Genomic DNA, 144,179 nt, shown 5'->3' with positions numbered 1-144,179 from the left:
CAGTTAGCTAAGTTGGCTTTTGGTTTCTATAGCAGTTTTTTTTTGGTATATTAGTGTCCTTAGAGAGAGAGAGGTTGGGAGTATGCACTGATTACCTAAAAAAGAAAAATAATAGATGGGAATGGAGTGCTTGTGGAGAACCTAAAGAATAAGTAAAGCATACTATTAGTATTGGGAAAGTGGGCTTAGATAATCAATATGTATTTAAAAACATTGTAATGGTGCCAGTAGCAATAAACAATTATGATACAGTATAACAGTGTTAATACTAGATTCCCTGAAGCATATGAAAATATTCATAATGCTTGGGCCATTTTAAATTTTCTCACACCTCCTCATCAGTATCTTTGTTTTGCAAATATGTCAGTCGGCACCAGCAGCAAACAGACTGCTATCTCATCCACCACTGAGGCAGCTGAAGTTGGACACAAAATATTCACAGCTAAAGTCTGTTTATCTGGGAGTTAGCTGTCTGGAATTGCATTGGGTCAATAATATATTGTTATTTGAAATACATACATTTCATGTGTATTCTGTATCTACAATGTTCTGTGTAAATGTAGGGTGACAGGAAATGTTAGGCAAGAAATATGGAACACATAAATAAAACAGAAACATTTTTCTTGTTATAGTAATAATGACAAAATGTTTACATGAAATGTATAATGTGTAAGTACTGAAGTCCAGATATCAAATAAACACTTTCACAAAAGGTATAACAAAACAAGAGCATTTTTATTCAGGAGCAAAAGCTGATTGATTGTGAGTGCATTTGGAAAAGTTACATGTTATTTGTGCTTGTTCTTGTCATTTCTATTCAAACTAGTGTCTGCAAGGCAGGGCAGTAAACAGCAGTAGGTGACACTGGCATCTCTGTTAGTAAATAAATGGACTTGTAGCAACGCAAAGTTATAAATAACAGAAACAATAATTCCTTAGTGGGAAAAATGACACAGCGGCTGACGTCAAAGCTGTAAAGAGTAGAGTTCAGTCGTGCGTAGGCATGTAACTAGCATTAAGGTGCAGATCAGGCTGAAGCGGCTATAAAGCAGACAAAACATTAACAAATTAACTAACAGTAGATATTTAGTAAGGAAATTTTTCTAGATTGAACAGTTCTTAGGGGTCAGGAAAGCAGAGCAGTTAAAGAGGGCAGCATTGTAAAGGTTCATTAATACAAATGAATACAAATGGTGCAAGTGGAGAACTTTTACATAAGGAATAAGAGAAGCGCAAAGTTTGGAGAACAAAGAAAAGTAAAGTTGATTTCACAAAAAGGCATATAGTAGACAATCCTTGGGGAGAATATTACAGGATCTTACAGAGTCAGAAGGTGTTAAATAACTGTAGCAGTTGTTTAATATTTTGTGCCTATTTTTTTAGTTTTACTGCTTAAGTTAAATCATTTAATTTTAATAAAAAAAAGTTGAGCAATTTTAGCAATCCAAAGTCAAATTTTAATAATGAGGCCAGTGCAATGCAAGTCGTTTTGGATGTTGGACTTTTTAAAAAATGGCTTAGAGCAGCCAGTCTTCTATGAGGGCTACCTCTTCAAGAGCCCTTCCAGCACCTTAAGCTCAGGGTACTTGTCTATGTTGTAGTAAAGAATTGGCAGACCTGACCCAAGTGTCATTTAGAGAGATAGTGTACACCCATAAGGTGGCATAGGAGGATATTCCAGACCATATAGGTAGGTATAGGTGGTTTATAGTCACAAGGCACAAGATAAAGGGTGTACACTGTCCAGGGGCATCAACCCCAGAACTGGAGGTGTCAAACCATTTTCAGGTCCTTGTGGAGCTAGATAGTGTCTCTGAAGATTCTAAGGTGGTAGACAGGCAAGAGAAGCCCCAAAGAGCCATGTCAAAACCAGTTTTTAGAAAGATAGAGGTAGTGATAGTTGGGGAATCAATCATTGGAAGGATTAAGGCGCAGGTTTGCTCCAGAGACACAGAGTCTCACACAGTTTGTTGCCTTCCAGGTGCACAGGTGAGAGACCTTCCTGGAAGAGTTGATAGGTTCTTGACCAGAGCAGGGGTGGATCTAGTTGCCACTGTCCATGTTGAAACAAATGACATACATGAGTCACTGCCCGCCCACCACACACGGCTGCCCGTTCATTCTCGTTGGGCGGCTGGTAATGCTGCAAGCGGTGACCTGGTTGTGGCTGAATGGAGGCCATTGAGGGTGAACGGGGCGGCGGGGGGTAGCATTGTAGTGTGCCTCAGATGGCTGCATGTTGAATGGGGGCAGTGGTGCCGCGGACAATGCAGGCAGCATACTGTAATGGATGTGACTGTGAGGTGGGCTGGTGATGAACCGCCCCTCGCTGCCCCCATTCATTCTCAATAGCAAGTCTGCTTGTACTGTTACGCACATAGCAAGAAGTCTCTTGTCAGTACAGGGTGGTCCAGATCTAATTATGCAGATCCAGATCGTCTGGATGACTTTGATTTATGCAGGGGCGATTCCAGTTCGGCATTGCAAAGTGTCTAAAATAAATAAGAAACTGTCAGATATCAAAGTCACCGTGAAAAGGTGAGTCGTAGCCCACCGTCTGAGTGTCATATGGAAGCATATTAGGGTACAGAGAAAAGAAAAGCAAAACAGGGACACATTTGAAAACAATGTCCAAATGTCAACTTTAATCTCGAAATTTCCACTTTAATCACATAGTTTATTGTGTCATTAAAGTAGAACATCATAAACTTCATCTTAAAATCGTTTAATTTCCTAGTTTCTCAGAGCCCATCGTAACTAAAGTAGTACATTAAATGCTTCTTTCTATGTGTTATTTTATGTGCTCTATGTGTGTGAATCACTACGTGCTTTTTAAACAGGCTTTCTCTCCCTTCGACAGTACACAGAATCCTTTACATTCATGATATTATAACTCTGTGAATAATTAAAATACTGAGATGTATACGTGATATCATTTTCATGATGATAGGAGTTAAAGCATGTTATTAAACATGGGGACACGGTGGCACAGTATTAGCGATGAGCTGGCGTCCTGTCCAGAGATTGTTCCTGCCTCCCGCAAGATGCTTGCTGCACCCTGTGCAACCTTCGATGAAATCATTTACTGCAGTAGTACTGTCTCTTTCAAACGTACTAACCTCCTAATCCTGTCCTTCCTTTTCTTTCTCCAAGTAACCAATCGCTATACGATCAGCTCTGTAATAGATGCCAAGCCATCTGTAAGCTTAGAACGCTGAAAATATCTTCATCGTACATGTTTAATTATTCCATTCATCTATCCATCCAAGGTCACGCCAATCCCAGAAAGCATACAGCACAAGGCAGGAACAATCCTTGAAAGGGTCGCCAGATCGTCGCTAGTGCTGTGCCACCGTGTCCGCACATGTTTAATTATTGACAATATACATTATTTTAATTAAGATTTAAACATCTATATAATGTGATAAACATGCTTTATTGCATTTCATCTTTGAAATTATATCAAGAGGTCCAAGATGATAGCACTTGGAAATTTAAATCGACTTCAGTCGTCATCAAATGTAAATACGTGCTTTATAAAGAGACTCAGGTTGTGCAATATTATAACTGTAGTGCATGTTTACAGTGAGGTGATTGTACTTATAAGTACAAACACTTATACCAGGAGCAATTGATGGACTGACTGAGTGCATAAGACTGTTTCTGAACCGCGAAGTCCCTACAAGAAAGGCTCTGAAGCATTTGCGGTATGGGAACAATTCAAATAGATTGCGTGCATGGCTGAGACAACATGTGCAAGATGCCGTATACCGATAATCCGATCAGCTGCTATACAGCTGTGATTCCACATTCAGATACAGTTGGTTAAATACTCAGTGGTGCACTGGGAATAAAAACACTAAAGCAGTGATGATATTTAGAATAGTTTGGCCATTCGGTGAACCATTATATGGTTACGGGTTGATTACAATGAGATGCCTTAAACTAATAAACATTATGTGGTTAATTTCAGTGCATTTGATAAAGCCGTGTCAGGGATGTGAATCTAAAAACTAAAGGGAAACCACACAGGAACAGTAGCACTGCTTTGATGGTGGGTGCCGTCAGTTTGCAAAACCGAGCGGAGAACTTGCGTAGTCAAGGGATTGAGCTAGCATGAAAATGTGCATGGGTTTATGGCAAGTTTAGTTTTTAGATGGACTTTGACAGCATAAAGATTTGGGCAGATTTGTGGCAGATGACATTTAATGTAAGTAAATGTAAAGTATTACATGTAGGAAGTAAAAATGTGATGTGAAAATTGAAAGTATACCTCATGAGAAGGATTTAGGAGTCATAGTGGACTCAGCATTATCAATTGACAGAAAGTGTTCAGAAGCCATTAAGAAGGCTAACAAAACTTAGTTATATGGTTTGTACAGTACAAGTCCAAGAAGGTTATGTTCAAGCTTTATAACGTACTGGTGGGGTCTCACCTGGGGCCTCATGTATAAATGGTGCATACGCAAAGAAATGTTGCATACGAACGTTTCCACGTTCAAATCGTGATATATAAAACCTAAACTTGGCGTAAAGCCATGCACATTTCCACGGTATCTCATACCCTGTATTACACAAGTTCTCCACTCGGTTTTGCAGACTGGCAGCACCCAGCGTCAAAGCAATGCTACTGTTCCTGTGTGGTTTATGTTTCTTTTTCAGATCCATATCCCTGACGTGGCTTTATAAATACACTGAAATTAACCGCATATTGTTTATTAGTTTAATGCATGTGATTGTAATTAACCTGTAACAATATAATGGTCCACAGAATGGTCAAACTATTCTAAATACCATAGCTGCTTTAGCGTTGTTACTCTCATGCACGTTCTTCTTCTTTTTTCAGCTGCTCCCATTAGGGGTTGCCAAAGTGGATCATCTTTTTCCATACTACTCTCACTGCACCACTCAGAGCAGCTGATAGGGAAGAGAATTATCAGTATACAGGATCAAGCACACGCTGCCTCAGCCATGCTTCCTATTTGAACTGCTTCTCACACGGCAAACGCTTCAAAACCTTTACTGTATGGACCTCACGGTTCAGAAAGAGTTTCATCCCAAGAGCTCTAAACGCACTCTATCAGTCCATCAACTGCTCCTTGTAGAACTGTTTGTACTTATAAGTACAATTATCTCACTGTAGACTTGCTATACAGTTATAATATTACACCACCTGAGCCACTTTATAAAGCGCATATTTACATATGATGACAATATCATTTTTAAGATGACATGCAGCAAAATATGTTTATTATATTATACAGATAAAATGTTTACTTTATTTAAATAATCTATATTGTTAATAATTAAAGGACACTGTGTCGCTACGCTAGCAAGGATCTGGCGTTCCGTTCACGGATTGTTCCTGCCTCGCACTGTATGCTTCACTGGGACTGGCATGAAGGATAGAATAATTAAACATGTACTACAAAGATATTTCAATGTTCCTTAAAAGTTTTGAAGAATCAGCGTTATAAGCTTACAGATGGCTTAACGTCTATTACAGAGCTGATTGTGAAGCGATTGGGTATTTGGAGAAAGAAAAGGAAGGACAGGAATTGGAGGTTAGTACGTTTGAAAGAGACAGCACTGCTGCAATAAATTATTTCATCGAAGGTCATGCACAATCACTGCGCCACCATGTTCCCATGTTTAATAACATGCTTTAACTCCTATCATCATGAAAATGATATCACGTATACATCTCAGTATTTTAATTATTCAGAAAGCAGAAAGCTGGTTTAAGAAGCACGTAGTGATTCACACACAGAGTACATAGAAGATCAAATGCAAAACAAAGCATTTAACGTACTACTTTAGTTACGATGGAATTTGAGAAACTAGTAAATTAAACGATTTTAAGATTAAGTTTATGAAGTTTTACTTTAATGACAAAATAAAGTATGTGATTAAAGTGGAAATTTTAAGATTAAAGTTGACATTTTGTGGTTTTTACTCATTGCGTGCCTTTTTTTTCTCTGTACCCTAATAAGCTTTCATATGACACTCAAACGGTGGGCTACGACTCACCTTTTCACGGCGACTTTGATATGTGACTTCTTTTTTATTTCGGGCACTGTGCGACTTTGTGAACTTGAGCTTTTGAGTTTCTCTGACACGCTAAGTCACTCAATCAGCTTTCTTTTCTTGTTTTACCACAGTTTAAACCAACAAATAATATGTTTTTCCTTGCCTCCACTTGGTATTCACTGAAATTGTTCTATTTTTCCTCGTGGTTTTGCCATTTTCTTTTCATAGAAGGCTGATTTTAATGGCTATTTATATTGATTTGCATATTTAAAGAGGCGTAATTCTGGGAGAAGATGGGGTGGGGCAGGAGGCGCATGCGTTACTTTTCATGCTGATCAGGATTTATGTAGCAGAAGAATGTGGAAGTTTGCATACGCACATTCCTGCTTTTGTGCTTACGCCATGTTATAGTGTGAGTTCTACACACAGCGTTATACATGAGGCCCCCCGGAGTACTGCATACAGTTTGGTCTCCAGGCTACAAAAAGAACATAGCAGCACTAGAAAATGTCCTGAGAAGCTGGTTCCAGGGCTACAAGGGATGAATTATGAGGAAAGATTCAATTTAAGCAAAAGAAGATTAAGAGGAGACACTGAAGTGTTTAAAATTATGAAGGGAATTAGTACAGTCAATTTTAAAATAAGTTCAACAAGAACATAGAGACACATTTGAAAACTTAAGGGTAAATTTGTCAGAAACATTAGGAAGTTTTGTTTTACACAGAGAATCACTGACACATGGAATAAGCTATAAAATAGTATGGTAGACAATAGGATTTTAAGGACTTTCAAAACTAGACTTGATGTTATTTTGGAAGAATTAAGTGATAGTACTGCCAAGCTTTGTTGAGCTGAATAGCTTGTTCTTGTCTAGATTGTTCTAACTTTCTAATTGATTGAAACTTAAGAAAATGCTGCTTAAAAATATTTCCTGAATATTTTTATTGATGGAAAACTGATTGGTGATATGATACTGGTATATATTACATCACCTCTTTTGGTAAAAATGTGATCTTTACATCATGAATTACTCACCTTCTTTGTTTTGAAATCAGCTATAACACAGATCATTTTTGGAATACCCTGGTTATTGTGCCTGGAGTACATTTTGTATATAACTGCTTGCAGATGATTTCTCATTCGCTGACTTCTGTCTTAATATACATATTTTGCCCTGTGAATATCATGAAGTATAGTTCTTGAACATGGGAAAGGTGCTACATAAACAAAAAGTATTGTTATTATTATTAGGTAGTAGTAGTAGTATTTCTTAACTGGATTCTGTTATTTCATGCTTAGATGATCTTGCCAGCCTTTTAGGTTAGCATGTTTAAAATAGAATATTTCCCTCTTTTAAGACACTAACTTTGGAACTACTTATAATTTCTGCTTTTTCTTTCTTGTGTCCCATCTTGAACAGTTGCTTACAAATTCATCATTCAAAGCTAGATGTTACCTAATAAGGTTTTTCCAAGTCCATTTAATGCTTTGATACCCCACAAACCTAAATAACATTAAGACGGTTTGAAACGGAATGGATGGATTTTAGATAAGTCTAACAGATGTGCAATCCCATAATGCCACTATTTTTGGCTCTTGGGAACTTTGAGTAAACATTTTAGCGCATCGTAATGATTAAATATATTTAAAAACAAAAGCAATATCAGATACAAATTTAATTTCTTATTTGTTTTAAACCAGTTTTTAGCTATACAAAACCTGTAAGTTATTGTGATCAATGGAAAAGCACTAGATTACCTACCATTTTTAGGAATAAATTAAGGGGCATATAAGAGGTCTTTTTGATTAGTATAGTATGTTATCGTTTGTATTTCCTTTTCTATCATGGTAGCTACCATGGTCACTGCAAATATGAGTTTAAAATTTATGATCTGTTGGGAACTCCAAAGGATGGTAATTAATGTTTATGTAATATAGCTGCTTAGGAACTATCTTGGATTTTTTTTCTCAACTTTACAAAGAATAAATTATTTATAATCACTCAAAGTTCCTTTTTACTTTTTCTTTATTGATTACTCATAGCTGTAACCTGAGATCAGTTTGTTAAATGTATTTATCAAGCATTTGGTACTAAGCACCTCGTAGGTTTACGTGGTAATGTGTGGTTTGAAGATTCTCAAAATAGTTGTACGGTACAATATATGCTGAGATAGAAGTGCCACTAAGCAGTGTTTTGCAGTGGTACATAAAGTTATTTTAACGTGTTTTCCTTACTTGTCACTGATCCTGTAGGATGTCTTTGAATTGAACTGCTATTGCATGATTTCACTTTAAATGTTCAGGCATTGTAGTATAAAATGACAAACGTCACTTCATAGGTCATATAACTAGTCATATTACATTTTCCTGATGAACTAATTCTAATAATTATGTTTGCATTCTGAGCTATCAATCCTGAAGTATGCATGGAAGAATAACAGTTAATTTGCTTTTTTTTGTTTTGATATGAATATAAAATAGAAATTGCATCTGTAACTGAACCACGTTATTAACATAATGCTATTTTTGCAAAACCAATATTATATCAGTATCATATGAGGTGAGACACAAAAATAACTGGATTGGTAAAAAGAAAATATTTATTAATCATTGTAACCTTCTATATACTCCACGCCCCAACCGATCACTACACTGCTCCATATGTACAGTATCTTCCATTGAACGGTGCTGGAAGTCTTCTTGCTTGTGACTCTTCAACAGACTTGAAGAAAAATGTGTTCCCCTCAGGTCACCTCTGATTTTCGGGAATAAGTAAAAATCACAGGAAGCTAAATCGGGCGAATAGGTAAGATGATCGAGGACAGGAATATTCTTGTCAGTCAAAAACTGCTTTACGGGAAAAGCATTGTGCGCGGGAGCGTTGTCTTGGTGAAGCAACTCGACATGGGTATTGAACGTCTTCCACATTTTCTTGTCCTTCCTTGAAACGCTTGTGCTACTCAAAAACTTGTGTGCAAGACAAACTGTTATCACCATACACCGTTTTTATCATTTCATAAGTTTCTTTGGCATTTTTGTTCAATTTCGGGAAAAAATTTGATTTTGATTCGCTGTTCGATTATAATGGTGACACGCTGACATTATAATGGCAATTCGTTTAGCAATTGTGCAAATACTGACTGGGCTATTCACAAGATATAGTACCTAGCGGTTTTAGAGGGTGTGTAGGAGGGGATATAGCTTTATGATTCATGTTCGGCCGACCTCCAGACAGTTTTCCAGGAAAACCCCAAGCCCAGTCCGGTTATTTTTGTGTCTCACCTCATATGTTTTGAATGCCGATACAGTTTACAGTTTGTTTCCAAAAACATGTAAAATTGTAAATACACTGTATACTGTATGATATTATAGGTTTTGCATTTTATCCTAAAACAATAATACATTTGCAATTCACATATACAAAAGTTTGCATCAATGAAGAAAAGGAAGAAAACTGAGTTGTTACTTACACAAAAGGAATTGTGCTAATCCGTTATATTAATGCAGACTCCTATTTTTTATTAAAAACATTTATTAGTATTTTATTATGTATGATTAATAAACTAAGCATATTCTATCATATGTGAAATACAGGCCTATAATGGGAGCATTGCAATATAAAAACAAGTATTATAATATATTAATGTATAATTAAATATAGATGATTAATTGAATCAAAAGTGATTCAAATTAGCCTTTACGTGAGTATTATGAGAAGGTTAATATGAAACAAAACAGGAGATCCCTCACTTAGTTGTAGCTGGGCTAATATTATTTCTTCCCTCATTTTTATAAATTATAAAATATATTACAGTTATATTATAGACCGTATGAATGTGACACAAAAAGTAAACATATAGAAAATTAGAATGTTCCCCCAAAAAAATATTTAGACCCAAATTTAATATCCCACATGTAACACAACAAAGTATCTACACACAACAAAACAAAACTCAAAAATAAATGTTCTGTACATGTCAATCGATGATACAAAAAATTGTGAAGTATATATATAGTAAATACTTTACAAACAACATCCATCCATCCATTATCCAATCTGCTATATCCTAACTACAGGGTCACAGGGGTCTGCTGAGGCCAATCCCAGCAGGGTGCAAGGCAGGAAACAAACCCCAGGCAGGGCACACACCAAACACAATTTAGAATCGCCAATGCACCTAACCTGCATGTGTTTGGGCTGTGGTAGGAAACCAGAGGAAACACACGCAGACATAGGGAGAACATGCAAACTCCAAACTCCCAGACCTGGGCAGCAGCACTACCCACTGCGCCACGGTGCCGCCACCAAAAAACATATACAATAGATCTATAGAAAACAAAACTAGAAAAAATAAAAATAACTAATAAATAGTGTGTGCCAACTAGAAATAGAACTAACAGCTCAAGTTGTTTACAATAATTATGAGAAATAATAGCATGAAGCATAAGTAGGTAAAACATAAGACGAAGAGTTGCTGGATTCAAGACCTATTCAATGATGCAACATGTAGATCTGGCCCATGTAAGAAAGCCATATCAATAAGTGATCAATAAAACAATTTTCCAAAGAAAAAATGATTGTTTTTCAAAGGCAGACACATAAATTGTCTAGGTAAAACCCTATGTTCTATTTGCAGAAAATAAAAGCATCATTAGGACAAAGTCTATTAAACATCCCATATCTAGACATTTCTTTAGTACAAATCACAGTCTCTGACCTTAAGTTTACTGTTATGAAAATAGTTAAACCACAACCCTATCGGGGTAATTTTGACAATCTGTTGCTATGCAGGGAAGCACACTGGATTTTTCAATTAAAGACTTTACACCCCATTGGACTTAATGAGTTATTGGACTAGGCATGTTTTTTGTGATATACCCCTGAGTGTCTACATCCTCTTGCTTTAATTTGTTTTTGTGTTTGAGGTACACAAGTTCTCATTTCTTCCATTGTGTAATTAATGCTGTTTTTCCAGTTATATTCTCTCAATTTATACACCCTTGTGTTTTATCTTTCAGCTAGTTACAAGCCCCTCAATTGTTTTTCCTGGATATTTACTATTTATATATTGGTGAGGTGAGGTTAGTTTTTTTTTAAGTAGTTTTTTTTTTACATTTCTGTAGTTTTTATATATTTATGATAATTAATTTACAATTATGTTTATCATTCATACAGCTTTGGTTTTGGGTCAGTTGATTGATGGATGATTGATGGTTCCTCTTCCTATTTTCAATGGGTTGTTGGTGGTTAATTGTCACATAATATTATTTACTTATTTAGTGTTCCATTATATATGTATATATTCTCATTATTAAGTTCATTATTGGTTTGCTGTGCCCTGATGAAGAGGTTTTCCTCGAAACGTATTAGCCATATCTACACCTTGCATCATAGAATAGGTTCCGCAGCCACCAACACTTCTTCTTATGTTATACCTACTCATGCTTCATGATATTATTTCTCAAAATGTAAACAACTTGGGCTATTAGTTCTATTTCTAGTTGGCTCACACTATTTATTATTTTTTTATTTTTTCTATTTTTGTTTTCTATTGTTTACTGTATATCTATTGTAAATATTTTTTGGTTGTTTATAAAGTCTTTACTATATAAAGTACTTCACAATTTTTGTATCATCCATTGACATGTATAGAACATTTGTTTTTGAATTTTGTTTTGTTGTGTGTACATACTGTACTTTGTTGTATTGCATGTGGGATATTAAATTTGGGTCTATATTAATTTTGGAGGGAACATTCTAATTTTCTGTATGTTTACTTTTTGTGTAATAGTATTTGTTTTAAATGCATTACTCCATTCTATAATTTTTGCCTTTATTTTATTCAAAATATATTGAGTAGAATTATAGGGGCTACATAGTAAAAATATATTCGATGTGTGTGCTGAGTGCGTATTATTTCCATCGTCCCATTTACTGTTTGTTATGCGTACGTCAGTGAATGTTGTCCCCGTAAATGCAGAGGGGATAGATGAGGGAGATAGACCGCAGCCCCAAGATGGAAAGCACCTGTTCACATTCAGTTACATCCGGCTCTTTACTATTTAAATGATCAGGAGGGAAAGAAGAGAGGAGGAAGGAGAAAGACTGAGATTTCATTTAATAACAATGAACCATCATTTCCTGCTATTTTTCACATCGCGCTTTGTATCTAGTTTGTTTCTCATTCCGCCAGATTCACTTCAGCTCAATCATCACCAGAAACCGCGGGGTTGGACTTTGATAGATAGATAGATAGATAGATAGATAGATAGATAGATAGATAGATAGATAGATAGATAGATAGATAGATAGATACTTTATTAATTCCAAGGGGAAATTCACATAATCCAGCAGCAGTATACTGATACAAAAAACAATATTAAATTAAAAAGTAATAAAAAATGCATGTAAAAGTGACAATAACTTTGAGTAATGTTAGCATTTACTCCCCCGGGAGGAATTGAAGAGTCGCATAGTGTGGGGGAGGAATGATCTCCTCAGTCTGTCAGTGCAGCAAGACAGTGACAAAAGCCTGTCACTGAAGTTACTCCTCTGCCTGAAGATGACACTGTTCAGTGGATGCAGTGGATTCTTCATGACTGACAGGAGTTTGCTTAATGCCTGTCACTCTGCTACAGATGTTAAACTGTCCAACTTTACTCCTACAATAGAGCCTGCCTTCTTAACAAGTTTTTCCAGGCATGAGGCGTCTGGTAGAACATCTGCAGCATCTTATTGCAGATGTTGAAGGACGCCAACCTTCTAAGAAAGTATAGTCGGCTCTGTCCTTGCTTTCACAGAGCATCAGTATTGGCAGTCCAGTCCAATTTGTCATCCAGCTGCACTCCCAGGTATTTATAGGTCTGTACCCTCTGCACACAGTTTCCTCTGATGATCACGGGGTACATGAGGGGCCTGGGCCTCCTAAAATCCACCACCAGTTCCTTGGTCTTGCTGGTGTTCCGGTGTAAGTGGTTTGAGTCACACCATTTAACAAAGTCTTTGATTAGCTTCCTGTATTCCTCCTTCTGCCCACGCCTGATGCAGCCCACAATAGCAGTGTCATCAGCGAACTTTTGTACGTGGCAGGACTCCGAGTCGTATTGGAAGTCTGATGTATATAGGCTGAACAGGACCGGAGAAAGTACAGTCCCCTGTGGTGCTCCTGTGTTGCTGACCACAATGTCAGACCTGCAGTTCCCAAGACGCACATATTGAGGTCTGTCTGTAAGGTAGTCCACGGTCCATGCCACCAGGTGTGAGTCTACTCCCATCTCAGTCAGCTTGTCCCTAAGGAGCAGAGGTTGGATGGTGTTGAAGGCGCTAGAGAAGTCCAAAAACATAATTCTTACAGCACCACTGCCTCTATCCAAGTGGGAGAGGGATCGGTGTAGCATATAGATGATGGCATCCTCTGCTCCCACCTTCTTCTGGTATGCGAACTGCAGAGGGTCGAGGGTGTGGCGGACCTGTGGCCTCAGGTGGTGAAGCAGCAGCCGCTCCATGGTCTTCATCACATGTGATGTCAAAGAAACAGGCCGGAAGTCATTCAGCTCACTAGGATGTGATACCTTTGTGACTGGGGTGATACAAGATGTTTTCCAAAGTCTCGGGACTCTCCCCTGTTCCAGGCTCAGGTTGAAGATGCGCTGTAGAGGACTTCCCAGTTTCAACACACAGGCCTTCAGCAGTCATGGCGATACACCATCTGGACCCGCAGCTTTGCTGGCACGAAATCTCCTCAGCTCTCTGCTCACCTGTGCTGCTGCAATTGTGGGTGGGGATGTCTCACCTATGCTGGTATCAGCAGAAGGATGGTTGAAGGATGCAGTACACCAAGGTGAGAGTGGGTTAGGGTGGTCAAATCTATTAAAGAAGTTGTTGATTTGGTTTGCTCTCTCCACATCTCTCTCGATGGTGGCACCCCGCTTCGAGCTGCAGCCATTGATAATCTTCACCCGATCCCACACTTCCTTCATGATGTTATTCTGCAACTTCTGCTCCAGCTTTCTCCTGTACTGCTCCTTCGCCACCATGAGCTGGACTCAGAGTTCCTTCTGCACACGCTTGAGCTCATGCTGATCACCGCCTTTAAAAGCCCTTTTCTTCTGGTTCAAAAGGCCTTTGATGTCACTTGTAATCCAACAATGTCCATATAGAAGATGATGTAATCAGTTGTGCAGTCAACAGCCTCTTCAATGTTCTCACTATGTGACCCCAGCAGTATATCTCAGTCTGTAGTTCCAAAGCAGTCTCTCAGAGCCTGCTCTTCCTCAGGAGACTACTTCCTGAATGATTGTGTGGTTGTAGGTAGCACCTTCACTCTTGGTTTGCAGTGAGGCTGAAGCAGAACCAGGTTATGATCTGCTTTCCCAAGCACAGGCAGCGGGGTGGCGCTGTATGCGTCTTTAACGTTTGCATACAGTAGGTCGATAGTTCTATTTCCCCGAGTGTTACAGTCCACATACTGGAAGAAGGCAGGTAATGTTTTATCCAGCATTACATGGTTAAAGTCTCCAGAGATTAGTACAAGCGCCTCAGGGTGCTGCGTTTGTAACTTAGCAACTGCGGAATGGATGATGTCACCCGCTTTCTCCGTGTTCTCTTGAGGGGGGATGTAAACAATAACAACAATCACGTGTCCAAACTCTCTGGGCAAGTAATAAGGATGCAGACTTACGGCCAACAGTTCGATGTCCCTGCAGCAAGTTCAGATTTTAACGTTTACATGTCCTGAGTTGCACCACTTTGCATTGACATAGAGAGCGAGTCCTCCTCCTTTCTTCTTCCCACTGGTATTTGCGTCTCTGTCTACTCTAACTGTGCTAAACCCGGGTAGCTCCACGTTAGTATCTGGGATGGTAGCTGTTAGCCACATTTCACTTAAACACAGCAAGCTGCATTCTCTGTAGGTTCTGACATTTTTCACCAGCACAGCCAGTTCGTCAATCTTATTTGGTAGTGAGTTCACATTTCCCTGGATCACAGAAGGCACCGATGGTTTATAACGCCATTTTCTCTCAAGCTGTTTGGCTTTTATCTTATCTTTTATCTTTGCACCTGCTCGGCTGCCCCGATATCGTCTTCTTACCTTGTCAGGTAAATAGGGAACCTCACCAGCGTGGGCATTTCTTCTCAGTGCTTTAAGTTGACTATTTGAATAGGCGAGTCTCGGTGTGTAAAAATCCATGTCAAGTAGTAAAAATAGTAAAAAGTGTCCAGGGAGCGATTCCACATAAAAGAAAGTGGTAGAAGTGATCAGTGAAATAGAGAAAAATAGAAAAAAAAAGGTAAAAAGATAGTCATACACGGAGCTGTTGGAATGGCTGCCACTTGATGACCACCATACACAGAGGAAAAACAGTGAGATTGTTCCATTTTTCTGGGAGATTCAAACACATCTGTTTTTTGTTGATCAGTTATCCGTATTCAGGATAGTAATATACCAGGACTCAATGATCATTGTCATGTTAGTATTCATTCATTATTGATATTTGTGTTTTGTGTTTGTTATAGGTTACAGGGGCAAGGGAGGGTTTGTTATTGTATATATGGTGTTTTCACGTTGCTGCTTTGAGGAGGGAGATATATATATATATAGATATATATATATATATATATATTGTAATGACCCGGCAGTCAGCGCTAACAGCCTGGTGCATTATGGGTACTTCTTTAGAGTTTACTTTTTATGTTAATTAAGCAATGCAGTCGATTTCTTTTGTATTAGAGATGTTATGTGTTTATGTCAAGTTAGTTTGGGTGGGTTTGGTTCATTTGCAGCCCAGTTATATAAAAGTGTAACAGTTACCATCATGGAGAAAGATGTCTTTATGAATGACCTTGGCAATGGCCTTGCACTGTGTTAAGCTTTGTTTTTGACTCTCGGCTCTATTAAAGAGATTATAAAGGACAGAGCTGTGTCTTGCTACATATTCCATCTATGCAATTATTTACAGAGACACTCGGAGTCATGCGGTGTATGGGACACGAGTGTTCGCCTGCTTAATGAGCTAGGTACAGCTGCGTGTATGGCGCTGGCATTCTGCTACCCGATAGCTTGGGGGAAGTGCGCAGCAAAGTTCAGCTCCGAGAACTTCAATACTCAACTACCAGTTGTTACAATATATATAATGTTATTGTATATATGGTGTTTTCACGTTGCTGCTTTGAGGAGGGAGATATATATATAGATAGAGATATATATATAAATATATAATATAATATATATATATAAACTGCTCAAAAAAATTAAAGGAACACTTTGAAAACACATCAGATCTCAATGGGAAAAAGAAATCCTCCTGGATATCTATACTGATATAGACTGGGTAATGTGTTAGGAACGAAAGGATGCCACATCGTTTGATGGAAATGAAAATGATCAACCTTCATAGCCCTGAATTCAAAGACACCCCAAAAATCAGAGTGAAAAAATTATGTGGCAGGCTAGTCCATTTTGGCAAAATTTAATTGCAGCAACTCAAAATTGTACGCAGCACTTTGTATGGCCCCTGTGTTCTTGTATACATTCCTGACAACATCGGTGCATGCTTCTAATGAGATGACAGATGGTGTTGTGGGGGATCTCCTCCCAGATCTGGACCAGGGCATCACTGAGCTCCTGGACAGTCTGAGGTGCAACCTGGTGGCATTGGATGGACCAAAACATAATGTCCCAGAGGTGTTCTATTGGATTTAGGTCAGGAAAGTGTGGTGGCCAGTCAATGGTATCAATTCCTTCATCCTCCAGGAACTGCCTGCATACTCTCACCACATTAGGCCAGGAATTGTCGTGCACCAGGAGCCACTGTACCAGCATAGGGTCTGACAATGGGTCCAAGGATTTCATCCTGATACCTAATGGCAGCCAAGGTGCCTTTGTCAAGCCTGTAGCGGTCTGTGTGACCCTCCATGGATATGCCTCCTCAGACAATCATTAACCCACCACCAAACTGCTCATGCTGAATGATGTTACAGGCAGCATAATGTTCTCCATGGCTTCTCCAGACCCTTTCACTTCTGTCACGTGCTCAGGGTGAACCTGCTCTCATCTGTAAAAAGCACAGGGCACCAGTGGTGCATCTGCCAATTCTGGTATTCTATGGCGAATGCCAATCGAGCTGCATGCTGTTGGGCAGTGAGCTCAGGGCCCATTAGAGGACATAGGGCCCTTGGGTCACCCTCATGAAGTCTTTCTGGTTGTTTGGTCAGAGACATTCACACCAGTGGCCTGCTGGAGGTCATTTTGTAGGGCTCTGACAGTGCTGATCCTGTTCCTCCTTGCCCAAAGGAGCAGATACTGGTCCTGCTGATGGGTTATGGACCTTCTATGGCCCTCTCCAGCTCTCCTAGAGTAACTGCTTGTCTCCTAGAATCTCCTCCATGCCCTTGAGACTGTGCAGGGAGACACAGCAAACCTTCTGGCAATGACACGTATTGATGTGCCATCCTGGAGAAGTTGGACTACCTGTGCAACCTCTGTAGGGTCCAGGTATCGCCTCATGCTACCAGTAGTGACACTGACTGTAGCCAAATGCAAAACTAGTGAAGAAACAGTCAGAAAAGATGAGGAGGGAAAAATGTCAGTGGTCTCCACCTGTTAAACCATTCCTGTTTTGGGGTCATCTCATTGTTGCCCCTCTATTGCATCTGTTGTTAATTTCATTAACACCACAGCAGCTGAAACTGATTAACAACCCCCTCTGCTACTTAACTGACCAGATTAATATCCCATAAGTTTCATTGACTTTATGCTATACTCTGATTAAAAAGTGTTCCTTTAATTCTTTTGAGCAGTATATATATATATATATATTATATATATAGTGAGACTTGCCCAGACACCACCAGTCGGAGACCACATCTTTATAAAAGTCACACGTTTATTTTTCATTAATAAACACAGTCCCACCATCACACACAATGCACTCAGCAATAATCACCAGTATTAGACTTCTCTTCCTCAGTCCTTGGCCGCCAATCTCCTCCTGGGAGCCTGCTCCCTCTCCCGACTCTAGCTCCCAGATTGCTGGGAGGCGGCACCTTTTATTCCCACCCGGATGTGCTCCAGGTGGCTGATGACGAACTTCCGGCAGCACTTCCTGGCGTGGCGGAAGTGCTGCCCTTTGCACCGGAAGCACTCCGGGCGTCCCTGGCAGGTTCCTCCGCCATCTTGTAGAGTGTGGCGGAAGTAACTGTCTCCAGGTTCCTCAAGGTGTAAGTCGGCCCCTGGCGGAGGCCAAGGATCCAAACAGTCCAGAACCCTTTTTCTCCTTTCCCGTGGTCCTGTCCTGCTCCAGGGCGGTTGCCCCCTTGTGGTCTGGAAGCTATTCTTATGACCTTCCGGTCCATTTAGGCGAAGAACAGTGTTTCGTATTGGCCTGTCCCGCGAGTGTGCAATTCAGACGAAGCGGGAATAATTGGTTTTCTTCCATGGTCTGGTCTTATAAAATATAAAATAGACATAGGGGCGGAGACATTGCCCTGATGCCACTGTCTGGCTTTTTTCCTCCTGAAATAGAGCCAACGCTCCCCCTTTTGACCAGCACCCTGGTCGCCAAAACCTCGGCACCCGCTCCCGTAATGTCCACTCCCCTTCATCGGAGTACATATTGGGTTCGCTCTTGCTGACTTTGGGGCTTTCCTCTACCCGCGCAGAAGACGACGTATCGCGCTACGTGAGCTCACAGGCTTTGTAGGAAGAACCGGCTTTCCTCCATTGATTCTTCCTATTTCTCTGAGGCCTTCTGATAGCTTGGATCTTCCTGGTGCAAGGAAAAGACCCCTTGCCGTCTGCGCCCTTGTAGAAAGATGCGAGACTGATTCTGACTCTGGCGATTGAGCACTAAGACCCACGGCACTTGTCAGCGGGCGTCTTGGCTCCACCCCTTCCAAGCGATCAGCACCTCGCCTCGTTTCCACTGTCGAAGATGCAGCTACTAAGTCCCCGGAACCACGCGATCCTGGGACGGGTTCGCTCGCGCCTCCCTTTTCATTTTACATTACGGGTATTAATTACCTTTACTGCCACGATCCTCCGGCCAAAGATTCCAGCGTCGCGCCTCTCTGTCTCGTGACGTAACGTCTGACTTGATGCGACCGCCTTCCACTCCAGCTCGTCCTTATAGACACGGAGGTCGTGTTCTACCTACTCGATCCTCTGCATTAATCGAAGCACCTTCTCCGAAACATCCTGATCTGCAGGTAGAAAATATTCATCAACCAGTGGAGGATTTAATTTTAAATCATTCCAACTCACCGGCTGTTCTTTCTGGAACTTTCTTCTGGGTTCCACTGGACCCTCCCCTTGCTCAGGATGAACGTTCGCTGGTCCCGTCTTTAACCAATCACTGATGGGAACACGGCACACATCGTCCAATCCCTCGCCTGTCACGGGGCGGAACTTCCGGTCGGCCATCTTGCCTCTCCCAAGGGAACTGCAACTCTCGCTGCCGTCACTCTGCCTCGGCTGCTGGAGACGTGGCGGATCCTCCCCTTCCTCTAGCGATGCCGTCCCGGCTTCACGGACCAGATATGCACACCCCAGCCAGTGACGCGATTCCAGGCAATCTCCTCTGGACCCATCAGTGGGTGTGCTTAGTGCATGTGTGGACTGACTCCCTGCAGGACGTGCGTGTGGTTGACTGGGGTACCGGGCAGCTCACAAAAAATTTATTTTCCTGTTCGAACGCCATTGTGAGACTTGCCCAGGCACCACCAGTCGGAGACCACATCTTTATAAAAGTCACACGTTTATTTTTCCTTAATAAACACAGTCCCACCATTACACACAATGCACTCAGCAATAATCACCAGTATTAGACTTCTCTTCCTCAGTCCTTGGCCGCCAATCTCCTCCTGGGAGCTTCGTCCTGCTCCCTCTCCCGACTCTAGCTCCCAGATTGCTGGGAGGCGGCGCCTTTTATTCCCGCCCGGATGTGCTCCAGGTGGCTGATGACAAACTTCCAGCAGCACTTCCTGGTGTGGCGGAAGTGCTGCTGTTTGCACCGGAAGCACTCCAGGCGTCCCTGGCAGGTTCCTCCGCCATCTTGTCGAGTGTGGTGGAAGTAACTGTCTCGAGGCTTAAGTCGCCCCCTGGTGGTGGCCACAGGTCCAAACAGTCCAGAACCCTTTTTCTCCTTTCCCGTGGTCCTGTCCTGCTCCATGGTGGTTGCCCCCTTGTGGCCCGGAAGCTAATCTTATGACCTTCCGGTCCATTTAGGCGTCCCTGCCAGGTCAGAACCCCAGTCGTCTGTGACAATATATATATATATATATATATATATATATATATATATATATATATATATATATTCTACGTGTGGAATTTGCATTTTTTGTTATTGTGTTTCATTTAATATATTTATACACCTATTTTACATATCTGCTTTTGTGTGCTTACTTTAAAATCATTGATTGATGGGGAAAATATTATTTGTTAGAGGTACGGCTTGGCATATGTAGGTTTGCCTCAGTAATTCATCCAGGCCACAGGTCTTGGTAGTGTAGCTGCCGGCTGGGTAAGGGGTCGGCCGTTACACTGTGACAAAGTTATTTCTTTTTATATATTTAAAATACATATATATATATTCTTTTCAGGTTATGCTTACTTTATCTTTTGGTCATTATCCCAGTAAGCAGACTGTTTATAATTTTCCTAGTTTTGCAGTAGTGGTTGTTACCGTTAAATTGTCCTCAAAATGCAAATCTCTCTCTCTCTCTCTCTCTCTCCCTCTCTCTCTCTCTCTCTCTCAGTAAGTAATAAAAATTTTATTTTCTTATATAGGAGAACATTTGCAAGGGAATTACTGCAGTTAGTAGACTAAACATTTACTAATCATATAAAGTGTCTTTCAAGGTATTGTACAATGTCTTGTATTGGTTGCCATAATTAACAACCAATGATCTTCTGTGATCTAAATGGACAAGACAAAAATAAACATAATGCTACTAAACTTTTTCATGTATTGTTGGATGCTTGCTTTGCTAATGCATGACATCACTTCTGACTGAAGCAGGGAGTGCTGTGAATCATATCTCTGTATTTACTGTCAGTATAATTTAAATTATAGAAATAAACTTCAATTTGGTTAAATATCAAATTGGCCTATTTAATACTTATTTATTTTCAACTGTGGTGATACAGTTTTGGTGATCCATAAATTCAGTAGCAGAAATCTGATATGAGACCACTGCATGGAATAATAAGAGAGTTCCATGTCTTTATGAGCTCTAACTAGAAGTTTCTGTTCCCTGTGTAATCTCATTGCCTGTTTGAGTTATTTTTATTTCTATGCGTATGCTTTATTTACTGATAGATCTGTTTGAACTTAATTGAAAGCAGAAGCAATGTAAAATGAGAAGAAAGCCTTCAAGTTAACCAAAGCTGCTAAGTGCATTTTTAAAGTTGTGATAAGTAGTTTGCAAGTGGCCAGTTATGAGTTTGAAAACTGTATAAGCTGTGAGTCAATTACTGATAAACAGTGGACTCTCAAAGACACATGATATCCGATATGGTGTTCCACAAGGCTCTATCCTGGGTCCGCTGCTCTTCTCAATCTATATGCTTCCGTTAGGTCAGATTATCTCAGGTTACAACGTGAGCTACCACAGCTATGCTGATGACACACAGCTGTACTTATCTATAGCACCTGATGGCTCCGACTCTTTCGATACACTAACACAATGTCTTACTGGTATTTCTGAATGGATGAATAGTAATTTCCTCAAATTAAATATGAGAAGAGAAAACTGAAATTTTAGTAATTGGCAATAATGGATTCAATGAGGTTATCAGAAATAAACTTGATGCATTAGGATTAAAAGTTAAGACGGAAGTAAAAAACTTAGGGGTAGCTGTTGACTGTAATCTGAATTTTAAATCTCATATTCATCAGACCACTAGGACAGCATTTTTTCACTTAAGAAACATAGCAAAAGTTAGACCTCTTATATCATTGAAAGATGCTGAGAAATTATATCACGCTTTTGTTTTCAGTAGACTAGATTACTGTAACGCACTCCTCTCAGGACTACCCAAAAAAGACATAAATCACTTGCAACTAGTGCAGAATGCAGCTTCTAGAATCCTAACTAGGAAAAGAAAATCCGAACACATTTCTCCAGTTTTGATGTCACTACACTGGTTGCCTGTGTCATTCAGGACTGACTTTAAAATACTGCTAATGGTTTATAAAGCCTTAAATAATCTCGCTCCATCTCATATATTAGAATGTCTGACACCCTATATTCCAAATTGTAACCTTAGATCTTCAAATGAGTGTCTCCTTACAATTCCAAAAGCTAAACTTAAAAGAAGTGGTGAGGCGGCCTTTTGTTGTTATGAACCTAAAATCTGGAATAGCCTGCCAATAGGAATTCGCCAGGCAAATACAGTAGAGCACTTTAAAAAACTGCTGAAAACACATTACTTTAACATGGCTTTCTCCTAACTTCACTTTAACTTAATACTGATACTCTGTATGTTCAATTCATCACAATAACTATTCATAGTGGCTCCAAAATCCGTACTGACCCCAACTCTCTCTTCTGTTTCTTTTTCCGGTTTCTTTGTGGTGGCGGCCTGCGCCAAAACCACCTACTCAAAGCATCATGATGCTCCAACATTGATGGACTGAAAGCCAGAAGTACATGACCATCATCATCAAGTCCTTCCATGAGAACCCTAAATACAAAGAGAACTGTTTAATTTATGTTAGGTAGATTGCCCAGAGGGACGGGCGGTCTCTTGGTCTGGAATCCCTACAGATTTTATTTTTTTTCTCTAGCCTCTGGAGTTTTTTTTGTTTTTTCTGTCCACCCTGGCCATCGGACCTTACTTATTCTATGTTAATTAATGTTGACTTATTTTTATTTTTTATTGTGTCTTGTATTTTTCTATTGTTCATTTTGTAAAGCACTTTTTTTGTATGAAAATGTGCTATATAAATAAATGTTGTTTTTGTTGACTAAGGATTGCAAAACACTGCATAAGAATAATTACTTTTATAATAATGTTTTACTCTTTATTTCAGTGAAAGAGATTTGTAAATATTGATCATAAGGAATTGTCATGCAGAAAATAAGGGATACATGCAGAAACACTCCACTCTCAGTGGAGCCAGATGATGGTGCTGTTTTCTGTTGCCTAATAGTGTTACAGCATAGCCCATCTTGCTAAGGTATTTCATTATTCTGTTCCTTTTATTTTTTTCGCAGGAAAAGGCATCCTTCTGTTAACTCTTAACAATCTATTAAAATGACAACAAACATTTAATTTGCTTATTATCAAAATAGCATATAATGGGGTTAATAAATAGAAAGATTATAAGTTACAATGGAAACAGACAACATAACAACATAGACTAATAAGTCCAATGTGGAATGTATGGTGTTTGAGAACATGAGTGAGCCCATTAAGATGGATATTAGGAAAGAAAAAAGAGGAATATAGCAGATAAGGTGAAAGACAACCCAAAACGATTCTTTCAGCAATTTAGAAGTAAAAGATCAGTCAATGAGAAGGTGAAATGCATCAGGAATAGTAAAGGGGGAATTGAAAAATACGGACAGTGTTGTAGTGGATGCTCTAAATAAGAATGTTTCTGAGGTCTTCACAATTGAAGAAGTAGAAAAGTTCCCAGCAGTAAATGTGACTACTAAGGGGGTACTGATTGATTTGGAAATTGAAGTGAAGAGGTCATCTGTAGCTGTAGTAGTTGAGGCACATACAGTGGTATTCATTATTTGAAAAAACAGAAAACATACCTGAAAGTATTTGAAATAGCATTGATAAATTTGCAGATGATACCAAGATAGGTGCATTGGCAGATAATTGGAAATCCGTTAAATCATTACACAGGGACTTTGATAGCATACAGGCTTGAGCAGATTTATGATAGATGAAGTTTAATGGTGGTAAATGTAAAGTATTACACATAGGAAGTAAAAGTGTTAGGATTTAAAACACAATGAGAGGTCTGAAAATCGAGAGTACACCTTATGAGAGGGATTTAGGAGTTGTAGTGAACTTTATCTATCAGTTCCAGACAGTGTTTAGAAGCCATTAAGAAGACTAACAGAATGTTAGGCTATATAGCTCAATAGGTAGAGTATAAGGCCGGGTTTATACTTCACGCGACGCATGCTGCAGCGGACGCTCCTGCTATGCAAGTGTTTTACTGTTTATACTTGCACACATACTTTATGCAAATCTGGAGGAATCCAGCAGGTGTCAGTGCGAGATATTATCACAGTGAGAATATGTTCGGCTTCTTTATGTTGTGAATTGCCTGGAACACCCATTAAATTCTGACGACACCTTACTGTAATATATTTGAAAAGTATGTTTAATGATTAAATCCTTCAATCCAGGGATGTGTCCATTCCAGCAAGCACTGGGCACGAGGCAGAAACAATCCCTTGATGGAGCCTCAGCTCAAAGCAAGGTGAATACAAGCACACACATACACTAGCTTCATTTTAGCGGTTCCAAATCCCCAAATCTGCATATCTTTGGAAGGAAACTGGAGCAAAGTATGGAATCCAAGCAGGGAATACCAGCGACGTGACTCCCTGCGAGACAGCAGTGCTACCGCAACACCACCGTGTCACCCCCATGTGTGTAATTATTAACAGTATTCATTATTTAAACAAAATTAACGATTTATCTGTAAAATGTAACATACACTCTTTAATGAATTTCATCATGAAAGTGTTATCAAGTATAAATCTAAAGATTCTAAAGTTGCAGAGAGTTGGAATATCATACCTGTACATTTAATGTGTTCTGTGTGGTGATCTATTGCTGCTTGCCATAGTGATTAAAAACTGGGATGACGTTTACAACAGTCTGCTTTAATGATAAAGTAAACTACAAATCACAAAATACATGTTTTCACCATGTCCTTACATTTTTTTCTCAGTGGCTCAAATACAGCGCTGTACATTATATTGCTGTTGTGAAGTTGCAAAAAAAAAGACGGCACAAACGATGGTATGTGAGACTTTTAAAATGTATCGTGACATATGTTGGAATTTTGCTTCAGCACATAAAAACATTCATCAAACATCAAAGCATGCACATTGCTCCCGTAGGATCTGCATAGAGGCTTTCTGTCACATGTAGATAGTAAATAGAGACTCTGATGTCACGTTCTGACTTTTAGCACACCATGATGTGGACGCTTATGCGTTCTGAGCATGAAGTATAAATGAGCACTTAGTCTAAGGAGGTTATGCTCAAGCTTTATAATGCAATCGTGAGGCCTCATTTAGAGTACCATGTGAAGTTTTGGTGTCCAGGTTACAAAAAGGACATATTCGCAATAGAAAAAGTCCAGAGAAGAGCGACTAGGCTCATTTCAGGGCTATGGGTCATGAATTATGAAGAAAGATTAAGAGCTGAGCCTTTTCAGTTTAAGCAAAAGAAGATTAAGAGGTGACATGATTGAAGTGTTTAACATTATGAAGGGAATTAGTACACTATATCCTAACTACAGGGTCATGGGTGTCTGCAGGAGCCAATCCCAGCCAACACAGGGCGCAAGGCAGGAAACAAACCCCGGGATGGGTGCCAGCCCACTGCAGAAGTGATAACATATTTCATCAAATTAAAATTCCTAATCAACACCTTTCTCAATAAATAATTTATAAAAAATTAAAAGAATATCTGGAAATGCTGTTGGTGTATATAAAAGTTATATGTATTGTTAATAAATCAATAAGGTTGAAAAGTCTGGATTTAAATTATTCAAGCAGTGAACAACAACTTTATCCCTCTCTTTGTAAACACTGAAATCTGGACAAAATTAAGGTATGTTGATTATGTGTAAAAATGTGTTTAGGTTGTACAGTATATCCAGCAGACATTATAGTTCCACTTAACACTAGAATTACCAGAGCCTACGAAAAAACTCGTAGATCTGTCCCACCTTAAATTGCTTCTTAAAACCGTTCTCACCTCTCCGCCAGCGTCTTTTGTAATCTAAATGTGCTGATAAAGAAAACTGCAAGTAGCCGGCTATTCTATCCCCCACCGACTTAGAACGTGCACAAACTTTTCCCAGCTCATGCCTTGATTGATTATTTGGGAGTGAAGTGGAGTTTTAGAGTGGAAATAATAGTTAATTATTTGGAATACACGCATTTCACGTGTGTTCCATTTCTACAGTAATCCGTGTAAACACATTTTTAAAACAGAAATGTTTTTCATATCTATACTAATAAAAGGCAAAGCCCTCACTAACTCACTCACTCACTCACTCACTCACTGACTCACTCACTCACTCACTCACTGACTCATCACTAATTCTCCAACTTCCCGTGTGGGTGGAAGGCTGAAATTTGGCAGGTTCATTCCTTACAGCTTCCTTACAAAAGTTGGGCAGGTTTTATATCGAAATTCTACGCGTAATGGTCATAACTGGAAGCAGTTTTTCTCCATTTACTGTAATGGAGATGAGCTTCAACGCCGTGGGGGCGGAGTTTCGTGTGACATCATCACGCCTCCCACGTAATCACGCAGTACATAGAAAACCAGGAAGACCTCAAAAAAGCGCTCAAGAAAACATGCATTATATAATTGAGAAGGCAGCGAAACAATAAGAAGCGAGCGAGTGACATATACAACCATATTCATGAGTTCTGCTACTTCGGAAACAAAGCACGATGTAAACCTACACTTTAAATTAAGTTCATAGACAGGCTGCCACTGGCGTTTGTAATTTAGTGCCTGCCCATATAAGGCCGTCCGTCAGCGGCAATCCAATAGCAAACTGCCACGGGTAAATATTCACGGGTGAAGGACTGTGCTTATGGAGAGGAAGATGAGATGGTCAGGGTGGTGTTTGACACAAACTCAGCGAAACTGGGAGAGAAAGTTTTAAGTGCCAGGACTAAGGTAACATTAAATAAAGCTATGGACATAGCACGAGATGGCACCAGCACAGCTGGGAACCTTCGATGCAAGTACACCGAGTGGCTCACGTGAACTGACGCAGTGCACAGATAAAAGCAACAGTTCCAAAGAGCTGAACAAAACCGAATTACACAATTGAAAAGGCAGCAAAAAATATGAAGCATCTGATAAGCATATTCATAAATGCAGCTACTGTGGAAACAAAGCACACGGTGGAAAAAGTCAATGTCCCGCTAAAGGAAGACAGTGTAAAAACCCGTGCATGCAGTGTGTCAGGTCTCAGATAAAGAAGAAGACGAGCTGTTTATTGATGCAGTAAGAAACCAATCGATGAATGAAACCTGTCATCTTTACAACGATTGACAAACACGGAATGTAACTTGAACACAACACATCCTACAAATACGAACCTGATTGAAAGAAATAATGATAATCAAATCCTTGATGACAGCAACACTCAGTAACACTCACAAAACAAATACTGTATATTGACAGTCATGTTACGTTATTTTTAAAATGTTCCCTTTTCTTTTTCTACCTTTTTTAACACACTACTTACGATACGCGGGTATATATATATGTATATATATATATCCCGCTCTACATACTCGAATAATGGATACTTTATTCACCATCAATGATTGTTTTGGTAAAGCCATACTCAGTGTATTCATTAGATGAACGGTAAAAAAGTAAGAGCGAGGGGAGGATGACTCATTGAGGCATGCAGGCTGTAGTGCGTCAACTCTATCTGAATTGCGATCACATTTGAAAAAATATATCTTTTCAAGTTCTATTTAGTCCATATGTGTCAAACTCAAGGGCAGGGCCACATCCGCCCGGTGTGTAATTATATCCGGCCCGAGATCATTTTATATACTGTATTATTGTTATTAAAGCCCGGGTATATGAAGCGCTGGTAACACAATAAACTACAGATCCCATAATGCAGCGCTTCAGCTGCCTTGCCGAACACTTACCGCGTTAATCAAGTCTACCTTATGATGCTGCAAGTTATTGCGAAGCTAGAGTTATTGCGCACTGAGTTTGCACGGCGCTTTGGTGACTTTGAAGAACAAAAAAAGTCTGTCTACATGCGGCTCGAACCTTGTGCATGTTTGGTAGCACATATCTGTGTGAGAAGCTCTTCTCAGTGATAAAGACTAACAAAACAGCACACAGGAGTCGCCTCACTGATGAGCACCTGCAGTCCATCCTGAGAATCTCCACAACACAGAACCTCACACCAAACAGAAACGAACTTGTGGCCAAAAAAAGATGCCAGGCGTCCAGCTCTAAAATGACATATGAGCAAAGACAACTGAATGATTTGATTTGTTATTGCACGTAAGAGCGGAGTCAACCGTTTTAACAAACAGCGTATTGCACTGATCTGAAATAGCTGTGTGTGTATATATGTAGATATGTATGTATATGTATATATATGTTTATATATGTGTGTGTGTATGTATGTATATATATATATATATGTATTTGTGTGTATATATGTGTGTGTATGTATGTATATGTGTGTATATGTGTGTGTGTATATATATATATATATATATATATATATATATATGACAACAACACTCATCACTCACAACAGTGACAAAACAATTACATTGACAATCAGGTTACGTTATTTTCAAAATGTTTCCTTTTCTTTTCATTGCTTCTTTAACACACTACTTCTCCGCTGCGAAGCTCGGGTATTTTGCTAGTTGTAGTAGTAAATGACAAAATGTAGGCATAAACTATATAATGTATGAAGCCTGAAGTCCAAATATCAAAGAAACACTTTCACAAAAGGTACAAATATAACAGAAGAAGTATGCTTTTATTCAAAAATATAACTGCAGAAAAAAAGCCGCCTCAGCATGCCACATTGAAATGCACTTACTACATTTGCCACAGTAGCATAATGGTATCAGCTGCAACTGGTAATCAAAAGGTCATGAGTTTGATCCCACATGATTCAATTTTGAGAAGTAAACTGCTCTTGTTCTTACTATTTTAGAATGAAACCATACATTTGATTTTAGTGTGTAACAGCCGGTGTAATTTATGATACTTGTAAAGGTTAGTTTTTTTTTTTTATTATTCACTTTTCATTCTCTCAGTCGTGTTCAGGATCCTTCCCTACCTCCCCCAATCTGACACTGCCATTTTCACATAAAGATGTGCTGTAGCTCTGCAGCGTACTTGTGACTGCATTCTCGTATCAGTGCTTGCGAACTGAAGTGCCTGTGTGCACTTTTCGTGGTATTACATGTAAATTTTTTGAGCATGCCTGTGTCGCTCAAACACAGGAACATATGTTGGTGTACAAGTATAACAAAACAAGTGCACTTTTATTCTAGACTATAAGTGAAGAAAAAATAAAGTAAGTTACAGTAGGCGGTTGATACGACAGCTTGCGTGGTGCAATGCTAAGAACTGCTGATTTCCGATCCGTGCTATATAAAATCATCCCATTCAAATTTTAACAATTCCCACACACCTTTCCTACATTTACAGTATGTGTACTTGTTGCAGTGTACACAACTCTCTGTGGTATGGTTCCTATTACACTGAATGAGCACCTGACACTGTACTTTCTTCCCTATATAGATAACATTCGAGCTATAGCGCGTCTTCAAATAAATAACATTCGAGCTATAGAGCGTCTCCAAATAAATCATATTTGAGGTATTGTGCATCTTTATGTGAAAACAGCAGTGTTAGATGGTGAGGGGGGCATCGTGAACGCAACTGAGAGAATGGAACTGAATAAAAAAAGAAAAAAACAAACCTTTACAGTTATCATGCATTTAAACTGGCTCTTACAGACTGACTGAAATTAAATGCATGTTTTTATTCTAAAATAGTATAGTACATGCAATATTATTTGAAAACGAACAGCGTCAGATAGGGCGCATATTCAAACCCGATCTGATGCTGTTCGTTTTCAAATAATATTGCATTAGTGCGATGATGTTTTTACATATATTGTCTTTTTCATTCATCTTGTGGTTTGTGATCAGTGACCGCGTGTTTTTTTCCCCGATCTTGCCAGTTCGCACATGTTGTTGTATGGTGGTGTTTCTTTTGTACTCCAGGACATGCAGAGGACAGAATAGTACAGAGCAGTAAGTTCAGCGCTATATGCAATCAGACAGACAGACAGGCAGAGAAGGCACCAGATATATAAATAAACAGGGAAGGCACTGTATAATAGATATATAAAAAATCAGCAAAGGGGATAGATATATAGATAGATAGGAAGGAAAGGCACTATATGATAGGCAGACAGGGAAGCTCCTATATAATAATAAGATTACTGTTATTACTATAATGATAGACAGGGAGTTCAAGCAGGCAGAACGGCGAAGGTTAAAAATAAATCAATTTTCTCCCCAGCGGGGAATTGAATTTGGATTTCTTGAGGTACAGCAAGTCAGCTGCACTCTAAGGGACGAAATCTTACCAGTACTCCACAGAAACAGTTATTAAACTCTTGAACCTTTTATGAAAGTGTTTATTTGATCTTTGGCCTTCAGGCTTCACACATTTTATAGTTTATGCCTACATTTTGTAACATTTATTACTAAAATATGAAAAAGTTTCTGTTTTAACATTGTGTTTACACAGATTACTGTAGAAACAGAACACACATGAAATGCGTGTGTTCCAAATAACAATCTATTATTTCCACTCTAAAACTCCACTTCACTCCCAGATAATCGAGGCATAAGCTGGGAGAAGTTCATGAATGTTCTAAGTCGGTGGGGGGATGGAATAGCCGGCTGCTTGCAGTTTGTTTTTTTACAGGACAAAGGAGGCTGGCGGAGAGGTGAGAACGGTTTTAAGAAGCGATTTAAGGTGGGATGGATCTACGAGTTTTTTCATAGACTCTGGTAATTCTAGTGTTAAATGCACTTGTTCTCTGGAAATTCCACAATAATTTCTGAACTATCATAAAATCACACTGTCTTTATCAGAAACATGTAAGCCACTCCTTGCCAATAAATAGATGAACCATGATATATCCTTACCAAGCCTGATTTTCTGACTGTTCTGCAGTACACTAATCCTACTCTCCACATTTTCACCACTACAAGAGACCCGGCCATAATGGTATTTTGCACTAGCAAGAAACAAGTAAAAATACATTTCATTAAACAGCTCTGATGTTTAACACACATAAATAATGTGTAAATAGTGTGTAATTGAAAAGGTAACATATGAAAAATGAATTGTTGACATTTAATTTCCTTAAAATTATAACTTGTTTTTGTAATACTGTGTAATCTATTGACAAACATCAGAACTGAAAACTGAAGATTTCTTGCTGTAATCACGTTGTGTAAGAGTTTTCCACAGATCTGACCATTGCCACAAAGAAAATGAGTTACAGTGTTTTGAAAATGTTTTTGCCTGCCATTTACATATATTAAATATTTTAACACACTGGTATATTTACTAATTTAACTCTGAATTTGTATTTGTGCATCTCTCTTTTTCACAGTGCTGCCAAAAAAATTTAAAAAATAATAAACTATTAAAAATGTTATTTTAGGTTATGTCCCATCCAGACTCCCTCTTCACATATGGGTGTCTGTAGAATCAACACCATCGATAGATATGCATTTGCAGAGCTGACAAATGAGGACAAATCTCAGATGAAGCAAGGGAATGGTGGAAAGTGCTCAGGTGCTTTTATTAAAAACAGTCAAAAACAAAACTAAAAAGGTGTCCACTGAGCAGTGTTCTAAAAAACAGTACATAAATAAATCCATAAAAACCAAGTGAAAAGTGAGGATAAAAATCCATAATAAATACATCTGTTAAAAGCTGAGGTTAAAATGCTTTCTAACTCCTCTTGATCTCAGTACACCTGCTTCTTTGTCTCCCCGGCTCACTCATCATTCACGTAGCTGGCGGAGACTCAGAAGCCTCAAACTCTTTTCTGCCGATCCCCGTCTTGGCTGCCTCCAAACTGCAAAGCCAGACTCGCCGAGGTTGGCTCTCCTCCTGTCTTCCTTCGCACTTACTCAGTTGCACCTCGGATGCCTAGGGAAGTCATCTGCCTTGCTCACCCCACTCCACCCAAATATTCAGTGAGGCGAACTAGCCCCTAGAGCTCCACAGCCTACGTTCCTTCACGGGGCCCCAGCTCGTACTGCCTTTTCCTTCTAGGTGGCCAGATCGTCCTCCCAAGACTCCCTTTCATGTACTTTAACCTCGTTCTCTTTCAATCTTTTCCTTTTTTTTCTTCCCCATCTCACTGTTCTGGTCCATACTTATACAGCTCCGAGGGCACAGCTCCTTAATCACACTGGAAGCCGATGAAGCAATTGTGCGACTCGCCCCTACCTCATTAACTCTCAGCGGTCGTGCAATCGCGTGCACGGTGACTGACACGGCTGTCTAGATTTAAAACTGGACATATTTTTGAATCCACAGACCTGCTATACCACATTATTTCAATCAAAAACTGAAATTTCAACAATTTCTAAATACTCCCCCCTGTATTAAGTACTTGGTTGAACCACCTCTGGCAGCTAGTTCTTCAAAGTAGTGTTTTTTGATGTCTCTATTAATTTTATACACATTAAAGGAAAAAGATTTGCGCATTCCACTTTGCAAATCTGCTCAGCGTGTGCCAGGTTAGATTCAGAGTAGCAGTCGACAGTACTTCATATCTTTCTACAGATGTTCAGTGTGGTTAAGATAAGGACTGTGACTGAGCTATTCAAAGTCATCAACATTCTTAATTTTAAGTCACTTCATTGTTGCTCTGGTGGTATTCTTTGTGTCACTGTCCTGTTGAAATAGCAAAAACTCTTCACAATGAAATGTTTCTGGCTGAAATGAGCAGGTTTTCCTCCAGCATTTGTCCATATTATGTAGCATTCATCAACCCATCAGTCCTGAATAGATTGCCAGACCCTTTTTTGCAGCATCAGTACAGGGAGCATGGCAGCTTAGAGATTGCTACTTCTGTAGCTCCACCACCGCTTCTCCATTTTTCTACACCCACGAAACCTATAGCATTATGAAAGACCACTTTCACCGCTCCCATGGTCTTTTTGTTCCATTTCCATTTGACAGAAGTTACTGTAGGGCCCAAACAGGTTCTGAACAGCTTCTAACTCTTGGCTGTCTGGACTCTGAAATCTTTGCTTCCCCCTGCCCTCAGATCCACTACTAGTAGCTTATTTACAGTATATGCCGTACAATTGTTACACTTGTTGCTACACCTAATTATTAGGTGTTATTATTTATTACTATCTGTTTCAAATTAATATTTATTCAGTAACCTATTTATTTATGTATCTAATTATAGCATACTATAATTCTTTACCTGTCTTGTACTTGTCCTGTTTATTTTTATATGTTGCACAGCAATCCTAGGGAATGTTATTTCATACCACAGTATGCTGCAATACTGTGTATGGATGGTATGAAACAAAACTGGTAAAATTGTGAACAGTGAGGCAGATAGTAGAGGCACTGCAGAGGAGTAGTGCAGGGAGAGTCTCAAAGCTGAAATCTGGGTCTGATATGCCATTTGTATTGACAGGTCTGTGAAGGAAGGGGGCGAAGAGACTGGTACATCTGTAGCTTATCCACTTATAATGGACAGATCACCACAAAGAAGTGCACATATAAACATGACAACTCAGCATTCAATATTCTTGCCTAGCCATCTGACAATTAAGTGCTCAAGACCGCAGATAATGTATCTTTGTGGCTACATGACCACTGTGGGAACGAAGACCACCATGCCATTTCAAAGAGTTTCTGTACTGTTGCAAGGAGTTTGAAGTGTATGCTAGGGACTTTGAATTTCAAGGGAGGGATATGTATCAGTGCTGAAAATCTGCATCTGCCTGGGGGTGAATCATCACCACTGTAAGCTGTAAATAAGTATGTAAATAAGCATCTTTAGACCCAGCTGCAAGTGAGGCTATAAAAATGGCAGGCCAGTGAAGTTGCATATGAATTCCATTTAGTGCAGCAATAGCAAGCAGTCCTTTAAAGTATAGCGAGCTACTCCGAAGAATGATGTGAAGAGCAAAAGAATAAATATTGGCAATTGGAGTTAGTGCTACATTATCTTCAGTCTCCTGTTTTTGGCTCTTTTCTGTCTCTGACTATGCTTTAGGCTAAGAAATTATGGTATTTTGGTTTCTCTCAGTAATTTTAGACACTCTGTATGTTTCATATCAGGTTTGCTTTCTGGAAAATCTTTAGCATACAGTTGAACCTCAGCAAGAGAGGGGGTATTAATCGCCATACCGTAATTAACAACAAATTATCCATCAACAAACTGGGTGAGCTGATTAGGTAATAAACTGCATTAGAGCAAAGTTGGCCTTATATTTACAAATGGTATAATTACTTAAAACTCTCACTATTGTAGCATTACTATTTTAGCAAATCCTTGAAAGGTTTTCAATTTGATTCTTTTTATTTTGCATGATGAATGCTGTTTTGTAGATGAGCTGAACACATTCTTACTTTAATATATTTTAAGTTTAGAATTTAAGACAAAAAAAATGTGAAACGTGTATTATGGGATTAACGCTTTTTGAGGGAACAAGATATTACTAAATATATGTTTGTTCATATCTTTTTTACTTACTTGCACTGATCTGTGGAAAGGAAATTAATTAAATAAGATGACACACTTTAATAAACAAAAAACTTTCGTATTTTATAAGAACTAATCAAATCCAGGCATGTGTAGAACTTCCTTTTTTAGAATGACATGTTTAAGGTAGAAAGTTCAGAATAACCTTTGCCTTAGTTATCTGTGCTAACAAAGAGCCCTGGCCAGTACTGCATGGTTTATACCTTAGGCTATGGCATGTGTTCAAGGCACACTGTCAAGGTCAGCAGGCAAATAAATATGCTTACATTTCTATAAAAAAAAAGTCAAAAACCCATCATATGGTGAAAACTAGGAAAATTACTGTGTGATTTTCTTCTTCTTATTATCAATTTATTATGATAATTTCTTATTAGGTGAATTTCATATTATACTTTGGATGCTATTTCACAATTTAATGAAATTTGGCTTTCTAATGTCTCCAAATTGTTCTGGTTTGAATAGATGTATTTGCTTCTAACTGTCTGTGGACTGACTAGTATTGTATGCAACCTGCATCCTTCTTTTATGGCTACTACTGTCAGTATTGACTCTAGCTCTCCAGTATGGCATTGATTTCACATCTTGCTAGATTCAAGCAGAGCTGTGTGGTGAGCTAATCATTGTACTTATAAAAATAGAAAAAGCCTTTTCATACCACCAAAGCGATGTCTGTTGCTTAAAAACATGCTAAATAAGTCTGACCCTTATGGGCTCCCTGTCACTGCAAATATCCATGAAAAGTGAGAGACCAGGAGGATGATTACCTAAAAAAGTATAAAATTAATAAGTAATAATATAAAAAATATACTTAAACCTGTATGAAAACTTGAAACCCATGCTTGTTTTTAACAATGTAAGTAAAGCATCTGTAGAATTTCTGAACTATTTAGTTTAAGAAACTAAATATGGCTGCATGCCTGTGAGACTAACATCCCATGACCATGTGAAGGTTATATAGTAATCATACCTACGTACATCAAAATCAAAGTCAAAAACTGGGAAAGGTCAGATGATGGTGCAAACTAACAAAAATGACAAAAGAAGAAATCGTTGAGGAAAGAATGATTAAATGAGGAGAAATTAGGTTCAAAACTCTCAAAAAAAGTCAGACTTAGTTGGAAGGACTTGATCAACAAGCACTGTATAAAAAGTGAAAACAAGTGTGTCCCTTTTATTGAAAATTGTCTCTTTGCATGCTTGGTCATTAATTAAGGTGGGAGATAATTCATCTTGTAGTATATTACAAAAGTGTCACCATCTTAGGTTTTGGAACAACGTATTTTTTGTCCTTTTACAGAGGTGCATTCCAGAAATAGAATTAGAAAGAAGTCATTTTACCTTCCTATTGAAATCATTGTTATATTAACACCATGAGTTTTCTTGATTAAATTTATGGAGTTTCTGAATATCCCCCTGACCCCGACCCCCCGCTTTGAAACCCCTTTAAAAATGAATTTTTCATAAGGCAACCAGATGATTACCATTATTTTAAATAAAAAAATATATATTTCCTGGACTCAAAAAAATTTTACTTAGATAACAAAACTACTGACACAATTAGGTTAATAATAAAATTGGCCATCAGAATAATAATAATGACACATTTTCCCTTCAATAAATACTGATTAATCTGGTGATGTACCTATGCTTTACCACTTCAGGTTTTCAAAGAAATGGCCTTTTGATCTCCCTTGCACTCTTCCAACACTTTCCCATTTTGTGAAGCTCGAGATAATGCAAAATAACAGTTGGGGAGCACACATGACATGCTGACTACACTTAGCTATAAGAATAACAGAGACTGTGCATCACAATCAACCAGTGCTGCTTTAAACCTCCAACTGTACTCAATTATTGCAAAGATGATCTGCTTTTAACATTAGCAGCACAAGTCTAAAAATCCTTTCATACTCTGTCATTGCAACTGTTAAAATTTGTTCATAATATGAAAAGCGTATTAAATTACTTGCTTTGCTTATCTGAATTTTCAAAAAAGCGATTGTTCAAAATTTTGGGGAAGCCTGAAATTTGGAAAAAGAAAAAAGAAAAATAATCAAAAATTCTACATAACAATGGATGTATTTTTTGACATTTTCAATGAGAGGCAGAACAATTGGAAGCTTTTTATATTGGTGTTTGGCCTTTCCATTTTTATACATCCCATTCTTGTTATCTTTTCAATATGGATGTTATTGTTGGTGTGGTTGATAATAATTTATGCATCACTGTGTACAGTAAGTCAAATTGCTATTAATTTACATTTACTGTATACAGAACATTAGCTTGTTATAAAGTAAATGTGAATTAAAAGTTAGATATTGTGTAGGCTTAGGCATGTAAATGCTTCAGCCTTTAATATTCTAGGACATGTCAAGAAAAATTCATGGAATTGTTGGAGGTTTCTGGCAGCCTTGCTGGAACTGTACGATGCTGGAGGAGTGGATCTAGATACTTTTACAAGCAGTGTAAAATGTGTTTTTATCTGATTTGGGGAAGAACTCTAAAACAAAAAGAAATAATGCTCTATGGTGTGTGTCCTGTAAACGGAGCTTTGATATACAAGGGTCATAAGGTAGTCATTTCTAATGAAGCTCCATCCGGCGGTTTGTTCTAGCCAGTCAATGACGCCTCCTTTTGGAACACCCAATGGTTTTATGGTGGCTAGACTGGAAGGGGCAGGGTCAAATGCCTTCAGTGAGCATCTTCTTGGTGCTGTGGGGGATTAAGGAGAAGACAAAGTTAGTGACAGTGCTCCCTTTCATCTCGGTGGGTTACTACATACCTCAAATGTGCTTGTGAGGAGGTCCTGCGACACGCAGGCATGGCAGTTTCTACAAAGTTCTGACACTATTTGTGTGTGCTGGCATCTTTTATTACATAACCAGCATGATGTTATCACAATGCATCAATGCCTATCAATCATATACCATCATAGTATCCCAAAGCTCTACAATGGCAGCACCAATAAAAACAAATGCCAACATTATGGTGTCCATTGAAGGAATAGCCTTCCCAAAAATTATATTTTTTTATATGTTACTTACCCCATGCAGTTTTTAATGGTGACTGAGCAAAAAAATGTATTCTCACAATTTAGTGGAGGAATATAGATATTGAAAATTCAACTTCAATGGGATTTTGTGGTAAAGAATTATGTGAAAAACTTCCATGAGAAAAAGAAGAAAAAAAACTCACAGAACTCATGGTACATAATCCACATTCAAATAGTCAAAATTGTGGGCATTTTTGCTAAGATATTGTTAACAATTACTTCCTCAAAACTCCGCAATGAAGAGCAACAGGAAAGATGTCACTCCCAGAATACTGAAATGGGATTCTTGACCAGTAAATGAGGGGGAATGGTGGCCTTTAATTTAAATACATAGTATTCTGGGAGTGACTTTTTCCAGTTGTTCTTCAATACTGATTCCAAACAGAATCAACACAGTAAAAAAACATGCAATAACTAAAAATACACATATGAAATGGCTTAATTATTTATCTCTGAATTTTTTAGTTCATAATAAATAAACAATATATGTAATTTTTAAAAAAAATCACATTTAGCATATGTTCTCAGCATGTTACAGTACTGTCTGGTAAGACAGACATCCCTGATTTAGTATAAGAAAATTGAGAAGATGGATTAACACAGAATCAAAGTTTAAACACAGACTACAGTCAAACACTAAGGAGTCAAAAACCAGCTCATCAAAAATATTCAAAAGAGTGCTTGCTAAGCTACTACATACTAAGATTCTTGGTTAACATAATATCTTTATACTGTCATCCTGGTTACATCTCAGGAATCATCGATTAGAGGGATCCTTTCATCGGATTGGCTGGCCCAGTACTGACTCAGCTGTGGAATGGCCACTAGGGGGAGGCAGCTTGATGGCCAAGGTCTCCAGGGGCCTCAAGTATAACGCCGTGTGTAGAATTCGCACTATAACATGGTGTAAGCACAGAAGCTGAAATGTGCTTACGCACAGAAAAATCCAGATGTAGGAATCTGCATACTCCAACTTCCACGTTCTTCCGCTACATAAATCCTGGTCAGCGTGAAAAGTAACACTCCCGCAGTATGTCCCGCTCCAACTCCTCCCAGAATTATTCCTCTTTGAATATGCAAATCAATATAAATCGCCCTTAACCCTTTAACCGCCAACTTCCTAAATATTCCCCATGCCGGGCGAAATCTGAACAATTTTCGTTTTTTACATTTATTCAAGCAGTATTTACCACTAAATGTTGTGCAAGTTCTAGAAATGGGCAAACGCGTAATAAAACACAAAATACACATTTTCTAAGGCAGCTTGAACAAGCAGTCACAGTTTGAATCTTTCTTATCTGGCTCATTGCTGTTGTCATTCAAATGAAAGAATTTCAGTAGCAAAGAGAATTGGTTACGTTTCATTGTATCTGCAAAAATAGGTGTTGCATACATAGGATCTGTAGACCAGTACATCTCAATATCTGGTTTTCTGATAATTCCCATACACATCAAAATCCCAATGAATTTTTTCATTTCGTTTTCATCAGTGTCTATCAATCAATCAATCAACATTTATTTATATAGCACATATTCATACAAAAAAATGTAGCTCAAAGTGCTTTACAAAATGAATAGAAAAATAGAAGACACAATAAAAAATAAACATAAGTCAACATTAATTAACATAGAATAAGTAAGATCCAATGGCCAGGGTGGACAGAAAAAACAAAAAAAAGCTCCAAAAGCTGGAGAAAAAAAATAAAATCTGTAGGGGTTCCAGACCACGAGACCGCCCAGTCCCCTCTGGGCAATCTACCTAACATAAGTCAAACAGTCCTCTTTGTATTTAGGGTTTTCATGGAAGGATCTGATGATGATGGTCACGTAGACTTCTGGCTTTCAGTCCATCAATGTTGGTGCATCATGATGCTTTGAGTAGGTGGTGGTGGCGCAGGCCGCCACCACAAAGAAACCGGAAAAAGAAACAGAAGAGAGAGTTGGGGTCAGTACGTACCTAAGCATGAACACGGGAATGTGGAGGTAAATCGGGATTTTTCTCAATAAACTGTGCTGCATACAGATTTGTTTGATGAACAAAATGTCTGATCAAGTCAGGTGACACAAACAGCTCATAAAACTGCTCAGCAGTGTAATTGTTTACATCAACAGTAAATCTACACGTTGCCTCAAACGGATACACCCACTCATCACCATGATCCGATGCGTCGGCTTTCACAGTATCAAGCAGCGCACATTGCTGATCATCATTGTCGCTAAAATCTTCTTCAGTTTCCGGCTAATACAACCACAGAGTTATCGAAATACAGTGTAGTAATAATACCCACGCCAAAGCGTCAGTTATACTACGCGCCAGGCATTCACATAACCATAGGCAAATGTGCCGGATAATTCCGGCAGTATGGCATCAGCAATAACGCTACGATGCCGGATATATCCGGCAGTGGGCGGTTAAGAGGTTAAGCTTAGCATTCTGTGAAAAGACAATGGGAAAAGCACGGGAGAAAATATAAGAATTTCAGTGAATACCAAGTGGAGGCAAAGGAAAAACATACTACAGTGATCCCTCGCCATATCGCGCTTTGACTTTCGTGGCTTCACTCCATCGCGGATTTTAAATGTAAGCATATCTAAATATATATCACGCATTTTTCGCTGGTTCATGGATTTCTGCAGACAATGGGTCTTTTAATTTATGGTACATGCTTCCTCAGTTTGTTTCCCCAGTTGATTTCATACAAGGGACGCTATTGGCGGATGGCTGAGAAGCTACCCAATCAGAGCATGTATTATGTATTAAATAAAACTCCTCAATGATATACGGTATGCTTCCCGCGCGGTGCTTTGCACACTTCAAAGCTCTAACAGCCGGTATTGATTTTTGATTGTTTGTCTCTCTCACTCTTTCTGACTTACTCTGCTCCTAACGGAGGGGGTGTGAGCAGAGGGGCTGTTTGCACAGAGGCTGTTTGCTTAGAAGATACGGACGCTCCTCTAAAAAATGCTGATAGACTACCTTCACATTGATGCCTTCATTGCCGGCCGCTTTATTGTGGTGCATTGCAGCCCAACAGCCCTATTGATTTTTGATTGTTTACTTTTCACTCTCTCTCTGACATTCTCTGCTCCTGACGGCACTCCTTTGAAGAGAAAGATATGTTTGCATTCTTTTAATTGTGAGAAAGAACAGTCATCTCTGTCTTGTCATGGAGCACAGTTTAAACTTTTGACTAAAGGGTGTTATTTCATGTCTAGAGGGCTCTAATAATGTTAAAAAATGTATTTAGAAGGTCGTAAACAGGTTTTCTATTCTCTAACTGCAAAAATATTAGATTTATAAATAAAGAATCTTACTTTGAGGAAATTCCTTTATCTGTCTGGAGCGGATTAACCACGATAAACGATAGTTTACTGTATAACTGTGCTGAGAATATTTATAAACAGTGTGGGAGAGTTTCTAAGGGCTTAAAATATATAAAAATAACCATACAAACATATGGTTTCTACTTCGCAGATTTTCACCTATCGCGGGGGGGGTTCTGGAACACAACCCCCGCGATTGAGGAGGGATTACTGTATTTGTTTAATTAAACCGTGGTATAATCAACAAAAGGAAGTTGATCGAGTGACATAGCGTGTTGGAGAAACTTGAAAGCTCAGATATCAGTCGCCGTGAAAAGGCAAGTTGTAGCCCACCGTCTGAGTGTCATATGAAAGCTTATTAGAATACAGAGAAAAAAAAGGCACACAGTGGGGAAAAAAGCATGAAATGTCAACTTCAATCTCTAAATTTCAACTTTAATCATGTAGTTTATTTTGTCATTAAAGTAGAACATCATAAACATCATCTTAAAATCGTTAAATTAACCAGTTTCTCAAATCACATCGTAATTAAAGTAGCACATTAAATGCTTTGTTTTGTATGTGATCTTCTATGCGCTCTATGTGTGTGAATCACTACTTGCTTCTTAAACCTGCTCTCTTCCTCTGACTGGACACAGAATCCATTACATTTGTGATATTACAGCTCTCTGAATAACTAAAATACTGAGATGTATACGTGATATCATTTTCATGATGATAGGAGTTAAAGCACGTTATTATACATGGGTTTCACGGCGCAGTGATTGTTCGCGACCTTCAATGAAATTATTTATTGCAGCAGTACTCATGGGCGGCTCTAGGCTTGTGGCGGCCCTGGGCAGAGAAAGAATCGGTGGCTTCTTCGCCTGCCAATGTCAACATGGTATCTTATGCATGGTGGATGGCCATGTCCGTTGCGGACACTGCATAGCCGCCTCACGCTCATGACACATTTAACTTTTGTCGAAATTTGCCGCTGCGTTTTTGGCTGTGTTGTTATTTTCTCTTTCTGTTTTATATTCAGTATATACTGTATTGGCGTGGCCACCCCTGCAGTCCTTGCTTTTCTTTCTCCAAGTAACCGATCGCCACACAATCAGCTCTGTAATAGATGTTAAGCCATCTGTAAGCTTAGAGTGCTGATTCTTCAAAATATTTAAGGAACATTGAAAATCTTTGTAGTACATGTTTAATTGTTCTATCCTTCACGCCAGTCCCAGTGAAGAATATAGATTATTTAAATGAAGTTAAAGTTTTATCTGTATAATATAATAAACATATTTTGCTGCATTTCATCTTAAAAATGATATCGTCATCATATGTAAATACACGCTTTATAAAGTGGCTCAGGTTGTGCAATATTATAACTGAGGTGCAAATTTACAGTGAGGTAATTCTACTTATAAGTACAGATAGTTCTACAAGGAGCAATTGATTGAGTGCGTTTAAAGTTCTTAGGATGAAACTGTTTCTGAACCGCGAGGTCAGTACAGGAAAGGCTTTGAAACATTTTGCCGTGGCTGAGGTAGCGTGTGATTGAAGAAGTATACGATGATTCTCTTTCCGATCACCTGCTGCTGTGATTCACACTCAGATACAGTGATATAAATACTCTGAGTGGTGCAGTGAGAGTAATATGGAAAAAGATGACCCGCTGTGGCAACTCCTAATGGTAGCAGTTGAATGAAGAAGAAGAAGGTGCAGTGAGAGTAACAACACTAAAGCAGTTATGGCATTTAGAATACTATGGCTATTCCCTGGACCATTATATTGTTACAAGTTAATTGCAATCAGATGCATTACACTAATAAACAATATGCGGTTAGTTTAAGTGTATTTATAAAGCCGTGACAGGAAAATAAAAGAGTGACCACACAGGAACAGTAGCACTGCTTTGACGCTGGGTGCCGGCAGTCTGCAAAACTGAGCGGAGAACTTGCGTACGACAAGGTATGAGGTACCGCGGAAAAGTGCGTGGCTTTATGCCAAGTGTAGGTTTTATACATCGCGATTTGAACGTGGAAAAGTTCTTACTCAACATTTCTGTGCGTACGCACCGTTTATACATGAGGCCCCAGGACTCTGAAGAAATCCAAATCCTTCCATCCATCCATTATCCAACCCACTATATCCTAAGTACAGGGTCACGGGGGTCTGCTGGAGCCATCCCCAGCCAACCCTGGGCAGAGCGCCAGCCCACCGCAGGGCACACACACACACACACACACACACACACACACCCACACACCAAGCACATACTAGGAACAATTTAGGATTGCTAATTCAAAAGGCAAGGCCTGTTAAAGCCCATTGCAGCACTACTTGTGTGATTATGGGCTATACAAAAATAAATTGTATTGTACTGTATTGTATCTCAGTCGTCATGTGGCAACAATGGGCATAGCAACCACAATACAACTTAAAATGATGGCTCCCATAAGGAAAACAAAACAGTATTGTGTTTCACGACACGGTACTTTAAACAAATTAAAAACAAACCTAAATAGCAAAAACAGTTGTAGAAATGAATTCTATGTATTCTAAATTCCTTTAAAATGAACAAAACAGCATGAATATACAGCACATGAAATAATCATGAAGAAAAATTTTAAAACAATTGTATTTTTGACAGTTGCATTTTATTTTTATGTGTTTATGAGCTTATTTCAACATATTTTAAAATAAAAAGCATATGCAGAAGCACACTTTTAGAAAGCATGCATTAATTGTTTATAGCATATATTTAGTATTTTGGATTTTTGTGTACAAGGCATTATTGGCTGGAATGTTTTCAAACAAAATTTTGCAGCTTTGTGAAAAGTGAAAAACCCTATATTATATTTCAAACACAGTTTTATTCATTCACCAAATATCAATATTTAAAGTAAAATTCTTAGGATAATTTTGATGTATGTAAAATGCATGTAGAATGAATACTGCTGAAATTTTACTAAAAATAAATCAAAGAAAAGTGGAACTGAGCAGAGACAGTGGTCATACTAATTCAAAAATGAAGGATATGAGCCCAAAAGAGTTATTTATAACAGAATTGAGCACAACAACAAAATGCAAACTGGCAGGGTGCTGCTGCAGAGCTGTATACTATTTAGAAGATTGAGAAGATTTACAATAAATAAGTAAATTTAAAGATTTACTTAGAAAAGGGGTAAACATATTTAATCCATGCCTTATTGAGAGAATAATAAATGAGCACAGCACCTTTCCAAATGTCTGGTAACACCTGCCTAAAAATACTGTGCATCCATTGATAATCAAATAATAACAAAGTTAATTTATTTTAAAGAGCAACACTGGGTTTACAAGCAAACTAACTGAAGGACAGAGGTTGATATTTGAAAAACATTACATATTTAAAGATGAAATCCTCTAGAACAAAATGAAGGATCAACAGTGATTGTTTCAGACAGCTTGTAATGCCTGTATGAAACATGGAGCAACTGATGCCAGACATTTTATGAATTTTACCATTTCTCAAGATCAGATGAAGCAAGGAGGTAGTTGAATGTATATGTAACCATAATCCAATATCAAAGTAATGGGAGCATAGGAAGATTAATTTTTAAAATAAACAAAAGAGTAGAACAAGTGAATAGATGGTTTATACACTAAACAAACACTATTTAATAGTAGGAAGAATTATTCTTTGACAGGTAGCTTTGTTAGTTTAAAGGCAGAACTCTCAATGCACTGCAGGTATGTATAAAAAGAACAGAGTTATGCAAAAAAGAATTTAAGGGAGTATACAACACATAGGAATTGTGTTTAGTGATTATAACATTTGTAGAGAATTAAGTACTATTTAATAATAATAATGCATAATTAAAAAAATATATACTTGGAAAATAATTTTTTAAGTTTTTGGCCCCAGACATACATTAGCCCAAAAACACTACGTCAAAAATCACTGGCCATACATTTGTAGCACCAAACCATAAGCCAATAATGCTACTCTGATGCACACTATTTTTAGAAAGAAAAAATACTGTATAATGGAGAAATATAATTTCATCTATGTAAAATAAACACAGTGCTGACCCCATGGTAAGAAATCTATTTTCTATAATGGTGGTTAACTGCGTTTCTGTTTACAAAATACTGTAGCATGATTTTATCTGGCCCTAAGTTCAAAATAGTCTCCTTGGAATAGCAGCAATTCAAATGCTAATGAGATAGCACAGGTTGGAAAAACCAGGGTAAAGAACTGTGCAAGAAGCAAGGAACTTGCAAGCAATATAGTAAATTGCTAACTTCATTCTATGAGAAATTTGACTTATTTAACAGCTTAGATAGCCACTTTGTCTATGTAATGTACAGTAGGAAAAGATCAAGTCCCAAAGAACTATTCAATATTTGTGTGCAGTAGAGATTTTGAAGATCTTTCTATAGGGACAGAATAGAAGAACAGTCAAAAAGGCAGATGGATATGCTATACAAAATTAATTTTATCTTTCAATATATTTATAGAATACATCTAAACTGTAAGGTGAGTCACAGAAATTAAGTCTAAGGTTAGAATTTTTCTTGAACAAACTTCCTACAATTAATTGAGTGTGGCCTCTTGTTAAAGTGGAACTGACACGCCGGAGTGCATTTTGTTGTCATATTACTCTATAGTGTCATACTTAAGCAAAAGAAAAAAAAGGAAGTGATAATTTAAAAACACGCCAGAACAAAAGAAAAATAATAACATTTGAATATTAATGCATACCTAACTGTGATTTAATAACAAATAATAACCACAAAATGAATAAGCTACACAAACATGCTTTCCTTAAATTCTACAGGTCAAATCAATAACTTGACAGCTAGAATGTTCCTAATATTTCAGCTTACCACGGCACTTACCACTGCCAGTGGTGGACTGAGAATGTGAACATAGTTTCAAGGGTTGAGTTGCCTCCTCATATCTGTTTCAGAGCATAAAGAAACAAAGCAAAATATAATCATTTGTTAATATCTCTTTGACAAAGCTGAGCTTACCCCCAGTTCTTAAAAAGCTCTGCCTCCTTGGGTCAATGGTCCTTTTAAGTGACAGACACTTCCTTCACATGGCTGGAATATATGGTACTTGCCCTAAAGGGGCAAAGTTATCAGAGTGGGGCAGAAAATCATATTAGGTGTTGTCTGCGTCAAGTCCCTTGGAACTGTGGGAACAAAAAATAGGTAGTTAGCGACACCCCTCCTCGTGTTATTACTCTCATTGATAAGACCCGGTATGTCACCCTTAGAATATGTGAGATAAACATTACAGTTGTTTCTGAATTTTTGAGTTAAAATGCAGGTATGGTCTAAAGGTCATTGTTCATCTTCATTCAGTGTCATATAATTGTTTTTATTATCTAAGCCAAAATTTGATCCAACAATTTCTCAGATTCTCTATTCTTAATATATGACCCTAACTCTAACCCTCCAAATACTGTACCAATTTATCTCAATGACCTCATCATTTGTAATCATGATTTCCAGTATTTTTTTCAAAGCTGGTATTATTACTATCTTCCATTTACTACACTTGATGACTACTGCTTCTGTGATGTCTGAAAGTCCCATTTGGTAGAATTACAATAATCATTTAATGGCTAAACTCATTGATGTTACTTAATTTATATTCTTCAGGTTTTTGCCGCTTCTCACCACACCTCGATTTTCAAGAATATACTTTCATTCTCCATAACCAGGAGTTATACTAGACATTTAACTGAACTTTGAATCCTATATCTCTGCTGTACTTCAAACTTCACATTACCGTTGATAAAACATCTCTAGAACACCACTCTGGCTCTTTATTACTTTAATCACTTTTCAGTTGGATTGCTTCAGTTCTCTTCTTCAAGGTATTAGTCCACAGGTTGCAAGTTGACATACGTATGAAATACTATGACAACATTACTCCTCAGTTTGCTCCTCCATACTGGTTTCCCACCAAATTTAGAGTTATCTTCAAATTGAGTTACTGGCTTATAAAATTGTTTGTTCCAGTAATGCAGAAAAACTTTCTATGCTGCTTACAACACAGACAGTGGGAACCTTTTAAAGTAATCCTTCTTATGGTTCTAGAACCCTACATAACCCGTCATTGTTATGAGCACTGTACTTGAAGCGACCATCAGCTGGATTATCTCTCGCTCTCTCTGTGTTTTATTAAATCTTTTATTACATTTTTCTTTCTTTTATATTGTTGTACCTTTTCCTATTGTTTCTGATAGATAATTGTGTTATAAGCATACAGCAATTGACAAGCATTTTGCCTCATACTCTCTGAACTCTTCTCCTAGGTCTATTTATCTGTGTTTGTCTATCATTATTACAATGTAACCTTTTACATTGCAGTTTAGCTTGATTTGTATTCATTTTTAATTACTTGTGTTTAACGCCGTACTGTAGTCTCACTTGTTCTATAAAGATTATTTTGATAGTGCATCCAGTCAATGACACTATGGAATGTAACCAAAGATAGATATTTTGATTGATAATTTTCTATCTAAAGGTATTAAAAAAGAAAAGTTTCATGCAAACATTGAACCGATTACATTAATGAGATTCATATTTGGTATTTAATTATTCATTTTAATAATAATTGAAATTATTCTAATTAAAGTTTTCTTGTACACATCTTATTTCTTTAGGAAGTGTAGCTTTTTTGGACATTTTGTAGAGACGGGAAAGATTGTATGGTTGCCCAGTGACTACCTTATCAATTTTACATGGCAGTGCAGGTTTCTCATTTGTCAGGTTTTAAGTTTGAACCTCTCCAACTACACCATATTTTTCAGAATTCGAATTTAATGGCACTAGTGGTCTCATTAAAGAAACCAAGCTTTTTTGATGCTATAATCACTTTTGTTCTGAGAAGAGCTCTTTCAAAGGCACTTAATAATTATATGTCAACTCATCTAAATGTGTTGTCCAAAGTTTGAGTTCCTTATAATATTCAAAACTTTTGATGTAGAGTTGGAAGCTAATTGTTGCACCATTCTTTTCTTTGTCTATAATTGTATTGGTAAGGATAGGAACATGTAATCAGAGATTATTTGATTTTGTGGAGTAATGCTTTTAGTTTTGAATCGTAACAGCACATGTTCTGGTTTGATCAAATGTATAAATATTTGAACCTTTAGCAATTTATCAAATTTCTACTAAGTTTAAAAATTTGGTAAAGGCATCTGCTGACACATCAGTGTGAGTATTAAACCCACTCATGAACACTACATCATCATAACTTTATTACAAACTCAAACAAAAAACTTTCGCTAAATCAGACACCGAGAATATGGTGCCCAAGTAGCCTATAAATCAGTATAACTGTGCTATATTCTGTTTTAATATCTAATATAAGCACTTCTAGCTTTTTGAAGAATATTTCCTGATTTTTGTTTTCTTTATTTACTAAAAAAAGAGTTAGTTTTACCCTGGCTTCAGTCTGTAGCGTTCAGACAACCCTGTAGGGGCTTGGTCGTATCTTGGCCTTGACCCCATTCAGATTTTGTGTTTTTTTTTTTTTTTGGAGTATTTTTGTTTGCTTTTTCAGTCATCCTGTCCATTTGACTTCATCATCGTGTTCATCTATACAGTCTTAGAATACAATATTATACATTACTGATCAAATATTTATGTTATGTAAGCATGCATCAATTTATTTTTTGTTACTCATTTATTAGTTTTTCTTTTCTTGTGATTATTTCTTTGACATTTTGCGAAAAACTATGACCTACATCCTGTGTATGAAAATGTGCTGTGTTGTTGTTGTTAACAAATGAAGCTTTATTTAATGAGTGAATGTTTAGCGAACAAAATTTTAATTTACAAAGACCTTTTTACTGGATATGGAATTAAAAAAGTTGCAGCAATATCCAAAATCAAGCAAATGAGAATAAAGTAGCAAGTTTAATGGTATGCCTTGAAAGCAATCCAAAAATCAATAAATTCTCAGCATTCCATGTCCACCTGACAAACAGAGCAATGCAAATAGAGAGCACCTTTGAAAATAGTTATTTGTATGTGATAAAATTGCAAGTAAAATAAAAGTTATACAAAGTATAAGCATATAAAAGTATTGGTCCAGCATGTTTAATTTAACATTATATTAAGAATTTCTTGTCAAGTTCCAAAAAATGTTTTCTAAATATTTCCTTGAAAAAGAATATGATTTTTTCTAATTTAATGTAATATAGCACATCAGGATTCTCTCAGTTAAGCAAAATCAGGGATCATGCAGATATTGTGGTGTAGGATATTATAACCTATTTTATGTAGCGTACTTTTATCTCATCTTGTATTACTTCAGATAATATGGTTAAAGTGTTTGAGAGGGCTATGTCAAACTTTTTACCAAGAAAGATCTAAGTGCAGGGCATTTTCAAATCATGTGCCCTAGTGATGCTATATTAATTTTTTTCATTTGTTTTAATGTAAATCGTTACTACTTTTTAATACAGGCACCCTTGACAGAGAATCTGGTTTTAATTCTAGCTCTAATTATGCTGTCTATGGTTGGCTATCAGTTGATTAGAATTTTATTATATAAATTTAATTTTTGAAATGCACCAGTACTGAGATTGTGGATGGAAGCTACTAAATACTAAAATAAATACACAACCAAAAAAATAATAATTTTTAAAATGTTACTTGTCCCATGTGGTTTTGAGTGTTGACCAGGAAAAAAATGTACTCTCTTCTTTTCATGCAAAATGGTGGTATCTATAACAGGGACTCTTAACCAGTGAATTGGGGTAGAGGTGGGTCTTCAATTCAAAAGAGTGACCCCAAGAAAAAGTGCTTCCGAGTTGTAGGATACTTTATGTTTCTGGAGATATTGCTTTAACAATATTTTAGCCAAAAGTGTAAGTACTTTGCATGTTGTGAGCATGCAACTAGATTAGTTGATATGCAGATTATAAGACATGAGTAACATGACATTTTTTCATGGATGTTTTTGATATTGTTTTGTGTTGTCCAGTATTAATCACTTTACTCTTCCATTTAAGCATAAACTCCTACCTCCATTCTCCATGAAAACATAAGATTCAAATTTTCTCTTGGCTAAAAACCATTTAGTGTAAGTAACATATAAAAAGTGTTTTAAGTGGAATATTTCTTTAAGATCACACAACTGTGGCCATGAAGCAGCTCAGATTAATCAGAAAATCAATTCTGCTATACATCATCACTTTTTCTTTGTGTAATTAGTAGTATGGGCTAAGAAAAATTATGTTTTATTAATCTTTTTTTTTGTCAAAACTATGCCTCCTAACAAAAGGACTGCAATTGGCAAAGTGTCTTCTGCTGCCAAAGAGAAGTTAAATAGTTTTTGTCATATCCCAGTCAGGGTTCCTGTCCTGGCTGGGGTTCAGGTTCATGTTTTATGTCTCTTTTGTTCAATTTTGATTCCTAAATGTATATTATTTATGTGCATTATTATTGTTTTTTATTTTGTTTATGTATGTAAGATATCTGTGTTATGTTTCATATATTTTGTGGGTGGTGACGCAAAGAGAGGGGGCCACCTTCCAGTCACCACTAGGAGCTGCTTTTTACCTTATAAATCTGGAGAGTCTTCAACAGTTTCTGGTGGTACACTTAAAATGTGCTGAGGAATAGTAATTTTGTAGGATTTGTGATTCTTTGGATTTTTGGCTTTCACTTTGTTTTTTAACTATTATTTGAATATCAGTATTGGGACTTTGTTGCATTTAGCTTGCCTTCGTTACAGACAATTCAATTTTGTTTTTTGTGCTCTCTGGAGCTGACATTTTGTTACAGAACATTTAGTGAAATAAATCTTTTTTTTTTATTTATAAAGATTCAGGGTTTGTTGGTATACCCTCTTTACTGGGCATGTTTGGAGTGGTTTTAGAATGTTTTACTTCCAGGAACTCCTTCTCCACAACAGTTTGTCCTTAAAATTACTTACCTGGGCAATGTTGAGCCCTTCTACTAGGACTTAATAAAATAAATTTGGAGGAGGGAGTTATGAGTAGTTAGGCAAGATCCAACTGTAATAACTGTTATATATAATATAATGTTTCTGACTTTTAGTCTTTTTTGTTTTTCTAACATTTTTGTAATCCACTGCTCTCCCTTGTTCGCCTCCTGTTTATGTTTCTTGTGATATTTGTCATTTTGCCCTTTAGGGGTATTCTCCATATGCCGCCTAATTCATCCAAGATCAGAAGTCTTATCTTGGATCTTCTAATGGTGGTTAAACTCATCCAGTTATGATGGTTCTCCAAATGCACCTGAGGATAGCTGGATTCAATCAAATACCTGTAAGATGATTCCACACTCCCGAGATACTTTAAAAGCTCAAATATATTGAAGCTAGAAATCATGATCACCAAGTCACTTATTGGTTGACAGAGACAGAAAAAGAAAGAGTGCAATTTTTTTCCCAGGCTAGGCAAGAAGTTTTACTGGACAGGTATGATGAAATCAAGGAATTAATAGGTACATAAGGAAACACAGCAAAAGCAGCCAAAACTCAAAAAGAGGGCTCGCAAAAAGTGGCAGAGATATTGAACATGTAATTATTTATTTTATTAATTGTATACCATGTTAAATTTCTAAAATGTTACATAATTAATTATTTTTTCATTATAATACATATCAAACATAAGCACAGTCAGGACCTGGGAACGGGTTTAAGTGAAGTACAAAAATATACTTCAAACTGGTAAATCTTATATATCATAGCATAAACAGTTTCAGGAACATTTGTTTTACTGCTTTATTATTATTATTACCTTAAATGATTACTTTAAAAGCTAATAAGAAGAAGGCAGACCAAAAAAAAAAAAACTGGTGGAGGTCAATCTGGTCCAGACCTCACCCCTGCTGAAGAGCTGGCTCTCCAGAATAAAGCCAGTCGCCCTGTTTCTGAGTACATTGAAAGGGGAAGCTCCCCCTCAGAACCAGTGGCAGGATATAGTAGTGATCACTTTCTTGCGGGTAAAGGGTCAGCATTGCACGTATTTGTGCTTTGTGTGTGCCATAGGAGTATTTTCAGTGTCCTTGTGGTTCAATTACCATATATTCTCTTTTTGATGGGTCAATTGCAGAGAATGTCATAACACTTCCACATATGCCTGAGCAACAAGAGGTTGATCTATGTGACGTGTTGGATGAGGACACAGTGTCTGACCACTTGTCAGGAAAAGAGGTGAATACGTAAATACGTAATATTTAATAATGTATAAACTCCACTAAGCATTCTTAAACTGATAGTGATATAAGGTTTGCAGGAGTCCATTGCCAGGACACATGTCCTTCCTGTTATACAGTCCTCATCAAAAAAGGGAGATGAGGAGGTTAGTTGTGATGCCCTAATGAAGCTTCTTGAGCCATTTGCTGTATATTATGAACATGTGAAATGGCAAAAGGGTTCAAAGTGCCATACTGTGAGCCTTTTCTCAACACCACCAGAGGGTTACTGCATATTACTACAGAGGCAAGAGGCACCATGCAGGCAAAAATCCTAAGGCATTTGTATTTGATTTTTATTTACAGAATATTGTGAATGCCTTGTACAAAGCATGTGGAAGAGAAATAGAAAGTGGAGGTTCAACCCAGAGTGGCCGACCCACAAGCATAAACAGAAACTTCAATAGACGCTCCAGTCACAAAGAACCACATTGGTTTTTGTAACTGCAATGCACTAAATGAATGTCTGGGGGCAGTATAGCTTGTAATTGTTTTTCAAGACTGCACACAGTCCTACCAATGAAGAAGAACGTCTAAGGAGAAGAAGAATGTAGAGGAAATATACATGGTTGCAATGGCGAGTTGGATAGAGGAGGGGGAAGGAGATGGAAAAAAATTGAGACAGAAACTTTCTAAAGTGTGAGAGGACTTCACCAAAAAAGAAAAAACAGTTGAATCTCAAATGCAAGCAGCTGTTTTAGCAAGTAAAGTTAGTGTCACATGTTAACGTTGATGTTTGTACTATAATGCGTATATCAATTTTTCGACAATGATAGTTAACCCTTAAACCGACACATACTTGAGGGTTAATGCACCCCTGGAAGCCACATATTTTTTAGCTGCACTTTTTAAGTAAACGTCACAATTCACAAAGAAAATGTGAAATTTTAATGGAACACATTTTTTTTCATGCAAAGAGCATCACAGTTCCTGCAACACATTTTACACACTGCAAATAAACTGTAAAAACTATAAAAAAACTACTGCAACAATCTATTATTATATGTTCAAGGTGCAACTGAAGTCATTGATGAAATTCAGTAAATCACCGAACCAACTGCACTTGAACTGGCTAGCCTGCATGCAAACGCACAGAGGTAAATGCTGATGATTGCAGGCTCATCTAGTGCAGTCCCAGAGATAGTGCTGCTGCAGTTCTGCCGGCGCCGGCAGTGCTCATGAGCTGGCTGCTCAACGAATGTAAGGCACTGACTGATCAGCTCTGGCGTGCTGCCAAATTGCTCTGTGAAGCAAATATAGCCAGGTTAAAATTCAAGACCAGTCTTACCTGCATCCATGGAGAAATCTGCTGGTACAGGTCCGCCAACTGTGTCATCAGTTGGGAAGGATCGGTGGAGCAAATAGTAGTAGCGGTCCTTGCAAACCCACCATTTCTGGTGATACTGAGGCGGGACCGGTCTAACATTAAGAGCGGTTGGTCACATCCTGATCCCTCCTCCGGTCAGCCACGCTCGCTCTTTGCTCACATGAGTAGTCTTAACTTCGATGCAGATTTAAGTCCCAGACAGCAATGGGAGCTGGAAACAGTTATCTGGTCCGTCCCGGAGGTAGTGAGTGTAAAACCAGGAAGGACTTCTCTGATTGAGCACGACATTGTGGCAGAGCCCAGGGTTATACTCCAGGAACGTTCGTATCGGCATCCCGAGGCAAAAAGAGTAGGAGTAACTAGGGGTAGAGGAAAGTCATAGTCCCTGGTCCAGTCCCATTGTCTTGGTCAGTAAGTCTGACGGGAGTTGGAGGTTTTGCAATGACTTCCGTCAACTTAATCAAGTCTCCCAATTTGATGCTTATCCGATGCCACGAGTGGACGACCTCTTCGAGAGGCTAGGACAAGCTAAGTATGTGACCACGCTGGACATGACAAAGGGGTATTGGCAGGTTCCTTAAACAGACTCCGCAAAGGTTTAGTACCCCTAGCGGACACTGGCAGTATTGTGTCCTTCCATTTGGGTTACACGGGGCTCCGGCAACTTTCCATCGTCTGCTCGATAAAGTGCTCAGGCCTCATAACTCATATAGTGCTGCCTACCTGGATGACATCATCATCTATTCCAGCATATGAACGGAACACCTACAGCAGGTAGGAGCAGTATTGCGAACACTTGGTGAGGCCGGACTTCGGATTAATTCTGCAAAATGTTTTTTTGGATTAAAAGAAGCCAAATAATTAGGCTACGTGGTGGGTTGGGGTACCGTGAAGTCACAGTGCTCCAAAGTAGATGCCATTTTGAAATGGCCCCACACCAAGCGGCAGGTCCAAGTCTCTCACGGGTTAGTGGGGTACTACAGCCAGTTTATGCCCCGATTCTCTGAGAGAGCGGTGCCCTTGACTGATTTGACAAAGAGGGCCCCAAACATTGTGGTATGGACTGATAAGGCAGGTGCTGCATTTAGTGACTTGAAGCAGGCCCTTATATCCACACCACAGCCTACAAGTTTTCGCTCATTCATCGTTAGGGCTCTCTTCACGCCAACGCCAATGCTCTTTCTCGGGTTCACAACCTATCAGCCCAGGTCACCCAACCCAATGGGTCTGGGCTGAAGGGGCCTTGTCACATGTGCGCATGGGAGGCAGCTATAGGGCTCGAGTAAGGGCAATTCCGAATCTGACCGAGATGTGGCAGAGTGCACAGACTCTTTTTGTCGCTTTCCTGCAGATCATTCATGGGAAGTTCCACCTGACCCTGTTGATGTCACTTCCGGGTCCGGACCTATAGAGGAAGGCCTTGCCGGCTCTGGCCCCCTTGATGTCATGTCCGGGCTCGAGCCTATGGCTGAAGACCATTCCGATCCTGGCCCCTTTAACGTCACTTCCTACCCTGACCTTTAAAAGCCTCCACCTTTTCCCTATTCCCTCAGTTCTGTTTTGGACTCCAGTTTGTGAACATTAGTGCTGTTATTTATTTGCAATTTGCAGCCAGGAAAATAATATACGGGTGGCATCCCCAAACCTTGCTATGGCTCTTTGTGGAGTTTGTGACACTGTATAGGATGCCCAGATAAAACAATAAAAATTCTGAGAAAGTGTTTCAGAGTCAAGAAGACTTTGCAAATTACCTGACAAACAACGCTCTTTGACGGGTTTTCCGCATTGCCTACCATATACAAAAAAGTGCCGCTTGCAAAAAACCTCAGAGCAATGCACACAGTCTTCATGGTCATACTCTCTGTTATCTGAGTTTGGATCCTAATATAAGGAGCTAATAAATTTCTGATGTATAAAATTCCTACCTGGGTGAAGCAATATCTCTGAAAAAAGATGATCATCCATGTAGGCTAAAGGATTTTGACGATCATTCAAAACTCTCTCAATTTAAAATTCTCTTCTTATCTGTGCACCAATTGCAATTGGTTGATTATCTATGACAATACATCCAATAAGAGTGAAGAACTGAATGACCTAGGATCATGCTAAGTCATCAACAATTTAATCCTACTAAACCAGTAGTCCATGTACGGAGAATACTCCTCAGTCACTTTCCAGATTTACTAAACAGGTCTCTTAGATATTCATTCAGAGATTACCTGAGAATCAAATGTAAGGCATCTGATGCTTCAGCCACATTAATGTAACATTACTTTTTTGTAGCTGTGTTCTTTGGTTCTCGTTTGTGTTTTCCTTTGTAATTCTTGTAGTTTTCTGAATATTTGGAAGTTAGATTCTTCAGTTTTTTTTCTTGACTTTTTTATAAATGATTTAGATTTTTGGATTTATGTTTTTGTCTAATTGTTGTTTTATTAGTTTTTTGTTATTTGATAATTTATATATTTTTGTTTTTGTACTTAGTGACTTTGAATTTTGCACATTTTTAGTATTTTAATTTAGATTATTTGAATTTTTAAAATTAGAATTTTGGAATTTTTATTTGTTTTTTTCTTTGATTCTTTTTTGAGTTGGACAATGTGTTTTTGACAACCATGGTCTCCCTATTGGGGATAAAAATTGAAACTGCACAAATGCGTGACATTACTATTGAGTTTTCTTGAAGAGCTTGGGAATGTGTTTTAGGGGTCAGTAAGGGATATTTCTTCTTTGTTGTTCTTCACTGCATTGGTGTCCATCCATCAAATTTCCACAGTCATATAGGCCAGCATCAGCAAGAGCAGAAGAACAACGGGGAGACATTGCAGTTTTGTTTCCTTTTAACGACCTCCCCGGTTCTCCCGGGACATTCTCTCCATAAGTGGCCTGGCCGATGGCATTCATAACACAGCTACCTCCCTGACTGTAATATCCTGCGGGACTGAAAGCAGGCTGGAATCACCCGCGTTGCCCTTTGGTCAGCTAAGAGCGGACTATCTCCCCACCCACGCAGAGAGAGTCCCCTTAACACACATGAACTCCCAGTTCTACATTCTGCCTTATTTGGACTTCCGTGCTTTTTCTACAGGTTCTCCTTTTCTCTCTCTGGGGCTTGCTCACAATTTGGGTCTGCCTATGGGTAAGAGAGAGACCCTTTAATGTCTGCACCCCTTTGGATTTGGGTGAGACCGGCGCCAATGTCTTAAGGTTTGAGAAAACTCGGAAATCAGCACTATCCCGGTGCTCCGACGCCCTTATTCCTTTCACCGGACTCTCAGTCATCACCCCCCTATCACTTGTGGGACTCGAGATTACTTGGAAGCCGATACTAGCCAGTCGTGCTGCCTTTGTACTCTGCGTCCTGACTTGTACGGTACCGGTCGAACCCACCTGTACCACCAAATCTGTCATCTGAGGAAGCTCCTGTCCGAAGTGGCGTAAGTATTCCTCCACCCACTGTAAAGGTGCCTCAGCCGTCACTCCCAATTCATTGATCTTCTTCATTGAAGAGATGACCTGAAAAAGGCTTTTCACAGGCTGGATTACCTTTTCCAGCTCCTGCACATTAAAGTTACTTTCCCAATTGGCTGGAGACAAGTTCGGACTTTCAAAAATCCCGTCCTGCAGCCGTGAGCTGGCAAGCGTCTCCTGCACCTGAACAGTTGGTCCTTTTAGAGTTTCGGAGACTAGCTTCAAGCCGACCGCATTGTTTATTTTGATTAGTCTTTTTTTCCATGATGGACCGGCGAATGGATTTGGCGGTTCCTGTGTGTCACTGTCTGTGGGTTATGTCCATGCTAATTTTTTTTAAAGGTTTTCTGACCTAACTGATGGCCAGAATCCTACCGGCTACGCCAATTGTGGGTGCTAGGGGTTGCAGTTGCCATGTGAAACCCAACAGACAGACGTCCAAGACACACCCGTCCTTTAAATGGTCCATGACCCGGAAGTGCTTCTCCTCTTCTTCCAGGTCAAATGCCACCTCATCAATCCTTAATCATCCCAGAAGTACTATGGGCTTCCGTCCTCATGACTCCAAAGTACTTCCAGGTTGTAGGAAAAGTAGTAGTCCCCAGGTCCTTTATGAGCTCCCCCTGGCGGAATCAGTCCCAGGATGCCTTGAGGGAATCCGGGGCACCGCTGTCATCCAGGGGAGCTGCCACCTATCGTCCTGAGGGAGGCAGTGTACTGGAAAGGCTGCCCTTCTCCACTCTTCCCATCCTGGGACGCCTCGGCCGGATTGAGCTGCTGGCCATCTATCATACAGTTCATCGCTTTTATTCAGATCAGGCAGGCTTTACTTTCAATCTCCCATCTCAATGCATCTCTGCCTTCTTTAAATGATTGTTGAAGTCTCCTATTCAAACTAAAGAGGAACAAGGCAGTAGCATTTTGAGCAAAGAACCCACTAAACAGCATTTATCCAAACAACAGTCTGTGTGTAATATAAATAATCCATCTACTTAAAAATAATAAAACATTAATAATAAACATATGTGATTATTATATTTGTGTTGAAGTAGTCTCATCTAAAGTATAAACAGAATATCTATCATATAAACTATATATACTGTACATACTTGCAGTGAAATTACCTATATTTTCCATTAATGCATGCTGCTCTTACCCATTTTCAAAACACCTGGTCTGAAAAATAAATATTTATGAGATCAATTGCGAAGTGATTTTTGCATACATTTCTGTAATGGCTGTGCCTTCTTTGCTTGTGCTGGCATCTGCTTGCATATAATTAATTAGGAGCTGCTGACTAGCGACACCAGGGAGCCTACATTTTCAATTGTTATAGAATAATATTCTCCCCAAGCTTAGTGAGTGAAATCAAGCTCCCTGTAATGTTTTGTGTACAAATGAATGAGAATGTCATTATTCAAAATGTGTTGTTCAAAAGAAATCCTGAGATAAATTGTGTGAAAAATATATTAGCAGTTGCTTAAAATCCAATTGGAATGCCTTATTGTGAAATTTCCTAAATATCTGTCCCTTAATCTGTGAATCTTTATCTTGAGACATTCCATGTAATGTCACAAATAAGAAAGCTACACTGCTTTTAGGAAGTAACACTCTAGCATCTAAGTGCTCTTATACATCTTATACAGACCCAAACCCCTTGAATTCTAATTATATGATTTCTGGATTGTGTTTGGATGGGACGGAATGAATCTGCTTATTTATATCATTTCAAAATTCTGATTTAACTGCCTTATGAATCAGGAAGGTTAGTCTATTTACTATTTACATTAAACACACACCCTTCAGTTTCTTAGGATATTGCTTCTTTCATCTTGGAAAGCTAATTAAATTGAACTGTGGACAAGTAAAATAAATCACATATTGTATATTCCACAATCTGACTTACACAAGTATCATTACACCTTTCTGACATTCTGTACAGTGCCTATAAAAAATTTCACTCCCCTATAATATTTTTATATTTTATGGCTATATAACATTGAATCATAGTGGATTTTTTTTATGCTGATCAACAGAAAAAGACTACTTAAGGCCAAAGTAAAAACAGCTCTGTGCAAAGTGGTCTAAGGTAATTACAAATTTAAAACACAAAGCAATTGTCCAAATTATTCACCCCCTTTAAGTCTGCATTTACTAGATGCACCTTTGGCAGCCATGACAGCCTTCAGTCATTCAGGCTCTGTCAGGGTGCATGGAAATTGAGAGTTAACAGCTTTTTTCAAATCCAACCACAAACTGAGTTCTGGACTCTGGCTTGGCTACTCCAGGACATTAACATTGTTGTTTTTAAGCTATTTCAGTGTAGCATCGGCTTTATGCTTAGAGGTACTGAATAGCTAGAAAACAAGTCTTCTAAGGTGCAATTTTTTTTTTTTTTTTTGCAGACTGCATCAGGAATTACTGCATGTCTGATGCTACATTTATTATTAGTTGTTGTATGCACAGACTCTACAGTCTTTGTCACTTAAGTTCAACTCCTTCAGACATCTCAGGGCTCTTAGTGGCCTTCCCTAGTAGTCTTCTTCTACCATAATCACTCAGTTTTTGTGCACAACCTGCTCTAGGCAGCTGTGTCATACTTTTTCCATTTCTTAATGGTTACAGTTTTTTTTAATTGCTAAAAACACTAAAGCCCATTCTCTGAACCAAAAGCTCATTGAATCATTCACTCTTTTAAAAATATCATAAACAATTTTCACCTAGTCAAATACAATTTGCAGATCTCATTGACTCTTTTTGCAAAACCCTACACACATTCTCATACAATAAAACATATTTTTACTACATTGCACTTGTGATGCATAATGGTAACCCCAAGTGGCAAAAGGTAAACACAAATACAGCACAGCTGTCATAAACACTATGAATCAAAATTGATAACACTAGTTTCAAATGATGTGACAGAACCAATATAAGCCAGTTCAGAGTGCACACAGGTTGTTGAAGGTTCATATCAACAATGGACAGAAACAATCTGAGATGCAGAGGACGAGTGCACGTAAGAGGTGTGGTACAAGGAGGATGAGGAGGGGGGCAAGGAAGATGAAGAGGGGGCAGAAGAAGAGCAAGACAAAGAGTAGTAATTTCTGATTAAATTTGAGCTAATCTCATGGACCATGTTCTTGTCCATGGAATGACAATTAGGGAAGCAGGGCAAAGAGTACAACCCAATATCAGCAGATTCTCTATATTCTCCATAATCCACAGATTCAGACAAAAGAACAGGTACAGCATAACTGTTTTTTGTCTTTGAAAGTTTACAGTACTACTGTATACAGATGTTTCAGTGGACTGGGAGGAACGTCCATCACAGTTTATATTGTACAGCATGAATATTTTTGTCACTGCATTTTCACTTTTTGTAGAATTGCAAGACTGCCACAGGAGTGTGGAAGAACAGCTATGTTCAATCAGCAGCAAGAGGCCATTATAGTTGACATGGTCTGTCAAAACAATACCATTAGACTGCAAGAAATACAGCAACACGTTACTGAAGACAACACTTTGAAGGAATCAACAGTGTCAGCCTTTCCACCATTGACTATGTCCTCCAACACAACAAGGTGTGCATGAAGCAGGAGTACAGAGTGCTCTTTTAGGGTCAAAGAGCTGCAATTTCTGTATGTGCAAGTAAGTGTACATTTAGATACATTTACAGTAGTACAGATTGTTTACAGTAAAACTTTACTGTATTCATACTACTGTCAAGCTCAATGATATCACAGTATGTATAATGTATGTAAATCAAGAGTGTATATAGTGTACTGTACAGCATAGGTCTATCTTTCTGTAGCACTTTCAAAACTATATCTATTTCTACATATAGAGAATATTTGAATTGAATTCCATGGGCAGATCACATGAATACATTTTTGTGGATGAAGCAGGGTACAGCTTCACAAAGAGGAGAAGGAGAGGCTGGAACATAATTGGCCAGTGGGCCATTATTGAAGTCTCTGGCCAGCGTGGTGGAAATGCTGCCATAAACAACCATGGGGTTCTGTACCATCACTGGGGTCATATAACATGCAGCATCTTCTTACATTTCTTGGTGGTCTTCGCAATGTCTTGTTTGGACTTGAGCAGCAGGATCATGAGCTGAACAAGCATCCTACCTATGTTATAGTTTGGGACAATGTCAGTTTTCACTGTGCTGAACAGATAAGAGAATGGTATAACATCAACAAGCAATTTATCAATGTGTACCTGCCACCGTACTCCTATTTTGTCAACCTAATTGAGGAGTTTTTATTTACATGGTGGTGGAAGGTATATGACAGACAACCCTATACCAGGGTAAATCTCCTACAGGTCATGGAATTGGCCTGTGTTGACATAGGTGAGGAATTGTGTCTTTTGAGCAAAGATAATATAGTTTTGAGTAGACTGTTTAATTTTGTAAGACGAGTCAAAGGTTTTTTGAGTGTAGCTTGAATTTTAGGGTTTGTGCTTAGTGTTTTGAGAAATGGAGAGGAGATTTTAAGAAATGTGTTTTAGCAATTCAGAAAAACTGTAACTGGACTCCAAGGGATATTCAGTGACTTAGATTATTTCTTTTATGTATACCCTGACTTTCACAGTGACACTTGGAGTGTTCTTTTTTGTATTCATTGTGTAGTTTAGGCCATGATACTGACTCACCACAAGTTGCATTTATTGTGTGCATTTATGCTACAATCAATTGAAGCCCCTTGACTTCACACAAGACATCTCCATTGAACTAATTATGTTACTTCTAAAACCAGTTGGCTGCACCAGCAATAATTAAGGTATATCATATTAAAAAGGAATGAATACTTATGTAATCAATTATGTGGCATATATATTTGTAATTAAGGCCAATTGCAGAGATTTGACATTTAACAGCATTACAACATTGGTGCAATATCTATTAGGCAGGCTACTACATTTGTAATGTGTTTGAGAGTTTTTGCTTGTTACAGTGGTTGGGTGTCCTGCGTGTCTGTGCATTCTCCCTTCCTCTTTATGCATTTGTCAAGTGCAATTAACTTAGACAAGATATGCAGTTCTTGAAAGCCATTGGTTCTAGATGTTTATGTAATGTTTAAGCATTTATCTAACATAATATTTGTCATTATTCCCCTCTTATTGTATGATTTTTACTCTATTTATAATATGTTAATCATATTTTCTTTTACTGTTCAATTTTGAAAGTAACTTTTTCTATAAAAATTATTTTATATAAACAGCGTTGTTCTGTCATACTACAACAAACTTCTTCCATGTGAAGTCCATTTATTGAGTAACTGGCCACTGAACAGGAAAGAAATATACTGTTCACTTTGTTAGTTATAGCTGGACTTTACAAAGTTCATATGGAGATTATAAATATATGTTAAAACTACATGAAAAAGAAGGCAAACACTAAGATATTATAAGATTTTAGTGATAAGTATTTATGCCATAATATGAAAATTAACATTATGATTCCAATTCTTATCTTTTAATGTCAAAATAAAGAGAAAAAGTAATAAAGATTTCACATTTATTCTCTGAAGGACAACATATACTGTACATCTTGAAAGAGGAGTTTAGAAGTATTTTCATCAGACATCTCTATGTACTGAAAATTATTACTCATATTGAAAATTAACCATCCAAATCAATGCCTAACAATTCAAAATAATTCATTAATTATTTGCCTTTATTATTCACGAATGAAAATTATTTTTTGGGAATGGCAGTTCTCTTCCAAACAATAGCACTAATAAACATAATAATAGTCACTGATAGAGCAAATCACAGAAAAAATGAATGTTACTGTTTTCCAAGAGTATTGCACTCAAAAATATCTCTTACACTTATATAATAAACAATACTTTATAGACAAAAACAGCTTAAGGAAATATATTAAACACACATTAAATAAAAATTATTTAACATAGCTTGTGGGATTCATGAGATATTCTGGTGAGATATCACCAAATATTGTTACAGAAAGTTAGATGGTAGTATAAATAATGCCATGTTATACAGTGCAGCAGGGGAAGGGGCTCAGCTCCCAGAACAAGACATAGGCCTATTCTCCTGAAAGCAATATTCGTGACATTTCGAGGGAGTCACTATAATACTGAAAAATAACCATTAAAATTATATTTTAATATACATTTCAATTGACGTGACCCTGTATTCGGATTCAGCGGGTTGGAAAATGGATGGATGGATGAAATATAAACTAAAAAATTACTATTATTCATGAATCTATTGTGGGCTACACTTCCATTTCAGTTGCAGTATGTCATTATTGACTCTTACCTTTTCAATAAAACTGATCAGTCCTTCTTGGTTTTTCAGTTGATAGAAAAAGCAAAAAGTCTGAATTACCGTAACCCACCCTAATTTATAATAATTTATAATAAGTAAGAATGGTCGAATTAGATATTTAAAGTTGCTGCTTCAATTTAAATGTTTAAAGTGTCAATATCATCAATAGAAATGAATAGTAAAGAGTCAAAAATAAAAAAATAACATTTATTACCATTGACCTTGAAATAGTTAAAAATGATATCTTGCATGCTTATATTTGAAATTTGTCATTTTTAACCTTCTGAGAGTTGATCCTAGAGGGCTAGGACCACTGGTAAACTATTAGTAATAGTCTAATTTCCTGCAAAAAATATTGTCTAAAAATATCCTAAAAATGAGGGGTTTTCAGGTCTAGGGATCCAAAAAGGGTGAAACACTAGGAAGCTTGACCTCCTGTATAACTAGACATTGTCAGGGATGCCAGGGGCCATGACCCGGCCGGGACGCCATGAGGGACCGGATGTGGGTCTGTGCACACCCTGGATCACGTGGGGGTCGCCTTCCTGGTTGCTTTGGGGCCACGGTGCGGGCATGGAAGCTCCACCCTGTAGGGGCCCGTGGTCACCGCCAGGAGGTGCCCCAATGCCTTGGGGACCTGTTACCCCAGCACTTCCGCCACACCAGGAAGTGCTGGGGGGAAGAATTAGGACGGCGCCCGGAGAGCTGCCAGGAGGACAGCCGGCACTTCTGCCACACTGGGGCGTGGCTAGAGGAGGAATGCCTGGAACACCTGGGGCTCATCCGGGTCCTGTATAAAAGGGGCCGTCTCCCTTCATTCGAGGCTAGAGTCGGGTGGAAGAAGGACGAGGCAAGAGAGGAGAGTGGAGGCGGCCCGAGAAGAAGGCATTTGTGGCCAGGACTGTGTTTGGGGTTTGTGCACTATTTTGGACTGGGTCTGAGTGACCATACTTGTATATATTTGTGTAAATAAACGTGTGGTGGTTTGATGAACAACATGTCCGCCTCTCTGTGTCCGGGCCGGGTTCACAACATGAAGATAATTTGAATAGCGTATCATATGTGAGGGTTTTCTTGTAGATTCTTGTGAGTCAGGAGGTGCTGGACCAAAAACCACTAAAGTGATTTGAACACAGATAGGCACATGTTACCTTCATTATTGCCAGAAAATCAAAAAAAAAAAAAAATAATAACAAGCCTTGATTTCTAACTTTGAGTATGCAAAGTAACCTAACCTAGAGTAATCTGTTTTGGGCTGTTAATATTATAAACATGCTAGTACTAGCTTTTCATAATTTCTGCTTGCCTGAATATACCAATCAACTGATTCTAGTCAGCAGAGAAATATGCTGATGAGATTCCAATCTTCAATTTTTCCACAGGTCATATCACCAACCAGTAGTAGGGAAAGGGGGGGGGTGTAATAACTGTTCATCAAAAGGAACACAGAGGGCCTTCTACTCTCTAAAAAGCCTGATAATCTGTGTAAGGAGTGAATTAATGTAAAATTCAAAAAGACATTCACAAATGCTTTGCTGAAGAAAATCTATAAGCACTATAATAGTGTGCAGTGGTAACGCTGTTGCCTCGCAGTAAGGAGACCTGGGTTCACTTCCCGTCTCCTCCCTGCATGGAGTTTGCATGGGCTTCCTCCGGGTGCTCTGGTTTCCTCCCACAGTCCAAAGATATGCAGGTTAGGTGCATTGGCCATCCTAAATTGTCCCTAGTGTGTGCTTGGTGTGTGTGTGTGCCCTGCGGTGGGCTGGCGCCCTGCCCAGGATTTGTTCCTGCCTTCCGCCCTGTGTTGGCTAGGATTGGCTTTAGCAGACCCCTGTGACCCTGTGTTAGGATATAGCGGGTTGGACAATGACTAACTGATTATGACAGTGTATCAGACAGAAATAGTGGTGGAATTGCACAGATGAAGTAAAGCCAGTTTCTTTCAACAAGCATACTTGAAATTAACACTACTTTATTTGGCTTCATTGACTGCTAAGGCAAGATGGTTTAGTTGTAGGGCATTCCCAAAGCATCTGACCTAGCAATGCAGGTGCCTGACAATACTACTCATAAGGTGAATCTTGCTCTGGTACAATTAAGGATTCTAAGATGAGATATATGTGATCAATTATTTTTGTTTTTGTTGACTTAAGAAGTGCTCGACACAAATTGAACTAGAGTGTATTTTACAAATAGCTGTATTGCATTCTTTTTCTGAAATTTTAGCTTACAGATCCTCAGACTTCTAAGATAATTAAAGGTATAAATTTCTTACATTTTTTTTTACTCTGTGGATGCTGTGTGAATCATCATTTACATTAGCCAGTATCATTTTAGGGATAAATACAAAGAACTCACTGAAAGAGGCATGGGGATGGTGTGTTACTCGTTGTGATTCTTTTTGTAATATCTTTATGTTTTTCTTGTCTTTTTCATTCATATAATTGATTTTAAAACAATCTGAAACCATTAATGAAAAGGGTTTTTGAATTAAAATTAATTTAAGTTAGTTACATAAGTATCAAGTCTTTTTCTTCACCATTTTCTTTTTCTCAGATTCCTTCATTTTGTTTATGGTTATCATAATGTCACTAGAGAAATTACCCAGAAATTAAAAACTTGTGACCACTGCAATCAAGGCAATGTACTAATTATATTGGAGATGTGGTGAGTGCCCAGGGGCACAAGAATGTGAGAGAACCCTCTCTGAAAAACTTCAACTTGAAATACTGGATTCAAACTTCACAAGCATCATAATGGCTATTTCTGCTCACCTCCATTCACCAGTTTAATTACAAGTAAACAAAAGTCCTCACAAATAAAAAAAATAACCTAAGTTCCTAAAATAATTAATTAGTTTTCACATAAGTTGATGAAAATGAGTATAGGCCTCCAAAACAGCTCCAGAAAAGTAGGCCATGCCCTTCACTGGCCAGCCCAGAAGGGGCTCACTCAGTTCAGATTTCTGCCAACTGCCATACTAGGCCCAAAATGGGTATGTTGGTTAACAAAGTTTAAAGTACTTAATGCCTGAAAATGCCTCACAAGAGGGAGATAATAAGAAATAATCTTTGTAAATGAAGGACGTTTATTTATAAAACGATAAATAACAAAAAGAATGCTCAAAGAGCACAAAGAAGGCAAAAAAAGTTGCCTAAAAGGCAATCCAAGTGCAAACAAGTCAAAATCTACTTCTCCAAAAATGGTAATCCAAATACAGTAGCAAAAAGAACAATAAACCGGAAAAAACATAGAAATAGTAATACTCATGCAACAAAGTCCAAATGTCTGCCTGAGTTCCTGAACCTTGATGTTTCTGGAAGAGCTCAGAAGTGATGATGTCAGGTGGCCCCCCCACTTGGGGAACTTCCCACAAAAAACAAGGGATATATGTAAATTTTAAGGGACATTAAAAATTAACCAACAATAAACCAATCAACAGAAATAAAAAGAAATATAATAATTGAGAATCAACATAAACAACAATATGTCATACACAATAATTCAGACTTTTATATAACACTGATTTCTTTACAGTCTATGGTGGCACCAATTGACAAAATAAAACTAATAGGCGCAAGCTTAGTGCAGAGTTTTTCAATCTGCAGTCCACCTCACTTAAACATGTCACCTGCACAAGTTCTTGGATGTTATTGACACACAATCACAAATTACTTACTTTGGTAATTTCTCAATAAGATTATATTTAGTGGGTATCTAACAGTGCATTACAAGGTCAAAACCCTCTTGCAACCTGTGTGTCTGTCAAATCAGTTTATTAGAACATTTTACGGTGCCCTATCAGTACATCGCATCAAACTAAAACTGAAAGTGTTGTGGGTACAAACAGATACAAATCATGCACAAGCACAAGTCTTTATGTAGAATTACTCAGCTGTTTGGAAGTTGCCATCCTTCCCCCTTTTGCTCTTCACTTGATAGATCAGGTGTGTTTTTTCTGGTTTAAAAACTGTGACAATGTTTCAAAAGAAATTGGAAGTGCAAACAGGTGGATGTACTATTCTGTTTCATCCATTTTTTTGTCAAACTTCATCCACATTTGTGGAAGGTGCTTCACAGTATATAAACTTTGTTCAGTTCACTCAGTAGGTACAGTAGCCATTTATTGACTTGTTCATGTTAATTAATTAGAATTCAGCAGTTGTAGGATCCAACTCATATGGCTTCCATCCTTTCCAAGGTTATAAATTAATTAAAACAGGTTCTATGGCATCAGTACTTTTGTCCCATTCTCAAAAGAATTTACAAGAAAAGCTTGCAATGCCTGTAATGAAAGTCCTGCAAATTCAGTTCAACCTGGTTCATTTGAGCAAAATAATTGAAATTTAATATAATCAGTGTGCAGTGCAAATATTGAAGATTTTCCACACCAGGACATACCTTTTGACTCCCAGTTGTGTCTTGCATCTTGGCTTTTTCTCCTTGGTCAACTGATTTTTTTAATTACAGCCCTTTCGTTTGTTTTGTGCCTGATCTTGTGTCTTCCTCTTCTGGGATTACATTTATAAAACTTGTATAGGCATAACAAGAGGCTCAAAAGTTGTATTACCAACTTTCCATGCAAAAGCTGAGATTAAAAAAATCAAAACCCATTAACAATTATGATTGATTGTACAGATTCCAATAACAGCTCACTCCTATGGACCCTCATTTGCCTTATTAATGACTTATTAAATTTTTTGATATATGATATATTGTATTTGATTTGTCTGTTCACTCTTAGTCTGGCTCTGCCCATGGTGGGATGCAAAGGTTAGCACTGGGCATTTCTTAGTAATCTGAGATAGTGAATATCACCCTAAAACTTTACCTGCAGCTTTCTTTTGTTGTGTTTCTCTTGATAATAGACTTATGATTTTTTTTACTTTGATTTGGAGTATTGTTTCTGGTTTTGACCTCTGTGTTTTCCTCTCCCGGTTAAAACCTTTGTATATATTACTTTGACTTTGTCCATCTTACAATTCTTTTTTGCAGGGTATTTTTGTATTTAAAAAGCAGGTGGGCTTGCCCATGTTGTGATTAACCTAGACTTTTAAGCTTAATATCTGGCCCTTAAGAGATTTATTTCTTATTCTGCCTTTTCCTGTCTTGCAGAAAAGGACTATCAATTAACATCTTATTTGTTGTTTTCCATTACACTACCAAAAGTATGTCTGAAGAGATATTTATATTTCGGTATAATAATTATTCTTATCCAATCAACAAAACATTATCCTGCTTGGTAAGCTCAGATTTCTGAACACAGATTTTCCACATTTATTTGGACCCACCATTTCAAATTTGTCCTATTTTCCTTCATCATACTGACAGTTAAATGGTCAATGCAATGATTTACATTTTTTTTCTTTTCTGTTTCCTACTTATCTTGGGCTAATAATTCAAATATTTAAATGTATTATTATATTGTAATTATGCTGCATAGTGCTTGTGAGCACTGACAAAATGTAATCACCCATATTTTAGTTGTTCTTTCAATTAGTTTTCTATCCTTAAAAAGACTGTTTAGATAGTGACAGTGTGGTTGTGGCAGGAGCACCTTCTTATAGGGCCCCCTTTGGTTGGCACTGAAGCTGCTTATTTGAATAATGGTATATTGCCTTAAATCACTCAGAAGAACACAAGATACTTAAAAAAGAAGAGGAGACCATTCAGTCCATTAAACATATTTGTTTAGCTAATATCCAAGCTATTCCAAAATCACTCCCTCTTCAAGCCATGCCATTTCTGCTGCTGATCTAGTCTTTTGTCTCATGTTATAAGGGGCGTAAACACTTGTCCCAAAGGGCTAAAAGAGCTTTGCTTTAAATGGATCAAGAAACAGTCCAAACAACATAGTTAGAAACAGGCTGAAATCAGAACCAAGAGTTTGACAATCTTTCTTTATAATTAAAATTAAAACCAAAAATCACAGTCAAAAACATCAATATAAAGCTCCTGACTACTTTATATTTATTTCCCAAAATAACTAGATTCCCCTAAAACTCCTTCTGAACCATGTTTTATCAAAATATATGGTGTCTGATTAAATAAATGAAAAAAAAGATGATATCCAACATGACAACTCTGTCATGACCAACAACCAGTATTGTTAATAACAATGGCCACTTCATGGAGAAACAAAATAATGGCACTGTGATGACACCACTGACAGAATGATAAAAAAATGATTAACATTGTTAAATACTTTGCTTGGATCAGGTATTAAGTCTTGAACCAAAAGGAGTCAGAATTGCAGCACCTCCAGCACTGCTTTTCCTTAATATTTTATGTCCCTTGAGTATAGTCACTGTATTAGTTTTACTAGTTTAGTAAGATAAAAGGATTCTAAACCATTTTGTGTTTTATATATGAGAAATAGTATTTTAAAATTCACTAAACATCACTAAAGCAGGTGAAGTGATTTATTGAAGTGGAGTTTTATGGTTGTACTTTATAGTTATATTTTTTGCTAATTTCTGGTTGTTTTGAAATAATGATATAGTAAATAAATCAAGTGAAGTTTATTGTGAAGTTTATTGTCATACAGTATATATGAGTGATTCAAAATGACTGAGCATAAAGCATTAGAAAACTTTAATTTGAGACAGAAGAATGAAAAAAGCTTTTCTACATCCCACAGCTTAATTTTGCAAAGTTTCTAAGCTAAAGAAAGCATGTTTTACAAAGCAAAGAAATGTGAAGACTGACAGTTAAATCGATTCCAAAGAAAATACTTAAGTTTTGAATGTAAAACTAAAATTCAAGCTCTTGTATCTAAAAGTATTTACTATGCTCTTACTCTTCATTCATAGAGTAACCACCCACTAAAAGAACTTAATATATTTTTGTACTTTCTGAATTTAAACAAAGGCAATTTTAATTCATCCACTTAAATTACTAAAGCAGTAAATTATTAATTTAACTGAAGAAGTCTTATTTGATTTAAAAGATAAATATGGTTGAAAGTCATTATCAAATAATATGCTATTAATATTTTGTTTATTACAGAAGTCCAAAAACTAATTAACAATATACAGAGAAAAAAGAACTGATACAGCACTGAATCCTGTGGGTCACCTAGTCATACAGGGATGAGGGAGTATTCTCATCAGACTTACCCAGAAAGGCAAAATGATCTGGAAAATGAAGTAAACCAACTAATAACAATGATAGGTCAACTAAATAATCAAGCGTGTTGTGGAAAGCTATGATTACTGTTATGGAAAGCAGCACTTTAGTCTAAAACCCTTTGTCTATGTCATCTGTGCACAATAGGAAGTGAAATCTTTTCGTAATCTTTGCAAATTATATTGTCACCGATCCGTAGATGGATATAAACAAAATATACAGTTTATACATTGTCATAGACTCCACAAGGAGCCATAGCAAGGTTTGGGGAAGCCACCTGTATATTTGGTTTCCTGGCTGTAAAGTTACAAATAAATGACAGCACTCATGTGCACAAAATGGAGTAAAAACAAAACTGAGAGAATAGGGGAAAGGTGGAGGCTTTTATAGGTCAGGACAGGAAGTGGAGTCAAAGGGACCGGGATCGTAAAGGTCTTCAGCAATATGCTTGAGCTTGGACGTGACATCAAAGGGGCCAGAGCTGGCAATGTGTTCCTCCATAGGCTCAGACCCGGAAGTGACGTCAACAATAATGACCCTATAAACTTATCTAGCTTTGGTTTCTGAGTACTGCGTGGATAGTCTCCAGTTCAGCGATCTTAAGAAAGCAGGTTCAAGAAATCGATTAAAGGATTTCAATCATAATTTTTTAAATAGTGAAAAGTGTATTTATGTATGTTATTAGGATATAAAAAATATACATAATCACTTTTATAAAAAAAGAATATTTTCCTTTATAAATCATTTATCTTGCATAACTGCTTTTATTATGATCCTTCACTGTTTACCATATGATTCATATATAATGGTTTTGTTTATACAGTGTACTTTTCAAGCCTAACGTTCATACAATTTTATGTATTTTTTCAGAAATATGTGGGTACTTTACGCAAACTATATCTTATATGGAATTCTGTCTGAGAATGTGGTTTTAAATAAATGTAAAAATTGTTTTAATTTATATAGAAATAAGGATGCAAACAATTGCTTCGTGCTGAAAACAATTTTATTACTTTTGTCAAGGTAGGGATCACGAACTATGCACTCTGTTTATTTCTTATTCGCTGTAGGAATTTCAGTTAGACTGAAATGCTGTTTTACTGATGTAGGACAGCTTCAGCATAATTCTTACGTGGAATAAAAACAACGGAAAGCTATTGTAAATGTCACAGCTGTTGTTTCAAAGATAAATGTCATAAGTGATACACTCATTAACTTTTGAATTGCGCAATATTTGAACGACAGATTCCGAACAGATTTTCCTTGAAATGGAGCCCATCATAATAAATTCCAGGGCGAGTAATCGTCAGCGGATTCATTCATAGCACGCATGGCGTCACTGATACGAGGTGGGCGTGGTCAACGTGCTTTTTAGCGTGGAGCGTGCAGTGGGTCGATTAAGACGCATTTGCGAATGAACTTTGTGCTAGTGACCTCACTGGAATGGCTGCTTCCATACGTTTATTAAAGCACTGTTTTATGGTCAAGACAGGCAGGTACGTTTAAAGTACATAAAAGTTTTTGGTTTTTTTTTGGTTTTTTTTTGTTTTTTTTTAAAGAAAGACAACTCGTAAAACTTCGTCAATGCATGATCTGGTCTGTGATTTGCACAGTATAACATTGTAAAATGTATATGGGAAATTCCTTTTATTTTTAATCATTGGCAGGCAAAGAGTCAGTACAAAAAATCTGTATTTTAAAACATCATCTAAAAACATAACTGTATTCACGTCACGATTATTCTCTTAAAGTGAAATCATTTGCAAACATAGAGTCTTTAGTTTTACCTGTAGAGTGGTCGTGCAGTATTAACGAAGCCATTAAAAACAATCGAATCCAGTCTGTTTTACCTCTTTGATAATTTTCTATTTTGTTTCTGACGATGCCCTGCGACTTTGAATTGACTTATGCGAGTCTGATAATGATTACCTTTCTGTCGTTGTATATGTAATTGTATTCCCTTTAATTTCTAGAAATAGTTTTTCATCTTAATGTCAACAGTTCACGTTTAATTTTGACTTTATCATAATTATTTGTCCCCATATTTCACCGGCATCACACGTGGACCGGAACCAACAGAAGACGGGGACACATATTAGCTCAACTCCTGCCTGTATACGGATAGTTATCGTACATGTTAAATGTTAAATAATAACCGTAAACCTTAGCACGAACTGTGAGCCGAGTACTGCGTATCAGATACTCAAGAAAAAGTTAATTTATCCTTCATGTAACAGAATGTTCGAGATAAATACAATTTTTAAAGAGTCTTTCTCTTGATAAATGCAGCATGTACATAGTAATCAGTAATACAGTAAAATTAAAATTCAGTTTTTTTTTCAAAATTGTCATTTTGCTATATTTAATAGGATACAGGTTATAATGAGCAAGAATACACAACATAACAGTTAAGACAACTATGAACAGTTTTTGGAAAAATTTTTTTTTTATAGCTATACTGTATTTAAATGTCTTCTCTAATCCAAAAGCAGGTATGTTTAGTGGGTCTTTCAGTTTCTGTCTGAAAAAAAAGTAGTTCATACTAGGCGTTTTTGTTTTTTAGAATTTTTAATACAATTTGCACAGATCAATAATCACTTCATTAACTCATTGTTTTATGTTTGTAATGCATGACTGATATTAAAACAGTTTTCTTGTTGTGAGTGATAATACATATCTGACATGTCTAAATGTTAGCCATTTGACTGCACTCCTGCATATTGTTAAGTTGCCATTTAAATAAATATGTTAATCAACAGTAATATTTTAGTGGTACTACAGTGTGCATTGCAAGAGTATGTTGCATGTTGTAGCAGTATATTATATATTTATGTGACTAGCTTATTTATAATAGGTGGCTTACAGTTTGGGCAAGGATAGTGTATTTGTGTACATGTATATGCATTTGGAGGTACGAAATGTTAAATGCTTTACAATGGAGCAGAAAACCTGTTAATAAAAAAAAATTTTGCTTGAAAGTTTCCCATTATGTTTGCATAGTAAACATCTGTATGTTTGCATTTTTTAAAAAAAGATGGATGACTTGATTAATTATACATTTTTACTTGTGTATTGAAAATCATATTTTTTTTCCCTCAATTTGCTCATTCATGTTTGGAGAAAGTTGCATTCTGTACTATCCAGAAATAGTTTTTCAAGTATTCTGCAGTTATTAAGTAGACTTAATCAAATATTTGTTTACCTACTATGGAAGTCTGCAGATCTGTTTGTTTCATTCAAGAATTTTCCAAGCCTTAACAGTAACAATGTAATAGTTTATCATATATGCCTTTCTTTGTAGCTCGTTCCATGTTCCTTGTGCCTGTTCTACTGGGATAGTCTAAGACGTGAAATCAAAAATGCTAAAATATTATTTAGAAACTTTAGTTAAGATGTGCAGCAAACATTCTGCCTGCTACTGGTGGTATGTCAACTTTCAGTAATTTAATAATTTAATTTACTTTCTGTGATAATATAACTGCAAATGCAGCTGAGAGACAGCTGATCAATACATATCTGTATTCAATGAAAAGTGATAAAAATTATAAGTAATTTAACATTGATTATTGTAAGTCGGGATAATAATTCACTGATATCTACACGATTTTCAGGTTTAAAAAAAATGAAAACTTGTATGGTTAGATCAGGAGTGGCCAACCCACGGCTCTTTGCCTGGTTTCATGCGGCTCTTACGTTCATATCAAAGTTTGTGTTTGTGTTTTTTTTTTTTTAATGTTCGTGCTCGCGTCGCTTGAGTTCAATACGGTATTTTCGTCAAATGCACATGTGCGTGAGATGAATATACCGCAAAGTTTCCTAGTAGGGGCAAGATCATTTAAGTTAACAATTTGTGTCAAGTTCGCTCTCAAAATGGCAGGGAAAAAATGCACAGCAAAATGAAAATATGAAGATGAACACAGGATGTTTTTAACAGAGTGGAAGAGTTTATATTTTTTTGTTGAACGTAATGGCAAGCCATTCTGTCTTATATGTCAGGCGCCATTAGCGCATTTCAAAGCTTCAGATCTTCCGCGCCACTTCAGCTCACTCCATGCTAACATTGACCAGGAATTTCCAAAAGGGACTGAACTTCGCAAGCACAAGTTGGTCTCTTTGAAAACTCAGGCAGAAAAGCAGATACAGTTTTTCCGAAAATTTACGAAGCGCTCGGAGACCATAACGCTCGCATTGTATCAACTGGCTTGGAACATTGCACAGGCTAAAAAGCCATACAATGAAGGGGAGTTTGTTAAAAAATGTGTCAGTGATGTTGTTGAAATCTTGTCTCCTGAAAACGACAAACTAAAACGCATGGTATCAGACGTCCAACTGTCCCGCCACACTGTTGAACACAGAATATCGGACATTAACACGGCTATTGAATCACAGTTGCACTCTGACCTTCAAGCATGTGAGTATTTTAGTGTCGCATTGGGTGAGAGTTGTGATATACAAGACAAGTCTCAGTTGGAAATATTTGCACGGTCTGTGTCAAACGATTGTGTGATCAAAGAAGAACTCCTTGATATTGTGTCATTAAAAGACAGAACCTGTGGCATAGATGTGAAAGAAACAATGATGGCTGTATTTACGAAAGCAAATCTGCCCATACCGAAACTAACTGCAATAGCCACGAATGGAGCGCCAGCCATGATTGGATCTGTGAATGGGCATGTGGGGCTGTGCAAAGCTGACCAAACATTTTCCGAGTTTTGGAATTTCCACTGCATCATCCACAGGGAGCAACTCGTGTCTAAATCATTGAATTTAGACAACGTCATGAAGCCTGTGATGGAAATCGTTAACAACATCCGCACACATGCTCTTAACCACAGGCATTACAAGAATCTCATCGCTGAGCTAGACCAAGGGCTTCCAGGTGACCTGCCGCTGCACTGCGAGGTGGCTGTCAAAAGGCCAAGTATTCTCTCGCTTCTTTGAGCTTTTGGATGCCGTGAAACTGTTAATGGAAGAGAAGGACAAGGACTATCCCGAGCTCTCTGACTTCAAGTGGATTATGGATCTGGCCTTTTTGGTCGACATGCTGTGTCACTTGGTCAGACTGAACCTGACCCTGCAGGGTAAATTAAAAATGCTGCCTGACCTGGTGCAAAGTGTGTTTGCGTTTGTCAACAAACTGAAGCTGTTCAAGGCGCATATTCAAAAGGGAGATTTAACACATTTTCCCACTCTTCTAAAAGCCAGCGGGCAAGTCACCAACGCCGTCCTGAATAAGCAAAGAGCCAGATATGCAACACTGGTTGAAAATCTGCACGAAAGCTTTGTGACCAGGTTCTGTGATCTACAACTGAAAAGGCCACAGATTACGTTCCTCGTTGACCCATTTAATGCGGAGACCGTTTGAAAGCCCCGCTAGTCACAGATGAGGCTGCGGCTGAGTTGGAGATGATCGCTCTTGGTGAGGTGGACCAACTGAAACCTGCTTTAAGGGAAGGGACCATTGAGTTCTGGAAAAGTGTGCCAATGGAAAAATACCCCAATGTTAAACGGGCTGCGCTTAAGATACTGTCAATGTTTGGGTCAACATACGTCTGCGAGTCTGCGTTTTCTACCCTGAAACACGTAAAATCAAAGCATCAATCTGTTCTGACTGATGCCACTTGAAGCAATTCTTTCACATGGGTAACAACAGAATACAAGCCAGATTTGAAGAGGATTGTTCAAGGCAAGGAATGCCAGAAGTCCCACTAAGCAACATCAAAGTCAAAGTCAAGTCAAAGTTGACTTTTGACTAAGCAACATGCATAGTAAAAGAAAAACGCTATTGTAAATTATTATATTTTAGTTTGTGGACTTGGTTGAACTGAGAGTTTGTGTGTGTGAGACACTGCACACAATGTTCATTGTTAAAAATGACTGGCCTGTGGTTTTAGTACTGTAGGAATCAATTTCTGTCATTATCATGTTTGTGTGTGACATTTACAATAAATCTAGCTGAGGTGTGTGTGTGTGTGTGAGGAAGGGATGGGTGATGTTCATGTGTGCCCATGTGTATGACGTGGCTCTTTGTGGTAACACAGTAAAAAATGTGGCTCTTGGTCTCTAACTGGTTGGCCACCCCTGGGTTAGATGAATAACTGAGTTGTATTAGCAGACGTTTATGAGGTCACCTGAACTTTTTTTTTTCCTCCGCCTAAAGAAAATACAGCATTCTATGATGACCCCAAGGTGGACAAGAGGAGCATTTTATGAACATGCATAAATTAATACATAATAAGTAATACTTTAAGCTGCCTTGGTTAACAAATGTTTAACCAATTTAACTTACTGTAGACTACTTGATAAAAATGTTGTAATGATTCAAGTCAAGTAATCAAAATCTGAAGGGCCCTAACATAATTTAATATTTAATGAAATCTTCAAAACTTTATTCTTTAATCTGTTTTAATTAAATGTTAAAAACTGATTTAGCATAGGGTTTATAAAAATATTCTCATGGGTATCCTGACTTATATTGATATGTGCAATATTTATTCTCTGACATTTTCTATCCAGTACATTAAAAAATACTGCTTAATACTAATAATAAAAATTCAAAAGTTCTATCTGTACTGTTGAATTAATGAATTCCATGGTAATTTAGGATATTCTCATTTAAAGAAACAATTTATAAAGCTGTTTTTGTAACAAAGTGCTTTTTATTATCAGGTTTGTTACAGAATCACACTGTTAGGTTTATATCATTTACTCATGTATGATTTTTATTTGTAGTATTAGCTAGTTATAAAATTTAATTAAAGAGTAACATTTACCCCTTAACGCGCACACGTACCGGTCCCGGGACATAACAGCATTTTGACGACGTTACAGCCATGTGTGCATGCCCATCTGCCATGCATCTCGACATACTACCCATCAAATGAAACTTCAAAGTCTCTTCTTACCGATGATATAAACCATTTTGACACACAACAACCACAGCACTGACACTAAAGCCTTTTTTACAGAGAAGTACATACTTTTAAGAGTTGACTTTCCCTACCTTTGAAGACCCCCTGCAAGTCAAACATCAATATTTCTGAGCAGTATTGATCTCATTCTGTCCGTAAGGCTCCAGCGAATATAATCCAGTAAAACGATTAGGTCCAAAACACACGATATATCCTCAAAGGGACAAAAACTCCAGAAAACGTTTCATAACTTGAGACTAGCTACGTAATTTTTTTTCATTTCTATTGATCATATCAGACGTAATTTGTTTCTGTCGGCGATAACCATGCTACAGCATGTTACACGGAAGTGTTAGCTTCTGATTGACACCTAAGTTGGCCAATTACGACGGGTCTGGGGTTGACTGGCACCTCGTATAGCCAACGAGTGTCACAGACAGCTGAACGATGACGTACAACTCCAAACCCTGGTAGAATCTACCAGTTTGATTGGACACTGTGAGTGACACTCAAAACTTACAGCCAAATAGCAGCCGAGCATTTTGATATGTAACTTGCCATACTAACTTGTAAACAAAACGATCAGAGCTGCGCGAAGGTGGCATTTGTGCCAGTCTGCAGACTTGGTGCGTGGTTGTTTATTGTGATTTCGCCAAGTTTTTTCACATTTTAAATATGAATAAACGTACAGATAAACGTAAATACACTCTCGATTAAAAGTATTAGAGGCATGTACGCGGCGTGAAAGTAATCAATCGCCCAGGAGACGTCTAATGGCAGAGAGCGACATGTGACACGCCTTGTGCTTTCTGCCTGCTAGTGATTGCTGCCATCAAGTGGCACATGGAAAACGCTGAGCTGTGTTGTAACAGTTTGTAAAAGAAATGTATATAGTTTGTGTGCATTTTATAAAAAAAAAAGTAAAAATAAAATATATATATATATATTTTTGGCCCATAAGACTTGTATTGACTATTTTACAAAGAAATGTGTATTTTTATTGTTTTTATTATTTTTATAACTAATAGAGTGACACTGTGTGTAGATATAGATTCCTTTAGGTGTAAGCTTTCAGTAGAGCCCTCATTGATATATGTGGGTTGAAGCATTCAAAAGTTATTACACTTTTTCCATACGTTCCAAAATGTGGATAATGGTCCCTCTAAAAAGCACCTGGACATGCCCAAATAAAAACTGGTGTAAAAATGTCATTTTTACAGGTATTCTTTTCAAATTTGAAATGTGAGTAGTCAACAAGTTATTCTGTTGGTATATAGTGTGTTTCTGTCCCCACCTACCTACTGCAGCTTTATTTTCCTTTATTTTCACAAAAAAACTTAGGCGAGAACAAAAAAATGCGTTTTTTTTTGTGAGTTCTAATGTGCATAACTTTTGTTCAGTCACACCTACAGTGATTCTGACTACTAAGGGTGAAACTAGAGAATGTTACCTTTACAAAGAGACCAAACATGTGTTTATACTCCAGATAGTTCAATAACAGCAATGATTCTAATTTGGAGAGGTCGAATTACAAGCGATTTAGCAAAAATGACCCCGCTTGATAAGAGGTGGATGAGTCAAATTAATTCAGATTTCAAATGTCACAAACTCCTGCCGCTTTAATTGTCCAAATCTGTCCCTTTTTTTTTTTTTTAATAAAAACTCCCATACCCAACCCCATTTGTCCAAATTTTAAGGCTTTAAGGTTAGACAGTGTGTGGGTCTTCCAAGGTATTTTGGTGCTGGAAGTTTCTTTTAGCATTTTTTTTCAGGGGCTACTGCATCAGCTGCAGCTCTTTACTATTTAAAACATTCTACCTTAACATTGTTGTCTGTATTAGACACTTTCTAAATTCGGACTGATTGTTCAGAGTATTACCAAGCCTAGACGCTGCTCTACTTTGCCAATTGTATGGTTATGGGTCACAGAGCTACCACACCTAAGGAGCTTATTTCCTTTTCTGTAAATTTCTACCTAAGTTAAGATGCTTGATTTTTTTTTTTTTTATTTTATAAATACATTCGCACTGATAAAGATCATTACTTGGTACAGATTTAAGCAGCAAGAAAAACCAGTGTGATAAGCTTTCATACAAGCTGCTTCCATAATTGCATATGCAACATTTAGGAACAAGCCAGCACTGCAGACATGACCAAATCTGCTGGCATTTCACTGTTTTGACATTGGGGATAATAATAATAATACATTTTATTTATATAGTGCCTTTTTCGTGCTCAAGGTGCTTCACAGAGTCTCGGAAAGAAACAGCAGGTATATGTAACATTGGATAGAAATGTTTCCTGAATAGAACATTAAAACAAATAGATACAGTGTACACAAAGCATTAAATAGAATAAAAGAAAATAAAGCCGAGTAAAATACTGAAAGAAAAGCCTAGCGGATAACGTTTTGTTTGTGATATCACATACACAAATTATACTCTGCATCTGAACAGAAAGGAATACTGAGTGAGGAGGCAGAATGTCAGGTTAAGTTAAATGCCCTCCCAAACAGATGAGTGTTAAGTTGTTTTTTAAAAGAATGAATTGAGTCAGCTGATCTAATTAATTTTGGTAGGTCATTTCAAAGTCTGGGGGCAATACGGCTAAAGGCCCTGACACCTGTAGAGTGCAGGGCATAACAAGATTGCCAGAATCGGGGGACCTTTAGCAGGTGAACAGGAGCATAGTGATGGAGAAGGTCACTAATGTAGTCTGGTAATGGTGCAAGGCCATATAAAGTTTTGGAGGTTAATAATATAATTTTTATAATCAATCCTGTTAAACACAGGGAGCTAGTGGAGACAAAGCAGGATGGGTGTGATGTGTTCATTGTTGCTGGCTCATGTTAGGAGAGGAGCAGAGTTTTGAATCAACTGGTGCTGTGATACAATATTAGAAGCAGTACCTGCCAGTACGGAGTTACAGTAATCGATGCAGATGTGATAAAAGCAGGGACAAGCTTCTAAGCATTAGAAATGGTGTGAAATGAGCGAACATGGGATATGTTGCGCAGGTGAAAGTAATACATTTTCTTAATGTGGTTTATTTGGATGGACAAATCAAAAATGAGACCAAGATTCCTTGCGTCAGAAAAAGGTCTGATGAGATCACCGTCAAGAAAGACTGAGTAGATAGTGCCAGTTTTGTTGCAATTTAATTTTCAAGAGTTCTGGTCCATCCAGGTTTTAATCTCACAGAGGCAAGCTGTGAGCTAAGAAGCCCTGATGAAGTTTTTCTTTTAACATTGAAATAGAGTAGGTCATTCTCTGCATAAAAATTATAAGACAGTCCATGATGTGGCTAATAGAAAGCATATAGATACAGAAAATCAGATGGCTGAGGACAGAGCCCTGAGGAATCCCTTGTATGACTGGCACTGAGCTGGATCTACTTTTGCCAAGGCTAACATACTCTTGCCTATCAGTCAGATAGGACTTAAACCAGGAAATAAAATAAGAAATAAATGTGCAAAATATACAAGTTCAGGCAATATCATTCAGGGTAACTTTTGGAAATGTAAACTAGTCATAATTGCACAGAATATTCCTCTGTTTTAAAATCAAAGAGTTTGAAAATTTGGTCGTGCTTTTCATTGGTAGTTTTGAATATTTGAAGATGCCTAAATAAAAATGGAAGTTTCTTCACACATTTCATTATAGAATTGTGAAATTTTAACAAAATTGTTCCTTTGATGCAGACACACCGATGGATAAAAATGACAATTTTTATCTAGATAGGGTCTTTTTTTTTTTTTGCATTATACATGAATACACCCAAAAAGCTAATGTTTTCTTGTGATGATTATTGAAAGCTTTCAAGTTCACATTTGAGTTAACTGTGCTATTACAATCGGTGGCGCTCATTGGAATGAAGGATAATTGATTAATGTGCATGACCGTGATTTCTAAAGAAAATTAATCAATGTTAACTTTTTAAAAACTTTCTGAAATGAGAGGAAGTTATGAACAGAGGATAGTGCAAAATGTTGTGTTTAAACGATTCAGTGTTCACAAGGGATCTCAAAGTCCAGTCCCAGAGGGCTACAGTGGCTTCAGGTTTTCATTCTAACCCTTTCCTTAATTAGTGACCTGTTTTTGCTGCTAATTAACTACTTTTGAATTAATTTTAATTGACTTGGTCATGAAGACTCAGGCCGAATAATTGTTTCTTTTTTCTTAAACAGTAATGAGATACAAAATGAAACAAAACTGTGACCATCATACAAAATATACAAAAAGGGTGGAGGTCTCTGGAATGTTGATCTGCTCAGGTCTCCAGAACAAGTCAACAGTGCTCTTAGAAAAGTAAAGAAAAAGACATTTTCAAAATTGTTGACTATTTCACAATGAGAGGAGCATGAAGCCATGGGATTAAGGAACGGGTTTAATTAACATCAAGACCTGGGACCTAATTAAGCAACTGGTTGGAATGAAATTGGTTGTAGACTTAGTTGGTCTTCTGCTGGCTTACTCAGTTCACATTTAATTTCTGTTTAAGGAAAGAAATGAAGTAATTCAGAAGAACGATGAAAAAATTCTGGGGAACAAATCTTAAAAAAACAAGTCAATTAAAATGTAAAAGAAGTTAATTAGCGGTAAAAACAGGTCACTAATTAAGAAATAGTTAGAATGAAATCCTACAGCCATTGCTGCCCTCCAGTACTGGAGTCTGAGATCCCTGGTGTTCACTAATGAAATGTACTTTTGAGCAGCTTCTTTTGCAGAAAGGCTGTCAGGGTTATATTTTTAAAATTTTTGCTATTTTGGTATGAATGTATAAAATTAATCCTGATTACTTTAGTTTTTGTAGCCTTGTTGCATGAAGTGTTAATCCTGTTTAAAAACCACAGTTGCAACTGGATGCACTGCTGCTATTTAGTCATAGAAGTGTCATTAATACTAAGTGTTACTCTGCTAATATAAGTGGATACCTGTGCCATAAAACTGCCAGTTTTCCTCAGCCATTATATAGATAAAGCTTTAATTATCCATGGAGAAATTTTGCTTTTTTTATTTATTTTTTTTTTAACAGACACTCTTCAAATAAATGAATACATAATGTACACACACACACTGCCCTGAACACACACCAGAATGGCTATAAATCAAGAAAATTCAAAAGAATGAAAAGTTCTGAGTGGCTGTGATGGTCACAGTATCGCATTATGAAGACTTATTGGTGTTGGTATAAAGAGGCCCCAGTAGTGTTTCTTGACACACTTCTGCTGAATAATTCGTTGATTGAAAGTACTCAGTGTTAGTGTGCCAGAGCGAGGATGTGCAGCATTGTTTTAATTTAGATTTAGTGCATCTTATAACTGAGCTTGCCCTTTAATTAGGTTGTTGATTCGGTGGGCCTTTCTTGATGTTACCAGCCCGGCCCACCACAGCATAGAAAATCACTCTGACCATCACTGAGTTATAGAAGATGTGAAGGATGTCACTTCCCGCATTAAAGCAGTGCAGTCTTCTAAGTAAAAAGAGCCTGCTCTATCCATTCTTATATAGGTGTAGTGGTGGCTCTGAGGCTAGGGATCTGCGCTGGCAATCGGAAGGTTGCCGGTTCGAATCCTGTAAATGCCAATAGGGACTCTTCTCTGTTCGGCCCTTCAGCAAGGCCCTGAACCTGCAATTGCTAAGTGTTTTGAGTAGTGAGAAAAGTGCTATATAAATGCAAAGAATTATTATTATTCGTTCCCCTGTGTTCTGAGACCAGTCCAACTTGTCTTTAATGTGAGCCCCCAAGTACTTGTAGTAGTGAATCACCTCTGCATTTGCTCCTTACATGTGTTACATTCTGCCCTACATGTGTTAAATAAACATGCAACACCTCTTATGCTACTGCAGTAGAAATATTTCATGTTAGTAAAATATGATTTTCATAAAAGAAAAGAAGCTTACAAAATCATACATTAAACATTGTTTTGAATTTATTTTGTAGTGTTTTGATTTCTGAATGTCTAATAATAAGTAACATTAAACACACAGTGCATTTCTTTTATGAAAATTTAATATAGTGGGAATATTGTGAAGCTTGAATTGCAATATGAATTGTATCATGGAATAAGTGTGATGTCTCATGCCTAATTGAAATATATTATTTTCTGTTACCTTCCTTCCGTTGAATAAACTGCCTTTTGGGAAAAGGTACAACCTTGGGCACCCAGTAATCCCAACTTGTGTTTACCTTCTTAAAATATATTTAGTGTGAAGCTGCCATATCACAGCTTTTAAAATGATTTTTTTTTATGTGAACAGGTTGGTAAGTCTATGAATGCAAAAGACCATCTGAAGCATTAGTGGTTCCAGGAGGTTTTTACTGTGTTTTCACTACATACCAAATGATTTTATGATCATGGAAAGTGTATTTGTATAAACAAATACAGTAAGTGCTTTAGACTTTCAAGTCTAAAGGAGTGGTAGCTCTGAGGCTTGGGATCTGCACTGGCAATCGGAAGGTTGCCGGTTCGAATTCTGTAAATGCCAAAAGGGACTTTGCTGTGTTGGGCCCTTGAACAAGACCCTTAACCTGCAATTGCTGATCACTTTGAGTAGTGAAAAAATTGCTATATAAATGCAAATAATAATAATTATTATTATTAAGTAATTATAAGTGTTCTAATGCTGTTTTTTTTCTTTACCTTGCAGCTAGACTAATAGGTTTTGTAATATCTCACAGCGCAATTTACACTCGCTGTGTACTCTTTGAATTCATACATACAAGCATTTTAAAAATTTCTCGTTATAAAATTACATTAGTTTTCTTTTCTGCTGGAATAGACTAAGTATTTATTCATTATATTACAAGCAATGTATAGTGCAGGCAAGAAAGTTAGAGTTAATCACTAGAATAAGAAGCTGCTAACACTGAAAATGAAGTCCTATGGTTATAGGCTGTTTAATAATTATAGGACGTCTGTCTTTTTGTAAAATTATGTATACTATGATTTAGAAATAAATCCAATTACTTATATATACATAATTTTATAAGTTACAAGTAGGAAGGTGTTACAAGAGTTAGATCAGAATAGGCAATTGGCATGGCAGACAAAGCAAAACATATGACATCATTTGTTTAGAATTTCAAAAAGCTTGTTCAGTGATTCCACACTAAACCCAGGTTTGAAGCTGGAAGTAGGAAGCAGCAGAGGTAACTTGCAGAGAAGTAGCTCAGAGAAAAAAAAAACACAGATTATATTACACTACTGTACATGAGAGAAAAAAGGATATAACCTGTAAAACCGGTGGCATGTTACATGACTTCTGGTTGTGGGGTATACCAGGATTGCTTACTGAAGTTTCTAATGTTATTGTCAGACTATGTCAGTTTAAATGACTAAAAATTGATGGTTATGTTCCATTTACTGGCTAAGTGCCAAACGTCAATACAGTCCTGCTCTCCAATAATAGGTAATAGGTTAATATGGCCAAGACTGTAGCTAAGCTCTCTTACCTTTTTTTGTTTTTTCTTCTATTCTTCCATGGTACGTAAAACATGAGACATCAAACAGAAAAGCTTTTCTTCCATTTGTGTGGTCCAAAACAACAGTGTTCCTTATTCCTCATTGCTGCATTATAGTAATTGTACTTCTGAAGGATTATTCATTTGTTGTTTGGTGTCATGCACACAAAGCCCACCCATATGACCAAAGACCCGTTTGATTTTATCAGAGTGGGTCGCTGACTAGTTAATTGTTGCATTATGTCACCAGCTTCGTGGGAGTATGCAACAAACTGCCTGAGACTCACTAATATGTAAATGAAAGTTATAACTGAAAATCACTGGGAAGGTCATATAATGTGACATAACCTTAAAGTGTTACAGATGGCAGCCAGTTGGATAAACAAGTATTACTTACAAGGCACCAAAAAACGATTCAAAAATCTTTGACAGTGTAAAATAGTAGAAAAATGCAGTTTAATGTAAATAATTAAAATAAGCAAGGTGACCCACACTGATATATAGGAAATAAACTTTGAGAATAGTTTAGGTATGCATGTTGAGACCATCTTTTTCCTCTGAGCAATGTTCAGAAGTAGTTAAAAGGAAAAAAAAATGTAAAATTAATTTACAGTCTAAATTGGAATAGTATATTTGTAATTAGAACACTCGACACAGTTGGGGTCACTAAACTACAGAAAATACAGAACACTATAAGCTGTGCAGGGTGTAAGATTCCAGTCCATCCCCAGTGATAAGGACAGTTCTTACTGTAACAGGCTAAGAGAATAAAACATTCTTAAACAAAAAGGACTTTGTTAGAATAATACCCCGGTGTTCTGAATTCTCAAAAAACACTGATAAAATTAATCTAGTGTAGGTCTTGGTACAATGCCTTGTTCTTCTTGTTTAGTTTTTGTAGGGTATATATAGTATACAAAGAAAAAATGTACCGCACTGTGCTCCTGCTAACCTGTCTAAACAGTTTTTACCTTGTTTTCTGGATTTTCATCTTAAAAAATACATGTCTCCTTGATACTTTTATGGTACTTCAGATATAGATTCAGCAGAAATTCCTATTAAATCCTTTTTTTCTTTTTTCTTTTTAAGACACTTAAAGAATTTACCCATTGTTCATTTACACATCACCAGTACAATGAAAAGAGCATCTGAACATGATTTTAATCTTGCAAAGGAACAACTGAAGACACTAAAGAAAGATCCAGGAAATGAAATGAAACTTCAGATATATGCACTTTTTAAACAGGTAATTATTTAATATAAACCCTAATAGGATTATTGTATACAAGTATTTGTAGAAGTTGGTGCCATTTTTTTATATCTTCGTGTTAGTAAACTTCCTTTTAGTTTTTTCTTGGTAGTTTGTTTTGAAAAGAAGTGTTATGAAAAACCAAATATTACAAAAAAAATGTAATAAAATATATTTCATTACCTTTTAGTTTAGTTTAAGCAACAAAGATACAAGGTGTCAAATTGCATTTTTTATTGAGCAAGGATGTTTAACACTAGAATTACCAGAGCCTACGAAAAAACTCGTAATTCCGTCCCACCTTAAATCGCTTCTTAAAATCGTTCACAGCTCTCCACCAGCGTCTTTTGTCATCTAAATGTGCTGATAAAAACCAGGCTGCAAGTAGCCGGCTATTCCATCCCCCACCGACTTAGAACGTGCACAAACTTCTCCCAGCTCATGCCTTGATTGATTATCTGGGAGTGAAGTGGAGTTTTAGAGTGGAAAGAATAGATCATTATTTGGAACACACGCATTTCACGTGTGTTCCGTTTCTACAGTAATCCGTGGAAACACATTTTTAAAACAGAAACGTTTTTCATATTGTAGTAGTAAATGACAAAATGTAAGCATAAACTATATAATGTATGAAGCCTGAAGTCCAAATATCAAACACTTCCACAAAAGGTACACATATAATAGAACAAGTATGCTTTTATTCAAAAATATAACTGCAGAAAAAAGCCACCTTAGTATGCCATATTGACACATAGATACTATAGCTGCCACGATAGCGTAATGGTATCAGCCACTGACTAGTATCCAAAAGGTCATGAGTTCGATCCCACATGGTTCAGTTTTGAGAAGTAAACTGCTCTTATTCTTACTATTTTAGAATAAAAACACGCATTTGATTTCAGTGTGTAACAGCCAGTAATTTATGATACTTGTAAAGGTAATTTTTTTTTTTTTTATTCACTTTTCATTCTCAGTCGTGTTCAGGATCCTTCCCTACCCCCCATCTGAGAATGCTGTGTGTTACAAGAATAAAAAACAAGTGCACTTTTATTCTAGACTATAAGTGAAGAAAAAATAAAGCAAGTTACAGTAGGCGGTTCATGCGACAGCTTGCGTGGTGCAATGCTAAGAACTGCTGATTTCCGATCCGTGCTATATAAAATCATCACATTCAAATATTAACAATTTCCACACACCCTTCCTACATTCAAGACATGTGTACTTGTTGCAGTGTACACATCTCTCTGTGCTATGGTTCCTATTACACTGAATGAGCACCTGACATTGTACTTTCTTCCCTATAGAAATCACATTCGAGTATAGCGCGTCTCCAAATAAATCACATTTGAGTTATAGCGCGTCTTTATGTGAAAACAGCATTGTCAGATTGGGGGTTCGTGAACGCGACTGAGAGAATGGAACTGAATAAAAAAAAAAGACTGAAATCAATTGTATGTTTTTATTCTAAAATAGTTAAGTACATGCAATATTATTTAAAAACGAACAGCATCAGATCGGGTTTGAATACACGCTGACGCTGAACTCCTGTCTATCTACATAGTAATAACAGTAATTTTATTATTATATAGGAGCTTCCCTGTCTGCCTATCATATAGTGCCTTTCCTTCCTACCTATCTATATATCTATCCCCTTAGCTGTTTTTTTATATATCTGTTATACAGTGCCTTCCTTGTTTATTTATATATCTAGTGTCTTCTCTGCCTGTTTGTCTGTCTGATTGCATATAGCGCTGAACTTACTGCTCTGTACTATTCTGTCCTCTGCATGTCCTGGAGTACAAAAGAAACACCACCGTACAGCAACATGTGCGAACTGGCAAGATCGGGGGAAAAAACACGCGGTCACTGATTACAAACCGCAAGATGAATGAAAGAGACAATATATGTAAAAACATCATCGCACTAATGCAATATTATTTGAAAACGAACAGCGTCAGATAGGGTTTGAATATGCGCCCGATCTGACGCTGTTCGTTTTCAAATAATATTGCATGTACTTAACTATTTTAGAATAAAAACATACAATTGATTTCAGTCTTTTTTTTTTTATTCAGTTCCATTCTCTGTCGCGTTCACGATCCCCCCCCAATCTGACAATGCTGTTTTCACATAAAGACGCGCTATAACTCGAATGTGATTTCTATAGGGAAGAAAGTACAATGTCAGGTGCTCATTCAGTGTAATAGGAACCATAGCACAGAGAGATGTGTACACTGCAACAAGTACACATGTCTTGAATGTAGGAAGGGTGTGTGGAAATTGTTAATATTTGAATGTGATGATTTTATATAGCACGGATCGGAAATCAGCAGTTCTTAGCATTGCACCACGCAAGCTGTCGCATGAACCGCCTACTGTAACTTGCTTTATTTTTTCTTCACTTATAGTCTAAGCGCACAGGTACTTCAGTTCGCAAGCATTGGTACGAGAATGCAGTCACAAGTACGCTGCAGAGCTACAGCGCATCTTTATGTGAAAACAGCATTCTCAGATGGGGGGTAGGGAAGGATCCTGAACACGACTGAGAATAAAAAGTGAATAAAAAAAAAAACTAACCTTTACAAGTATCATAAATTACTGGCTGTTACACACTGAAATCAAATGCGTGTTTTTATTCTAAAATAGTAAGAATAAGAGCAGTTTACTTCTCAAAACTGAACCATGTGGGATCGAACTCATGACCTTTTGGATACAAGTCAGCGGCTGATACCATTACGCTATCGTGGCAGCTGTAGTACGTATGTGTCAATATGGCATACTAAGGTGGCTTTTTTCTGCAGTTATATTTTTGAATAAAAGCATACTTGTTCTATTATATGTGTGCCTTTTGTGGAAGTGTTTGATATTTGGACTTCAGGCTTCATACATTATATAGTTTATGCTTACATTTTGTCATTTACTACTACAATATGAAAAACGTTTCTGTTTTAAAAATGTGTTTACACGGATTACTGTAGAAACGGAACACACGTGAAATGCGTGTGTTCCAAATAATGATCTATTCTTTCCACTCTAAAACTCCACTTCACTCCCAGATAATCAATCAAGGCATGAGCTGGGAGAAGTTTGTGCACGCTCTAAGTCGGTGGGGGGATGGAATAGCCGGCTGCTTGCAGTCTGATTTTTATCAGCACATTTAGATGACAAAAGACGCTGGTGGAGAGCTGTGAACGATTTTAAGAAGCGATTTAAGGTGGGACGGAATTACGAGTTTTTTCGTAGGCTCTGGTAATTCTAGTGTTAAGGGAAACTCATTGTATATATTTTTATTTTTAATATAATTTTATTATGCAAGCTCGTAGAACTTCTATTGCAGTCAAGCAAAGAAAAATCATACACTATAAAATATAGGTCCAAGTTTGTTGATGGTGCCATCATGATGCAACACTGATTCGGAAGCCGTGTGGTTCAGTTTTGCCCTTCGGCAGATGTTTGCTCATACTATGCATCAGCTTCTTTCAAGGGAAATTTTCACTTGGAGATCTGTACATAGACAACGTCTTTGCAACCTATGTACAATTACACCCCAAATTTAACTTTCCAGCGACACTTTTTTTTCACTACCTTCAAATTAGAAACTTTCTTAAACAGAACCAGTCCAATTTTCCTCACCTCCCACTTCCCTCTATGCCGGAAAAAATATTGATCAGTCTTGAGGACTCGGACAGCATTTCCGTAATATATTAAAACCGTTTTACAGTCCCTCCCTTTCAAAGATTCAAGAGTACAGTGGGAAAAGGATCTCTCACTCAACATCTCAGATAGGAAGTGTAATGTAGCAATGCACAGAATTCACTCAAGCTCCATATGTGCAAAGCATAGAATTATTCAACTTAAAATTATATATCGAGTGTATCTCTCTTGTTTAATCTGTCCAAAATGTTTCCAGAGCAAGATCCAACCTGCGAACGTTGCAATCAAGTTCCGGCCTCACTGGGCCAAATGTTTTGGGTGTGCACCAAATTAACATCATTATGGACAAAAATCTTTACATGCCTTTCAGACAGCCTTGGTGTCACAATCCTAATCCACTAACAGCTGTGTTTGGGGTACTTCCAGCTGGGCTTAAAGTGGAGAAGGACAAACAAACTGTGATCGCCTTTACTACACTATTGACACATAGGATTCTTCCAGATGAGCAAGATAAGTCTAACTCTCCTATTTATAAGTCAGTGGGTAACTGATGTTATATACTATTTGAAAGTGGAAAAACCCAAATTCGCACTTAGAGAATCTGTACAAAACTTTTTCAGAACCTGGCAGGATCTAATCAATAACATTTTAGAATAAACATTTAAGTTGAGGAAGCAGGTTCTCTCCCCTATTTTTTTTTTCTCCATTTTTCTTTATTATTTACTTCTTTTTTACTAGCTTAAAGCTTTACTCTGCTGGCCTAGCTCTCTTTCTCCGGGGTGGGGCTTGATTTGTTTCTAACCTTTTTTTGTAAAACCTGAGCTATTTGTATGGCATGTTATTTGATTTTAATAAAATCAATAAAATAAAAAAAATAAAAAATCAAGGGACATTTTTACTTCCTCCACAATTATAGGCTGTGCTTTGTGTCTAGAACTGTGTAGGGAGGGATGACCAGGATTAACCAGCCCCCATTTCCAGCATACAAATGAGGCAGGGGTAACTTTAGGACTCTTCAGTTCTCTCCAGATTCCTTCATCCAAACCTCCCACATCAATACCCAGTTATGGTTTATCTGAGCTGGTCTGAGGCCTTGTAGAAAGCAGACAATTTTGTTTCTGAACATAGTTTACAATTCAGTGAAATCCCACCCCTGAACCTGCCAGGCTAAAAAATGTAGTCTCAACCTGATTAATAATAATGCATTTAAGCACTTAGCAAGTTAAAATAGCCAATTATTATTCAATTAAGAAAAAAGTGCTATCATTCAATTAAATATTCAAGTCTAGAAGAGAGCAACTAGGCTGCTTTCAGAATTGAGAGGTGTGAGGAAAGATTGAAGAAGCTGAATCTTTTCAATTTAAGCAATCTATTAAGAAGTTACCTCATCAGAGTGTTTCAAATTATTAAGGCAGTTGGTACAACAAATTCTTAACTAGAATACAGGGGCACTGTTAGAAACTTGTTTTCACAGAAATATTAGTTTTTCTTCAGGGACCTTTAGATCTTTACATGATGTTAATTTGGACAATGTAGGTGAATGGAACAGTATGTTGGGCAGAATGTAATGTTCTTGTCACAATTCTTCTAATATTCTACTGATAGCATGTTATCAAAACCTAAAATAAAAAAGCAGCAGCAATCTCTACACAGCACTTTTTCAAGTGAAGGTATTCATCATAAATTCATGGCAAATTATATATGGAAACATTCAAAATGTAAATTTCTTATTTTCAATCATTTTATTTTACATTGGCTATTTTTAAGCAAATAGTGGTACTGATATTTTTTTGTGAGCAACACCATCCTTGATACAGTGTTTGCTAGGCCTTAGAATGAGCTGTCTTTGAAAATGAAAGACTAGGCTGCTTTCTTAATACTTATAAACTATAAAATATTGGAAATTATTTTAAAGCTTTATTGTAAAAATCGCTTACTTTAGATTTTCAGCAATCAATGGGTTGTAATTACACACTAGAAAAAAGTCACTACTATGGTTGCTGCTAATTAGTCTTTACATATATACTATGTACAGTGGGGAGTTGGGGGTAATTTCATAGTTGGTACTCCTGACCCAGATGGTTTCCTTTCTAGTTAATGGTTAAAAAACTGTACACCACTAAAAGAGGGACAACAAAAAAGTGTTCAGTTTTTGTGTTCTGAGAAAGCTGGTAGTTTTTAATATGGAGTACAAAGCTGGGAATATGAAGTATTATTAATTTGTGACAAAGCACATGAGCAGATTACAAAGAAAGCAAAAATACTATGGTGAACTGCTGTATAAAATAGCTTTATCAAGTAGAAATACTGCTCAAGCCTAAATTAAGGATTTTTCATTTGTGTAAGAGCCAATCTTAGAAAGTTAGTTTTGAGTTAAACTCATATTAATGTTTGCTTAATTTGAATAGAATATAAATTTCCTTCATAGTCATAACTTATGGTATAGTCTTTTCCCCCCTATAAGTTAGTAAGAGATAGAACCTTCTTACTATACCTGAGAAACAGTGTGATAATAAGCTTGTTGTGGTAGGAACAGGTCCCAGTAAAGAGGGACTTGAAAGTCCCATTTTCTACTCAAAGATGGGATAAGCATACAGTTTTCTGACTGTTTTGAAATGATTCAGAAACATTTTGATATGGTTCAGAAATGTTAAGTAAATGGTAACTATTTGAGATGTAACAAGATTAAGCTTAGAACTGAACTTTTCTTAACATAAATTTTTCTTTGTTTTTTTGCTATTTTAATTTTCTTTTTTGTGTGAACTATTTTACTTTGAAACTTAACTAAACTTTTAAAAACGAATATATTTTGTCTGTGGAATAATTTCTGTGCATCAGGCTTTTGTTGAATTCCATTTTTTTGAGTTGAAGCTGCTGAACTTTGGTAATTTTGGGAAATTGCAGCTACAATTTGTATTCGGTAAAGTGAAATGAAGTCCAGCTTGACTTTGAATCTATAATTAATTATGGAAATGCTTTATTTTTTGCTGTACATTGTAAATTTAGCCCTTTAAAGGCCCATATATACTGCTCGGAACAGCAATATAATGTGACAAACTTTGTAGCATTGTTTTAATTTCATATAGGTCAAAGTTTTTGTGAAATCCTTACTTTGAAGTCTGCAAAACACATTAGCTCTCTCCACTGCTATGATCAACAAGTATTATTAGCCAAGTAGTTCTATTATTTTACTTCATTATTTTGTATTTGATACCTTCTTGTCCTAGAAAATGGCATTATAAAATCTGATACCTGATCAGAGTATAGATCTCTTAATCTCTTGACAGTCTGGAACAAAGTGTTGTACTGCAAAAATTATACTCTGTTATTTATCCAGATGTTTTCAGTACAGCTATACAGTCATAAGACTGTAAAATTATCAAATGGGTATTTTAATTAAGGCAAACAAATCAAATTGTTCTTGTTACTCAGCTCCAATTATTCCTTTAGAAAGAACATAAAAGGACAATAAGAATAATGCGTGACTTTAGAAATGAAAAATCACTAATAGAATTTTACATATGTGATAAGTAAAAATAATTTACAAAAACTAACAATGTAAGACTGTGTCATCAGCAAGCTTAATAGTGATGTTAGTCATGTGCAGCAGTGCATTCCTAAGCATAGAGGAAGTGCAGCAGTGGATTAAGAACGTGTCCCTATGTCGAATGTGAATGTGAATAATGATGAAGTGTGGTCACCTACTCAAACCTCCTGGGGTGGTCTTGTCAGGAAGTTAAAAATCCAGCTGTACAATGAAGTACTTTGACACATGTCACTAGGTCTAAATTGTTGGTTGCATTCTTAGTAACTTAAAAATTAAACTGAACTACATTTGCCTATTAATTATGGCATGTTTTGTTAATAGTTGATTACAGCTGGGACTCCATTTCAGTCCCTACATAATTACTGTCTCTGTGGAATTTGCACTTTCTCCCCTTGACTGCAAGTTCTCCCTTGATAGTCTGGTTTGCTTCTGAATCTCTAAGACATGTAGGCCAATGAGTATCTTCGATAGACATGTGATGTCCACCAGTGATTCCCACCTTATAGCTGGTGCTGTTAGAACAGACTCTGACTAGCTGCAAGCCTGAATTGGAATAAGCAGGTTCAAAATATGGTTGAGTCTATAGATACTGAATATTTTGGGAAATAATACACAGAATAGAATAAAACACTAGATTAACATAATGGTTAGCATTGTTTCTCACAACTTTATGGTCCTGGTTTGCTCAGTCATACTATTGCAACATAGAGTGTGGCCTACAGGGCTCCCCAAACCTGACACAAACAGACATGAACACAAAGTTCAGCATAACACACAAGGCTTTTTTTCAGTGGGAAATGCTTCCCAAATAGTTTCCTACCAGTGCAGCACCAAGCACAGTACTAAAAGCACAATAAGTGGTACAATAATCTGTTAGTGTCTGACAATTTAAAGGAACAAATTCATTTTTTTTGTTCTCTGATTCCCATTGGTTTAGTGCTGCAAACGATGAGTTCTAACCAAACTAATTATGAAACATGTACACCATAATAGGAAATGAGATTGGGTGCTCAATGTATCTTCATCATTTGTAATCCATAATATTTTTCTTTTTTAAATCATACAGGCAACACAAGGTCCTTGTAATGCCCCAAAACCTGGTATGCTTGACTTTGTCAATAAAGCAAAATGGGATGCCTGGAATTCTCTTGGCGGGTTGCCTCAGGTAAGGATACTAAAGTGCTAAATTCCATATGTGTCATTTATTTTAGATCAGGGGTTGGGAACCTTTTTGGCTGAGGGAGCCATGAACGCCACATATTTTAAAATGCAATTCCGTGAGAGCCATACAATATGTTTAAAACTAAATAAAAGTAAATGTGTGCATTTTATGTAAGACCAACACTTTTAAAGTACAATAAGTCTCTAAATTCTTTTTAATGTCGTTATGCTGTTGCTAACCAATGATGAATAAAGTACTTCTTACCATTAATGCGACTTCTGGTGCTGCATGGTTTTGCTGATGGCTTTGTAGTCTGGTTGGTACGTGGTGAGGTTAAGCTTCATGCAGGCCATCCGTTAAATGTGATCGTAGGTTGGTCTTAAAGTACTTTAGATGTGAGAAAGACTGCTCACATGCATACGTAGAGCCTGACATTCTCAGTACAGCAATACTCACACCGCTGCAGTGTGTGGTATGTGACGGGAAGCACGTTCCAAGTTTTGACAATCAGCTGGTCCGCGGGTTGAAGTTTTTTCATTTCTCCCCACTTGTGTTTGCTCGCCAACTCTGCTTGCTGTTGTGCAAGTCTTTTCAAATCTTCATTCAGTGATTTGAACTTATACACCCACATTATCTGAGACCTTCAGGTTAGCAGCTTGTAGCTCAAAATCCCTGACGGAGACACCGGGGATGTAACTCAGGTCGGCGCTGTCCTCTGCACACTTGTGTGGATGGGTGATGAACTTAAAAAGGCGAGTGCACTCACGAAATTCCCCAAAGCGCACTTTGAATGAGTTCAGGAGGTTAGATGTGAAGCCCGCTAGCTGCTGAAGATCAAGATGTTGAGCAGGGTCACTTGCTGTGCATGCATCTTTAAACTCTCAGTTTTTCAAAGTGTAGTAAACGACCTGTTTCAATGTTGGCGATGAAGAGTTCTAGCTTGTTTACAAATGCAAACACTGCTTGTTGAAGGGATAAGACTGTATTTCCAACGTCTTGCATTTTCACATTGAGCTAGTTCAGTTGTTCAGTCATGTCCACGAGATAGTAGAACTTCAGGAGCCACTCAGTGTTAGCTAACTCATGGATGCTCGAAGTTTTTCATTTCAAGAAAAGTCCGGATTTTGCTCAGACAAGCCGTGAAACGGCTGAGCACCTTCCCTCTTGACAACCAACGCACATTGCTGTGCAGAAGCAGATCAGGATAATTATTCCCAACTTCATCCAGCAGTGTTTTAAACTGGCGATCATTTAAAGTTCGGGCATCAATACAGTTGACCACCCGAATGACCAGCGACATCACTTCACCAAGCTGCTCGCCACAAATCTGAGCACAAAGCGCCTCCTGATGTAGGATGCACTGAAAACTTAGGATGGGTCTCTTTTCATGTTCACGAAGAAGCGCTACAAATCCTGTTTTTCCCCACCATGCACGGAGCACCATCAGTATACACCGAAATAAGTTTATCCATCGGTAGATTTTTTTCTTTAGCGAGCTCAGTGAAAGACTTGAATAAATCCTTCCCTCTTGTTGTCCCTTTCATAGGAAAAACAGCAAGACTTTCCTCACGTGGTGTGTCACCTACAGCATACCTTGCAATCATGCTGAACTGGGATAAATGGCTTACGTCTGTTGACTCATCCAAAGCAAGAGAAAAGAATGGTGCTGCATTTATGTCCTTCACTTGTGTTGCCTCAATTTGATTTGCCATCATGATGGTACGATCGTGAACTGTTCTTGCCGACAGAGGCATGTCTTTTATTCATTTGATTATGTTGTCTTTATCCGAAAAGTCATCAAAAGTTTCATTGGCAACATCAAGCATGAATGTTTTGGCATACTCCCTATCTGTGAATGGCTTTCCATTTCTCACAATTGCTAAAGCACCAGCAAAGCTAGCCGAATTCCAGTCAACTTGTTGGGTCCAAACATGGAGTTGCTGCTGACTAGCTTGCACTCTGCACAGTAGCTCTTGACGTTTCATTGATGCAATTTTATCATTGCATATTAGACACACTGCAGAACCTGCTCTCTCCACAAAGGTGAATTCCTCTGTCCATTCCTGCTGAAAAGTACAATACTCCTCATCTTTTTTTCTTTTAGCCATCTTCTTCGATAAAAGGGTTTCTGCAATTAGCTAGCTGACTACTTGATTAAAAGAAGGGAAGTTTACTTCCTGACCTCACAACGACTCGTGTACATTACGCATTATCCAATAACAATTTGGTTTTGTCCCGGAGGACAGCTGTGATTGGCTCCAGCCACCCGCAACCATGAACATGAGCGGTAGGAAATGAATGGATTGAAATACATGAGAATGTTTTATATTTTTAACGTTATTATTTTTCTATTAAAGATTTGTCTGCGAGCCAGATGCAGCCATCAAAAGAGCCACATGTGGCTCGCGAGCCATAGGTTCCCGACCCCTGCTTTAGATGATTCACAAGACCAGTTTTATGGAAAATACTGATAGGCATTTTTCTTTGTTTCAGCTTGCACTGAAATATCATTTCCGCCAACAAGACAGAATAAAGGTTATAAAGAAAGTCCTGTTTATTCATACTGTTCCATACATATGTATAAAGTGTTTCTACTAGCCACAATTCTGGTTTCCACTTCATTTGTCCTTATTGATAACGCACATAAAATATGCTTTTTTTTTTTTTATAGGCAGCAGGTAGACAAATCTTATTTATTAGAAACTACACAACCTTGCAGCAAAAGCTTGTATCTTGGATTCCTGCCGATTTCTTTTAAGGTCTAGGAATTTTAGTAAAAGTATCATAGAAGACAGGCAGAAGGTGAGAATAACACCCTTACAAGACATTTTATTTATTTATTTATTTATTTATTCTGTTTGGCAACATTGTATGAATTTTAATATAAACAAAGTTTAGCTATTTTGTTGCTAAATATAAATACTGTTTACTTTTTTTCCCTCCCCCCTTCTAACATTATATGATGATGTGCCTTATTGCTTATTCTCTTACTTAGTGGTATTTCTGCATTAAGGGCCAGTGGGTACAGCATCACCAGATGTTGAGCTAAAAAAGTAATAAGCTTCCCTTAGCTAGAAAAGTAATAAGCTACTTTTAGTAATTTAATTCTTATATAAATAATTATATAATCCCCAAACATGTATTCCTAAGTATTTTTTAAAATTTTCCTTGCTCAAAGCAGATTCTTATCTAGAAAATATTGTAGAATGTGAAGTTGTCTTTTATGCCAGTGCTGCAAGCCAGTTTTCAGTTGATGTGGCAATAAATTGTGGAAAAAAGCGTAATAAATAAATCCTCTAATTATTATGAAATATAATATCATTTTATTGTACAGTAGCTCAATAATGTTGTTTCATCTGTGTTTAATTACTGTAAGCTTAATCTCCAAATTGCCTTGTTTTTATTGAACAAGTGACTTTTTACAAACACCAAATTTGCGAATGGCTCTTTTAATGTAAACACTGTTTATTTCAAAATGCATCTTTTCATGATGGTTTGGTTACTTGTGAATCAAGACAAAGACCAGCAGGCTGAATATATTCCTATAGGTCAGGGGTCCTCAATCACATTCCTGGAGGGCCGCAGTGGCTGCAGGTTTTTACTCTAACCCAGTTGCTTAATAAGAAGCACTTATTGCTCAAGTAACACTTCTGCTTCACTTCAGTTGTCTTGCTCGTTAAGATTTTGAACCCTTATTGTGTATTTTATTTTTAAACCGCTTCATTCTTGGTTTTAATTGCTCCTAATTAGCAATAACATGCAAATGACAAAAGAAACCAGCATTTCTCCATTTACCTTGTTACCATTTACACCTGTGTGTATTTATTATGCACTATTGGGTTTAATTAAATACTTGGAAGGAAAGTGAAGGACTGAGAATTGCTTGTCCATTTTAACCTTCAAATCATTTGGTTGCTATCCTTAGAAAGGGGAAGAAAATCTAGGATATGAGAATGACTTGACATGGCAGAGTTAAAGCAGTAACACGCCGTGAAATTAAATTATTGGCAAGAATTGCTTTCTAATTAAGCAACCGGGTTAGAACAAAAACCTGCAGCCACTGCGGCCCTCCAGGGGCCTCATGTATAACGCCATGTGTAGAATTCGCACTATAACATGGCGTAAGCACAAAAGCCGAAATGTGCTTACGCACAGAAAAATCCAGATGCAGGAATCTGTGCGTACTCCCAACTTCCACATTCTTCCGCTACATAAATCCCGGTCAGCGTGAAAAGTAACGCTCGTGCATGCGCCTTATGTAACGCCCCAACTCCTCCCAGAATTACGCCTCTTTCAATATGCAAATCAATATAAATCGCCCTTAAGCTCAGCCTTCTGTGAAAAGACAATGGGAAAAGCACGGGGGAAAAATATAAGAATTTCAGAGAATACCAAGTGGAGGCAAAGGAAAAACATACTATTTGTTTAATTAAACCGTGGTATAATCAACAAAAGGAAGTTGATCGAGTGACATAGCGTGTTGGAGAAACTTGAAAGCTCACATTCACAAAGTCGCACAGTGCCGGAAATAAAAAAGAAGTCACATATCAAAGTTGCCATGAAAAGGCGAGTCTTAGCCCACCTTCTGAGTGTCATATGAAAGCTTATTAGGGTACAGAGAAAAAAAGGCACACAGTGGGGGGAAAAAGCACGAAATGTCAACTTCAATCTCAAAATTTCCACTTTAATCACATAGTTTATTTTGTCGTTAAAATGGAACATCATAAACTTCATCTTAAAATCGTTTAATTAACCAGTTTCTCAAATCACATCATAATTAAAGTAGCACGTTAAATGCTTTGTTTTGTATGTGATCTTCTACATGCTCTATGTGTGTGAATCACTACGTGCTTCTTAAACCGGCGCTCTTCCTCCGACAGGACACAGAATCCATTACATTCATGATATTACAGCTCTCTGAATAACTAAAATACTGAGATGTATACGTGATATCATTTTCATGATGATAGTTAAAGCACGTTATTAAACATGGGTTTCACGGCGCAGTGATTGTGTGCGACCTTCGATGGAATTATTTATTGCAGCAGTACTCCTGGAAGGCTCTATGTCGAATAGAGAAAGTCCAATGTCAATATGTTATTTTATGCAGGGTGGATGGCCACGTCCGTTGCGTACACTGCATAGCCGCCTCGTGCTCATGACACAAGCATTTAACTTTTGTCGAAATTTGCTGCTGCGTTTTTAGGTGTGTCGTTATTTTCTCTTTCTGTTTTATATTCAGTATATATTGGCGTGGCCACCCCTGCAGTCATTGCTTTTCTTTCTCCAAGTAACCGATCACCACACAATCAGCTCTGTAATAGACGTTAAGCCATCTGTAAGCTTAGAGCGCCGATTCTTCAAAGCGTTTAAGGAACATTGAAATATCTTTGTAGTACATGTTTGAAAAATATAGATTATTTAAATGAAGTTAAAGTTTTATCTGTATAATATAATAAACATGTTTTGCTGCATTTCATCTTAAAAATGATATTGCCATTATATGTAAATACGCGCTTTATAAAGTGGCGCAGGTTGTGTAATATTATAACTGTAGTGCAAGTTTACAGTAAGGTAATTGTACTTATAAGTACAAACAGTTCTACAAGTAGCACTTGATTGAGTGCGTTTAAAGTTTTTGGGATGAAACTGTTTCTGAACCACGAGGTCCGTACAGGAAAGGCTTTGAAACATTTTGCCGTGGCTGAGACAGCGTGTTCTTGAAGCTGTATACAGATAATTCTCTTTCCGATCAGCTGCTACTGTGATTCACACTTGGATACAGTGATATAAATACTCCGAGTGGTGCAGTGAGAGTAATATGGAAAAAGATGATCTGCTGAGGCAACTCCTAACGGGAGCAGCTGAAAGAAGAAGGTGCAGTGAGAGTAACAACGCTAAAGCAGTTATGGTATTTGGAATACTATGGCTATTCCCTGGATCTTTATATTGTTACAAGTTAATTACAATCGGATGCATTACACTAATAAACAATATGCGGTTAGTTTCGGTGTATTTATAAAGCCGCGTCAGGAAAATGAGGAGTAACCACACAGGAACAGTAGCATAGGTTTGACGCTGGGTGCCGCCAGTCTGCAAAACCGAGCGGAGAACTTGCGTATGACAAGGTATGAGGTACCATGGAAAAGTGCGTGGCTTTACGCCAAGTGTAGGTTTTATATATCGCGATTTGAACGTGGAAAAGTTCTTACGCAACATTTCTGTACGTACACACCGTTTATACATGAGGCCCCTGGACTGTGATTGAGGACCCCTGCTATAGGTTGATCCTTTGCTGTCGATGTAATTTTCCCTGATTATAGGTACCAGGATGCCAAAGATTATAAAGTAAATGTTAAATATTGTAAAATACAAACTATGCTTGAAAAAAGTATCCGTGATACAATGAATTGCACTGGAAGTATTTTTAAGATATCTTGAGATGCGATTGAGATATCTCAAAATGGATTGTCAATATCTTAAAAGATTGGGTGAACATATTTCAAGATTTCTGAAAAGCTGAACTGCTTGTTAGGATATCAAATGCTTTTTCACTTCTCTGTAAATGTTAATATGGCCTGCAATATTGTAACAACATCAGATTAAGCAGATTACACAAAGGCTAGTGACTCATGTCTTCATGGTATGTTGTCATTTTAATTGTTTTTTATTCAGTTTTATTTTTGAGTTAAAGCTCACTTGTTTCGCTAAACCTTTGCGAAAGTGCTTATTTTATATTCCAGTAGCCACTTGAATAACATCAAATCTGTCTCTTCTGTCTCACGCATGCACACCTATGTCCATGCATGAAAACGTCATTGTTTGAAAACGCTATGTCATTTGAACATGTTTGTTTTTTCTAATCTTGCCCAATCTCCACGTTTTGGTCCATGGCTTCTCTTTGCGCGCATACACCGTCGGCATGGTACTGAAAGAGTAAAGAGGAGTAAAGAGCAAATGCGGCATGATAGTCCAATAGCGGCCACAGGGCATTGTATCTTTGATTGCCAGTACAATAAATAGTTCTCACCAGGCATCAAACACAGCAACAACTGTGGCCATCGCTGCTCTTGTAAAAAGAATGGATATAAAAGCCATCAACTCAGAAAGGGAGAGCTAAGTTCATTGTACCACATGAACAAGACTGAGAGAATAAAACTGAATTAAAAAAAACACTAAGAAAAATTTACACTGGGTTACAGTCTCAAATCAAATTTGTTTTTATTATATAATGGTAATGATAATAGCAGCTTCCTAGTCAAAATGGTAAATGCAGGCAGGATCCAGGATTGAACCCGCAACCTCTTGATTACAAGACTGCAGTTCTTACCAGCCAAGCGGGTATGTCTACCTTGTGTGGATTGATATTTGGGTTTCAGTTTTTACACATTGAAAGCAATATGTAGATTGAATAGTTTCCTTTTCTTGCAGTTATACTCTTGAATGAAAGCACACTTGCTTTATTATACCTTTTGTGAAAGTGTTTATTTGATATTTGGACTTCAGTCTTCACACATTATACACTTCACGTCAGCATTTTGTCATTATTACTATAACATGAAAAAGTTTCTGTTTTAGTTATGTGTTCAACATTTCTTGCCTCGCATTTCCTGTCATTCTACATTTATACAGATCATTGTAGACAAGGAAAACACATGAAGTGTATGTATTCCAAATAACAATATATTATTTACCCTATACGATTCAAGGCACCTCAATCCCAGATAAAGAAACTTCAGCTCTGAGAATATTGTGTCTGAATTGACTTCAGCTGCCTTAGTGGGGGACGAGTGAGCTGGCTGCCTGCTGCCACTGCTGATTGACACATTTGCAAAACAAGACACTGATGAGGAGGTGCGAGGAAATTTTAAGGAGGCCTGACATTACAAATATTTTCACTGACTTCAGGAATTCTAGTGTTTTAAAAAACAATTTTACCCCTAAAAACAAATTTAGTAAATTGATGGTTTTGGAAACAAGTGTTTAAAAATGAAAACATTGTCAGAGAAGTAGGTTGTTAATGAATTGTCCGAAATGTGAGGCATTTATTAAAAGTATTTCCCTCCACAGGTTACTGAAACAATGTAAATATATCTAGTTCAATAAATGCAGTAATGTCTAAAAAAGAAATGTGAGAAAAATGTTAGTGTGTATCATCAATTAGAACCACACGTGCATGAAAATCTAATAAAGCTTTTAAGTCTCCTCCTAAATCATAAGTACATCTTCTATAAATCAGCACCGTTTGATATAAGAACTAATGGGAAATTTAATAGAGAAGATGAAAGAATCTTTGAAACTGAATACATAAAAGTTGGCTATATTGGGACTGAGTGCAGTATTTCTTGTTTTAATAGGAGCAAGCAAGACAAAAATATGTTGATCTTGTGTCATCTTTGATGTTGGCTGAAGCCCCAAAACAGACTTCAAACTCTGCTGTTGATGGTACATCAAAATATATGAAAATCCAGTTGACCACTGAAAACAACATCACTACTATTCGTTTAAACCGACCTAATAAGAAAAATGCCATTACTGTTGAGGTGAGAGAAACTGTATTCCAGACTTTGCTTAGTTTTTCATGAACCTAGCAGCCTTTTACTGTAAATGGTATTTTTAGCCAATTTGTATAATTTTATTAGAATTATTTTTACAGGTGCTGGTCATAAAATTATAATATCATGACAAAGTTGATTTATTTCAGTAATTCCATTCAAAAAGTGAAACTTGTATATTAGATTCATTCATTACACACAGACTGATGTATTTCAAATGTTTATTTTTTTTAATCTTGATGATTATAACTGACAACTAATGAATGTCCCAAATTCAGTATCTCGGAAAATTAGAATATTGTGAAAAGGTTCAATATTGAAGACACCTGGTGCCACACTCTAATCAGCTAATTAACTCAAAACACCTGCAAAAGCCTTTAAATGGTTTCTCAGTCTAGTTCTGCAGGCTACACAATCGTAGGGAAGACTGCTGACTTGACAGTTGTCCAAAAGACAACCATTGACACCTTGCACAAGGAGGGCAAGACACAAAATGTCATTGCTAAAGAGGCTGGCTGTTCACAGAGCTCTGTGTCCAAGCACATTAATAGAGAGGCGAAGGGAAGGACAAGATGTGGTAGAAAAAAGTGTACAAGCAATAGGGATAACCGCACCCTGAAGAGGATCGTGAAACAAAACCCATTCAAAACTGTGGGGGAGATTCACAAAGAGTGGACTACAGCTGGAGTCAGCGCTTCAAGAATCACCATGCACAGACGTATGCAAGACATGGGTTTCAGCTGTCGCATTCCTTGTGTCAAGCCACTTGAACAAGAGACAGCGTCAGAAGCGTCTCGCCTGGGCTAAAGACAAAAAGGACTGGATTGCTGCTGAGTGGTCCAAAGTTATGTTCTCTGATGAAAGTAAATTTTGCATTTCCTTTGGAAATCAAGGTCCCAGAGTCTGGAGGAAGAGAGGTCCAGTGTAAAGTTTCCACAGTCAGTGATGGTTTGGGGCGCCATGTCATCTGCTGGTGTTGGTCCATTGTGTTTTCTGAGGTCCAAGGTCAACGCAGCCATCTACCAGAAAGTTTTAGAGCACTTCATGCTTCCTGCTGCTGACAAACTTTATGGAGATGCAGATTTCATTTTCCAGCAGGACCTGGCACCTGCACACAGTGCCAAAGCTACCAGTACCTGGTTTAAGGACCATGGTATCCCTGTTCTTGATTGGCCAGCAAACTCACCTGACCCCATAGAAAATCTATTGGGTATTGTGAAGAGGAAGATGCAATACGTCAGACCCAATAATTCAGAAGAGCTGAAGGCCACTATCAGAGCAACATGGGCTCTCATAACACCTGAGCAGTGCCACAGACTGATCGACTCCATGCCACGCTGCATTGCCGCAGTAATCCAGGCCAAAGGAGCCCTAACTAAATTTTGAGTGCTGTACATGCTCATACTTTTCATGTTCATACCTTTCAGCTGGCCAACATTTCTAAAAAATCCTTTTTTTACATTGTTCTTAATTGATATTCTAATTTTCTGAGATACTGAATTTGGGACTTTCATTAGTTGTCAGTTATAATCATCAAAATTAAAAGAAATAAACATTTGAAATACATCAGTCTGAGTGTAATGAATGAATCTAATATACAAGTTTCACTTTTTGAATGGAATTACTGAAATAAATCAACTTTGTCATGATATTCTAATTTTATGACCAGCACCGTATGCATGTGTCCTAGTATAAAAAATTATACCAGAATTCTGTCAGTTAGCTTAATCATTTCTCTCTTAATTCAATATTTATATTGCATTTTTAGTAGGTGCAAAGTAAATTTTATAAGAGGTGTAAAATAGTAAGCTTGGATAAACCTCTCCCCATGCTCTTGTTTGCCATTAAATACATATACAGGTATTGTACCAATTAGAGTATAAAGGGAGGAAGCAGGGCTGTGCCCATATGAGAAAAAGGGCAGTTTGTGTTCAAACTGTCAAGTCTGCTATTTGGCAAGACGTTTAAACAATATAAGACTCATACTAGCTGAAAGAAATGTCTCCACAGGTAAGTAAATCTACATTTGTCTGTATGGAAAATGAGTTATGCAGTGTGTTTTTCTTTTCTTTTTTTTTTTCTCCCCTTTTTTCCTTTTCCTCTGGTTGCTCATCCCTTGCAAGCAAATCATACATAAAGCTAACAAACAAATGAGATAACAGAATGCCAAGGGCAACTGTTGTATGTTTTTTACTCCATGGGAATGCATATCTTATTATGTTAACCATAGTTCAACAGTTATAATTTAGGTTATTTGAACACCCATATTAAATCTTGTTCATTTGGATCTGGATTAACAGATGGTGGTAGAAACACCAGTGTTTAGTACGGCTTTATATTTTAGAAGACTTTACAATTAATGTGTGTAAATGTAAAACACTGCGGTTGGTTGGCACCCTGCCCAGGATTGGTCCTGCCTTGTGCCCTGTGTTGGCTGGGATTGGCTCCAGCAGACCCCCGTGACCCTGTATTCGGATTCAGCGGGTTAGAAAATGGATGGATGGAAATGTAAAACAAGGTTTCATTGTCTTGAATCTTCTTTAAACAGATGTACATGGAGATCATGCAGGCGCTAAAAGAAGCTGCTGAAGAAGACTCTGTGTTAACTGTTCTGACAGGTATATTATAGCTTTTGAAAGTAGTAAATGAGCAATGCTTTTACTGTTGTAAAGACAATAATGAACTTTAACTAGGACTATAAAGGCTGTGAATAATTGAATAATTTATCGCCATGTTTTGGGTTTATTTTGCTATTGTCCATGCATGCTGACACAGGAGTATTCTAGCTGTGTAATTGCGAATTTATAAATTCAAAGGACATTGAGTACAAACGAAGGCTCAATCTTGGATGGGCTAACATTCTTCTGTGGTCACACTCTTTCAAACCTGGGCTAATTTAAAGCCATCTGTTAGCCTAATCTGCACTTCTTTAGGATGTGGGAGTAAACCAGATTGGGCTGCCAAAATGTGCAATGTACATTTTGTGTTGTACAGAAAAACATTACATTAATTTAATTATTGTTCATTCTCAAAAATTAGTTTTCTGTCACTTCTGAATTCCTGATTAGCATTGCAGAAAGATGAGTCATATCTGTCCGTGTTTGTCCCTATGAATACACCAGACTATTGCAGAGTGGTGAGGGCACACACACACGCACATAAGTGCCAATTTCAACCTAGCCATTCTTTCTGTATATAAAATGAAAATCTGAGTACCAAGATAATTGTTTCATCACAGGTAGATTGTGTAAACACAAATGGGGCAGGCATTCAAAAATGCAAATAAGGAACAAAAAAAATAAAGGGACTTTTTTACACATTACTGTTTGTATTAACACAATTATTTTTAACAAGTTAAGCTTTTTGGATTATCTGGCTTTGCTTGTTAAAGTAATACTTTCAAATATGTGCGCTGGAACTAGTTCACTGAAGCAGATTTCACCAAAGAACTCAAATACAGTTAGATTTTTAAAACTGTAAAAAGTATAGTAGTTGTTCCTTCCACAAAGTAAGAAAAATGTGAAACTTCTGCTCTGTAGATAAATCTTTGTATTCTTTGTGTAACATGGTCTTATCTTCCATTTTCAGGTAATGGTGACTATTACTGCAGTGGGAATGACTTAAATAATTTTATGAATGTTTCTCCTGATAACATTAAACAGATGGCTAAAGATTCAGGAGAACTGCTTAGGTATGGGTAATCTGTGTTAATGTTGCTTTTCATTTGTAATCTGTAACATGAAGAATGATTTTCATTCTGAGAAAGACATAGTTGCTTAGTCTGAATCCAGCTTTTATTTTTCAAAGACATCTTGGTCTAATAAGACATCTTGTTTCTTCTTTTAGTGCTTCTGTGCAGAAATGAATTGTGAGTTTTACTTTTAGGATATACTGAAAAGGTTAAAGTTTATTACCCAGCAGTAGCTGTGTATAGTTCAATGACTTATTTTTGTATTTTGTCTTTGTACACACAGTGAAAAGGTGAATTAGTTTATTTGTTATAGAATATATTTTTGTTTACAGGTATGAACATGGTTAATTTGCATTGTAAATTTATGACATGTCTCCTGTGTAGTGCTACATTTAATCTACAATAGGCACTTGTATCCTGATTGTGAACAGGTAGGTTGTAAAAGTAGTATACACACATTGTATTTACTCTAGAAACTTTAAATGCTTCTTTAGCATAAAGATACAAATACAATTACATTTTCCAATACAACATGCAAATTACCATTCTGACAACTTCCTCTGCTCTAGGGGTTCAACATTGTAGGTGGACTGTTTTGTGTGCTTTACATTTTTGCTGACAGTTAAGCCCACAGAGAAGATAAGAGGTAGAGGATATTCTATAATGCTGCAATTGTGACTACTGTAGCCTAAGCTGGAAGTGCACTGTAGTCAGTCTGAATGTGTGAATGGGATCAAGATTAGATTTTTAAATGAACACTACTGGCTGCCCAATCTCTGAATTCATCACCTCATATTTTTTGTATCTGCATAAGGCTGTAGCCTCCGTAGTCATCTGGCTGTTGTATGTGCACATAACATTCAAGTTTGTTGTTTGTGAATCTTTCGCAACAACAGCATTCCCACATAGTCAACAAAGAAAAAAGTTGGTTAGATCTGTTTGCTCACCAGGTTAATTTGCTTTGAAAGGAAAGTGTTGCCCAACAGCTGAGGCTGATGTATTCTTAGCCACCAGTTCACCCTGTCTGTTTTTCTAAAGCAAATGAGGTACTTTATACCTTGTTACACTATGTAGCTATTAATGGTGAGGACCCTGTTCAAGACTAAGCAGGTTAGAACAGGGATTCCCAAACTCGGTCCTCGGGGCCCACTGTGGCTGCAGGTTTTTGTTCCCACCAGATTCATAATCAGTGATAATAACTGATAGCACTGATCTCATTTAATTAGCTGGTATTTTTTTTCTTCTTCTCTTATTCTACATTCAGAAAAGCACCGCAGCATGATTTTTACATTTATAAGACATTTAGAAATACTTCTATATTTGCTATTGATTGAAATACTTAACTCTTTTTTGTTGATTTCATTATAGTTTGCCCTTTCTCTGTGCAGTTTGCAGCCTTCATTGTATCTTAATAATGACAATAAAAAGCGAGCAGAGCAGACCCCCAGGCAAACGACACTGAATAATGAAAAGCTGCAACTACTTTAGCGTCAGACCCACCAATTAGTAAATAATTGGATTAATTAAACAACTAGAACACCTGAAAAAGTAGAATGAAAATGTTAAAAAGAAAGAAAGAAAAATACATTTTTCCCCATTTAACTGCCTAGTACATTTTATTACATTTTTTTTAACCAACCTTAGTTTTCTAATTTCTACATTGTTCCCAAATCACAGAATCTGGGCAATAACAGTTCACTTAATTAGCCCAGGAGTCCAATTAAAAACAGAAGCTGGTTGGAACGAAAACCTGCAGCCACAGTGGGTCCCCAGGACCGAGTTTGGGAATCCCTGGGTTAGAAAATGAGTGACTGAATGACATGCTGTACCCAAATTAAAAATTACAGGAATTGCAGAAAAGCAATGTTGGCTTACTCAGTTAAAATGTTTTATTGGCAAATATTCAAAATACAGTTTTTTACTCACAAAATAAATCTGCATTGTATTAATCTCATTTAAATCTGTCAGTCAACAATTTCTGGAAGAAAAATATCTTCTTTTTTTTTTTTTCATTACTCATAGTTTGAATGCATCATGCTAATTTGACTGTTGACTATAAATTAATCCTAGTATGAATACATGTGAATTTATCTGCTGCATAATCTACCTTTGAATTTGGCTGGCTGGCTGGCATTAGATTTTGCCTTTGAAGTTACAGTAATAAGCTTTCAGCTCACCAGTAAATTTTAGAATACTGGTACATCATATGCTTCAAGACTAACATTTTGGAGGAGTAGTAACCAATGTTATTTCTAATGTCTGTGGGCCTAATTTTTGGCTTTGGACAAAAATACTATAGTAACAATAGGATTTTTTTTGAGCCAGTTTTTCGTCTTGTATTAATCTTTAGTTAACAACAAAATTGGTTGGACTCCACAAAATACTTTCCTCAATTACAGGTGGGTGATATAGAAAAATTTCATATATTATTACAGTGAGCAATTTAGTAGTAGTTTGTTTTTTGTATTTTAAAGCCATTTTTTCCACAGTAGAAACAAAGCAAATTTAATGGTTGGATTAGTAGTATTGTTTCTTTCAAGTTGATCCTCAACACCAGACCACATTGGGTAGTGTGCTGAGCCCGCTGTTGAAGTTCTTTTTACTTATGACTATGTAGCCAGTGATGGCACCAATTCCATCATTATATTTGTTTAATGATACCAGTAACATAGGCTTAATCATGATAAGGCAGAATGTTGCAGTCATTGCTTAGTGCAGTACTAATGTCTATGAACACACAGTAGCTGACAGTTGTTACAGTGTTTAAAGTGTTGCTGCCTGTAAACAGTCAATGAACATAGCTTTTTTGTGAAAGCAGAAGAAGTGTTTGCTTGCTAATATCGGAGATATAACACTATGTGGCAACACTGAGTGTTACAGACGCAAATGAGGCATTGTTACTATGATAAGGATTACTCTGCTTTATGTTTACATATTTAAGTAGAAACGGGCAAAAAGAATGTTACAGCCTCAGTCACCCAAACTGAAAATATTGATTTACTTTTCAAGTAAATTCATGTGTTTTCTCCTCTTAATAGATCTCTTTCAGTTAATCTTCCTGAAGACTTTGAGCTACCTGCATTTAAAAAGAAAAAAAGCCGAGTAATCCTTCATTTTAGTTTCATGAAGTTGTATTTTCTGCTTTTGTCACCAGTGGGAGAGAAGAATTCATTGCCTTGAAAGTGAATATTTTTCTTAGAATTAATCTAATTTTTAGGAAGCTAGCGTCTCTGCTTGGATACACATCTTACATGGAATAGATTCATCTTCTGATATATAAAATAAGTCACTTTCCTAATGTCAGCAAGATTAAGGATCTGTTCATAGATTTCAGGAAGCATAAGGCAGATCACATTTCCAACTATATTGGAGGTGTGCCGTTTAAGAGGATTAACAATATTACAATTCTTGGAGTCGTCATCACTGACAGCCTGAAGTAGATACAAAGCATTTTGGATATTGTCAAGACTTACTAGTACCTTTTATTCTTCAGGTGTCTGGAAACCCAAATGTTTCTGTGCTGTGTTCACAAACTTCTCGTGGGCCTAGTAGAGTCCATTTCACTGACTGTTCTATATATTTATATTTTGACCCTTGACTCAAGTTTTCAGATATATTGTTTTAAATTAGAAAAAAATCTTAGTATATATTATTATCTACACAATTTTAATATTTTTACTGAGACCTTTTTCAGTTATTGCAGCTATGAGTGTTTCGGGGTAAGTATTTACCAGCTTTGCATACTGTTTAATAGTGATTTTGTCCTATTCTTCAGGGAACATTTGGTCTAGGTTATTTAGGTTAGACAGATGACACTTTTCAACTAATGTTTTAAATAGTGCCATCAATTTTCAATTAGATTGAGAGTTGGGCATATCCTTAAACCAAGATTTGTCATTCATTGTCTGAAAAAATAAGAAACATGCATTGTAGGTAGAATAATAACATTTTAAATGCCATTTCTAGCAGTAAAATAGATAAGTGCATTTTATCAATAAATAAATACATACTGACATATAATTTTTTCTTACAGAAACTTTGTAAGTTCATTCATTGACTTTCCTAAACCATTGATTTCATTGGTTAATGGTCCTGCTGTTGGAGTGTCTGTCACTTTGCTTGGATTGTTTGACATTGTTTATGCCACTGACAAGGTGAGTATTATTTGATTCTAAAGAAGTGTGTTTTATATATATATATCATTTTGCTGATTATGGCCTACAGGTAATGAAAACTAAAAATTCAGTATCTCAGAAAATTAGAATATTACATAAGACCTTTTGCAAGAATTACTGCATCAGAGCAACGCGGCATGGAGGCAATCAGACTGTGGCACTGCTGAGTTGCTATGGAAGCCCAGGACAACTACATGTCATTCCAAAAGAAAATGTGTTTAGTTACTGCTTTAAAATTTTCCCCTGAGCCGGACATTTATTAATGTTTTTAAGCGTAAAGCAAATGTCCTCAGCTTTGTGATACACAATGTGTAAATCAAAATTTATAGTCTTGAGAGACACAAAATTAGCTGGGCTTCAGAAACGAGGTACTAAATTTCTAAAATTGAGTGGAGCATAACACAGTGGGATATTTTTTTTGACTTACCCTGCTTGTTAACTATGGTCAGCATGCACATACACTTGTCTAATTGAGTTGATTGACATTTAGTAGCATGGTAAGCACGCAGAATTAGCTGTTGATGGCCACATGGATAAAAAGATGAGAGGCAAGTAAGAACAAGCACTTGCTGTGGCCTGTGGAATAGGGACAAGTTGGGTATTTTGAAAGGAGTTGAATAATTGAGGCCATGATAGATGCTGGTGTTGGATGGATGCTTATTTACCACATTAAATAGAATCTCTGCTCAATTATTTTTTTCACATTTACTGTATTATATCTAAAGTACAAAACTACCATATCACTGTCTAGATTCTATAAGAAACAACAGCTAAAGCTGTATTGAGGATGATAATCGTGGAGTAAGTCTTGCTTTAATCAAAGGTGTAAAACATCTAACACTGTTTGCATCTGCTTCTTTCCAGGCTACATTTCACACCCCTTTTAGCCAGCTAGGACAGAGTCCAGAAGGATGTTCATCATACATTTTTCCAAAGATAATGGGTTCAGCAAAGGTATCTGTTTTCTGTGTAATGTATGTATAAAGTAAATTTGAGCTTCTAGCTGTTCTCTTAAAATATATTAAGACATTGTTACTATGCATCAAATTTCAAAGAAAAGGAACAATAATGAATTTTGCTCTAGACAAAGTACTTTAAAGTGCTGATATTTTTGGGTGAAAAGATGAGTCCGGATATGCACTTTGTGTATTTTTGATACAGTATTTTCAGAGAACCTCGGGGTGGAAAGGTGGGCTTCATAATGAAGGAACATCATAATAAAGTATATGTTGATGCGCAGACTAAATGTCAGTGCAACAGCATAAAAATATTGGATATACTGGATATACACAGAGTAATATACTGACGGAGGAAAAATAACTTGAACACAGTCTTTTTAATTTATAAACACACAAGTTTACATGCATATGTGCACCACTGTGCATCAAAATCACATATTAAACAAGAGAACATATCTTGCAAATAAGAGCATTTTACAGTTATATGTTAACACCTCCACTTGCTCTCACATTGCTATGCAGTCCTGTTAAAACAGTCTTCCAGACCTTCCATGAAAACAAAATAGACTTCTCAATTTACATGGCAAATATAAATCCTATGAACTTTTGCAACTTCCTCTTTGTTACAGGTTTTGTCATAATGTCAGCAACCATTTCTTACGATACTTCAGTTTATTTTTTCCATCATTTAACATTGCTCTGATAAAGTGATACCTAAATGTCCATATGTTTTACACCTCTGTCTGCTTACAGGGTTCTTTGCTAGAGCAATTGCATCTTGGTTATCCACATACACTTCCATTGATTCATGGTGAATTTCACCTACTATTCCTTTTAACAGCTGAATGAGGTACATACTCTCTTGTACTGTGGTGTTAAGTACCATATACTCTGCTTCACATGTAGATAACACTACAGTGGATTGATTCTTTGTTTTCCATGAAATTTAAACCCCCCATTCTATTTACACGGAAACAGTATCCTGTCATGCTGTGTCTATCATCTGCATCACTATAGGCCTATAGTTTTAAATGATCTTCACATTTTCTATAACATATAGATTAGTCAGCAGTTCCTTTCAAATATCATAACACATTTTGCTGTTACCTACTGGTGAGCACATGGTTTGGACAAGTACTGTGACAGTTTACTAATGACAAAATTTAAGTCTGGTCCAGTGCATGTCATTACATAGATCAAACTTGCAACTACTTCTCTAAATTTTGTGGGATCAGCTGACTTATACTCCTGGTTGTAATCTAGCTTCTGCTCACAAGGTGTTGCTTTGTTTTACATTCTGTCAAATCAAACCTTTCCAAAGTTTTCTTAATATACCTCTTTTGGTCCATTTTTACAAAATCATCTCCTTGTTCAAAGTTTATTACTAAGAAATGTTTCGGTTTTCCTAGTTCTTTCATTCTGAAATCTCTGTTAGCATTTCTTTTACATTTTTCATTACCTCTTCATCACTTGCAGCTAGTAACAAATCGTTAACTGAAGTAATAATTGTTACTCATGTCTAGTTTCTTTGGTATGCACACAATGCTCGGCTGGATTTTGAATGAATCTATTTTTACACAAGTGATCATATAACGTTTTTTACCAATTCCTACCTGACTGTTTTAACCCATACAATGATTTCTCCAATTTGCATACCAATTTTTCTCCTTTCTCAGATTCAACCTCAAATCCTTCAGGCTGTTCCATATAAACTTCACAGCCTATCATCGCATGCAAGTATGCAATTTTTATATCCATCTGGTGTAGCAACATAACATTCTGTGCAGTTATTTGAATCAAAACTCTTAAGCTTGTCATAATTATGGTAAGAGAAAAAGTCTCTGCCACCTGACTGCACCCGTTAGCTACATACCTTACTTTGTATGTCTCAGAGCCATCAGGGTTGTTCTTAATAGCATACACCCATAAACTGCATTTTTACCTTCAGGTAAAGTGGTTAATGTGAATGTCTTGTTTTCTTTAAATGAGTGCATTTTTTCCTTTGTTGCATTCTTCCACTCGTTGGATTTATTGGAATTTATGGCTTCTGTGAATGTTTGGCACATTACTCATAATCCCGTAACAATAATCAATATTAACTATTCGGTTGTTGTTTTCTACATCAAATACATAATCATCCAAGTACTCTGGTTTGCTATTCTCACAGCTGGTATAGTATGTACAAGGATTATCTTGGGAATTCTTTGTTACCTGCTCCAGTTTGATTTCCATGAACCTGTACTGTCTTTTCATCAGTTATGTCAGAACTGCCAGTAATTCTGCAAATCTGCCAAGTGTCAACTGATTACCATAAATATCCATACTGATAACGGAGGCATGTTAAAACTACCCAAAAATTATTTCTTTTTCTTGTTCTCCTGGGGTCCACGTTTTCCCCGTGTCCCTCAGGTATAACACAGTCCCAAGCACTAAGCGCACCAAACAAACCAATGTAAAGCACACTACAACACACTCTTCTCCACCACTCATCTTGGCATGCGTTGTCCTCCTCCTCCTGACTCAGCCTGCTCAGTGGTGGCTGCTGGCTCCTTTTATAAGGCACCCGGAGTGCTCCAGGTGCTTGATTGCTGAGTTCTGGCTGCACTTTTGGGTGTGGTGAAAACACTGTCCATAAGGGCTCAGGAGTCCCAGCTGCAGCACCCCCTGGCGGCGCCTGCAGGACCTAACAGGGCTGCACCAAACTCCAATTCCCATGGAGCCCTGTGGGTGACCAAGGCACCGCTCCAACTCAGGGGGGTTGCCATCTAGTGTTAAGGGGGAGATATTGAATAGTCCATGGCTGCTCCCCCTGAACATATACTGAAGGGGTGTCCTGGCCAGGCGTGTGCCCCAGCCATTTGCCAAAACACTCTTGTCCTTGTATTTTTGGGTGACATGTTGATCATAATGTGCTGATTCTTCTGGTAAAATTACCAGAATATGAATCCATAGGCACTTGGAAGTTTGGATTATTTAATACTTGATCTATCTCTAACAGCTCTGCTGATTGGTGATTTTATTATAGACACTAAGATGGACTGTTTACGTTTTACGGAGCAATCGGTGATTATTTTCATCTAAATCAAGCCCTCCCTCTTGGGTTTGTCTGCATCTCCAAATCCTGTTCTTTGGGGAGGGGAGACAGTCTCGCAATAATTCACTGCAAAGACCCAAAATTATCACCGATGACTCTTCCAGCATATCCATCCTTTGAACTGTTAGCTTGCAAACTGTGTGGACATTCACCTACTATACTTGCTGTTTTATATAGACCTAAACTATCAAGTGTTTTTACTGCAGAACATTTTACTGTTTAACAACTTTTGTCTGTATTGTCTCCTTATGTCATCCTTATGATAATTTTAACATAGATTTTGACGTGTGAACTGATGCACTGACAAATGATTTTAATTAAATCCTTGACTGTTTTAATTTAATTCAATACGTCAACTTTTCATCTTGTGACAAGTGTCATATTTTAGACTTGGTTTGCTGCTCTGGTATCATTCCTCACAATCTTATTCCTACTGAATTACCCATCTCGAATCACAAAATGATTACATATGATGTTAGCTTACCTGTCAATAAAATAAGGGTTCAGCATTTGATTTCATTTCACAATGTCAAGCATGTAATCCCAGAGAGCCTTATAAATCTATTACAATTACAGTCTGTTTCTCCTTCTGCTACCACACCATCAGAATTAGTAGACTATTATAATGATGCTCTGTCTTCTGCCTTCGGACTATTTAACTTATTCACACTATTCCTTGGTTTACATCTGAACACTGTCAGCTCAAAGCCATGGGCCGACAGTTGGAGCACCTAGCTAAAAAGATGGGTCTTGTTGGACATAAGGAAATGTATTCAGATCATATGTTAAAATACAAAAATGTTCTTTCTGTTGCCAAAACTGTATACTGTTCTAACATTATCAATACAGGAGGGAAAAATACTATAGCTCTTCTTTTTTCTACAATGAATAGGCTAATTATACCACCAGAAAATGTCACTCACCTTAACCTCTCTGTTAGAGTTGTGCTTGAAAGTTTGTGAACCCTTTAGAATTTTCTATATTTCTGCATAAATTTGACCTAAAACATCATCAGATTTTCACTCAAGTCCTAAAAGTAGATAAAGAGAAACCAATTAAACAAATGAGACAAAAATATTATACTTGGTCATTTATTTATTAAGGAAAATGATTGAATGTTACATATTTGTGAGTGGCAAAAGTATGTGAACCTTTGCTTTCAGTATCTGTTGTGACCCTGCTTTGCAGCAATAACTGCAACTAAATGTTTCCGGTAACTTTTGATCATTCCTGCACACCGGTTTGGAGGAATTTTAGCCTATTCCTCCGTACAGAACAGCTTCAACTCTGGGATGTTGGTGGGTTTCCTCACATTAACTGCTTGCTTCAGCTCCTTCCACAACATTTCGATTAGATTAAGGTCAGGACTTTGACTTGGCCATTCTAAAGCATTAACTTTATTCTTCTTTAACCATTCTTTGGTAGAATGACTTGTGTGCTTAGGGTCGTTGTCTTGCTGCATGACCCACCTTCTCTTGAGATTCAGTTCATGGACAGATGCCCTGACATTTTCCTTTAGAATTCTCTGATATAATTCAGAATTCATTGTTCCATCAATGAAGGCAAGCCGTCCTGGCCCAGATGCAGCAAAACAGGCCCAAACCATGATACTACCACCACCATGTTTCACAGATGGGATAAGGTTCTTATGTTGGAATGCAGTGTTTTCCTTTCTCCAAACATAACGCTTTTAATTTATACAAAAAGTTCTATTTTGGTCTCGCCCGTCCACAAAACATTCTTCCAATAGCTTTCTGGTTTGTCCACATGATCTTTAGTAAACTGCAGACGAGCAGCAATGTTTTGGAGAGCAGTGACTTTCTCCTTCCAACCCTGCCATGCACACTGTTTTTGTTCAGTGTTCCCCTGATGGTGGACTCATGAACATGAACATTAGACAGTGTGAGAGAGGCCTTCAGTTGCTTAGAAGTTACCTTGGGGTCCCTTGTGACCTCCCCGACTATTACACGCCGTGTGATCTTTGTTGGTCGACCACTCCTGGGGAGGGTAACAATGGTCTTGAATTTCCTCCATTTGTACACAATCTGTCTGACTGTGGATTGGTGGAGTCCAAACTCTTTAGAGATGGTTTTGTAACCTTTTCCAGCCTGATGAGCATCAACAACTCTTTTTCTGAGGTCCTCTGAAATCTCCTTTGTTCATGCCATGATACACTTCCACAAACATGTGTTGTGAAGAGCAGACTTTGATAGATCCCTGTTCTTTAAATAACACAGGGTGCCCACTCACACCTGATTGTCATCCCATTGATTGAAAACACCTGACTCTAATTTCACCTCCAAACTAACTGCTAATCCTAGAGGTTCACATACATTTGCCACTCACAAATATGTAATATTCAATCATTTTCCTCAATAAATAAATGACCAAGTATAATATTTTTGTCTCATTTGTTTAATTGGTTTCTCATTATCTACTTTTAGGACTTGAGTGAAAATCTGATGATGTTTTAGGTCATATTTATGCAAAAATATAGAAAATTCTAAAGGGCTCACAAACTTTCAAGCACAACTTTAAATACTACTATACTTTTTTGGATTTCTTCAGCTCAAGAATTGAAACAATTCACCGGCAACTTGCTTCCTCTATTTCTGCAGAAAATGACATACTTTCCACTGTCACCCATATTCCCTTACCAACCACCTTATTCTCAGATTTCAGTTTACCAGCTGAAAATTATATCTCTGATCTTATAAAACCAAATTATTCTACGTGCCAGTTAGATCCAATACCTAAACGCTTTGTTAAGTCCTGTTTGTCACATATTTCCCCCATGATAACTACTACAGTTAACTCTTCCCTTACTACAGGCACGGTTCCCCTCTCACTAAAAATGGCCTCACTTACTCCAATTCTGAAAAAACCTGACTTGCACCCTAATATCCTTAACAATTATCTGCCTATTTTAAATGTTCCATTCATATCTAAAGTTCTCAGAAAGGTAGTTGCCTCCCAACTTCAGTCCCATCTTTCAAAAAATGGCCTTTTTGAAAAGTATCAATCTGGGTTTCATCCAAAACACAGCACAGAAAGTGCCCTGGTCAAAATCACAAATGATCTTCTCCGGACAGCCGACTTGAGACTTTTATCAATTATTGTACTTCTTGACCACAGCTCTACATTTGACACCATATGTCATCAGATACTTTTGAAAAGACTAGCTAGTTTTGGAGTCTGTGGCCTTGTACTCCAATGGTTTTCTTCCTACCTCACGGATAGGATGCAATTTTTTCAAGTTAAAGGCTTTAAATCTGAAAATGCAGTCGTTACTCGGGGAGTTCTGCAGGATTCTGTTTTGAGGCCACTTCTTTTTCTCATCTACATTTTCCCAATAGGTAATATCTTTCAGCATCATGATATTAAATTTCATTGTTGTGTTGATGACACACAGCTATATTTATCTACTAAATACAGTTCTGTTTTCCCTCCAAATACTCTTATGGCATGTTTCCAAGACATAAAGTCATGGATGACACGCAACTTTCTCCAATTAAATAGAAATAAAACTGAGATGGTCCTTGTTGGTTCTAAATCTATACTCATTAAGGTTAACCAATCTTCTATTTTAATTAACAACATTAACACACACATCTCTTCCCAGGTTAAGACCCTGGGTGTCATTCTAGATAGTACCCTCTCTTTTTCTTCCCATATAAGTAATGTTTCTCAGACTGCCTTCTTTCATCTCTAAAACATTTCTAGACTTCGTCCTGTTCTTACACAACACAGTACTGAAATATTGGTTAATGCCCTAGTCACCTCACATATTGACTACTGTAATGCTGTTCTCTCTGGCATCCCACAAAAATGTATCCATTGCTTACAACTTATTCAAAATTCTTCTGCTAGGATAATAACATGTTCTAAATCCACTGAATAATAATATTATCTGAACCACACATTTTTAATTTTCCCTTAAGGGGCACTATGTCAGCAGCAAGCTTCTCTAAAGCTACTGCGATGCCACTTTTATCCTTCAAAAAATAGATAAATATTATACTGGAAAAGGCATTAGTGACTACCATCACATATTTATACCCCCTTTTTGATACTGGGTCAAATTTGACCTGTTAAATCTGTGTCAACTATTTCAAATACTACTTTTGTTCTTTTGTCAAGGCCTCTGTTTCCACTCTGAGTAAATTTTTTCCTGAATGCACACTTCACAGGAAAGACTAGACTAATCATCTTTACCCTTGATTTTTAACCCATTAACATTCAATATGTCCATGGCGTAACATTACATTTTGTATTTTATTTCTTGGAACTAATGCATAAAGCTGCCACAATAACACATGTAGTAGCTGTCATAATTCACACAACACATGTGTTGTATGCTGAATTGTGATTTGAATTATTCTCTCTGAATCAGTAAATGACACTAGTTGTGCTACCCATCTAAGATGGGTTGAAATGTAAGTAATCAATGTTGGACTCCGTGTTAATGTTTTCAGTGCACCATGAAATGCATACATCTCTGTTATATGCGATTATGTATGGGCTTTGTAAAAGCAATGTTAATGTTTGTGATGCGCAATCTATTGGAATTACAAATGCATTGCAGTGTAATTTACCATCATAAAAGATGCCCTGAACACACAGACCCCGAGACAGCCAGATGTCCACAACACACACGTTTTATTTTCTTCTGTATATCACACACAGTGTACAAACCAGCACAATAAACTCGGGCCTTATCTTTTCTTTCTCTGTCTTTTCTTCACCACCTCTACTCTTCTCCTGCAAGCTCCATCCTCTTCCACCTGGCTCCAGCTCCCCGAGTGGAGTGAGGCGGCCTCCTTAATACTGCACTTCTGGGTGTGGCGGAAGTGCTGCATGTAAATTCAGCTCCTCTTCTGGCAGCACCCGGAAGTGCTGCATGCCAAGCCTCCGAAGCTGCCCAGGCGCACCCTGGTGGTAGCCACAGACCCCAACAGGCTTGAGCTTCAAAGCCCCATGCCTGTGGCCCCGATGCAACCCAGGGTGACTGTCCTTTCACATCCCAGGGAGTGGCTTGCCCTTTTCTCAGTCCCCTGCACCTCCATGCTGCTCGACAGGGCACGATCCCCGGCCATCCATCACACCATTCAGAACCGTGGGTACTATGAGTCTTATGTTGCAGATTGGTATATGAAAGTAACTGACATTTTGGCATATAATTCTCAGACAAAATAGGTTTCAGTGTAGGCAGAATGTTTGACATCTCTCGCAGTAATGACTAGAATACTCCATATATGCTGAAAACTTAATGTCATGGGGTCTTACACCTCTTACCTTGCTGGCCTGAAAGTTTTTCTTTCAAAGACTTTTAGTCCATGTTTGATTGGCTGTTCAAAGCACAACTCAGAATGGCTTGTAAATTTTGCCATGAACGCACTTATTTCCAGGTCAGTCTATCTGGAATTGTGTGATCTGATTGAAATTTGGTGTTCTGAAGTTAACTAATCGGCTGGTGCAGAATCGAGCTGTAGTAAAATGGAGTTCATTCTGATATCCAGGATTATCTAATCTCTCTTTCTGGACTAGACCCCAAATTTGCTTCTAGTTTACATATGTTTCCCATGTCTTTTTGGATTTTTCTTTAGGTACACTATTTTCTTCCCTTATTGTGAAGATGCTTATTAGATTAATTAGTCATTTTAAATAAACCAATTTTGAGAGAGAATGTGTGTGAATATGTATGACCTGTCTTGGACTGAAACAAAGGTTGCTTGTTCCATACTCGGAAGGATGCTGGAGTAGGTTCCGTAAGACCGTGAATGCACTAAGGGGTTTTGGCATTACTGCACTTAAATTTAATTCTGCTTCTATCATAAAGGAGCTGCAGATGGCTGAAGAACATTGAGTAAAACACTACAATTTTTAAAAGAAAGTATTTATATGATTAGAAACCTTTGTTTACACCAATATCAACTAAATAAACCCCCACAAAAATGCTTCAGTGATTTTTCTACAAAAAAATTGGATTTTACAGTATATAACCAAGATAATGTATGATGCACAACTCTGAAATCAATATTCTTTTGTTCCCCAATCTGTCAGCTATGATTGTACTAAGTTTAGTTGCATTATCCGATAGTGTTGAAAATTTGGACTGTTTGGCACAAGGTGTTACCCTTTTTGGAAACGTATAGTCTTCTAATACATAAACAGTCTCTCAAAATAAGTATTGAGGCTGAATTAATTCATTTTTTTCCTAAACAAAATAGAATAAATAAATAAATACACACACACATTATATTTGTATATCACTCTGAAGCAACAAGTAAACAATTTGTAATTATGTACGTATAATTATGTACTCATTTTAAACCTTTTTTGGGAGTCCTGACGTGAAACTGTGAGTAGCAGTGTGGCGAGTTGTGATACCATTACATTCAAGTGAAGAATGGTCATCCGTGAAAGTCTGCATGGCCAGAGACATTCAATCAAAGTCTGCTCTTGTAAAACTTTAAGCTGGTACACAAAGAAGTTGAAACTGGAAGAGTACTGCTCAGAAAATTGGTATAGGGAGAACATGCAGCAAACGGCATCTGGATATTTTAATTAATCCCATAACACATGAACTGTAAAAGTGCAGCATGCAATGTTTTTTTTAAACCAATACTAAGCAGTAATTACAAGTCAAGCATAGTTTTGAGTCCTTTAGTAAATGCATCATTCTCAATAGATGTAAAACTGTAATGTGGAGTTTTCATGTTCGGTATCATTAGCATTTTGTAACTTTTCTAGGACTTCCTCAACCGTATGTTGTCGCTGTCTTCTTCAAAAAAGGAAAACATTTTCCAGTTTAAACTTAGTCTAATTGCAAATCAACCAAACAATCTGCTTGCACTTTCATTTTAGTCTGTGTGCAACAATGTGTAAAGATGAGCTGTCACACAAGCAATATATTTCCTGTCTTTTATGCATGGTTGTGACATGTAGAAAAGTGACCAATCACAAACAACCGTACATCATTGAAAAACATTTCAAACTCAGCTGTCCAGTGGAGGCAAGTCTTTCACTCTGTGTGCTGGGACATAGGTGGAATCTTTGATAAAAACAGATTCAAATCACATACTATATTTTACTAATGAAAGAAAGCAGACAATATGTTAATTTATGATTTATTTAAAAAACAAAAACATTTATTTATATAGCACATTTTCATACAAAAAGTAGCTTAAAGTGCTTTACGTAATGAAGAATAGAAAAATAAAAGACACAATAAGAAAATAAAATAAGTCAACATTAATTAACATAGAGTAAGAGTAAGGTCCAATGGCCAGGGTGAAGAAAAAAATAAAATCTGCAGGGATTCCAGACCATTAGACTGCCCAGTCCCCTCTGGGCATTCTACCTAACATAAATGAAACAGTCCTCTTTGTAGTTAGGGTTCTCACGGAAGGGCTTGATGATGACGGTCATGTAGACGTCTGGCTTTTAATCCATCCATCATTGTTGGAGCATCATGATGCTTTGAGTAGGTGGTGGTGGTGGCCTGCAAAGAAACTGGAAAAAGAAACAGAAGAGAGAGTAGGGGTTAATACGGACTTTAGAACCACCGTGAATAGTAGTTATTTTTTTTTTTTTTTATTTTTATTAATTTTATTACAATCCATACAAAACAATCAGGTTTTTACAAAAAGAAGAATTGAGTTAAGAACAGATCCATCCCCACCCCTAAGAGAGAGAGCAAGCCAAACGGCGTAAAATTTAAGGCTTGTAAACATACCTAAATTAATAAATTCTCTGTGCTTTATAAACTTATTTTAAAATATTACTAATTAGATCCTGCCATGTTTTAAAAAAAGTCTGTACGGATCCTCTAACTGAGTATTTATTTGATTTTTCCAATTTCAAATAATATAACACATCGGTTTCCCACTGACTTAAAAGAGGAGAGTTTGGGTTCTTCCAGTTTATCAGAATGAGTCTGCGTGCCAAGAGTGTAGTGAATGCAATCACAATTTGTTTGTCCTTCTCCACTTTAAGCCCCTCTGGAAGAACCCCAGACACAGCTAGTAATGGGTTAGGAGGGATTGTAAGTCCAAGGTTGTCTGAAAGGTAATTAAAAATTTTTGTTCAGAATAATGTTAATTAGTAGTTCTGTATGTTCAATTCATCATATTATCAGGATTAAGTTAAAGTGAAGTTATAAAAAGGCCATGTTAAAGTAATAAATATGTTTTTCAGCAGTGTTTTAAAGTGCTTTACTGTATTAGCCTGGCGAATTCCTATTGGCAGGCTATTCCAGATTTTAGGTGCATAGCAGCAGAAGGCCGCCTCACCACTTCTTTTAAGTTTTGTTCTTGGTATTCTAAGGAGATACTCATTTGAGGATCTAAGGTTACGATTTGGAATATAAGGTGTCAGACATTCCGATATATAAGATGGGGCGAGATTATTTAAAATCCTGCTTATGGTTTATAAAGCCTTAAAGTAAATCCTGAATGACACAGGTAACCAGTGTAGTGCCATCAAAACTGGAGAATGTGTTCGATTTTCTTTTCCTAGTTAGGATTCTAGCAGCTGCATTCTGCACTAGTTGCAAATGATTTATGTCTTTTTGGGTAGTCCTGAGAGGAGTGTTACAGTAATCTAGTCGACTGAAAACAAACGTGAACTAATTTCTCAGCATCTTTCAGTGATATAAGAGGTCTAACTTTACTTATGTTTCTTAAGTGAAAAATGCTGTCCTAGTGATCTGATTAATATGATTTAAAATTCAGATTACAGTCAACAATTACCCCTAAGCTTTTTACCTCCGTCTTGACTTTTAATCCTAATGTATCCAGTTTATTTCTAATAGCCTCATTGTATCCATTATTGCCAATCACTAAGATTTCAGTTTTCTCTTTATTTAACTTGAGAAAGTTACTATTCATCCATTCTGAGATACAAGTCAGACATTGTGTTAGTGAATCAATAGAATCAGGGTCATCAGGTGCTATTGATAAGTACAGCTGTGTGTCATCAGCATAGCTGTGGTAGCTCACGTTGTGCCCTGAGATAATCTGACCTAACGGAAGCATGTAGATTGAGAATAACAGCGGACCCAGGATAGAGCCTTGTGGAACACCATATTGGATATTATGTGTCTTTGAGTTGTAATTACCACAACTAACAAAAATTTTCTCCCTGTCAGGTAGGATTCAAACCAATTTAAGACACTGCCAGAGAGGCCCACCCATTGACTAAGGCGATTTCTAAGAATATTGTGATCAATGGTGTCAAATGCAGCACTCAGATCTAAGAGGATGAGAACAGATAAATGGCCTCTGTCTGCATTCACCAAAAGTCATTTACTACTTTAACGAGTGCAGTTTCTGTGCTGTGATTTGTTCTAAAACCTGACTGAAATTTATCAAGAATAGCATGTTTATTTAGGTGGTCATTTAACTGCATAATGACTGCCTTCTCAGAACTTTACTTAAGAAGGCAGGTTAGAGATGGGTCTAAAATTTTCAAGAGCGGGGTCAAGATTATGTTTCTTAAGTAGGGGTTTAACTACAGCAGTCTTAAGACAGTCTGGGAAGACCCCGTATCTAATGACAATTTACTATGTCAAGAACATTATCAATTAGCACGCCTGATACTTCTTTGAAAAACCTTGTTGGTATTGGGTCAAGGACGCAGGTGGAGGGTTTTAATTGAGATATTATTTTTGTAAATCAGGTAAATCTATCCTAGTGAAAGAGTTTAATTTGTTTATAACAGGATGCTGGGGTTTAGGAGGATCCTTAGTGTTGGGGAGATATACTATGTTATTTCTAATATCATTAATTTTTTGATTGAAAAATACAGCGATAGCCTCACAGGTTTCACTGGAAGTACTTTGGAGGCATTCCTTTGAGTTACCTGGGTTTAGTAGGCGATCAATTGTAGAAAATAAGACTCTGGGATTACTAGCATTGTTATTTATAATCTTAGAGAAATAGCAGCGCTCTCAAGATGGACAGTGTTATTGTATTCTGTTATTTTGACTTTTAATATTTCATAGTGGATAGTAAGTTTAGTCTTCCTCCATTTACGCTCAGCTCTACGGCATGTTCTCTTTAAATCAGACACTCTTTGGGTCTTCCATGGTATACCAATGCTAGAAGATTTTTACTGTCTTTTCAGGTGCGACTATGTCAACAGCAGCTCTCACTTTAGTATTAAATCTTTCCACCTTACTATTTACATTATCCTCGCTATTATAGCTGGCACTATAAACGGACTGATTGCTTAAATGTTTGTAAGTTTTAAAGCTGCTGCGAGTCAAAGAAGCGTTTTTAACAATATGCTTCTCATGAGTGTTTTTATCTTTATTTCTATATTAAATAGTAGAAGGAAATGGTCTGATAGACCGATATCAATGATCTGTTTTATATCAACTTTCAGTCCTTTAGTAATCACTAAGTCTAACGTATGACCTGCTTTATGTGTAGGCTGATTTATGAGTTGTCTCAAATCAAAAGAATCCAGGAGGTTCATAAATTCTTTTACTTTTAGATCACACTGATTATCTATATGAAAATTAAAGTCGCCAACTATTAGGAGTGTGTCATAGTTAGTAATTAAAATTGACATTAAGTCAGAGAATTCCTCAAAAAAGACGTTGAATTTAGGAGGTCTATACACGGATATACTAGAACTTGAGAATCTCCATGATAACAACGGCGAGATACTCAAAGGACTTGAACTTACCAAAACTGACATCTTTACATTTTAACGGCTCGAGTAAATGTTAGCCAATCCCCCCTTTTCCCTGGCGGTCTGCAGAGTAAAACTGTAATCCGGAGGCAGATTCGATTAAAACAGCTGCGCTGTCTGAGTTAAGCCACGTTTCACTTAGTGCAATAAATCTATTTTTTATCACTAATAAGATCGTTGATAAAAAGTTTTGTTAGTTAAAGCTCTAACATTTAATAGTGCCATATTTAATGTTTGGAGGTGCAGAGATGAGTACTATATGCGTTATTGATATTTGGAATAGGAACTAAATTATTTTATTAGCGCTCTGTGTGTATTTTTGTTTAATCTGTGATCTGTTTTTATAGTTTTAATACATTGTTCCTCTAAAATAGTAATTTTAATTAGATTATTGGAGTTTATGCCATATTTCCTAGATTTTCTACGTGCATTGAGATTGCTTATTACAGTATTAATGTTGTGCACTTTAACGGAAGATTCTATTAAACACTTATCATGTCCTAGCACAACAGTATCATTTCGGAAGGGTTAAGAGCAGAGATAGATAGTCAAGAAAACGAATTACCTTGATATGTTTTCGAGAGGACCCGGCGCGAAACTGTTGGATGCAGGCCATCACGCTTGAAGAACGGCCTTTCCAAAAGAGATTCCAATTGTTGATGAAACCGATCCTTGCTTCTTGCAGAAATCCTGTAGCCAGTTGTTCAATCCTAGCAGACGACTGTAGTACTCGTTGGATCGTCTGACCAGAGGTAGTGGACCCGAAATGAAGATCTTTGCCGATGGGGTCCTCTCCTTCGTGTCTTTAATCAAAGCTGCGAAGTCAGCCTTCAGGATTTCTGATTGTCGGTGCCTTATTTCATTTATTCCGGCATGCAAAACGATTTCTCCAACTGCCCTCTCCTTGTGCTTCTCGTAGATTGCCGGCACACATCTCATCACATCTCGGACACGAGCACCGGGAAAACAAGAAACAAACGATTTTCCATTAGGGCATGCGATATTAAGGTTTCTAACAATAGAATCACCTACCACTATTACATCACCAGGGGCTGAAGGCGAACTGGGGATGTGGAGAGGGTCGAACCGGTTCTGAGTTAGGACACTCGCCTGTGCCGATGGAGGTGCTCTGGCTTTGAACCCCTGCCTGCATAGCTGAAATCCACAAGGTCATCAGCGGTGTCGCTCCTACGAGACATGGGGGTGAGGTCGGCACAACGCGGGGTTGATGTTACGCCGATTACAGATGCCGAGGACAGTTTATCCAGTAGCAAAGCCTTCAGATCTCTAAGGTACCTCCGTCGGGACAGGGGTTTCTGAACCTGTTCGTCGAGTGCCTGGAGTTCTTCAACTACGATTGCAATGCAATTTACCCCACTGTTGGCCATTGTCTACCTCTAATTCGTGCCCTAGGAGGAAAGAGAGAGAGAGAGAGGTTAGAGGTTAGAAGTCCAATTCCAATGTTAGTTCCTGGTTTGCTCTGGGCCTCCAGAAAGACACCCTTGGGTATTTAAAAATACCATTATTGCTTTTGAGTGAGTTATAGGTTTTTTGCAAACATAAACAACTTTGAAATGTAGCAGTGTCCTGCACCATGAAACCTTGGCATAATTGGCTACAGATATTTTTTCCTTTTAGGGTTTATTTATTTTTATTAACATGTAGTTTTTGTCACATTTGGTTAGTTTTACTTTACTCACCAAATATGCCCACATAAACAGTTTCGCAAGTGTAAAAACAGTTTTCTTTATAGTTGTCAAATTGTATATCATTCATGTTATACTTGTCAACTGATGTCATCTGATCTCATTTCTTACTTAACCCTTCAACAGGTTTAAGAACATATTTAATTTCAAAAACCCTTTCTTTTTTTAATTCTCTTTGCAAGCAGTAAAATCACTGCACATATACACTTTTTTTATATTTATTTTTAGATATGTACTTATGCAGAGCATATGGCATCTGCTCAGTTTGAAAGTGTTTTTTTGTTTCAGAGAATTCTTTCTTTGCTTATTTTTGAAGTCCTTACATGAACTATGTCAATAACAATAACAGCAGAAACAGAGATGAAAGTTTTTCAATATATATTTATACTGCATTTCTATAAGTATACCATTTTCTTTATTAATTGACCAATTTTAAAAGCTTTTTTTTTCTTTGGAATTGTTTCAATTTCATTATTTGCACTTTTACTTTTAAAGCTTCATTAAAAGCAATATTTGGAATTACCATTTCTTCAAGATTGCATTGAATTTTGATTCTGCTTTTTGAGACGCATTGTGACAACGCAACATGTAACTGCCCGTGAATGAATGTTGTTTCTGTTTCTCTAATAAATAATCTGACTTTTTCTAATTTTTGTCCCTGTGATTTGTTAATTGTCATAGCAAAAGCTATTCTCACGGGAAACTGTAAACATTTTAATACGAATGGCATATCAAGATCTACTTTGGTGTCTAATGTTATTCGCGGAATATATACATTACCTTTCTTGTCACCTGTTAAAATTTGCATTGCTTCTCCATGATCCATAAGTATACACCTGCCCGAATTGTGTTTCCTTTGAACTTTAACTCGTCGTTGCTTTAACTGTTGCGGGACCACAGATTCTCATAACATATGGTTCATTATTGTGTAAATCTACGTTTTGTGCATTGAATGATGGCGAAAAGACTTTGTTTTCTGCTCTTTGCCTTTTATTTCTGACCTTGCTTTATCCTGCTATTTTTTCAATTACACCTGGTCCTGATGATTAATTTCCTTTTGTTTGTGCTAATGTACTCTTTACTAACTTTTTTTTTTGATACTGTAGCAACTGACGTAATAAAGTGTCACACAAGTTTTACTTGACCAATCGCCGACTTCGTATTCCCAAACACAACTTTCTAGCACCATCTCCAACCCCTCATCCCCCGGGTCTCACCCCCCGCCCTTACCGTATCAATCAACACCCCTCTTTCAGTCTTCCGTGCTGTACTCCACTCTCCCTCATTCAGACCTAACAATCACCTAAAATAAAATAGGCTTCAACCTGGCTGGGACACTACAATACTTTCGCATTTTACTGCTTTCATATTCTTTACCTTTCTCTGAATACTGTATGTATTGCACCATCGTTTGTTTGAGCCTTTCGAACACCACTGCTTTCATAATCTCTTATCTGCCTTTTTTTTTTTTTCCTCTCCCAACGCTTTTGGGTCTCTTTTCTCTGTGCTGCTCTTTCTTCTTTGCTTAGTCGTTGATGTTTCATCTAGAATATATTGTCCTTATACTCTTTATATGTGCTGAGAGCACAGGATCTTTGTGTGCTACGTACCTTTGCATGACTGAGTGTTTTGCTGGCCATGCACTTATTTGATATTGTTTGTGTCTCACAGGTCTTTTAAGTGTCTTCCGAGAGCTTCCGAGAAGGTCACATCTCGTCGCCCTGCTTTTCCTTTCCAGGATTTTTTTTTTACAATATAGAGACATAATCAAGATTGCAGTCTGCAGCAGGGCTGGGTATCAGCACTGGTGCCCCAATTCGATTCGGATTCACAGTGCTCCGATTCAATGTGATTATATTTTAAAGTGGTGGCTTTTCTGGAAATTACTTAATCATGCATAGACAGCATTAATATAATTTGACAAAATTCAGTAACACTTTATTTGAAGGGTGTGTACATAGTGACATCATACTATATGCATAAGTATGAAATGACATTTAAGAAGAAATACTTGATTAGTAACACAAGTACAGTCATTCCTCACCTATCGCGGGGGTTATGTTCCAGAGCCCCCCAGCGATAGGTGAAAATCTGCGAAATAGCGACCTATGTTTATTTTATTATTTATATATATTTTAAGGCCTTATAAATCCTTCCCACACTCTTATAAACACTTCCAATGCTCTTAAACACTTTCTACACTCTTAAACCTACGTAATTTTAACAACATATAACATTCTATATGGGTACTCCCCATTAAAGTATACAGTACTACAACTTGAATGATGAAGATGATGAATTAGCTGTGCAGTACTGATGACAATGAAGGTGATGATGATGAGATGAGTGTACTGCACAGCCAAGAAGATCATTACAGCTCTTCTGAAGGCACCACTTCATCAGGCGCTTCATCGGGTGGTACAGTATCTTTGCCCTCGTCTGTAACTCCTGTTTTTGCTAAAGGCGTAGGCGTAGCTGATCTCTTCGTCCGAGTGATGAACATAGTTATGGGGAGTTGCTGGCACTGCTTTTTCTTCTGAGCGAGAAGGTTTTTATAAACTGACATGCCACTCTCAATTTGTATTTACAAACTGCAACGAACGAAACATCTGGGGGTCCCATTCTTCAGCCACTCGCTGAAGTTCTTTGGCCATTCTGACCATGGTTGCAAGACGATTGAGTGTTAGGCCAACCTCCTCCTCCTCTTCACCCCGTAGTTCCTCTTGTTTCACATCCTCTTCTTCGCTTGCTGACTTCGTCATCTCCGTCAGGTCTTCGTCCGTCAACAGTTGTTAGTGGGCATCAATCAGGTCATTCACGTCATCAGGAGTCATATCATTGAAGTCATCTCCTCCCAGTAGTTTTGGCAGCTTCACGGCCTTATCTACTGCAGAGTGATGGACTTCATCAGGAGAGAATCCCTTGTAATTGTGGACCACTTCTGACCACAGATTTTTCCAGCTGGCATTTAAAGTTTCACTCTTCATCTCCTTTATGGCCTTCTGAATATTTATGAGACACGATGCAATTGTGTAGTCACGGCAGTATGCCTTTAGCGAAGTCTTCATCCGAGTCCATAGCTTCGAGGCTTTCAATTCGAGGCCTTTCTCTGCCAGATAAAGCTCAACCTCTGGGATAAAGCACTGGTGGAACCAATCAGTTGTGAGGAGTTTTGTGATCCAGGCCTTGGGGTTGTGCACCCAGTACACAGGCAACACATTCTTATTCTTGTTTATTAGGGCCCTTGGGTTTTTTGATTTATAAATAAGCCCTGGCTTTATGATAAAGCCCCCAGCATTCCCACACATATTCAAAGTTACTCTATCTTTTTGGGCCTTAAAACCAGGGGCTTTGGCTTCATAATAAAAGTGTGAGACGGCATCTGTTTCCAAAATAAGCCCGTCTCATCCATGTTGAAAACTTGCTCAGGTTTATAGCCCCCTTCCTCGATGATGGCTTTGAACATGTGCACGTACTCCTTGGCTCCGGCTTGATCCGCAGAGGCAGCTTCTCCATGCAGAGAAAGAAACACTGTTGAGTCCATAGCGTGGATTTGTCAAACCAGCCCTTGCTGGCACTGAATGGAGTTGGTCTGGTGGGAGAAGCACTCAACGGTCCTGCTTCTGCGTCGTCGTCCTCATCTTCATCCTCGTCACCGTCGTGAACACCCCTGCTTTCTGCAAAACTATCATAAAGTTTCTTGGCCTTCGTCCAGATGGTGTTGGTCTCCAGCGAGATATTCTTCTTCCTGTAGTCATTGATCCACAGGGCCAATGTAGACTCCAGCCGAACAATGACCTTAAAAAGTTACAATTTGTGACACAGCACTGCCCACATTAAAGCATCAGTACTAATACCTTAATTAAATCTAAAAGTACAGTATACATGTACCATGTAATGTCAGCTCAGTTAATAGCATTGATTGCATGATATACATCTGCTTAATCTGTTATTGCAAAAGTGCTGTCAGCAAACAAGCTATATCTGTTTGAAAATAAGGCTGAAATTGCTAGAATTCTACCTTCTTTCATATATATAGGTAACATTTTTTAAAGTCTGAATTCTGACCTAATTTTAAATTTTGTGTGTGTGGTGGGGAGGGGTGTCTCTTTGAGATTGAAAAATCCTCCATGGCTCAAATTTTCAAACTATTTAGCTCCAACTTCTAAAGAAACATGTGGCATATTTTGACTTGAGCACCTTTTCATTGAAGATTGGTGAAGCTACCTGCCATTCACTGACAACAAAGCATCTGCAACTGACAGTCAGTTATGGCCAGTGAAATCCATGGAATAAGTAACTGACAAAATGATGAGGCTTTGTACTCACTAGATTAGAAAGCTGACTGATGGACGAAATGACCAGTGGAATCCACAGATTTGGGTAACAGAAGCAAGGGTACTTCACACATGCACAGATTAATGCTCAACTCTAACTGTATGGTTTTAAATACTATTTAATAAATATTCTGCCAATTGCATGCTCACATTTACATTATGCACATAGAGTAGCATGGTGAAAATTAAAATTACAAAACCTAGTTTTTGCTGGGAGGTTATCCACTCCCTTACATGTGAAGACAAATGCAAGTTTATAACATCTACTATTTCACTGTCTATTTGAATTCTTCTATACTATTCCTACTTCACCTCCTCTTTGACTATTCTTTTTATACTGAAATACTGAAAGAGTCTCTTTAGGTCATCTTTAATCTTATCTGCAATTTTTCTCTGTAACTGCCTTTTAGCTTTCCTAATATTCTTCTTAACGATTGTCCTCCTGCTCTCATACTCCCTATGATCAGTATGAGTTATTACTTTTGTATGCCTTATAACTGTTTTTTTTTTTTCCTTTGCAGCTCCTTTTTTATCATCTTACTTACCTACTACAGATTTTTTTTATTATTATTTGCTACTAACTCCAATTTTTGGGGATGTTCTAGTCCTGCATTATTTGTAAAATGTTTTAAAACCTGTTCCACTGATCCTTCAAGGTCTCCATGCTTAAAAGCTTATCTCAGTTCATCTGTTTTAGACTTCTTCCCTACGAAAGTTAAACGTAACAGTTTAGTTTTTGCATACACACTTAACATGAGAATTGTATTATATTACTAGCAAAATACCCGCGCTTCTCAACGGCGAAGTACTGCATTAAAATTTTTATTAAGAAGAAAATTGAACCTTTTTAAACTGAGGAAAAATATGCCAATAATTATTTGTTAAGGATCTCTTTGTATACCACATGGTCATATTACAACCAGAGAGCCAAACTGACAAAGCTGTGCGCTGAGCTTACTCTTGAGCATGTAACTTACAGTTAGCCATGTGAACAGTAATCTTGTTTCAAATCTCACAGCTTGGATTGCTGCTGTCATAATCGGTTTGAGTTTCATGGTTTGTTTCAATTACAACAGTATTTGCAGGATTTGTTGTGTTGAAGTGACATTTGGCATCTGTCAAGCGTTGTAAGCACACAAACGGTTTCATCGATAAAATCACATCCAGCTTTTGAGAGTTTAAACATTCCTAAACATCAAAGTGTCCAAAACTGAAATCGTCTCCTGTGAATCTAAGATGTTTAAGAGGCATTGGTGGTTGTCGAAAGGTGTAAAATATTTGGCCATTTCGGTACACTTGAAAGCGACAACCGAACAATTCAGCAGCAGCCATCAACTCACATGCAGAACCATAGGTGAAGGGCTCCTGTGTAGTATAATTATCTCCTGTCTTGTCATCAGTCCACACCTTGAACCTGTCCCAGTCATTCAATACATAAGACAGAATGTTCTTCCGGATATCAAGAGTGAGCCTGATATGGCCGTGCAATATGTAACAAAGAGAATGGAATAGGTAGGTGCCATCTCCGGGCATGGAAACCACTCGTTTAATGACAGTTCTTTGATCGATAGTGATCATCTCGATAGACCTGGTAATGGGGGTTGGAATGATAAAGGAAATGGGTACCTGAGCAATGTAAAGTAAGTGTAAAATACCTATACAATAACTATAATTGTAATAAACAAACAATAAAACAGAGGAGAAGCCGTGCATTAAACAAAAAGGCTGTAGTTATCAGTAGGGAGACGTGAATCCCGTAGTGAAGCAAGGAAGGGAATCTAGAGACCGGAGCGACGGACGGTTTTATATAGGCAGGCAGCCAACAACGTGGGAGGCATTGGGATGGGGGACCCAACGCCACCTCACACGGTGACCGAGGTGCAGGCTATGAACGTATATATGTACGTAAGTACTGTTCAGTTAGTGTTGGGAACCCATGTACCAAATTTCTTGAAGATGGGCCCATAAGTAACAAAGACTGTTAAAAAGTTCAATATGGCGGCCGACAGTGGCATCATACCACCGAAATAAGTACGTACATTGGTTTCGGTTAGCTCAGGGAAGCCACCTACCAATTTCGTGAAATAAGAAAGTTCAACATGGTGGACGTTGTTGACCGTTATGACCCTTGCGCGTAGAATTTCGAAATGAATCCTGCTTAACTTTTTTAAGTAAGCTTTAAGGAATAAGCCTGCCAAATTTCAGCTTTCTACCTACATGGGAAGTTGGAGAATTAGTGATGAGTCAGTAAGTGAGTGAGTCAGTCAGTCAGTCAGTCAGTCTGTCAGTCGGTGAGGGCTTTGCCTTTTATTAGTATAGATGATCATTTGTTCCCAGCAGTTCAATTTACCTCTACACCCTCAGTTCTGTCCTGATTATTACACTAAATCTAGTCGGGCTTCCTTCCACATTGTTGCTTTAACGTACTTTGTTTAAAAAAAAAAAAAAAGTAACTGATTATGTCTAAAAACTCCTGTAATCCACCATTTACAAAGTTAGCTCTGTTAATATCTGGGTAGTTATGGTATCCCTCTGACTATAATCATCTCCCTGTAAACTTGCCTGTTTACTATACAGGTAGTCCCCAAATTACGGACATTCAACATACGACTTACGAACGGGGCCAGAGCTGCTCCTTCATCTGTCTGGGGGACACGATGCAGGCTCCTCAGTAACTGCCGCTCTGTCATCTCCGGCCTGGGGACGTGGTAAGTGGTGGCTGGACGGAGGCTGGAGGTGGGACGGTTTCACTGCTCGCACAGTGTAGTGTCCCTGGGGCGGCTCCGGTTGATGAATGGGGTGTGCAGGACAGAGTCTTGATGGGGCGGAGGGGGGCGTTTGCTGCCCGCCCACCACACTGCCACAGCTAATGCTCGAGGCTGGATGGGTTGGGAGGGCATTTCACTGCCCGCCCAACACACAGCCTTGCATTGTCCCTGGAACGGCTGCCCCGTTCGTTCTTGTTGGGCGGCTGGTAATGCTGCAAGCAGTGACCCGGTTGGGGCTGAATGGAGGCCATTGAGGGTGAAAGGGGCGGCGGGGGGCAGCATTGTAGTGTGCTTCGGGTGGCTGCCTGTTGAATGGGGGGCGGTTGTGGGAGATTCACTACCCGCCTTTGGCCGCACCCTGTTTGTTCTCGGTGGGCTGACGCTGCAGGCAGCATACTGTATGCAAGTGGAGGTGACTGTGTGGTGGGCGGTTGGTGAACCACCCCTCACTGCCCCCATTCATTCTCCATAGCAAGCCTGCTTGTATTGTTTCGTACATAGCAGGAAGTTGTCTCTTGTTCAGTACACCAGGCGTGCTGACGAGGGGTGCCTTCCTGCTATGATAGTGTGTACAGTGCTGTGCAGAAGAACTCGTCTTAACCTTTTGTCTTCACCTTTCAAGAATGTCTCTGAAACACAAATCTGATGCAAGTGCTGGTGATACAGTAAAGAAGAGAAAAAACATCACCATGGAAAATAAAGTAGAAATAATAAAAAGGTCAGAGGAAGGTGAAACTCCATCTTTCATTGGCAGAGCACTTGGTTACAGTCGGTCAACAATAGCATTTATTAAAATAATGTACCTATTCCAACTTACATACAAATTCAACTTAAAAACAAACCTACAGTCCCTATCTCGTACGTAACCCAGGGACTGCCTGTAATTAAAAAGATGTGTTTTGAAATTATGTCTGCATTGAAGGGTCTACAGCATGCTCCTAAAATAAAGCCTCTTTCCCTGTTGCTTTACAGAACAATTCAGATATCCTCTCTAAGATGTGGTTCATCCATTAAGTCAAGCAAATTTTAATGTATTGTTTATTTCACTTTAGCACTTGTTTGGGTTAAAATTTGCATTACCGTGCCTACTTGTTGTACCCTATTGTTCATCTCCTCATGTACATTTCTAAACCTAAACACCCTGTCTCCCCATTCCCTAGTTTAAGAATTGCTCAACTAACCTACTCATATGCCTCCCCCATACATTGGCGCCCCTGTGGTTTAGATGTACAGTAAACTGTTACAGCGGAACAGGTCCCTTTTGCTCCAAAAGGTATCCCAATTGCATGTAAACCTATACTCTTCTATCCTGTACTAAAATTTGAACCACAAATTAAGCCTTCTGATCTTTTCAGTCTTACCTGGACTGGAGTGTAGCACAGCTAGAACTTCAGAGAAGACTGTCTTGTCAGTTATGTTTCTAAGCCTGGGTCCTAACTCTTTAAATAAACAAACTGACAGACTACCCTAATTTGTTCCAACATGGACATTGGCAGCTGGATCTATCCCCACTCTGGCCAAGAGGCTATCAACTTTTCTAGGGAGGTCTCTTGCCTGTGCAACTGAAAGGCAACACTGTGTGATACAATGTCTCTGGATGAAACCTATGCTTCAGTCCCCCTAATAATTTCACAGCCTCTCTCTTTCTGGGGACTGATTTTATAGTTGGCCCTTTGGCACTCCTCATGCTTGCCTACCACCTCAAGAGTCTTCAGAGACACTGTCCTGCTTTGCAAGGAACAGAGAACGTTTCAAACTTCCAATTCTGGGATTGATTCCTCCTGTGCACCCTTTGACTTGCGACTTTGACCCAAATATCTCTACCTGTCTGGTCTAGGGTCTCCTCTTGCACCACCTTAGTGGTGCATGCTATCTCTCTAAACCACTTGTGGGCCAGGTCTGCCAGTCCTCTATTACAACGCAGGCTGGTCATCTCCTCCTCTAGTTTGGTGACCCTGAGCTCGAAATGCTGGATCAGCCTGCATCTCCTGCAGATGTAGCCTTCAAGGAAGGACTGACTCAGCCTTTTTTTTTTTTTAAATTAAAACGATAAATTAGTAAAATTTAATCAGTCAATAGAATAAAGAACTACTTCATCTATTTAATACCTTCTGCCTCCTTAAGCTTCTGCAATTTGTATTTTAATTCACTCTCACACAGTAGCACAACAAACTTCTTCCAGTTCAACTTGTAAGGATGATGTCAGAATGTCTCTTTTTAGTTTTTGTTAACGTAAGTAACACTGCCTGAATATGTAAGCTGGAGCTGGGTTAGATTCATGTGATAACAGAGCATACTATTGACTGTAGGTACTGTATTAATAATTTTTGGAAATATCCTTTAAGATGTAGTCTTTGTCCGTTACCAGCATCTGAAATTGTAAAGCCCACAATAACTGCATTGCAGAAGAGCTGGAAACTTTTTTCCTTTGTACACTTTGACATTAATAACTTTAATTGTCAAACCATGTATCATGCATATGTAAAGTAGAAAGTTCATTACTTGAAAAATAGTTGAATTTCACTTATTTTTACTCAGTGCCTGAAGTTTATATGGATTCTTTTTTTTCTGTAATTGCAAATAAGGAACACTTTTTAAAACCACAGTGCTTTAAATACTTTTGTCATAGTTTTCCCCACTAGATGGCTTGATAACTTCATGACAAGTACAAGAAGGTGGGTTTTAGCCATTGTGAAAGCCACCAATCAATTGCTTTAGGCCGAATCCTATTACTGAATGTTGTCACTTTGAAAATTCTTTGTTGTTTAACATTTAGTAACATAATTTCTGTGCCACCAAAGAACTTTACTGCTGTCTGCATGTTTTTTAATCTTTGTTCAAGAAATACAACTCTTTTCCTTCTACTATTTATAAGGATAGTTTTCTGTTCTACAGATTTTTGAGCAATCTAATATTTTGTTGTTCAGTTATACAGAATTTGTATTCATTGTTTATTGCCTTTTTTTTCCTTTACCTAGGCAAATGAAGTCCTTTTGTTTAACAAAAAGTTGACTGCTCATGAAGCATGTAACCTAGGATTGGTCACAGAAGTCTTCCCTGACAGCACCTTTCAGAAGGAGGCATGGGCCAGAGTCAAAGCTTATGCAACTCTTCCAAAAAATGTAGGTCTCAAACTATATTTCAAAATAATGTGAATGAATATTTGTTGTTTTTTTTTAACTGATGCATGTTCTATGCCATCTTTGATAGCTCATTTAACAGTATGAGGGCACAAAACCAAAAGTACATCGTTAATAATAAGTAGTTCTCTTACAGCAGATTATTGTTGGCTATATTCTTATCCACTGAAAAAAAATTACAAATTTTCCAAGTGAATTTAATTTAAATTTATTTTTTCTGTGTGCGTATATATATATATATATATATATATATATATATATATATATATATATATATATATATATATATGATGCAAAGCCAAGTTTGTTTTATATATTCTTCTTTTTTTCCTCTGAAACCTGTAAATTTATACTTAATTTGGCACAAAGGAGAAAAAATACAAATTATGATTTAAGATTTAAGAATATTGAGTTTTCTTGTGTACATAAAGTCTGCCTAGTGTAAAAATCCCATGGTGTTGCATAAGCTTTTTAAAGTACACTAAACACTTATAGAGTAAACTGTAAACTGTTATCCCAAAAGGCCATGCATAAAGTCCAGGCCAAAATGATCTGTAATTCTGTCTCCACATTATAGTTTTTAAAAAACTAAAAAAAAACACACATTAAAGCAAATGGTGTGTGTAATGTATATTTACATTGCTGAATTTGAATATTTCTTATATACCATCTAGAAACCTCACAGTCCTCGTCTGAGTGCAGCAGATGTAGCTCTGTTTTCAAATAAATTTTTTGTCCGATTTCCAGCAGTGGTACTCAGTTATTTGCACGTTGTTCTCCACAGTGCTTTACACTGGTATTCTATTTCTTAGCAAATAACATGCTAAATTTCCTTTGCTACTGTAACACAAACTAGTCTAAATAATATAAGTAAGTTAGTAATGGCTGTATGTTCTCATTTATTTACAGAAATAATATACATTTTGCTCTTAGTTAGGGGAGAGGATAAGTTTCACAATGTCTACCATCAGGAGTAGTCACAGATTACTGATGGTTTATCCCTGGTGTTTTACAGTGGGAGAAACAACTATTTGATTCCCCTGCTGAATTTGTTAGTTTGCTCACCTACAAAGAAATGAACACTCTAATTTTATGGTAGTTTCATTTTAATGGAGAGAAACAGAATATTAGGCAAAAATCCAGAAAAAACACATTACATAAAAGTTGTATATTGATTTGCATGTCATTGAGAGATACAAGTATTTGATCTCCTACAACCCACCCAGAATTTTGGCTCCTATAGATTACAATCAATCAATTTCAGATACTCTATGTGTGTGTAAAGCACACCTGTCAACAGAATCAATTTCTGAGATAAGCAGGGGATCAAATACTTATTTCCCCCACTGTAACTTTCAGTTCACACACTTTTCAACCAGAAATTTGTAATTAATCATTTCAACCTTTTTTAGCCATTAATAGCAGTTTATGCAATAAAGATTCATATAGGTTGGCTGATTGACGATCACTTCAATATCATCACTAAACACTGAAAAATAAATGTGTATGGGAGATAGGTAAAGTTTCTTTAAAAGTATTTTATCTACTAAGTTATACCGTATTTCATGAATCTTATCTCATAGGTTTGATATGTGCACATTAGACCCAACAAATATATTTAATAAACCTTAATAATAGACTCAGTGAAAAAATACACTTGAATATCTAGTAAATTAGAATACCATAGCTAAATACGAATCCTATATTGGGATGATTCAGTGCTTTAGCAGCAGCATTTAACATTCTTTATGAAGTAATATATAAAGAGAGACTCGGTAGCCTAGGTGGGAGATGCATTTTGGCACTTTAACCTTTACATAAACGCTTAAAAATTGGTAAAGATTGGTAGGACTGAAAATGTGACTGTGGACATTTAGAAGTTCAGTTATGAAGTTAATTATATTAATATTTGTTGGATCTAAGCTTTATTTTAAAGTTGGAACATGTTTTTGCTGTACATTTTTTCCAAATACAGTATAATGTAAAATTATACATAAGTTAATGTTTATTAACCGCTGTGATAAAATGTGTTCTTTTAAGTAATTATTACTATTGATGAAAATTCTTTTCATTTTCAGTCACTGGCTTATTCAAAGCAGCTAATCAGAGAAGTAGAGAAGGAAAAACTTCATAAAGTGAATACCCAAGAGTGTGAAAGACTGGTGGAAAGGTGGACTTCTGATGAATGTTTCAATGCTATCATGAGCTTCTTTCAAAATAAAGCTAAACTGTAATTGGAAAAATGTTTGTAACTGCTTTATGCAGTGCTTTATATTACTATGGAGAAAATATTGATTGTAAATAATTAGGTGTTTTCAATCAGAAGGAAGAACTATAGCTATTTCCCTTAATGATACACATTTTTGTGCTTTATGTGTCTTCTGAATAACCTGACTAATTAACAACTATGATATAACTGAATAAAAGTAGCCATTAGGCTTTTGATTACTGTTAGGCTACTGCTATAATTGGTTCATTTTTACATCCAAATTGTAATACATTAATACAATGAATGTTGCTAAGCCATGCACCTTAATACAAAGCTAGCTGTAATGGGAGTGCATTTTCCAAAAGTATTACAACACCAGCAACCTCAATCATTATTTTACAACTGTTTCTCAAAACCCATCTTAACTAAAGAAATCCATTAAATCCTTCTATGTACTTTACAACTTACTCATTAATCACCAAGTGTCTCTTAAACTGGCTGCCTTTTGCACAAAACATAATTACAGACGCAGAATGCATTAAATTCATAACACAATGGTTCTCTGAACATTTTAAAATTTACACTTAAGATTATATTTTAATGATGAATAAAATCCTAAGCCTAAAAGTGCAACGATTTTATGTGACATTTTTATGTCACACTTTAAACTGGGCTTATTTTAAAACCTACATATATGTTTGGTATCATTCTTTTCAGAATTTATCGAACTTTAATGTGATTTTGTTAGATTTTCAGATTCTTATTCCGTTTTTAAATTATAAACTAAAAAACATCAAGAACTCACATCCCGTGAGATGAGACTTTGTGCCAAAAGATTTAATCACGCCCAGGGCTGGAAATAAAAGAGAGAGAGTAGGATATCTGCTGGCTTTTAAATGTTTGAAACGGCGTGCGAGATGCAGATCACGTGGTACAGCAGCAGCTGATCAAGCAAAGAGGAGGTTAAAAAAAAAACAACTGTTTGCTTCCCATTGTATCACTGTTTAAGAGGGGGTTCCAAAGGAGCAACTGCATCTCCTTGGGGTGCGTTCAGCCCCCCTCTTCACAACACGAGCGGCAGAGATGCAAAGTGGCTGGTGCATAGCACAAGCCGGGGGGTTGGGGTTGGCAAGCAAGCGAGCATGGGGAACCCTTTCGGTATTTACATAATTTAATCTGTTAATTACACATTTGTAAATTAATATGTCTGCATTATTTAAAAGTTTGAGTATTTTGCAGCTATAGTTTTACTTTCACAGATGTTTTCTGTGTTGCAATTTAATTTTGAGATGAGCAGGAAGAAAGAAAAAGGATGGGCAGAAATTAGAGGGGTTGATACTCTGCCAGTCAAAAGTTTTATAACACCTCAGCTTTTTTTTTTTTTAATTTAATCATTTGAAATGCAATGAATTAACTAAATTGGTGAAAAGATTAGCAGTATTAAATTAAAAGTTTAGGTTAGCAAAAGCTAAAAAAAGTTTTTTTTTAGAATATTATAAATGGGCGTTTGCCATTGTTTATTTATTCTATGCCTTGATTTCATGAAACATTAAGACAATAAACTTCATGCATTTCTATAAAAACTGAATAAAATTGAACTGTTCTGAAACTCTTGACTGGAAGTGTATGTTTAAGGAAAGATAGTATAGCTGCAGTAAAGAAAACCTAATAAGACAAATATCACTTGAATTCTGTGATGATGTCTCTGATCACCACCTTACAAATCTAATGCTCGCACATTATTTAGCTAAAAGCTTAGTCACGTGTGCCATAAATGTTCTCTTCATTGAATCTATAGGTGATTTTGCAGTTACTAAGGATTTTTTCCGGATATTTGTGGGAAAATGCCCAGAAGTACACATGATGTCTACATCTGAGCCATTTTGACAATACAGTATGTCAAAAGGAAAGTAATTGTGAGTTTAGTGTTGATCAGCTTCAGGGTGATGGTGAATATCTCCGATATGCGTACCTATCAACATGTAAATTCACAGGCTAATGAAACACTAAATTTGGGTTTATGCATAACAAGAAAGTGCAGCTTTGATTTGCAACCAATGTCTGTGATTTTTGTTTGCATTTGACTTGTATAATGTGATATGAAGTAAACAAAACACAATGAAATAAACACCTGGACACCTATTTTTTCCAAGTTTATTTCACCTCACTGAAAGTTCAAAACCTTTTCAATCATTAGATTAGCAGTATTGTCAGTTGATTTGTTTTTTCAATTGACTAGTGATGGTTTTAGGCTGGCGATTCAGGGGCAGAGTTAACAAAGCAGTATCTATTACTCTGTCGTAAAGTAGTCAGTTAAGAGGGGTTTTGTAGAAACACAAAAAAGTTGCAATGCAAGCAGGTAACATCAGATAAGTTACCCTTTAATTCCTTATGCATTAAGGGGATTTTAGCATTATTGTGCCTAAATTACATACCCAGCGAATCGCCTCATGCATGAGTGGTTCATTTCTAAGGTTCATAATTTTCAGGAAATGCATTCCTGCTTTGTTGGTTGCCAACCTAGTTCCAAAAGGAACACTTCCTGTTTAAATATGTCATTTTAACATCAGACATTCTTTCCAGATCATTTCTTTGTATGTCACAATGACATAATAGTACTTCTTTTTTTTTTAATACTTTTTAAATAAATGTTCTTCAATGTCCTTAGCCTGTCTTTGTGTTTTTTTGTTAATGGTAATAGTACATTCCAGTGCATGAAGTGTATTTGGCATGTTTTCTTGAAAAATCACTTTGTCTTTCAATTTGCATAAAGTGTTTCTTGAACCAGTGACTCATTTTCATTCCAAAACAAAATATTTCTTTTCATTAACCTTTAAAAAAACAGTAATTTAAGGTAAGTTGTTGCAGTGGAAGACTGGCTGCTAGCCCTAGCCTTGCCTTTAGTTAACAGTTTTAAATAATGCTATGCAGCCTAGTATGATTTGCAACTGGACTCAAAACTGGGAGCCACTAATTTATAACTGATATGTCTTATCAAATGAATTAATTTAACATTAAAGGACCTACATTACACAACCTCCCCCCTCAACTAGGGCTGGGCAATATGGCAAACAAATAAAATCTTTTCTTTATATATTTATGGATGGGTTTATTATTTATTTACAATTTAAGTATTTTAACACAAAGAAAGTTGTCCTTAACAAAGGTTGTTCTCACTTTGCAAACTTAAAGTATAACTTCATCCTTCCCAGAAATTCAAAAACATATTTATCATCAATGAGATAAGTTGCAGAATAATAAAACATCCTTTTTCTGTGGACTTTTCTGTGCTAATCCTTACAAGTCCAGAAGAAACTTGTGAAATATGAAATGTCTCATTTATTAAAGCACTTGGCTCTTACATAGTCAAACAAGTCAGGTCATGTACTGGTACATCCACCACACGATGAAACGGCTCAAGATCCCAGTTGGCAACCCTCCAGGCAGGCAAGCGGTCCGGTCCCACCCTCTGGAAATAACCATCCCTCTGCAGTGACCAGGTGTTACGTGGTTGTCCCCTTGGTCCTGTTCATCCACTCAGGTCCTCAACAATGAGGATGCTGTGAGCCGGTTCACCCTCAGGGTATCATGACACATGGCTGCAGTGCCATAACTGACACTCCCTCACAATACAGGTAACATACCTCATTCAGGACTCAGTGAGCAAACCACTTGTACTTAAGGATTCTCTGAAGAGAGACAGTACTTAAGGATTCCAGTCTTTGTTTCGGGTCACTGTATAGCATCCATGTCTTGCAACCATATAACAAAACGGTAAAACACTACGACTGTAAAGACTTGGACTTTTGTCCTTTTGCAAAGACATAAGGTGTGCCCCATACCCTTTCTAGTGACCTCATGACCCACCATGCTCTACCAATCTCTTTGCTGACCTCATACGAAAAGTCACCAGACACAAAAATATCACTGCTGAGGCAAGTAAACTCTCGATGCGGTGGTGACATTCTCTCTGCAGACGGATTCACTGCTGATGAATGTGCCCAGATTTCGTTAAAGGCCTGGATCTTGGTTTTTATCCAGGATACGTGCAAGCCCACACGCTCAGACTCCTTATTCAGCCTCTTGAGAGCCCTAATCAGAATCTCCATTGACTCTTAAAGGTCACAGCATTGGCAGCAACATCAAAATCAGTGAATCTTCACCAAAAGATGCCGGACGCCCAGTCTGTGCAAGCATTGAACAGAGTAGGAGCAAAAATACTGTATGTCCCTGAAAAACCCCAGAACCAACTGGGGGAAAATGCAGAGGCTCTGCCTCCACTCTGCACAGCATTCCCACCATTGTACGGGCCAGCTGCGACATCTAGCAACCTCGGAAGGATCCCACAAAGTCTCAGGATGATCCACTGATGATCAGCTGAGTCGAACACTTCATGAAAATTGACAAAGGTTACAAAGAAACTCTGCTGATATTCATGTTTC

At 37.4% G+C, this 144,179-nt stretch overlaps 1 protein-coding gene across 2 annotated transcripts; it reads left to right on the top strand.

Annotated features, from left to right (window-relative positions):
• Positions 1–71,788: 71,788 nt before the first annotated feature.
• Positions 71,789–139,982, top strand: eci2 (enoyl-CoA delta isomerase 2). 2 transcript variants are annotated; one of them, XM_039753354.1, is made up of 10 exons: positions 71,789–71,911; positions 85,880–86,036; positions 94,307–94,405; positions 102,760–102,945; positions 105,506–105,575; positions 106,546–106,648; positions 110,682–110,802; positions 111,688–111,777; positions 137,367–137,510; positions 139,607–139,982. In XM_039753354.1, the coding sequence occupies exons 1-10, from the start codon at positions 71,859–71,861 to the stop codon at positions 139,760–139,762; spliced, it is 1,179 nt and encodes a 392-aa protein (XP_039609288.1). In that variant the 5' UTR covers positions 71,789–71,858; the 3' UTR covers positions 139,763–139,982. The 2 variants fall into 2 exon arrangements, with proteins under 2 accessions (XP_039609288.1, XP_039609289.1); XM_039753355.1 differs by lacking the exon at positions 139,607–139,982 and adding an exon at positions 113,459–113,519 and having other exon boundaries at positions 137,367–137,456.
• The last annotated feature ends 4,197 nt before the right edge of the window (positions 139,983–144,179 follow it).

This window comes from Polypterus senegalus, chromosome 5, assembly GCF_016835505.1.
Source record: "Polypterus senegalus isolate Bchr_013 chromosome 5, ASM1683550v1, whole genome shotgun sequence".
NCBI lineage: Eukaryota > Metazoa > Chordata > Cladistia > Polypteriformes > Polypteridae > Polypterus > Polypterus senegalus.
The sequence above is the reverse complement of the archived record's forward strand: the minus strand, read 5'-3'. Positions and strand labels throughout refer to the sequence as shown.

What these genes read in the sequence shown, in the direction of transcription:
- eci2 (XM_039753354.1), top strand. Translation starts at nt 71,859, where the DNA reads ATGGCTGCTTCCATACGTTTATTAAAGCACTGTTTTATGGTCAAGACA. An exon ending in TTTATGGTCAAGACAGGCAG is followed by an intron (nt 71,912 to 85,879) that starts GTACGTTTAAAG and finishes TTTCTTTTTAAG; the next exon opens with ACACTTAAAGAATTTACCCA. An exon ending in AAAATGCCATTACTGTTGAG is followed by an intron (nt 102,946 to 105,505) that starts GTGAGAGAAACT and finishes TTCTTTAAACAG; the next exon opens with ATGTACATGGAGATCATGCA.